The 144,179-nt window shown below is 40.1% G+C and overlaps 2 protein-coding genes across 2 annotated transcripts; both read right to left on the minus strand.

Annotated features, from left to right (window-relative positions):
• Nucleotides 1–2,109: 2,109 nt before the first annotated feature.
• On the minus strand, nucleotides 2,110–84,752 carry MSH2 (mutS homolog 2). The gene is made up of 16 exons (XM_005895625.2): nucleotides 84,465–84,752; nucleotides 77,881–78,035; nucleotides 73,769–74,047; nucleotides 72,760–72,906; nucleotides 69,868–70,017; nucleotides 69,068–69,201; nucleotides 58,702–58,901; nucleotides 40,130–40,239; nucleotides 19,636–19,759; nucleotides 17,799–17,949; nucleotides 15,366–15,463; nucleotides 11,795–12,040; nucleotides 10,316–10,520; nucleotides 8,667–8,914; nucleotides 6,891–7,066; nucleotides 2,110–5,142 (listed from the first exon to the last, which is right to left on the minus strand). Exons 1-16 carry the CDS (start codon nucleotides 84,673–84,675, stop codon nucleotides 4,972–4,974), a joined length of 2,805 nt encoding a protein of 934 aa, XP_005895687.1. The 5' UTR covers nucleotides 84,676–84,752; the 3' UTR covers nucleotides 2,110–4,971.
• Nucleotides 84,753–96,093: 11,341 nt separating this feature from the next.
• EPCAM (epithelial cell adhesion molecule) lies at nucleotides 96,094–106,793 on the minus strand. Its single transcript, XM_070379620.1, has 9 exons — nucleotides 106,482–106,793; nucleotides 103,961–104,068; nucleotides 103,442–103,682; nucleotides 102,539–102,604; nucleotides 101,440–101,503; nucleotides 100,174–100,275; nucleotides 99,128–99,328; nucleotides 97,250–97,294; nucleotides 96,094–96,558 (listed from the first exon to the last, which is right to left on the minus strand). The coding sequence occupies exons 1-9, from the start codon at nucleotides 106,555–106,557 to the stop codon at nucleotides 96,517–96,519; spliced, it is 945 nt and encodes a 314-aa protein (XP_070235721.1). The 5' UTR covers nucleotides 106,558–106,793; the 3' UTR covers nucleotides 96,094–96,516.
• Nucleotides 106,794–144,179: the final 37,386 nt, after the last annotated feature.

Below are 144,179 nucleotides of genomic sequence, written 5' to 3' on the forward strand. Positions count from 1 at the left end.
TTTTCAAATGCCAACTGTCTTTTCTCAGGTCAGAAATTAGTTTATCTTTTGCTTTACATCTACCATTCCAAAAGGAAGGAGACTGGCTGCTTCATTAGCATATTCATGTAATAAGCACAGCTTAAGTCTGAAACATCTTAAACTACAGGTCTATTATGAGCTGCTTCATTTTTCAAAAACATCTTAGAACTAAAACATTAAGTTTCTTTTAGAAAAATGAAAGCACCCTGATTTATCAGAGCTTGAGAGACCACATGTTTTCTTAGAATCAACACCTCACCCCTCACCCCATTTCCTGTAGCCCTCACAACTAAAACCATAGGCTGATTTCCATTTTATACACGCTCTTCTGTGCAGCAACCTAAGAACACCTGATCACAGCTAACCAAGGGATGAAATGTTTCACTGGAATTTAAAAACTGCCTTTTGAATTGTATCAAAAAGTCCTCCACTTGTAAGTAGCCACAACATTTTGTAGACCAATAAAAATGTACAAATCTAAAGCTTTTCTCTGTAAGTCTGCCTTCTCTCCAAGCATTTGATAGCCATCAAAGAAAAACTGATGTCACTCACTTCAAATTATCAATGATGATGAGTAACAGCATGGTAAATTAAGATGAACATTTTAAAGGGCTTATTGGTATTAAATTTTCATGTGTTCTCATACCAAACATAAAGTGCTTAACACATAATTGCATAGCTTGGCAATAATCATAAAGCAAGCGCCTGCATAACCACCACTCAAAAAACAGGTCAAAAAACAGAACAAAAAACAGGTCAAAAAACAGAACACGATAGCACCTCAGAAGTCCTCTAGAAGCCCCTTCCCATCAGCATCCCCAACCACTCTCCAGACTTACACAGTCACATCCTTGCTCTTCTTCGGTCTCACCCCCTTAAGTGCACCATTAAATGGTATTCTATCTATTAATAGTTTTCAACTTCGTATGACTGGGAGAAAAACTGTATTACTTGTTATCTGTCATTTCTTTTGCTTACTGTTTTAAAGATTCCGTTTATTTTATTTTGTGTAGCTGTAGTTTGTTTTCACAGCTGGCTTATTTCCAGTTTGGGTCTATCACAATATACCTATCACTGCACAATATGTACAAGCATCTCTTGTACAGAGTATGCACCGAGGAACAGAACTGCTGGGTCACATGCAAATTTTCTACTTAACTAGATAATTATTCTCACTAGCAGTGTTGTGCCACATCCTTATCAATAATTGGTACTGTCACATTTTAAAGGATTATCAGTCTGGTGAGGAGAATGGAGTTGGGAGGGTGTAACCTGGAATAGTTTTCATCTTCATTTTTCTGACTAGTGATTGAAGATTTTTTCATGTATATGGATCATTTAGATTTCCTCTTGGGTAAAGTGCCAGAACTTCTTTTAAAATGAGTGTTACTGGAGAAAAGGGTTGGTGGGAATGTAAACTGGTGCACCCATTATGGAAAACAGTATGGATGTTCCTTAAAAAACTAAAAATAGATTTGCCATATGATCCAGCAATCCCACTCCTGGGCACGTATCCAGAGAAAACTATAATTTGAAAACTTAGATGCACCCAAATGTTCACTGAAGCACTATTTACAATAACCAAGACATGGAAGCAACGTGCATCCACCAACAGACGAATGAATAAAGAAAATGTGGTACATATATATACAATGGAATATTACTCAGCCATAAAAAACGAAATAATGCCCTTTGCAGCAACATGGATGGACCTAGAGATTATCATACTAAGTGAAGTCAAAGGTAAATACCATGATATCATTTGTATGTAAAATCTAAAATATAATAAACTTTGTATAAAACAGAAACAGACTCACAGACACAGAAAACAAACATGGTTATCAAAGGAGAAAGGGGATGAGGGAGTGAAAATTACAAGCTGCTATATGTAAAATTGACAAATAAGATCCTACTGTATGTAACAGGGAAGTAAATGAAATACCCTGTAATAAGTCATAATGGAAAAGACTATGAAGCAGAACCCACATATATGTATAATGAATCACTATGCTGTACTCTAGGAACAAACACAACACTGTAAATCAACTATACTTCAATGCAAAATTTTAAACTTAAAAAGGTTTTATTGAGATATAATTGACATCATACAATGCACCCATTTAAAGCATATGATTCAATGGTTTTTAGACATATTCACAGATATATGCAACATCACCATTTAGAACATTTTCATCTCAAAAAGAAACCTCTTATCTTTAAGCTGTCACCTCCCTAGCCATCCATTCCCAGCCCCCCAGTTCTATGCTGCTGCTGCTGCTGCTGCTAAGTCGCATCAGTCGTGTCTGACTCTTTGCGACCCCGTAGACGGAAGCCCACCAGGCTCCTCTGTCCCTGGGATTCTCCAGACAAGAATACTGGAGTGGGTTGCCATTTCCTTCTGCAATGCATGCATGCATGCTAAGTCGCTTCAGTCGTGTCCGACTTTGTGAGAACCCATAGATGGCAGCCCACCAGGCTCCTCTGTCCCTGGGATTCTCTAGGCAAGAATACTGGAGTGGGTTGCCATTTCCTTCTCCACCAGTTCTATGCTGCTGCTGCTGCGTCACTTCAGTCATGTCCGACTCTGTGCAACCCCATAGATAGCCTCCCACCAGGCTCCCCGGTCCCTGGGATTCTCCAGGCAAGAACACTGGAGTGGGTTGCCATTGCCTTCTCCAATGCATGAAAGTGAAAAGTGAAAGTGAAGTTGCTCAGTCGTGTCCGACTCTTAGCGACCTCATGGACTGCAGCCTACCAGGCTCCCCGTCCCTGGGATTTTCCAGGCAAGAGTGCTGGAGTGGGGTGCCATTGCCTTCTCCGAGTTCCATGCTAATCTATATTAATACTTTTGTTTCTATAGCTTTCCCTATTCCAGACTTTCACATGAACTGAATCACTTATTATGTAGGCTCTTGAGACTGGCTTTTTCACTAATGTTTCCAAGGCTCATCTTAGCTTTAGCATGTATCAGTCCTTCATTCCTTTTATAGTCAATTAATAGTCTATTGTATGGATATCCTACATTTTGTATAGCCATTCATTAATCCATTGATGGACACTTGCGTACTTTCTACTTTTTAGCTATTATAAATAACTCTGCTATTAGCATTTGTGTACAAGTTTTTGTGCAGACATGTTTTTCTTAGATATATACCTAGAAATGGAAATCCTGGGTCATCTGGTAACTTTTGTTTAACTGTTAGAGGAAAAACTGTTTTCCAAAAGTGACTACACCATTTTACCCTTTCACAGCAGTGCAGGAGAGTTCCAATCTCCCCACATCCTCATCAACACTGTTTATCTGGCCTGATTTTAGCTATCCTAGTGGTAGCACGACTGAGTGACTTCCCTTTCACTTTTCACTTTCATGCATTGGAGAAGGAAATGGCAACCCACTCCAGTGTTCTTGCCTGGAGAATCCCAGGGACGGGGGAGCCTGGTGGGCTGCCGTCTATGGGGTTGCACAGAGTCGGACACGACTGAAGTGACTTAGCAGCAGCAGTGGTAGCTCCCTGTGGTTTTAGTGTGTACTTCCCTGATAACATTTTGCATCTTTTCATGTGCTTATTGGCCATTGCATATCTTCCTTGGAAAATTATCTATTCAGATCTTTGCCTTTTAGCTGGGCTGTCTTTTTGTTAATGGGAGGTATTGAGTCATATCTGTTTAGTGATTTTTATAGTTCTTTATATACTCTGGATACAGATTCTTTGATATTTTATGTGGTACCAATATGTTCTCCATTATGGATCTACAGCTGACCCTTGAACAACACTGATTTGAACTGTGTGGGTCTGTTTATACTTGGATTTTTTTCAATACGTACTGCAATACCATATGATACACAGTTGGCTGAATCTGTGGAGGCACAACTGTGGATATGGAGGGACTGTAAAGTCTTATGTGGATTTTCAAGTGCATGGGGCGGGCGGTCACTGTCCCTAACCCTCACGTTGTTCAATACTCACCTTAGTCTTTTCACTTTGTGGTACCTTTTAATGAAAATAATTTCCCAATTTCAATATAGCTAAGTGTGTCAAACTTAAGACGGTATTTGACTTAAGAAATCCTTTCCAAAGCCATTTTCATATTTCCCAAATAGTCATAAAATATTTCCCTGTATCATTTTCAATAGAACTACAACATAAAAAACTTGGTAGTGCTGCTATATACATTTAGGTAGAAAAAATTCACTGGAGTTGATTTTTATATATGATATGGAATACAGATCCAATTTCATTTTGTTCCTGTATGAATTACCCTATCATCCTATCACCTTTTATTAAAAACGCTGTCCTTCCTGCATTCAGCAGGACCAGCCATTAGACTCTTATTAACCTCTCCATTAAATCAGGGTTCAATCTGAAAGAGTTTTTAAATCCAGGTTTCTAAGTCTCATCACAGACTGGGGGTGGGAGAATGCCAGATGGGATGGAGGATCACACCAGGACTCTGGATTTCTAAGTTCCTTAGCTAATGTGCAAGCAGCCAACGTGGCTCCTACCAACAGATGGACACTGCAGAACCCCTGGAAATGAGTCCCATGAGTTCCTTCCAGCTTTAGGATCCCTTACTTTCTTACAAGTCTCTAGGCTACTTGTTTCTTACCATTCAAGAATATGGAAAAATGTGTAAAAGTCTTATTACAAAGAAATACAACACATATCAAATTCTAAAAACTAATACATGATTTTATTTATAATATTCAACATATCACCTACTATTGCCCATGTCCATTTAGGTATTCCTCAGTTACAGCTTTCATTTTTCAAAATAAAGATTTTTGAAAATATACTCAGGGAGCGCAAAGTATACTAAATATTTTACTAATTTGATACGCCATGGGCATCAATTACCAACAGTATGGAAAAGGGGTTAATATAAAACAATACAAAAGCGTTACAAACAACAGCTTATCAATATTATCTTCATTCCATTAGCAGAATTTACTCACGCAGTTACCTTTATTCGGGAAATGATTTCATTTACAAAACTATTATTCTTTGCGATCACCTCAGCTTTTAGCTGTTTTAACTTTCTTGTGATGCTTTCTTCTGACATTTCAGTAAAGGGCACTTGCTTTACCTTGGATAGAAACTCTTGAATAATTTTTTCACCTTGCTGAAAAAAACGTGTGAACATTTTATTAGTCTTTTAAAAATGACTTTTCTAAAAGTCACATTAAATAGTAATGACTTGTTTCATTACAATTTCAATCTAAACATATCACCCAATATTTAAACATTCTTTAAAGTGCACACCATTTATAGCAAAGCCCTCAGTTGACTGTATTTCTTCATAGCAAGTTATTAAAAGGGTATTTTCAGCTGCTAATGACAAAGGGGCTGAATATTTTAGTAGTTTCCAAACCCCTCAGGTTTTGTAATTGATACATAACTTAGCCTTCTAGGGAAAAAAAGAACTCAAGGTTTACAAATACAGTGAGGCATAAACATTCACTGAAAATTTAGTAATCATACACACACACACACACGGGATGTTTCTTCTTTATTTTACTGCCTAGTTATTGCCGTTCTAAAGAACATAGTTGTTACTTGCTGTGTGAACCATGGGGAAATTCCTTAACACATATTCCTCATCCATAAAATAGGACAATAATATTATGAGCAACACAGGGCCGCTGTGAGAATTAGAGTTAGGATGTGCACAGTGCTAAGAACAGTGCCTGGCAAAAGGTATAATGTTTATCACTACGTTTGAAACGGAACTAAAGTCCGCTACCAGTGAGCCAGTTGGCCATATATACCTTAAGGTGAAAGATAACCCAAATGAGAAGATAAAGAACTACATCTCTGTTAAATAACAAGTGCCTTTCCCCCCAATAGAGTAAAATCTAGACTGAGTAACATTGATAATTCTATGTTATATGTCTCCCTTAAGAATTTTTAAAAAATTCATTTTAAGTAACGTTATCAAAAGTACATGATTTCTGTTCTAATTGGAACCAATTACATAAAGAAGTCTACCTAATCCTGGATCGTGGATAGCTGTGGTGCTGATACTAAGACCATTTCACATCCAGAATGGCAATCTTCCCTAGGTAAAACTATTAACAAGTTATAATACATTTCTCCTGCTTGTACAGACACAACAGATAAAATCTTCAAAAACCATACACATCATCTGTTATTGTAACATCTATCCAAATAAGAACAAAAATTTCACTGAGTAAAAGCTAACAATGTGCCAAGAAGTTGTCACAATGCATTATCACAGTAAATGCTGCCAGAAGTAAATTAAGATTCTTTTGTTATTATGGAAAACTATGAATAATAATCCTTTAATTTTTTAAAAATACACCGGGCAAATAAATGCTTATACCTTTCTGCGTGAACACCTCGATTTCACCCACCACTCAAAGGTCCAACTTAAGATCCACTTCTCCCACAAGAACTGAAAAGCCTGCCCAAGACAGCTTTCCTGAGTAAACACCTGTCACATTCTCTATGACATGTTCACTATTACTACGTCCCCAACTAGTCTCTAAACAACTGGAGGGCAGGAGCTGTTTATTTATCATCTTAACTAGTAAGCATTTGAGTAAATATGTAATTTAACTGGACTTGATCTATTTGTTTATAGGTAATCAAAGATGTGTGTGGACTTTTATAACTCCTCTGAATTACGTATTTTAAACCTACACTAATATTCCTATCCTCCTACTTTTGAAATCTGGTACTTGAAATGATATCTTTTGATTGTGCAGATGTGTGTAGTGGTGAAACCAAAATGATAGAGATGGATTCGTTGCCATGCAAAGAAATGTTAGTAGAAACCAATAATGAATGATCAATAATTAAACAGAATCATACAGGGGAAAAAATAACTACAAGAACACTCTGACAAACCTCTCTTTCCAGATAGCATCTCTTTGCTGCTGGTTCCATTTCATCACATTCCTGTGGTTTCCCAATATTCTGAAACTCCTCCAACTCCAGGGCTTTCTGTTTAGCACACTCTATTACATGCCTTGGAAAATTAGCAAGCTCAGCAACATGAATCCCAAAACTTTGATCACAGACACCTACAAGAAATTTGGGGAGTAGGAAGAGAGGGCAATGTATGTAAATGGAATTTATTTTTCTCACTGTGTCATCAGGAAACTTAATCTTGCATTTTTCAAATGCATTAGCCAAATGTTTCAGAGTAACTTAAAGAAATTTTAATTAAGCCTCCAATGAAAAGTGATTATGACTTGGCAGTACAGCACTATATTTTATCCTTGACAAACGTAGTAGGAAAAATTATAAAAACAGAGAAAAAAGGCTTGATTTGATAGATAATCCTCAAAGGTCTAGACAAATAACTGAATCTGAAGATTAATCAACACAATATCTCTGAGGTTTTCTTATTTCAAAAGGGAGGAACTAAAGTACTATGAAAAAAAAGAGAGATAAATATAAAGTGTCTCTAATTAGGAGCAACATTTAATTCAAAATATACTTCATATGACAATGAAATTTTGGACCCAAACGTAGACCAGTAAGTTTACCCACTAGGCATGTTATCTTCACCCCTGTGGGTAGAAAATAAACTGACTTAAGATATTCCTTCCAAATGTTTAGTATCAACGATGCTCACAGTGTTATCATGGAGCTCCCATTTTTGCCTCAACTGTAAATTTTCTTTTGGCCTAGGAGACATCCCAAGCATTCTGGAGCTGGATATTTTACACAACTTAGAGAAACAAAAATAAAATGGAAGCAAGTGTTTGATAAACATCCACAGTGAAGGACAAACCTGTTCCTATCTTCACCTGATCTTTTTCAATATTTTGAACCCATTTCTTTATCACACAAACACTTTTTAAAACCCAAACCTCAACTTCATGCTATATGCCAGGTCTAACCAAGAGTATCTATATTCTCTATCAACAATCATGATGCAAACAGTAACTCAAAAGGATTCCTACAAACATAAGCAAAAAAGAATTAAAAATAGTACCTTATTTATATGCAACCAACAGATAACAGAAAAAACATGTTTGTGGAAAATAAAAAAGCCATCTAAAAAAGCTATTCTGATGTCTAATGAAATGTTAGAGCAATAAAAACTTTATAGTATGTTAATCTTATCAATGCAGTCACCTGATTAGCTGCCAGACCCACTAACAACAAACTTTTCTGAAAGGTTGAAATACCAACAATTTAAGTTGTAACTACCAACAATTTCAAGATCTCTGGAAACCCCAACTTTAAGCTGTTTATATAAAAAGGAGTAGGAAATGGCAACCCACTCCAGCATTCTTGCCTGGGAAATCCCATGGAGAGAGGAGCCTGGCAGGCTACAGGCCATGGGGCTGTAAAAATTGGACACAACTTAGTGATTAAACCACCACCACAGCTAATTTGACAAGAAAACATGGTGACCTGAGAAGTAGTATAAAATCCCTGATGATGTTCAGAGTATAGATCATGTTTTTGGTGACTGTTTAAAATGAATGGTTCTATCATGAGACATAGAAATGTAAATAATGTACCCATGTCCCTGTCCCTACACCGTAAAGAGGTAAACGTTTTACAGATCAAACATCAGCAATTCACCCTACTGTAGAATAAGGCAATTACCAATGATTCCAGGGGTAGGAACGCTGAATTTACACTACACCAGTGGACTGTGCTCACCTTTCTTCACCTGATAAAGCATAGTTAAAGTCTCTTCAGTAGTTAGTGCTGTGACATGCAGATTATTAACAGTTGGTATCTGATTGGCCAAGGCTGTAAGTTCATGAAAATGGGTTGCAAACATGCAAAAAGCACGGATCTTTGTTGCAATGTACTCGGATATAGCCCACGCTAATCCAAACCCATCATAGGTAGAGGTTCCTCTTCCCAGCTCATCTATGATTATCAAGGAATCTTTGGTTGCAGACCTGAAACACATGATTACATGAAAACTTCCCATGACGCAGCATGTGGTAACACAAGAAAAAAAAAATTAGGCAATACAATGAGAAAGTGTGCCACAAACATTAACAGGTTATAAAAGGAAACAAATGGTGAATAAGTATTTTTTAAATTACCAATCCCACTAGCTCATCTAAGAATTTCCAGATAAAGCATTTCTTGGCAATCAAATCAGTCAAGATTTAAAAAAATAACAACCAAAGAACATGGGACAAGGGTGTGGTGATACCCTCACATACACGGCTGACGGTCACATACATCTCTATGTGCCTGCTACAGCCCTGCCAACACCACATACTAGCATTTTCTTTTCTCTTTAACCAAATGTAAGAAGGAGAACTTTACCAATTACTATACAGAAGTCTGTACTGCTTTTATAATTCCCCACAAAGAATAATCAATACATAATTTATTAAGGATCTACTATATGCAGAGTACTTCAGAAGACTCCAAGAAACAGAAGGCATAGCCTCCCTGTCTACAAGGAAGCACCTAAAAATAAAATAAAGACAAGAGATTTCATAACCTCTAAAATAAAAAGCTAATAAATTACAGACATGTCATAGAGTCTGAAGAAACACTTGTGACCTTAGGCACATGAGACAAAGAAAGTCATCAAAGAAGTAGAATTTCTGTTAAAGGCATGTAAAGATTAGAAAAGGACTTGGTAAACAGCAAGGAAGGAAGGGTGTTCAGGCAGTGTGAACAGTGTAAGCAAAAGCATGACAGTGGAGAGACTCATAAGGTGAACAACCACTAGAAACCTTAAGAAGACAACTCGAAAAATCAAAGATGGGCCTTCCCGGGTGGTCTAGAGGTTAAGACTGTGCTTCTACTGCAGGGGGCACAGGTTCAATCCTGGGCTGGGGAACAAAGATCCCGCATGCCACATGGTATAGCCAAAAAATAATAAAAGAAGCTTTCCACAACCATCACCCTTTTATAATATAAAGTGGGACTTCCCTGGTTGCCCAGCAGTAAGGAATCCACCTTGCAATGCAGGGGATGCAGGTTTGATCCCTCATATGGGAAGATTCCTCATGCCACATGGTATAGCCAAAAAATAATAAAAGAAGCTTTCCATAACCATCACCCTTTTATAATATAAACTGGGACTTCCCTGGTTGCCCAGCAGTAAGGAATCCACCTTGCAATACAGGGGACGCAGGTTTGATCCCTCATATGGGAAGATTCCTCATGGCAACTAAGACCCAACACAGAAAAATAAATAAAGAGTTAAAAAAAAAATGATAACATAAAGTACATAAAGCTCATAGGAAAACTATTAAACTAAATAAAAGATTGCAAATGTATCAAAGGACAGAGACATCCACTTCCACTTTCAGGAGACTGGGAACTGTACTCACCTGAGAATAGAAGCAGTTTCTAACATTTCAGCCATAAATGTGGAGACTCCTTTCAACTGACTGTCACCAGCCCCTACCCGGGCCAAGATGCAGTCCACAATGGACACTTCTGCCCACTCACATGGCACAAAACACCCGATCTGGGCCATGAGAACTACCACCCCAGTCTGGCGAATATATGTTGATTTCCCTCCCATATTGGGACCTATAAAACAAATTATATCAATAAGCAAGATTATTAACTTATTTTTGCTAATAATAATTGACTATTAGTCCCAAGTTGCACATTGATGACTCTCTTGTGATATAACATACGAAAAGCAGACCACAGGCTGCCCAAAGGCATGAACAAAGTTCCTGCCTTACACTAGTCCCTGAAACAATGCCATTTTCTGTTCAGACAAACCTATGCCGTGCCCTTCTTCAAAAGAACCCATGAAAAATATATCTCATCTGTAATCTGACTATGGTCTAGGAAGACCATATAGGTACTGCCCCACAGCTCACAAAGCTGCCTGTAGGATAACTTTATGACATTCAGGAAAGCAGTACTGGCCTAACTGATTAATTAACTAAACACTATTAATTCATTAATAATGGATCTAGTAGAGAATGAATCAGTGTGATCAAATCCTTCAAATCGCGTAAACTCCACACTAAAACCCAAGGACATGACCTACTTTTGGAAAATGTGAAATTTACCAATTAATGGGTTAGACCATGGGTCCCCAACCTCCGGAAACTAATGCCTGATAATCTGAGGTGGAGCCGATGTAACAACAGAAATAAAGCATACCATAACGGTACTGGGCTTGAATCGCCCCCAAACCATCCCTTCCCCCACCCTGGTCTGTGGGAAAATTGTCTTCCATGAAACTGGTCCCTGGTGCCAAAAAGGCTGGAGATGATGGGTTAAGTTATATGAACAACTCAAAAATCGAATTAGGGGAATAAAATATAATCACTGACTGTTTCCCAAACACATTTACCCAAAGACTCCTACCACCCCCGCACTCTAACACTTCTGTTTTCTAGAATCTGGTTAAGATCTCTCAAAATGCTTTAGTCTGAGACCTGCTACATTGGTCTACACACAAATCTACTTTTTTTAGTTTCACATGAATATAGTATTGTGTCTTTAAAAGAACTGCTATCCTGAGCTGAAGTCATTCCAGCAGCTAATTCTGCTTGACCTTCAATGACTTCACTACTGAAAAGGTCTGGCCCAAAGGTGCACTTTGAGGATGAAGAGATGTTTATTTTGAAATGCACTGAACCTCTGGAATAGCAGTTTCATTCTTATTCATTCATATATTCATTCACTCACATGTTATTAATATATTACTAACTAGTATGAAAAAACATTCTTTTTCTACCATCAAAGACTAGGATTTTCTGCATCAACCTAAAATAACCATCTGCTCCAACATAAACAAAGGGAAACACTATTCCCCAAAAGCCCATAAACAAGATTTCTACCAGTAATGATGTGGAACATCTGTTTATCTTTTTCAAAGTGAACATCATTAGGAATAAATGCGACTTCATCTTGAACTTCCACACAAGCATGTCTGGATGCTTTCAGTGTAATTCTGCCTCGTCCTTTTTCCAAAATGACCGGCCGTACATATGGAACAGGTGCTGCATCGGACACGTGAGCAAAGCTGACAACAGCATCCAGCTGAGCTAACACATCGTTGAGTGTCTGCATCGGTTCTACGTAGCCTATGAAAAAACAGAGTACACAGGAAGACGGAATAAGAAAAAATGCAGAGAAGCAGCTTTAAGAATAAATTCAACCTGATTCCATTTGTGAATTCAAAATCCACTTCCTAATTTATATACTTAAAAAAAATTAACAGAGGTTTCTGCTATAACTAAACGTGAAAGGAACACCTAAAATTCAACAAGAGGTTAAAATGTCTTGTCACATTTTTCTCCCTACTATCAACAGATTTCAAAAACCCCTTACCAAAATCCATTAAAATACAAAAGCACATGGCTGCTTATATAAAGAATTGAGGCAGAGGTTTAAAAAAAAAAATAAGAAAAAGTTTTCATGGGAGCACTTTCATGATATATTGCAAGTAAGAAAAGCAGGGCGAGGCACAGTTCTAAATTTTAAGAGCCTGAAACCAGGATGGCATTTCACAATTATCCTAAGAAACCTGCAAACACCAGGTAATAAGATATAATGGGGCTGTCAAGATTGTTACTTGAGGTTTTTTCCTGCCTTGCAATTAAGTTTTAGCATAAACTTAGATCCATAATTGTCACTTAAAACACTTTCAACAACATTCTACTCTGCTACAGCAGTAAAACTAAAAGTTATTACATACATTAAACAGTCCCTCACACATGCTAGAGAAAGCATGATTAGCCAATAAAAATGGGCCAAATTTTTAGAACAGATTCTAAAATTTTAATAGGTTGGAGGGGTTGGTATAACAGGCCCCTGGGTCACGTGGAACTATCACGTGGGTATCAACGTGTCCAGAGCCTTAAGAGCCATTCCAGAGAACACCATCTCATTTTAGAAAATACAACATTATGAGCTTAATCAAATACAGGAAATCCGATTCATCTTTGACTGCCTTATCCCCCATAAAAGTGAGAATATAAAAATTCATGTATAAATGGCCAAATACAAATAATTCTTAATGTTTCACTTTAAAATTTATTCCTGTTTTATCTAACATATAAAACAGGGGGGAAGGGGAGAGTTCTCATTACCCTACCATACAGCAATAGGAAGCTTTGAGAATTACTTAAATATCAGTGGAGTACTTATATAATTCTCACAAAACTTCTAACATACTAACATGAATAGGTTTATAATAAAAGAAAACAAGCCTCTCAATCAAGAGTCTGTATTTGGTATCTCACATCAACTGGTTCTTAACAGTATCACCTTTTCTGGTTTAAGAATAAGAGAGAAAATTAGAAAAATGATCTATTATATTTTTAATAAAGATAGTTTACAATGTGTATATTAGACCAAGAAGAGATTTCATTTCAATTCAAGGTGACTCCCAATACAAAACCTTCTTTTCAAATGTTAAAATCTAACAGCTTTAACCTACTAGGTGCTTAACGAATATTAGTTAATATTATTTTGGGGGAAGCCTTCCAGTTTGAATTTACGCAGTGTATTTTTAGGGTCCTTACAAGTGTCATCTAGGAAGGAACATAATTCAACTAGAAGAAGATCACCATGCTACAGTGATCTGATTAACACCAAACAAAAATGTAATTACAGATCTCATTCATCTCAACACAAATATAAGGTATAATAAAACCCTTTAAAAGTGTTAGGTTTCTTTATGATTTACTATAAAAATTCATAACAGTAAAACAATTTACAAAACTATACATGCTTATACTTTTTAAATGACTTAGTAGTCCTAAATAATTCAGTACCCATATCCTGAGAACAAGTAGGAGGACATCCTCCTACTTAATCACAATACAACCCAAGAAGTATGACACCAATACATTATCATCTTATATTAAACTTTGCCAATTTGTCTTAATGGTGTCCTTTATAGCTAGTCCCCAGGTCCAACCCCTAGTCCCAGATTTAATCAAGGATCATCCTCATGTCTTTGACTATCCTGTCACTTTAAGTCTCCTTTAATCTGGAACACAATCTGCCAATTTCTTCTTTGCTTCCATGAACCTGACATGCTTTTTGTCTGTTATGTTTTGGCCAAGCTGCATGGCACATGAGAACTTAGTTCCCTGACCAGGGATAGAAACCTTGCCCTCCTGCACTGGAAGCTTGGAGCCTTAATCACTGGCAAGTCCTGACACTGAAATTTTTAAAGAGTGCAGGCCTTAAAAAGTTTGTCCCACGATCTAAATTTATCCAACATTTTTCTTCTTGTTACTATTCAGGTTAAACTTTTTTTTGGTCAGGAACACTACAGGCCTATCCTGGAGATATTGCAGGTTCAGTTCCAGACCACTGCAATAAAAGGAATATCACAATAAAGCGAGTCACACAAATGTTTTGGTTTCACAGTGCATATAGAAGTTATATTTACACTATACATTGCTAAAGAATGCTAACCATCATCTGACAAGGCAGAGTTGCCATAAACCCTCAATTTGTAAGACAAGACAAAATAAGACATTACCTGTGAGTACAACGAGGTATGCCTGTACACGGGTGATATCATATCTTTTCCTTGACATCACATCAAGAAACACATAATGTCATTTGTCATTGGCAATGTCAACCTTGATCACTTGGCTAAGGTTAGTTCTTTGGTGTGTTTTTTTTTTAAGGCACAATAAAGGTTATGCTCAATACACACACATGATGATAGGCAAAGACTTCCAGCTTAACACATCACCACCTACCCTGTGCTATATACATTCATTCCATGCTAAGGGCAGTATCATAGAGCCAAGTCAGGCTGTCCTTTCAATTATATGACAATCATCTAGGGAGCTCCCTGGCAGTCCAGTGGATGGGATTCAGTACTTCTAACTGCTGTGTCCTTGGTTCAATCCCTGTTCAGGGAATTAAGATGCCACAAGCCATACAATATGGCCGGAAAAAAAAAAAAAAAGACAATCATTTCTAACAGGTGTCCTCAAGAACAGACTGAAAATCTACGAAATGGCACGCAGAACTCAAAAAGCTTGCTGCCTATATAATTTCTATTTGCTTTATTTCCATAACCTAGAGCATGAGCTCCTACATCTAAGGTATTAGTGCCTTATAGTCCCGAGTGTTTCTTTTCCTTGTTACAAGTTTTGTGCTTTTCTGTCTGTCTTTGTTTTACAGAATATTGCAGAATATTCCCATTCCTTAGCCTGCACTAGCTCATCTTTCTAGGTACGAGAGCAGCTTCCAGTTAATTTTCCTAATGCAACACAGCATGCATTCCTTCAGGGGAAGCTTAACACAACAGTCACAGTGTGCAGCAGCTTTAAAAAACAAAAACAAAAAACCCACTCTTCAAACAGCCCAATATTACTTCTGTTACCAAAATCCAGGTCATCTTCCAAACATCTAATGTATTGGTGCTATTAAATTTACCTGAAGAAATATTGACAATTTCTTTAACAATGGCATTCTGGGCTTCCTCATATTCAGTTTTATTTTTGGTGTACTCTTCATTGAGAGAAGTCAGTTTACTGCAAATCAAGATAATGGTATTAGAAGTATTAAAACATCCACTGGAGGTAATGTGCACTACCTCTGAAATATATCTGGAGAATTATCCTATAAAGCATCAAAACAATAATTAAAATGGAAACATCAGTAGAAAATGGGCAACTCATTAGGGGTGGATGTGACTGGAATTCAGTATATTAACATTTATGCTGTTTGGAATGGCCCACTGGCACAATTCTTGCTATAAAAATTATTCCCTTGAGTAAAAGTCTGATCTGTAATCTTTTCTAAAATATTTAAATGGAGTAGTCTTCATCCCTATTAGGACAGAGGCCATCTTCACTTTTAAAATACACACACAAGCAGCACTATTTACAACACCCAAGATATGGAAGCAAATCAACTGCCCATCAACATATGAATGGATAAAGGTGTGGTGTGTGTGTATATTACTCAGCCATTAAAAATAATGAACCACTTGCAGAAATGTGAATGGATCTAAAGAATATTATGCCTAGAGAAATAAGTCAGAGAAAGACAAATAATCAACTACCCCAATTAAACAACAACACACACACACACTCCACACAGTTTCTCTTATTACCGTAGGAAACTCTCTTTTCATACTGAAAGTTGTCAAAGTAAGGAAAATGTTTTGAAAACAATTCTACTGAGTGGTTTAAAGGGAAAATAAAAATTATAGGTTAAAACAAAAAATGAAGAAGAAAAATGAGAATAGAGAAAAAATATTCACTGATATCAAAGGAAGGGAATTAAGTTAAAACACACAAAAAAACAAGGTGAGGGGCTTACAGCAGATTCAAGAAAGAGGTGAAATACTTACAAGAAGGAGGAAAATATTAGTCAATCAAGGCAATAACTGTGAACATGATGCTATCAGCCAATGGCATAACACACATATACAGCTCAAGAGCAGTAGAGGAGCACTAAAAGACTACTGTGAAACAGGCAAGTGGAAAGAATTAAAGGAAAAAAGAGAGAAGCAAAGATACTATAAAAGTGAGAGATTGCTGTGTGAAATGAAGAGCTGCCAGAGAGAAAGGTGTGGGCAGGGATCAGACTGTATAGGTTATGGTACAGATTTTATATTTTTCCTGATGACAGACATCAGAGGTTTTTAAGGACAATTATATGATCACAAAGTCAGACCCATGGCAAGCATTCAATTTGCTGACACAAATCAATGAACGAATAAACAAATAAACTTTTCACAACTTTTGGAACCACTGTTGTCATTCAGTTCAACTTCTTGTAGTTCTATTTTGGCTTAGGTAAGACAGAACTTTTGGGGGCTTATATCATCTTCAAATCACTTACTGGTCAGTTATAACGTATAAATTTCTTGAATCAGGGATGTAGTGTGATCAAGAAATAGCAACTAATAAATCTAGTAACAGAAGATCTAGGTCTGAGTATCCTCTATTACTAGTTGTCCAGTCCTGGGGAACTGGAGTTTCAGTTTCTCCGTCTAAAGGTGAGAACTATGACCTGTGCTATTTATCTCAGAGGGCTGTATGAGAAACAAACTAAACAGACACACCGTTTTTCATAACTAGGTTGTCTGAACACCTAGAATAATGTCTGCACGTAACAGACACTCAAAAACACTAAATAAATGGATAAAAGAGGGGCGTATATACAAAAGCTAACTGGAAATACAAAGAATACCCAAGAAGGGCAGGAGTAAGGCTGGCCATAAGTTCTAAAATAATACAGAAGAGAAAGGATCATGCCTTTACTCTCCCAGTTACTTTATTTTTAAATAATTCTTTTTCACTAATAAGTAATTTGCCTCAGGAGCTTCCTAACGTAAGCAAGACAAAACACGTAAAAAACTACTAAGATTGTTTCCAACATTAACATTATTTTAAAAAAAAACTTACAGTCTAAATGAATGGCCTCATTAAAGTTGGTAGCATCTCCCTAAACTAAATGACACATCAACTGATATACCAGAAGAATAACAAAACTTTCTTAGAAAAAATAAACATGAAAATAACTAATAGAGATATGAAGGGAACTAACTCTAACAGATATGCAAATACAAAAAAAATGTAATATAATCTATTTCATATTGATAAAAAGATAAAGAGAGATATGTGAAAGAATAATCTTAAACCCAAAGTGCCACTTCAGTGAATGAGGAAAAGCTGAATTATTCAACAAGTAGCATTAGGATACCTTCCTCTCGTAAGGAAAAAAAAAAGCTTCAATCTTATTTTATGCCTTGTATCAAGAAATAAAATAAAACTTCCTTATCATGCAACATTCACATTTCATCAGAGAATAGTTTATGGAACTAGTAAAGATTTAATTTAACATAGGCTTACAAACCTGTTTGTAAATTTAACACCATTCTTCTGGATATCTACTGTACTGAAATTTTTATTATTACGAAGGACTTTTTCTTCCTTGCATGTTACTCGGAAATAATAGCCAAACTGTGTGCTGGAATCCAGTTTAATCTGTTTACCAGGATCTAAGCCTTCATGATCAGGAAAAAAAGAAAGAGTATGTCATAGACATGTACAGCCTTTTTAAATGTAAGTGTTCAGAATACTTAAATCTAAATAGTGAAAAATATACTTTTATTATTTACATGACAGCATACTGGAAATTATTTATACTATCCGACTGGGAAAGATGCACATCCCACTTAACTCAAAAAACTACATGAATTAAGGATATCTACAAAATATTTAAATCCCCCTTTTAATGTTAGCCTGTGATGTGGAGCCCGTGCTGGGTAAACCCATCCAAGGTCGCAGGGCACCAGCAGTGGGGTAGCTCAGTGTTTCAGATGCTATCCGGCACGAGGATAGGTAAGGTATGGTTGTTACCCTTGAAGAGTTCTGCTGAAGGTTCTTTAGTTAACCAAAGCCTTTCCCTGGAACTAATATAGAATATAATTAAAGAAAACAAATATACTTTCCAAAGAAAAATGTGAGACTCTGAGATTGACAACGAAGCTCTAGAAAACACTAGTCCGTGTACTCTGTTAAGTGTAGGGAGCATCACAAAAAAGGCAATGATCAATCAGCTAGACTATGCACCTAAGATTTTTTAATTTTTACCCTTGTCCTCTCCTCATTCATTCATCAATGTGATTTTTAGACCCCAAATCAGAAGAGAGAGACAGTACCTTAAAACTTAAGATAAATAAATGTATTTGCTAAAGCATGACGGTGGAGTACTAGAAACAGCAAACAACTAAAGATCAATCTCACCTGACCAGGGAGGAGACACATAAAGAGAACATGCAGAGATCTATAAGATGAGGAGGGTGGATTTCAATATCCTTCAAGTCAAAGATTAAATCTAGGATCAAGTTCATATATGAACTCTCCATGGAAACTACTTTTTTTTAATTTTATATATGTTGGTATGGGCATATACAACAGGGGCTTCCCAGGTGGCGCAGTGGTAAAGAATCTGCCTGCCAACGCAGGAGACTCAGGAGATGCAGGTTTGATCCCTGGGTCAGGAAGATCCTCTGGAGAAGGAAATGGCAACGCCCTCCATTATTTCTGCCTGGAAAATTCCATGGACTGAGGAGCCTGGTGGACTATAGTCCACGGGGTCGCAAAGAGTCAGACATGACTGAGCACACATGGGCATATACTAATGATACTGCTCTGCGGGACCTTCTAATATGCTCAGATTTACTCATTTAACATAGAAGTCAAAGATGCTCATTACAAAGAGGTTTATAAATTCAGAGCAAGACAGAATAAAACAGTGTGAGACAAATAAGGGAATAAGCTAGGGAATTTAAAACAAGTGATTTTTAAAGTTGATATTAATGAAGTGCTTGGGAACCCCAAAGCCAAATCAATGAACTATTCCTAATAGAATTAGGCTTACAGAAAGAGTGTCATTTAAAACAGGTCTTACTTAAAAGATGTTGCAAGGGCTATATGGGGTGATTTGTTTGGCAGGAATGTGCGGTCATCCTGGGATTAGAGAAATTGGTTAAGAGATGAATCTGAAGGGGAGGCCAGGCCCCAGATGTAAAGAATCCTGTATGTAAACTTTATGTGACTGTAATTTTATGCAGTAGAAAACGGGCACTTTAAACAAGGAGGTGGCATGATCAACTGTGTCTTCTAGCTCCAGTGTGGATACTATATAGACAAAAGAATTATTCAAACCTTCAAGGACCCATTCTTACCTAGATCTCTAGCTGCACTTACTAATGTTGACTGCATCTTCTTTTCTAAGTCATCCATTATTTCTCTTAATTCACTCAAGTTAGGATCAAATGAAGGTTTTACAAGGAATTCATGGTTTTCCACCTATAAACAGAACAAAGAGTAGCCAAATTTTATCAGTGATGGATAAACATGGAAGTCATGTAATTCTTTGCTTATTTAAAATTCACTAATGTTTTGAGTTAAATGATTCACTATCTGTAAGTTATTCAGTCACAACTGTAAAGGAGTTTTTACTGATTAACAGATGTAAAGAGTTCTATTTATTAGGAGCTGAGACCTCTAGATACACAAAAATTATTCATGTGACACAGCTTAGTGCTAATGATGCTTTTAACACTAACAGTATACGTTATTTTTATTTATATTTTTTCCCTAAACAATGTTTAAAGACTGTAACAGAATGGTTTTTGCCCAAACCAAGGATCTACCTTAGGAATTTCAGAAAGTTAGCTCTTGAAATCCTTTTCTGAAAGAAAACAAAATGACTAAAACTTGAACAGACAAAATTCTGAAAGACTATTTTTTAAAAAAAAGAATGAAGTCTATCCACACATATTAAAAAGACCTAATTTCATACTAAAATGAGTCAGTTTTCTAAAATGAGGAAATTTTTTAAAAAATCAGTATGTGAGATTGATATAAATTCCTAATTACTATCCATTTAATCACAGCATACCTTCTCCACATACCAAAATTGAACACAAGAATGAGGAAATAAAATATTACAGAAAACTATCAAAAAAGAGAATAAAACATTTATCAAATAACTTTCTCAATTTAAACCAACAAAAGATTTTATCATATACTAAAATTTAAATTTCAAACAAAACTAACTTTTTTTAAAGGCAAAAGATTTGTAAAAATAGCTTTGTAAAATATAAAAATGTAAAAGTTGACATTTTCTTTTTTAAAAAGGCACTCGTTTGCATGTATGAGAAAAACATCAAGTCATTAACTGGGCAAGTATAAAAATATACAACTCACAGATGAGAAAATAAGTAGTAAACTAAAGTCACAGAAAAGTGCTAAAGCTCCATAATAATAAAAGGCATGAATATTTAAGCACCCTTAAGGTATTATTCTACAGCTTTTTTTTTTTTTTTAAAAAAAGAAACCTATTCCCCAATACTAATGAGGCTACAGTGAAATTAGTATATTCATTCATTTCTGGTGAGAATCTAAATTGCTATAACCTTAAAAAAACAAAAAAAAGCAATATGCGACAAGACTCAGAGATATTTGTTATACTCTGACATAGCAATTCTACTCCTAGAAATTCAATCTAAGGAAATAATGCAACAGAAGCAAACAACACATGGATGAATAAGATCTCTCAGATTTATCTGTTATAAGGCCTGGAAATAATAGAACATCACAATACTTGCACAGTTCAGTTCAGTCACTCAGTCGTGTCTGACTCTTTGCGACCCAATGAGTTGCAGCACGCCAGGCCTTCCTGTCCATCACCAACTCCTGGAGTTCACTCAGACTCACGTCCATCGAGTCAGTGATGCCATCCAGCCATCTCATCCTGTGTCATCCCCTTCTCCTGCTGCCCCCAATCCCTCCCAGCATCAGGGTCTTTTCCAATGAGTCAACTCTTCGCATGAGGTGGCCAAAGTACTGGAGTTTCAGCTTTAGCATCATTCTTTCCAAAAAAATCCCAGGGCTGATCTCCTTCAGAATGGACTGGTTGGATCTCCTTGCAGTCCAAGGGACTCTCAAGAGTCTTCTCCAACACCACAGTTCAAAAGCATCAATTCTTCGGCACTCAGCCTTCTTCACAATACAACTCTCACATCCATACATGACTACTGGAAAAACCACAGCCTTGACTAGACAGACCTTTGTTGGCAAAGAAATGTCTCTGCTTTTGAATATGCTATCTAGGTTGGTCATAACTTTCCTTCCAAGGAGTAAGCGTCTTTGAATTTCATGGCTGCAGTCGCTATCTGCAGTGATTTTGGAGCCCAGAAAAATAAAGTCTGACACTGTTTCCACTGTTTCGCCATCTATTTCCCATGAAGTGATGGGACCGGATGCCATGATCTTCGTTTTCTGAATGTTGAGCTTGAAGCCAACTTTTTCACTCTCCACTTTCACTTTCATCAAGAGACTTTTGAGTTCCTCTTCACTTTCTGCCATAAGGGTGGTGTCATCTGCGTATCTGAGGTTATTGATATTTCTCCTGGCAATCTTGATTCCAGCTTGTGTTTCTTCCAGCCCAGCGTTCTCATGATGTACTCTGCATTTAAGTTAAATAAGCAGGGTGACAATATACAGCCTTGACATACTCCTTTTCCTATTTGGAACTAGTCTGTTGTTCCATGTCCAGTTCTAACTGTTGCTTCCTCACCTGCATACAGGTTTCTCAAGAGGTGGGTCAGGTGGTCTGGTTGGTATTCCCATCTCTTTCAGAATTTTCCACAGTTTATTGTGATCCACACAGTCAAAGGCTTTGGCATAGTCAATAAAGCAGAAATAGATGCTTTTCTGGAACTCTCTTCCTTTTTCAGTGATCCAGTAGATGTTGGCAATTTGATCTCTGGTTCCTCTGCCTTTTCTAAAACCAGCTTGAACATCTGGAAGTTCACAGTTCACGTATTGCTGAAGCCTGGCTTGGAGAATTTTGAGCATTACTTTACTAGCGTGTGAGATGAGTGCAATTGTGCAGTAGTTTGAGCATTCTTTGGCATTGCCTTTCTTTGGGATTGGAATGAAAACGGACCTTTTCCAGTCCTGTGGCCACTGCTGAGTTTTCCAAATTTGCTGGCATATTGAGTGCAGCACTTTCACAGCATCATCTTTCAGGATTTGGAATAGCTCAACTGGAATCCCATCACCTCCACTAGCTTTGTTTGTAGTGATGCCTTATAAGGCCCACTGGACTTCACATTCCAGGATGTCTGGCTCTAGGTGAGTGATCACACCATCATGATTATCTGGGTCATGAAGGTCTTTTTTGTACAGTTCTTCTGTGTATTCTTGCCACCTCTTCTTAATATCTTCTGCTTCTGTTAGGTCTATACCATTTCTGTCCTTTATTGAGCCCATCTTTGCATGAAATGTTCCCTTGGTATCTCTAATTTTCTTGAAGAGATCTCTAGTCTATCCCATTCTGTTGTTTTCCTCTATTTCTTTGCATTGATCGCTGAGGAAGGCTTTCTTATCTCTTCTTGCTATTCTTTGGAACTCTGCATTCAGATGCTTATATCTTTCCTTTTCTCCTTTGCTTTTTGCTTCTCTTCTTTTCACAGCTATTTGTAAGGCCTCCCCAGACAGCCATTTTGCTTTTTTGCATTTCTTTTCCATGGGGATGGTCTTGATCCTGTCTCTTGTACAAGGTCGTGAACCTCATTCCATAGTTCATCAGGCACTCTATCTATCAGATCTAGGCCCTTAAATCTATTTCTCACTTCCACTGTATAATCATAAGGGATTTGATTTAGGTCATACCTGAATGGTCTAGTGGTTTTCCCTACTTTCTTCAATTTAAGTCTGAATTTGGTAATAAGGAGTTCATGATCTGAGCCACAGTCAGCTCCCGGTCTTGTTTTTGTTGACTGTATAGAGCTTCTCCATCTTTGGCTGCAAAGAATATAATCAATCTGATTTCGGTGTTGACCATCTGGTGATGTCCATGCGTAGAGTCTTCTCTTGTGTTGTTGGAAGAGGGTGTTTGCTATGACCAGTGCATTTCTTGTGCATATTTGCACAATGGTACATCAATAGACTATTATACAGCTATTTAAATAGACAATGAAGATGACCTAGAAACAAGGACTAAGACTTATGATAACTCCAAGGGAAAAATCAATGCTACAGTGGTGGACTGACAGTGTTACAGAACTGCCTTCTTCCAACAAACTTAGGGAAGTGATGCTGAGCCAAGCTAAATTCCTATCCTCATTCCCACCTTCCAGTAATCCACGGGTGAGTCAAAAAAAACCCTGAAAAAGCTCACTTAATAATCCCAATCTGGAGAGAAGACCCAAATGAAGCAAGGGAAAGTAATGACTGACCTCTAACTTACTAAACAGTCTTAGGCCACACCCCAAATGGAGTGCCCTTTGGTAATGCTGTACTCCTCCCAAACAATGGATAAGAAAATATACCACCCAACTAAGTGTTCTAACTTAGACCTGAAGTATTCCAACAAACATGACACAATGACTTCTATGAGTTGTTTTCATATCATCAGCCACTTAGCACCAGAAACACACACAGCTACTACCCTAGACTACTCAACAGGAAATACAATAGAACAAAATAAACCTAGGCTTAGAACTGCAAAGTGGTATAATAAAATCAAGAAAAAAGATTTTAAAAAAAAGAAAGGAAAATCAGATCCTAGCAGTATCACTGAAGTAAAAATAAATACAAATAATACACAAATAAATATACAAATAAAATACAAATAAAATTTAAAAACTGGCTTAAAATTCAACATTCAAAAAATGAAGATCACGGCATGAGGTCCCATCACTTCATGGCAAGTAGAAGGGGGGAAAAGTGGAAACAGTGGCAGATTTTATTTTCTTGGGCTCCAAAATCACTATAGATGGTGACTGCAGCCATGAAATTAAAAGACACTTGCTCCTTGGAAGAAAAGCTATGACAAACCCAGACAGCATATTAAAAAGCAACACTTTGCTGACAAAGGTCCATAGAGTCAAAGCTATGGTTTCTCCAGTAGTCATGTATGGATGTGAGAGTTGGACCATAAAGAAGGCTGAGTGCCAAAGAATTGATTCTTTTGAAATTGTGGTGCTGGAGAAGATTCTTGAGAATCCCTTGGATAGCAAGGAGGTCAAACCAGTCAATCCTAAAGGAAATGGACCCTGAATATTCACAGGAAGGACTGATGCTGAAGCTAAGTTCCAGTACTTTGGCCACCTGATGCAAGGAGCTGACTCAGTGGAAAGACCCTGATACTAGAGATTGAGAGCAACAGGAGAAGGGGGCAACAGAGAATTAGATAGTTGGATGGCACCACTGACTCAATGGACCTGAGTCTGAACAAATTCTGGGAGATAGTGATGGACATGGCAGCCTGGCATGCTGCAGTCCATGGAGTTGTAAAGAGCTGGACATGACTTAGGGACTTAACAACAAATAAATACAATACAACAGCGAAGAGATACTGTTGAATAGAATTACCTGTACTGACATAGAAGAAAAGACTTGATATAATCAGAGACATTACACAAGACAGAGATTAAAGTAATTAGAGAGAAGAAAAATATAAGGAAGATACTAGAAATCTTCAAAAACAAAAGCAAAAACTCCACTATCCTAGAAATACTAGATAAAATATTACAAGCATTTTTTTCAAATATGTTTATAGTTAAGAGAAAACTAGATACCTGAGCTCCTACAAAGTGGAGTCAGTGCCCAGCATAAAGCAGGCCACAGGGCCATTTTAAAAATCTTACCTCATGAGAAATGGTAACAATTAGAGAAACCTACCTCCAGCAGCTTGGGCCCCGGGAAAGGGAAAGTGGGGGCAGAATCTCCTCTCTGACAACGTGTGACCAAAAGCCTGCCTTTACTATATATAGAATAAGTGAAGTGAAGTCGCTCAGTCATGTCCTACGCATTGCGACCCCATGGACTGTAGCCTACCAGGTCTTCCGTCCATGGGATTTTCCAGGCAATCAGTTCAGTCGCTCAGTCGTGTCCGACTCTTTGCGACCCCATGAATTGCAGCACGCCAGGCCTCCCTGTCCATCACCAACTCCCAGAGTTCACCCAGACCCACATCCATCAAGTCAGTGATGCCATCCAGCCATCTCATCCTCTGTCGGACCCTTCTCCTCCTGCCCCCAATCCCTCCCAGCATCAGAGTCTTTTCCAATGACTCAACTCTTTGCATGAGGTGGCCAAAGTACTGGAGTTTCAGCTTCAGCATCATTCCTTCCAAAGAAATCCCAGGGCTGATCTCCTTCAGAATAACTATTAATAGTAAGAATCTAGTGTATACAGCACAGGGAACTCTACTCAATGCTCTGTAATGACCTACATGGGAAAAGAATCTAACGAAGACTGGATACATGTATGAAGTGAAGTGAAAGTTGCTCAGTGGTGTCTGACTCTTTGTGAACCCATGGACTATACATACAGTTCATGGAATTCTCCAGGCCAAAATACTGGAGTGGGTAGCCTTTCCCTTCTCCAGGGGATCTTCCCAAACCAGGGATCGAACTGCGTCTCCCGCACTACAGGCGGATCCTTTACCAGCTAAGCCTCAAGGGAAGCCCAAGAATACTGGAGTGGGTAGCCCATCCCTTTCTCTGGGGGATCTTTCAGACCCAGGAATTGAACCAGGGTCTCCTGCATTGCAGGCAGATTCTTTACCAACTGAGCTATCAGGGAAGCCCAGATACAAGTATATGTAGAACTAATTCACTTTGCTGCACAGCAGAAACTAACACAACACTGTTAATCAACTATACTCCAATACAAACTAATTTAAAATAACCAAATAAATAAACGCCTTCACTTGGATTGGGATTTCAAATGTCTGCTACTTATCTTAGCAATGCAAAAGGCTGTTGGTTTTGGCCATTTCTATTATCCCGTCTTACAGTGATAGAACTGACAATTTTTCAGAAGACATGTTAACTACTAAGAACAAACACTACATTTTCCAGCTTCCCTTGCAGCTGGTGTGAACATACAATTAAATTCTGATCAAAAGACTGTGAGCAGAAATGATGGGTACCATTTCCAGAATGTGACCTCCTCTTCCCTCTTTGTCCTTTGCCATTGGCTGGAATAAAGATAAGGAAGTAAGCTATCCTGGATCTTGAAGGAGAAGTAAAGGAGAAGACGGGCTACAGAGATAGTGAGCCTGCCCTGCCAACCCTGTGTTGCTATGCCCTTACAGTCATGATAGAAAATTAAACACCTATCCTATATAAGCCATTGTTATTTATTTGCGGTTTCTTTTTCACCAGCTAAGTCTTTGCCAGCAGCCTAATCTTTGCCCAAACAAATGTAGAAAGCGCCAGACTGAGAAATTAACTTAAAAGTGTTCCTGGGTTAATTACATTTGTAGGGTATAAAGCAAAAGCAAATTTTATCTGAGGGGATATATGATTTGCCTGTATAGCTTGCACAGGAGGAACACAGATAAATGAGTATTATCTAAACATACATAACAGACAGGAAACAAGACACCATGAGTAAGAGACTCAAAACAATACCAACAAAAGACAGCAGAAAGAAGACAATGAGCAGATTTAAATCCAAGAAACTTTAAAGATGGAATATTAAATATATTTACAACATTTAAAGAATGAGAATAGAACATGTGAGCAAAGAACAAGATATTACTTAAAAAAGAGTAGACAGACTTAGAAGTGAACCCAACAAGTTTTATAAATGAAAAATATAATGATTAATTTTTTAAAAATCGGTTGTTAAACTACACATCAGAGTTGACAAATTAGACTATCTGAAGTAATCACAAAGAAAGCAGCACAGACACATGCAGAAAAAGAATGTAAGAGGCCAACACATGTCTAATCCTAGCATTAGAAAAAGACAAGGAAGAAATACAGTGTTTGAGGAGATAATGACTAATAACTTTTCAGAACCGATAAAAGACAATAATTTTCTGATTAAGAAAATGCAATAAATCCAAATAGGAAAAAAGAAAAGAAACCCACTTTTGGACACAGAGTAGTAAAAGGAGCCAACATCTGGAAACAAGATGGGTAAACAACAAAATAGTGCAAGCCAAAGGGCCGTGCGACACAATTTCACAGGCACTGAAGAGAAGCAGCGTCAGTGTGAAACTGTACACGCAGTTAAAGCTTACTAGCCCTGTGTTAAAACAACCCAGCCCTGTGTTTCACCCTGTTCCTGCACTGTGCTTTGGCTTGCACTTTTCGTTGTTTACCCACCTTGTTTCCAGACACTGGCTCCTTTCACTACTCTGTGTCCAAAAGTGGGTTCCAACAAACAAAATCTGACTGACAGCACCCCCCAATAAAGGAACACCTAAAGAATATCCAGGAAGAAGGAATGAATAGCAACGAAAATGATAAGCATATAGGTAAATCTAAACTGAACACTGACTATAAACAGTGGAAATCTAAGGGGCATAAAGATAAAAATAAAGGATCAGCCAATAATGAAGAAATGTTATCTGATCTAAGGTATTCTAAGGTCCTGATATTTGAGGGGAGATGTAAGAACATGTTGACAGGTTTTTCACTTTGATGAGTTACGTATACACATTAAAAAAAAAAAAGTTTGTAACTAACTTCAAACCAGTGCGTGTTTGATAGGATGGAGGAGGAGCATGAGGGGAGACAAATGGGGATTTTTAAAATCCAATCAATATAAAAGAAAGAAAGAGTGGGTAAGGAGAACCAGGAAGAATAGGAATCACAAAATAATTTGGTAGAAATAAATCCAAACTGCCCCTTAAAAAAAAAGAGATTATCAAATTAAACTTTGAAATAAATAAAATGCATCTATAAGTTTTACCTAAAACAAAAAAACTCACAAAGGACTGAAAAAGATATACTATGTAAAAAAACAAAAAATAAGGACTGGCATTGCCTTCTTATTATCAGACAAAATATATCTAAGGCAAAAAACACTACATAATAATAGGATGACTATTATGAAAGTGTCCCTAAAGATTCAACTCACTGCAGAAAAAAATAACAGCCCTGTGCCTTGAAAACATAAGAAGCAAAATTTCTTCACATTTCTCTTAGTAACTCAGCAGATTAAAAGTTAGCAAGTATCCAGATAATGTGAACAAAACAACTAAAGTTTTATTTAATGGACATATAGAGAACTCTGCAACCAAAATTAGGGAGCACTTATAATCCATAAATACATGGAGAATTTTATAAAACTGACACATACCAAGCTTATAAATTTTGGCCACCTCATGTGAAGAGTTGACTCATTGGAAAAGACTCTGATGCTGGGAGGGATAGGGGGCAGGAGGAGAAGGGGACGACAGAGGATGAGATGGCTGGATGGCATCATCGACTTGATGGACATGAGTTTGAGTGAACTCCGGGAGTTGGTGATGGACAGGGAGGCCTGGTGTGCTGCGATTCATGGGGTCGAAAAGAGTTGGACACAACTGAGCGACTGAACTGAACTGAACTGAACTGAAGCTTATAAATTTAAAAACTTTCTAAACAAATGACAGATCAAAGAACAAGTGATGATGGGAATAAATGACTCAAAACTGAGTAAGAAATAATACCTCTCAAAACATATGGGATGCATTCAGCTAAAACAACACATAGAAAAGTATAACCTTAATTGCTTACTAAAAAAGGCTGGAAAAAGAGAGGCTGAAAGACATAAAAAATAGATGTAATATATACATAAGACTGGACATTAATGAAAAACAAAGCAACCCAAAGCTACAAGGAGGATTTAAAAGTCAAAAGTTGCTCCTCTAAAATAAACAGGCTATGCAAAGGATGGAATATCAGAGGCACATATTATATTAAAAATAAACAGGAACTCTGCCTGCAAATACAATAGTGCTTTTAAAAATAATAAGCAATCACTATGAACAAATTTTGGCAACTGGAAAACTCAGAAACATGTATTTCCTAGAAAAAGGGTTCAGTATTCAGAATATAAATAGAATTCATAACTCAACGAGCTTCCCTGGTGGCTCAGATGGTAAAGAGTGCGGGAGACGCGGGTTCAATCCCTGGGTTGGGAAGATCCCCTGGAGCAGGAAATGGCAACCCACTCCAGTATTCTTGCCTGGAAAATTCCATGGACGGAGGAGCCTGGCAGGCTCCTCCTGCCGTGGCGTCGCAAAGAGTTGGACACAACTAAGCGAACATGTCCCATCCATAATTCAACAACAAAAAGACAAATAAGCCAATTTAAAAATGAACAAAATATCTGAATAGACATTTCTCCAAAGATACAAAATGGTCAACAAATATATGAAAAGATGTTTACCTTCAGAAACTAGGGAAATGCAAATCAAAACCACAATGAAATGTAACTTCATACTAACTAGGGTGGCTATTACAACAATGAAGAAAAAACAAAAAACCCACAAGTATTAGCAAGAATGTGCAGAAACTGGAATCCTCATATATTGTTGGTAGGAATTTTAAGTGGTAAAGGGACCAGGGAGAACGCGCAGTGATTCCTCAAAAAGTTAAACATAAAATTACCATATGACTCAGCAATTTCACTCCTAGCTATATATCTAAAAGAACAGAACAAGAGTTGTACATGACTGTTCAAAGGCGTACTATTCACGCTAGCCAAAAGTAGAAACGACCTACATGTCCATCTACAAGTGACTATATAAACAAAGCATGGTATACCCATACAATGGCACCTTTCTGATCATAAGAGAAGCCAGTCACAAAGGCTACATATTGTATGATTCCATTTAAAATGTCTAGAATTAGCAAGACAGTAGAGATAAAAGTAGGTTAGTGGCTGCCAGCAACTGAGGAAACTGGGAAAGAGAGTAGCTGCTAATGGGTACGGGTTTTCTTTTTGTAGTAATGGAAAATATTTTAGAACTAAGTGGTAGTGGCTGCACAACAATGAAAATGTAGTAAATACCAATGAATAATATGCTTTTAAAAATTTTATGTAAATTACTCTCCAAAAATGTAATCATTGGAAAGAAAAAAAAGGAAAAAATATAATATTCATGGATAGAAAGACTCAATGTTGTAATGATGTTGATTCTCCCTTAAGTTAATCACTAAATAAAATGCAATTTCAATCAAAATATTGATAAGACAATATTATTTATAAAGTTTATAAATAACCAATAGTACCTATTATAGTAATGAAATGCATGAAAACTATAACAATAAACACCAGTTCCAGGATAGCAGGTAATTCTGTGGAGGGATGTATGAAAACAGGACTTTGTAGTGAGCATACTATTAGTATGACAAGTATTTCCTAATTAAATGTTAAGATTTTTAAACACCTCAAAAAGGAGGAAAGTGAAAAAAAAAAAAAGGAGGGGAATGGAAAAATTAACAGGAGAAAGGATGTGGACAGAAAGAGGGGGAAGGAAGGACAGGGGTTGGAAGAGAAAAGAAAGGAAACAGGGGGGGTCGAGGCACGGGAGGCCAGACAAAGGAAAGGGGGAAGGTGGAAGCAGGGAAAGTTAAGGGGTGAAGAAAAGAGAAGAGCAATGAGGAATTTTTCAGACATCTAGGCAGGAAGAGCAGATCACCTGAAACGCGGGGATGGAGAGGTGGGTGGGGAGGAAGGGGCAGTTGTAAATCAAAGTGGTAACAGACATTTCATTAGTACTGAATGTCAGAAGATAGTGATGCACACTGGAAGTTTTAAGAAAGCACTAATTATAATAAATATTTGTTTGAGAATAAAGCTAAAAGACAGATATGTTTATCAAGCATGAAGTAATTCAAGTCCTATAATAATATTCATCAACCTTAAAAAAAAAAAAAACCTGAAAGACAAATCTGGCCAAATAAAAGTCGAATTAAGCATTTTAAAACCCAGGAATGAAGAAGCCATGGTAAAAGAACATGATGAGCACTGAATTCATTTACAAATAAAAATGAACGTTAAACAGTCTGGAAATTGGAATTAAGGCTACAGACATATGCGTATTTTAGACCTGGCCAGTGCAAAAATAGAACTATTAAAAACCAAGAGTTATAAAGGGAGTTATGTAGAAGCACATTTGAGTGAGTAGTTAACTGCTCAACTTTCAGAGTAGGTAATTAATACTCCAAAACTGAAACACGTTTGTCAAAGAAACTTCAATCTTTTCTAATTTAAGTTTCTTTAACCTATGTTTTAGATTATTTACCCTCTCTTATGGTGAAAAATCATTCAACTGAAGTTAAACAATTCCCTCCAGTAATTTTTTTGTTGTTATTACACTGAAAACCATTAGGTTAGACCCTTTTAAAATTAAAAGTTACATCTACAGTATGAGTTTCCTGCTCTAATTTATCTATGCATCTGTCTGCATATAACCATAAAAAGACCATTAGCTATGTCTCAATGGGGGCACTACTAGGAGATTGAATAGGACAGTACTTTATTGTAAGGGACTAAAATGCAAAATTTCAACGTCTCTTCTCTAAACCTTCAATCCTGCTCATACTTGAGAACAGACTAATTTTAGTAACAGTTATCTCTGGGTGATAGATGTGGGGGATATTTTAACTTCCATCTCTCTTCCTTTCTGCATTGTGTGAATGCTTTATATAGTTATCAGTTTTACATAAACAGTGTTTTATTTTTATTTTTTGGCCATGAAGCATGAGGGATGTTAGTTCCCTGACCAGGAATCAAACCTGCGCCCCCAGCATTGGAAACAGGGAGTCTTAACCACTGGACCAAGAGGGACAACCCCTAGCCCTGTGTTTTTTAAAGCAGAACTATAAGAAAAAATGCCAGTAGGTTCTGACAGTTAATTCTAGGTGGGAGAATAGGAATACTTTGCTTTTTTGTATTTCTTTTTCATTTCCAAGTATAAAAACTTTAAAGTATACTGCATATAAATGCAGCATCTTTAAAACTTCTATATATCTACAATGATATAGTTGTATCAGAACTATTCAACTGTGGCTTATTAAAAACAATTTCAATTTTCTGTCCCAGGATTTTCAATAAAAATTTATCTAAAGTCAGTACTTTTCCAAGATGAAATATCAGTAAGGAGTATATGTGAAAACTAAGATTCAAAGATAAAATGGTCCAAATACGTACAGAAAGGTTTAAAAATTCCATACATCCCACTGAATCACCCAATAAACTAAAACTGTTTACTTTTTGTGAAAAATCATTGTTATTTTTGAACCCTGCTTTATGGTAGTTCTGCTCTACATTCACTTCAAAAACAGAAAATCATTCCATAAAATTTATGGAAAGCAGCCACAAAAACAAGCGATGCATTTATATAAAAAGCTAAGCCTCTAGGAAAAGATAAAAAGTAACCCAACCATTCACATAAATGACTGCTCCCCTCATCACATGAATTCCTAAGTGCACAGCTAGAAAATATGAAATCATACATAAAACGACTGATATTCTCTTGAGGTTTTCTCAAAGTGGTTCTGAGTCATGTAATTGAAATGCCTAAACTCATCACAAATATCCACAATGACAGTGAAGGGTTGGAATCACCTTATAACCCAAGCTAAGTTTAAAAGTTTGTAACTGAGAATAAAGATATTATAGTAAGTCACCTCCCTAGAGACTCTAGACAGGTTTTAACTAGGAATCTGATTTATTTAAAAGACAATATCATACTATAAAACATGAAAGTCTACAGTTACAGGGCAGAATCCTAGCAGACACTCCTGGTGGTCACAACAGTGACTCCCCTCCTTCCCCCCTCCCAGTAGTGCTCTTACTTTGTGGCCTCCAGCTAGAGAAGTAATGTACCCTTGGTTATCTTAGGCCCATAACCACATTCTATTTCTCTGGCCACACTCACTGCTTAAATAGTCCCATCAAGGCAAACTGCAGAAATCGTTCTTGGAATATGGCATGAACTTCTACTGGTAGGTAACTATCTTAGAGCTAAAAGAGAAACCAGCCTTAGGTTAAAATTTAAATCATAAAAAAGTAGAAAAGACCAAGAAATGAAGTTCTCTGATGGGCTCACAGAGCTTCTGAATAAAGCAACCCTTTGAGCCAAGATGTACTGAGTTTAGATTACCTGCAAAAAAATACGAGTCCTAACTGATACTAAGTTTAACCTCAATAATCTACTCAGAAAAAAAAAAAAAAGGAAATCCACAACTCACATCTTACTGGCAAAGAACTTAATGTCAAAGGGGGTCCACAATATATCACTGTGGCATAAAAATTATACTGAGACAAAAGTATGAGAGTAGACTTTGTTTCTGAGCCCCGTTATTTCCGTAACAGCAGAGCACCCCCAAAGAACTCAATTGTTAAGTCCTCTCTTAGAGAGTTTCACAACCAGGGAAGTCAAAACTATCATATCTTCCATCTGCTCTCCAAAGAGCTCACTCATCTGCCTTAAAAGCCATTTGCTTTCCAGTAAGTGCCCTTTCTCCCTCTCCCCCTTCCCTACTAAGATACAATACACATCCCAAATTCTAACAGCTTCCTTGATTAATATTTTTCTGTGAACTCAAAATCTGTGCTCTTTCTCATCTGGTTTTGCAGTCTTTGGGTGCAAACTCAAAACCGACAGAATGATCTTGGTTCGCTTCCAAGGCACACCATTCAATATCACAGTAATCCAAGTCTATGCCCCAACCACTAATGCTGAAGAAGCTGAAGTTGAACAGTTCTATGAAGACCTATAAGACCTTCTAGAAGTAATACCAAAAAATGATGTCCTTTTCATCACAGGGGACTGAAATGCAAAAGTAGGAAGTCAAGAAATACCTGGAATAACAGACAAGTTTGGCCTTGGAGTACAAAATGAAGTAGGGCATGGGCTAACAGAGCTTTGCGAAGAGAACACACTGGTCATACCGAACACCCTCTTCCAACAATACAAGAGTTGACCCTACACATGGACATGACCAAATGGTCAATACCGAAATCAGATTGATTCTTTGCAGCCAAAGATGGAGAAGCTCTATATAGTCAGGGGAGAAGGCAATGGCAATCCACTCCAGTGTTCTTGCCTGGAGAATCCCAGGAATGGCGGAGCCTGGTGGGTTGCTGTCTATGGTGTCACACAGAGTCAGACACGACTGAAGCGACTTAGCAGCAGAAGCAGCATACGGTCAGGAAAAACAAGACCAGGAGCTGACTGTGGCTCAGATCATGAACTCCTTATTGCAAAATTCAGACTTAAATTGAAGAAAGTAGGGAAAACCACCAGACCATTCAGGTATGACCTAAATCTAATCCTTTACAATTGATTATACAGTGGAAATGACAAATAGATTCAAGGGACTAGATCCGATAGACAGAGTGCCTAAAGAATTATGGACAGAGGTTCGTAATACTGTACAGGAGATGGTGATCAAAACCATCCCAAAGAAAAAGAAATGCAAAAAAGCAAAATGGCTGTCTGGGGAGGCCTTACAAATAGCTGTGAAAAGAAGAGAAGCGAAAAGCAAAGGAGAAAAGGAAAGATATAAGCATCTGAATGCAGAGTTCCAAAGAATAGCAAGAAGAGATAAGAAAGCCTTCCTCAGCGATCAATGCAAAGAAATAGAGGAAAACAATAGAATGGGAAAGACTAGAGATCGCTTCAAGAAAACTAGAGATACCAAGGGAACATTTCATGCAGAGATGGGCACAATTAAGGAAAGAAACGGTATGGACTTAAAAGCAGAAGATATTAAGAAGAGGTGGCAAGATACACAGAACCATACAAAAAAGATCTGAATGACCCAGATAACCACGATGGTGTGCTCACTCACTCGAGCCAGACATCCTAGAATACGAAGTCAGATGGGCCTTAGAAAGAAGCATCACTACAAACAAAGCTAGTGGAGGTGATGAAATCCCAGCTATTTATATAATTATAAAGTTATAATTTATATTATAAAAGATGACACTGTTACAGTGCTTCATTCAATATGCCAAAAATTTGGAAAACTCAGCAGTGGCCACAGGACTGGAAAAGGACAGACTTTATTTTTTTGGGCTCCAAAATGACTGCAGATGGTGACTGCAGCCATGAAATTAAAAGACACTCGCTCCTTGGAAGAAAAGCTATGACAAACCAAGACAATGTATTAAAGCAAAGACAATATTTTGCCAAGGTCCTATTAAAGTCAAAGCTATGAGCTATTCCAAATCCTGAAAGATGATGCCGTGAAAGTGCTGCACTCAATATGCCAGCTAATTTGGAAAACTCAGCAGTGGCCACAGGACTGGAAAGGTCAGTTTTCATTCCAATCCCAAAGAAAGGCAATGCCAAAGAATGCTCAAACTACCACACAATTGCACTCATCTCACACGCTAGTAAAGTAATGCTCAAAATTCTCCAAGCCAGGCTTCAGTAATATGTGAACCATGAACTTCCTGATGTTCAACCTGGTTTTAGAAAAGGCAGAGGAACCAGAGATCAAATTGCCAACATCTGCTGGATCATAGAAAAAGCAAGAGAGTTCCAGAAAAGCATCTATTTCTGCTTTATTGACTATGCCAAAGCCTTTGACTGTGTGGGTCACAATAAACTGTGGAAAATTCTTCAAGAGATGGGAATACCAGACCACCTGATCTGCCTCTTGAGAAATCTGTATGCAGGTCACGAAGGAACAGTTAGAACTGGACATGGAACAACAGACTGGTTCCAAATAGGAAAAGGAGTTCGTCAAGGCCGTATATTGTCACCCTGTTTATTTAACTTCTATGCAGAGTACATCATGAGAAACGCTGGACTGGAAGAAGCACAAGCTGGAATCAAGATTGCCAGGAGAAATATCAATAACCTCAGATATGCAGATGACACCACCCTTATGGCAGAAAGTGAAGAGGAACTCAAAAGCCTCTTGATGAAAGTGAAAGTGGAGAGTGAAAAAGTTGGCTTAAAGCTCAACATTCAGAAAACGAAGATCATGGCATCCGGTCCCACCACTTCATGGGAAATAGATGGGGAAACAGTGGAAACAGTGTCAGACTTTATTTTTGGGGCTCCAAAATCACTGCAGATGGCGACTGCAGCCATGAAATTAAAAGACACTTACTCCTTGGAAGGAAAGTTATGACCAACCTAGACAGCATATTCAAAAGCAGAGACATTACTTTGCCAATAAAGGTTCGTCTAGTCGAGGCTATGGTTTTTCCTGTGGTCATGTATGGATGTGAGAGTTGGACTGTGAAGAAGGCTGAGCCCCGAAGAATTGATGCTTTTGAACTGTGGTGTTGGAGAAGACTCTTGAGAGTCCCTTGGACTGCAAGGAGATCCAACCAGTCCATTCTGAAGGAGATCAGCCCTGGGTGTTCTTTGGAAGGAATGATGCTAAAGCTGAAACTCCAGAACTTTGGCCACCTCATGCGAAGAGTTGAGTCATTGGAAAAGACTCTGATGCTGGGAGGGATTGGGGGCAGGAGGAGAAGGGGACGACAGAGGATGAGATGGCTGGATGGCATCTCTGACTCGATGGACGTGAGTCTGAGTGAACTCCAGGAATTGGTGATGGACAGGGAGGCCTAGCGTGCTGCGATTCATGGGGTCGCAAAGAGTCGGACACGACTGAGTGACTGATCTGATCTGATCTGATGGTTTTACCAGTAGTCATGTACGGATGTGAGAGTTGGAACATAAAGAAGGCTGAGCGCTAAAGAATTGATGCTTTTGAATTTCTGAACTGTGGTGCTGGAGTTAGTCCCTTGGACTGCAAGGAGATTCAACCAGTCAATCCTAAAGGAAATCAATCCTGAATATTCATTGGAAGGACTGATGCTGAGGCTGAAGTTCCAATACTTTAGCCACCTGATGTGAAGAGCCGACTCACTGGAAAACACCCTGATGCTGGGAAAGAGTGAAGGCAGGAGGAGAAGGGAAGATAGAGGACAAGATAGCTGGATGGCATCACCGACTCGATGGACATGAATTTGAGCAAGCTCCGGGAGTTGGTGATGGACAGGAAAGCCTGGCATGCTGCAGTCCATGTTGTTGCAAAGAGTCAGACAAGACGGAGAGACTGAATGACAACAACAAACAGTGAACCTACAAGAAGACAAGTCTTTCTTCCCCTACAAAGTTAACTACTTAATATTCCATCTTCAGATCTAAAAACTGGGACTTGTCATATCTAAAGTGATAGCAATGAAATTAGGAAAAATGACCTCTCTTTTTCCAGTCTATATCCAATTATTGCACTGTTTTCCTTTCTGACTCACTCCTTCCAGACATTTATAAAATCTTTAAATGCTCTTCTGGCAGCATCATTCAAGAACTGACACTGACTACTATTTTACAGTCACAGCAAATTCAAGTTTAACAGGTATGTGTCAAGTATTTCAGATCAAAGTAAAAATCCTTAATCCACAATAAGGAAAATATAATGGAAGCGAAGAAAGAACACCAGCTATTACACTGTTCATCTGAAAAGAGGGAAGGAGAAAGATCAAAGATAGTAATTTTTGCCTTTGTATTTCCCTGTATCATTTTGTTTCTCTTGTTCTAATATTATGTGTTCCATTTATAAGGAGAAAAACATCAAATAAAGAAAAGCACTTTACAAATTTGTATCCTGGTACTTTAAATATCTTTCTGGAAAACTATCCTCAAGAACACCAACCCCCATATAAATGGAAAAGATTCCCCTGTCACTAAGAAATCATTCCAGAAAAGAAGCATTTATGCCTACACAGACACATATACAAACACACACAGTCTCACACACTCACATGCTCCTAAAATCCAAAGATTGTAGACATCTGGATACTGATGCCCCTTTTTCCCCCACAGCTAAGGATGTGGCCTCACCTGTGACTGGGGAGAGTTGGATATTTGTAAATATTCCTTAAAATGAAAGAAAATAAATGTGTAGATCTTGATGATCAACAACACTCTGACTAAAACAGAGAGATGGAAAAGCAAGAACTGAGCTTTTCCATTTCATTATAGATGTTTCCACATTTGAAAAAACCCAGAGGTTAGGCAAAGCTCTGCTGAAATACTACAATTGATTCTGCCCTTTATGGCCACCTTAAGTTGGACTGTGAAGAAAGCTGAGCCCCGAAGAATTGATGCTTTTGAACTGTGGTGTTGGAGAAGACTCTTGAGAGTCCCTTGGACTGCAAGGAGATCCAACCAGTCCATTCTAAAGGAGATCAGCTCTGGGTGTTTTTCGGAAGGAATGATGCTAAAGCTGAAACTCCAGTACTTTGGCTACCTCATGCAAAGAGTTGACTCATTGGAAAAGACTCTGATGCTGGGAGGGATTGGGGGCAGGAGGAAAAGGGGACGACAGAGGATAGATGGCTGGATGGCATCACCGACTTGATGGACGTGAGTTTGCGTGAACTCCGGGAGTTGGTGATGGACAGGGAGGCCTGGCGTGCTGCGATTCATGGGATCGCAAAGAGTCGGACAGGACTGAGTGATTGAACCGAACTGAACTGAAGCCACTATCTCCATGCATTAAAAATATGTGGGTCTCAAACTTAAGCATGTATCAGAATCACCTGGAGGGCTTGTTAAAACATAAAACAGACTGCTAGGCTCCCAATGATCTAAAAATTATGTACCTAAAATCATTCCACTAAAAGTGATATTACAGAGGAAACAAGAACTAAAACACAAGTCTTCCTAAACAATGGGTGAAAATGATGCAAGTTTCCTAACTGCTTAACCTACAAGTAAATGGAAAAGACTGCCCTATTACTGACAAAATAATACCAGAAAAGAAGCATTTATACCTATACAAACACTCCTCTTTCACTTCTAAAACCTAAAAAGCATAGAGTAAATGTGGTTTAGTATTTTGAATCTCAGTTAATTATCCAACAAAAAATTAAATCAGCATCACATATGTCATGTGTTAACTCCAATTAATCTAGTTATTAAGAAGAATGCAAAGAATCTAACTATCATTTAATAAGAATAATGTAAGCACATATTCTTTACCAACTGAGCTCTTCAAGCTTCTTGCAGTTCCTTGGACTGCAAGGATATCCAAACCAGTTAATCCTAAAGGAAATCAGGCCTGAATATTCATTGGAAGGACTGATGCTGAAGCTCCAATACTTTGGCCACCTGATTCGAAGAACTGACTCATCTGAAAAGACACTGATGCTGGGAAAGACTGAAGGCGGGAAGAGAAGGGGACGACAGAGGATGAGATGGTTGAATGGCATCACCAACTCGATGGACATGAGCTTGAGTAAGCTCCGGGAGTTGGTGATGGAAAGGGAAGCCTGGCACGCTGCCGTCCATGGGGTTCCAAGGAATCGGACATGACTGAGCGACTGAACTGAACTGAAGCACGTATTCCTTGCATGATCACGTTTAACAGAAAATTCAGTGTAGAAAAATTTCACAGTATTAGTATGCAGAGTCATGGTTAACTTTTCAGTATATAATGACTACTAGAGATACACTCACTCTCACCTCCTCCCCCAAAGACCTTCCCTACGTGGAAATAAACAAGAGAAGCTGACATCTCTTATTTTCCATATTTACCTCTATACCCTGTCCCTTTTCAATGACTATAACTTTGGTTCTTTCTTAGAATTAAAACTCAGCTTGCAAATGTGAAATCTTTTATTTATGAAATTTTCTTTAAACAGGGCACTTATCCCCAATATTCACTTCCTCTGTTAACCCTTCTTAATTTTTATCCACTGAAATGATTTTTATTAAAAAAATAAAATTTAAAAACCTTTTCTCATCACTCGTTCTTACATACACTGTCTCAAAAGGGCCCTACAAGTGCTACAATTCAACACTAATAAGAGAAATCTGGAGAAGTTTTCTGATGTGCCTTTGCTTTTCAAAATTATTTTTGTGCCTGTTTTAAAGAGTATATTGCATACCTGATCCATATCTAAAGTTGTTTCTATCATTTCCTGAAACTTGGAGAAGTCAGAACGAAGATCAATAAGAGGAGTCACAAAAACTGCCAGAAACAATGCCTGATGTTTTCCTAAAAGAAAGAAAAAGAAAAGTAAATAAGTAGGTCCTATTTTTAAGAATACAAAACTACAAATCATAAAAATCTAATTATAATGAGCAGCATTTGATCCCAAAAAGTACAAACTGTGCAGCAGATCTCTGACGTTACTCAGTAGGATACCTTAATTCAAACGTGTTTAGGACTTATATGCAAAGGGAAATGGTCTGGCATTCAAAACCCCCTATTAATAAAACAGTGCCTCCCCCACAAGTCTGTGAAAGAGTGAGTCAAAGTCGCTCAGTCGTGTTCGACTCTTTGCGACCCCATGGACTATATAGTCCGTGGGATTCTCTAGGCCAGAATACTGGAGTGGATAGCCTTTCCCTTCTCTGGGAAATCTCCCCAACCCAGGGATCGAACCCAGGTCTCCTGCATTGGTGTGGATTCTTTATCAACTGAGCCACAAGGGAAGCCCCCACAAGCCTGTAATCTCCTTCATAAGCAGTGCTATATACAGAAACGTGACATTAATTACAATCAAATGAACTGTGTTTCCTTACAGATTTAACAATCCCAAGTCAACGTTATTAAAATAAAGTATCTCTAACTTACCTTATAAACCCCTAATTTCCATTAGTAATACAGTGTTCCAATTAACAGAGGCTAAATCAAGTCATGTATTTACACTGGAACTTTGCTTGATGTTGTTTAAAAGCACATGCTGGGAAATCATGTGAGGAGGAGTAAGTGAAGCAACAGAATCTACAGCTTGAAAGGCCTGAGTAGAGAGCTGGGAACCAATCCCTGCTCTCATACTTACTGGCTCTGTGATCTGAAGCCGCCTTTTCCTTGTCTATTGTAATGGAAGTAGTAACAACAGCTACCCAGAAGATGAAAGAGTAGACCACCATACACAACACTTAGTATATATAGTACTTGAGACTTAATAGAAGCTCAGCAATGGTTATCATGTATTATTATTGGTTGTAACACAGAATTTTTTTTTCTAATATCCAGTAAATTCCTTTAGAAGAACTCTGCAAGTGATCTCTGCTGATGCTGCTGCTAAGTCGCTTCAGTCATGTCCGACTCTATGCAACCCCATAGACGACAGCCCACCAGGCTCCCCTGTCCCTGGGATTCTCCAGGCAAGAGCACTGGAGTGGGTTGCCATTGCCTTCTCCAAAGCAATCTCTAGCATACTGCATTTTACTCCAAAGCAGCAGTTACCAGCCTTTACAGAAGTAGGGGAAGCTCTTGGGAAGATGATGAAAAAGCTACGATGGCAGTCAAACAATTATGAGAATTCATTTATTATTATTAATCACAACAGTCTCTACACATATTGAGAAAACAGTACATATGTGTGAAACATTATTTGGACAGTCCGTAAACAACACTTTGCCCACATAATGTCTGTTGTGCTACAATGTCTGGTTCTTTAGTCTGAATTAGCTCACATGCGATTGGTTAAGAGGGGAATGATGGCAGCAAAACAGGGTGCTAGCACGGATTCACAAATGATTTCTCCTCCAGACCACTAAAGTTTTGAAGAGATCAAGGCCAAGCTTTCCCACAATTAAAGAGTAAGCTTGGCAACAGCTACTTGACCTCACGGTAGCTGGCTTAACCATTATACTTTCCACTATGAAAAGTGGATATGTATATCTACATTCTTATAAGATATGTAGAAAGGCTGAATATAGATGAAGAGTACAAAAACATCTGCCAGTGTTTAAAAAAATTTTTTTTTCTAACTGAACTGTATATTCCCTGGTACAGATTTTTAACTTGGATGAAACTGACCTTTATTTGAAGTAAATGCCCCTGAAGGGCACCTCAAAGGAGGGAAAAAAAAGAGTCCCAAACTTAAAAGCTTCAAGTCACTTGATGCTGATATTGGGTACAAATCCAATGGAGATTTATGTAGGCTACTATTTTTGTTTTAATTAATTTTTATTGGAGTATAGTTGTTTTACAGTAGGCTTCATTAAGGTTTGTTAACGCTTTTGTTAGCAATCATTTAAAATTTTTCATATATTTTGAGGTCTACCTTATCACTATTTTTTCTGTTAAGTTCTCTTCTACCACATGACTTTGAAGAAGGTTAAGGTTTCCTGAAAAAACACAAGCAGTATCACTGTAGCAACACCTATACAAAGTTCAGAATATTTCCTCTAGTCCCTTACACACAGGCCCACTTGCTGGAGCTGTTCTCAGTTAATGTCCCTTCTCTGCTCACTTGCTCCCTATCCTGCAAGCCTTATCTAGCATCTTTTTAAATAAATTAATTGATATCAGAGTATAATTGCTTTACAATGTTAAGTTAGTTTCTGTTGTACAGCAAAATGAATCAGTTACACACACGTATATATCCCCTCTTTTTTGGATTTCCTCCCCATTTAGTTCATCCCAGAGCACTAAGTAGAGTTCCCCGTGCTATACAATAGATTCTCGTTAGTTATCTACTTTGAATATAGTTGTGTATATATGTCAGTCCCAGTCTACCAACTCGTCCCGCCCTGCCCTGCTCCTCCTTGATAGCCACTGGTTTGCTTTCTGCATTTGTGGCTCTACTTCTGCAAGGAAGTTCATCAGTACCACTTCTCTAGATTTCACATACAAGTGATATTATACAATATTCTTCTTTTCTTTCTGACTTACTTCACTCTATATGACAATCTCTAGGTCCCTCTATATCACTGCAAATGGAATTATTTTATTCCTCTTCACGGCTGAGTAATACTCTACCATGTCTAAGTACCACATCTTCTTCTCTATTGGTTTTTCTATCTATTGGCTGCACCACGTGGCTAGGGAGACATTAGTTCCCTGACCAGTGATCAAACCTGGGCCCTCAGCAGTAAAAAGCTCAGAGTCCTAACCACGGGACTGCCAAGGAATTCCCCAGCATCTTGAATTCCTTTCCCTATTCGTAAGTTGTACTGAGCCCTAGGTGCCAATTTCAGCTGGTTCCCCCCTCCAACTGGTTATGGTTTTAATTAAAAAATAACAGCTCTATTGAGATATGATTCATATACCAAACAATTCTTCATTTTAAAGTATACAATTCAATGGTTTTCAGTATATTCACAGATCTAGGCAATAACAACCACAATCAATTTTCAAACTGTCACTGCTCTCAAAAGAAACAAGGAACCCTACACCCATTAGCAATAACTTACAATTTTCCTCCAACCCCCTGCCACCCCTTCAAGCCTAGGCAACCACTACTCCTCCACTCTATGGATTTGCTTCTTCTGGTCTTTTCATATAAAAGGATATTACACTGTGACTGCATTTTTTCACTTAGCATAATGCTTTCAAGGTTCATCCATGTTGTATCATGCATCAGTATTTCATTCCTTTTGACTGAGGAACAATATTCCATTGTATGGATATGCCACATTTTATTTATTCATTCACCAACTGATGGGCACCATTGAGTTTTTCCATATACTCCATTTTCAACTAGCTACCACAATCTGAAAAGCTCTACATGATCTATCCTAGGGTCTTAAAGGTACACAGATCCTTGAATTCAAGGTAGTACATAAACAAAGAGAAATTAATCTCATCTTCATTTTCTGTAACCTCTAACTGGAACCAAGCATTTTCTTCCACTGTTAATGTAAGTAATAAATCACAGTAGTATTATCAGTACCTTCCAATGTTAATATAAGTAATAAATCACACAGTATTATTTTATTTGTAATCAACTTTATTTTTGGGGGGCTCCAAAATCACTGCAGATGGTGACTGCAGCCATGAAATTAAAAGACGCTTACTCCTTGGAAGGAAAGTTATGACCAACCTAGATAGCATATTCAAAAGCAGAGACATTACTTTGCCAACAAAGGTTCATCTAGTCAAGGCTATGGTTTTTCCAGTGGTCATGTATGGATGTGAGAGTTGGACCGTGAAGAAAGCTGAGCACCGAAGAATTGATGCTTTTGAACTGTGGTGTTGGAGAAGACTCTTGAGAGGCCCATGGACTGCAAGGAGATCCAACCAGTCCATTCTGAAGGAGATCAGCCCTGGGATTTCTTTGGAAGGAATGATGCTGAAGCTGAAACTCCAGTACTTTGGCCACCTCATGTGAAGAGTTGACTCCTTGGAAAAGACTCTGATGCTGGAAGGGATTGGGGGCAAGGGGAAAAGGGGACAACAGAGGATGAGATGGCTGGATGGCATCTCTGACTTGATGGACGTGAGTTTGAGTAAACTCCGGGAGTTGGGGATAGACAGGGAGGCCTGGTGTGCTGCAATTCATGGGGTCGCAAAGAGTCGGACACGACTGAGCAACTGAACTGAATCAACTAAAATTCCAAACGTTTTCATATCACAGTTTTTGGAGATAACTAGATAACTTTACCATTTAAACTCATTAGTTCAAAGTTAAAGTAGAACTTCACCCAAACCACGTTTTTTAATGCATTAATAAAAAGCACATATTTCTCAAGAATATTTTATATTTTGATAAGTGTGTTTCAATATAAATGGCTTCCTATTTAACTCTATGTGTTTTATTTTATGCATTTAAAAACATTATTCTGAGAAGTGGTTCACAGGCTTTATTGGAAGTCAAAAGGGTCCAAGCATAAAAATGTTAAAAACCTCAAAAGACCTCACCTAACAGTGCCCTTATTCTCCATCTCTATGGTTGACAACCCTAGCTTCTCTTCACTCCTTCAACAAGTTAAGCTGTAGGCACTTATTCTAGCTACTCCCACTAGCCTCCCCTATATCTTAACAGTCGGCTCTCTGTCATCATTGAGATTTACCTGAAACAGCAATTCCATGGAGAGGCCATCTTCAACCACCATATCTAGTGTCTTCCTGGCCTAGCCAAGTTATTCTATCACATGAAAATATTATGCTTTCTTTGTTGTACTATTTGAAGTTCTTGCTCATTTATTTGTCTGTCTTTACTCTTCCACAATTACAGAACCTCCATAAAGACAGACTTTATCTGTCATATCTGCCACTGTACTTCCCAGAACAATGCCCAGCACAAAGCAGGCAACTGACAACCATCTCCTCAATGAATGACTTTATGAAGGGAGCAAAGGAGTAAAGAAGCAGTCAGTCACTGGTCATTAGTTCTGATACACGCAATACTCATCTAGCAAGGATAACAAAGATCACACAGGGAAACAATTGCTAGCTTCTTAATTTGTCAAAATGTGGAATGTCTTAAGTAATCAAATTCAATAATATCTCTAAGAACTCCAGATTCATTGTCAGCCCCTAAAAACTCATTTATGACTCCCTGAAGATTTCATTTTCAAGAATGCAGCTACATATTCAATGGAGAAAAGAGAGCCTTCAGTAAACAATCCTGGGGAGACTGGATATTCACACGTAAAAGAATGAAACTAGACCCTTAAGTGCTCCACTCACAAAAGTTAACTCAAAATGGATTAAATACTTAAACAGGATAAGACCTGAAAACATGAAACTTCTAAAAGAAATCATGGGGGGGAACCTCCTTGACATGGGTCTTGGCAATGATTTTTTTGGATAGAACACCCAAAGCACAAGTAATAAAATTAAAAATAAACTAAAGGGACTACATCAAACCAAAAAGCTTCTGCATAATAAAAGAAACAATCAACAAATGAAAAGGCAACCTATGGAAGGAGAGAAAATATCTGCAAACCATTTATCTGATAAGGTGTTAATATCCAAAGTAGATAAAGAACTAACAGAACTCAATAGCAAAAAGAAAACCCAATTAATCCGATTTTAAAATGGGCAAAAGCCGTGAATAGACATTTCACTAAAGTAGATATATGAATGGCCAATAGATACATGAAGAGAAGCTCAAAATTAGGGAAATGAAAATTAAAACCACAGTAACACTTCAGGCTCATTAAAATGGCCATAATCAAAAAGACAAGAGATAACAAAGAACAAAGGTAAGGATGAGAGAAAAGGAAACATAAGCACTCTTGGGGAGATTGTAAACTGGTGCAGCCACTATGTAAAACAGTATGGAGGAGCCTCAAAAATTAAAAACAGAACTACCATGGGACTTCCCTCATGGCCCAGTGGCTAAGACTCCGAGCTCCTAATGCAGTGGGGCCTGGGTTTGATCCTTGGTCAGGGAATAAGATCCCACATGTCTCAAATAAGACACAGTGCAGCCAAATTAAAAAAAAAAAAATAGAACTACCATATGATCTAGCAATTTCACTCCTGGGAATATAACCAAAGCAAACAAAAACACTGATTGGAAAAGATATGTGCACCTCCATGTTGTAGCAGCATTATTCACAATAGACAAAATATGGAAACAACCTAAGTATCTGCCAATGGATAAAGGGTTAGAGAAAATGTGATTACATACACACACATACAGATACACACACAGACTACTATTCTACCATTAAAAAACAAAACAAGGAAGACTGCCATGTGTGACATGAATGGACCTTGAGGGCATTATGCTAAGTGAAATGAGTCAGAAAAAGACAAACGGTGATCTCACTTATCTGTGAAATCTTAAAACAACAACAAAAATAATAATGCATAGATAAAGGGATCAGATTTGTGGCTGGGAGGAGAGGAGAGCTGGAGGAAGGAGGTCCAAAGGCACAAACTTCTAGATACAAGATAATTAAACAGTACGGATATAATGTACAGCATGGTGACTACAGTTAACACTGCTATATGACGTATATGAAAACTATTAAGCAGTACTTTGGCCACCTCATGAGAAGAGTTGACTCAGTGGAAACGACTCTGATGCTGGGAGGGATTGGGGGCAGGAGGAGAAGGGGACGACAGAGGATGAGATGGCTGGATGGCATCACTGACTCGATGGACGTGAGTCTCACTGAACTCCGGGAGTTGGTGATGGACAGGGAGGCCTGGCATGCTGCGATTCATGGGGTCGCAAAGAGTCGGACACGACTTGAGCGACTGAACTGAACTGAAATCCTAAGAGTTCTCATCACAAGGAAAAATTTTAGAAGAGTGTGGTTGTGTGCCTCAGAAACTGCTGCAATGTTTAGGTCATTAAATAAGCCTAAATACTTACATTTCTGTAACAACCCAAACAAAGCATAATCTAATCTCTATCAAACATTTTATCATTTACTATGATAAAAATTAGAACAAATTTCAGGATAGACTGAAAGCTCCTAAGTTTATGAAGAGAAACTGGTTCATTAAGATGTACTCTGGAATCACACCCAAGCCAGCTTCTAAATCTAAACCTTAACTGGTGTATTAACACCAGTTCTGGGACTTTTCTCCATCTCGCCTGTGTTCACGCCACTGATTGAGAGAAATACTAAGGAGACAATCCTTTAGAGACGTTAATTTTCAGGGGACTTCCCTGAGGCTTCAGTGGTTAGACTCAGGGCTTTCATTGAACCCAGGGCCTGGGTCAATCCCTGTCCAGGATCAAGGATCTCATAAGTCAGATGGCATGGCCAAAACAAAAAAAAGTTAATTTTCTACTGGCAAAAACACTAATGAAAACTACTTTGACATGTGCATTGCCCCAAAATAAAATGTTGGTACTTTTCTGATAAACTCATTACAAAGGAAGACAAGCAAGGATAACAACAGGGAAATATAGGAAGGTTTTGGAAACAAAACCAGGACCGGAGTGTACACAAAGGTAGGAACAAGGTCGGCTTAGCCAAAGAAATGACTGTAAAGGTGAAAATCTAAGATGAAGAGAACAGGGCTTCCCTGGCAGTTCAGTGATAAAAGAATCCACCTGCCAATCCAGGAGATACACAGGTTCGATCCCTGATCTGGGAGGAGCCCACATGACAGGGAGCAACTAAGCCTGTGTGCTGCAACGACTGAGCCTGTGCTCTACAGCCCAGGGAGCAGAAACTACTGAAGCCCTCTCGTTCTAGAGGCCGTTCTCCACAATAAGAGAAGCCATGCACCAAAATGAAGAGTAGGCCCCATCGCCACAACTAGAGAAAAGACGCCACCACAGCAACGAAGACCTAGCACAGCCAAAAGCAAAAAACTTATATTTTAAAAAAAGGTTTAAAGTACATTAAAAAAAAAAAAGATGAAGAGAACAAAGCCAAGTGAGATGGGAAGGGAAAAATGTCTGAATCTAAAGGAATAGCACATACAAAGGCTGATGATTGTGCAGTATATGTGAGGTCCAGAGGATGTTCAAGTTCACATGAATAGACAAAAAACAAATGCAATTTGTGTTTTCAAACTGCAGACCTTTCTTCAACATAAAATTTAAAAATCTTAGCATTTTTGACAGGAAAAAAAAAAGTCAAAGTACATTGTATTTGTTTCAAGTTTTATATATTATTTCAGTTAATAATTTGTTTTTATAGACACTGAATACAGTGTCTATGTATTGTTAAAAACAAGACAATGGGCCCCAAATGGAGTTGCTTATACTAAGTCCCAGGTCATCAAATCAAGGCTTACCTTAATTATAGTTTTGTCTCTCCCAGAAACGGAATTTTAAGCCAGTCAATTGGGAATCACCTGATCAGCACCAGTTAGATAATGTGCTTGATTGATAGGCCCCTACAATCTCCCTAAAGACCTTACCATAACCAGCTGTTTTGTCAAAATTAACTTGTTTCTGCTCCCTTCTGCCTATGAAAGTCTTTCATTTTGTCAGATACAGGTCTTTTCTATCTCCTGCCCTGTTTCTGAACTGTTGAATAAAGCCAGTAAGATCTTTAAAATTTACTCAGTTGAATTTTGTTTCTTAACAGTGCATAGACACACCCACGGGAGTGCACTGAGTCAAATGAAAACGTATATCTTACTGTGAAAAGTGGAAGTGTTAGTTGCTCAGTTGTGTCCAACTCTTTGCAACCCCATGGACTATAGCCCACCAGGCTCCTCTGTCCATGGGATTTCCCAAGCAAGAATACTGGAGTGGGTTGCCATTTCCTTCTCCAATCTTACTTTGAGTCATAGTCAAAAACTGTAAGAAACACTGGCAATGAGTACTAGCAGAGAAAGGAAAGACAGGGAGAGGCAGAGCCTATCTATGAGGGGCCTTTCAAACCAGCTCATACTCTAATCCTAAAGGCAGTGAAAAACCCCTGAAGGGCTAATGACATTTATATTTTTACATATAAATATATTTACATATTAAGAAAGACAGCTGGCTGAAGCAGATAATGGATTAGAGAGTGCTAAGGCAAAAGACAGCAAAAGCATTAGGAGGCTGACAGTAGTTCAGGTAAGAAAGGATTATAGCCTGGGCTAGGGAGCTGGCAGTGGGATGGAAAGGTGTCTGAGGTGAAGAATACATATGATGCGATACCAACAGGACCTGGTAACTGAGTGAATGCAACGAGAGAGGGGCACGAGGCAAGGCTGATTCCCAAGGCTTAGGCTACCGGGCAGATGACTGGGGCCATTTTACAGAGAAAACACCAAAGAAGAGTTCAGAGAGGAGAATTCACAGTAGACATTGAAACATGGGCCTGTATGGGAAATCTCAGTCAGAAGTCAGACCATGACTTCCCCAGCTCATCAGCTGATCAGCCCACCATTCCGCACTATTTATCTGTCACCTGCCTGGTCTTATCCACTACAGGCAGATGCCAACCACACCACTGGCCCCCAGCTTCCCACCACAAGAAGACTTTCCTAGATCAGTGTGTGGCAAAGTTGAGGCTGCTAGGTAAATTGGCTGCAGATGCACCAAAATTATTGGTAAACATCTTTCTCAAATCATTTACATCTTATTTAATGTAACTAAGAAATAAGTGGAAATGGCTGGCAAAACGATTAAGAAAAAGACACTAAGATGTTCTAATCAAGTTAAATGAGTAAGTAACACTAAAATCAAAATGAACTATAGGGAAGTTCTGGATAACATATGAGGTGCTTCTTTACACGTGTCCTCCTGACACTAACTCAGGTCCAAGGCCTGCCACTGGTCATAGATCTGCTCAGTCAGACTTTCCAAAATAGTTTAAGACCAGAAAAACCAACCTAAAGTCTAAATTAATTATAAAGTTAGTATTAGGGACTTCCCTGGCAGTCCAGTGGATACGAATCTACCTGCCAACACAGGGAACATGGGTTCAATCCCTGTTCCTGGAAGATCTCACGTGCTGTGGAGCGACTAGGTCCGTGTGCCGTAACTACTGAGCCCACGTGCTACAAGCACTGACACCTACACACCTACAGCCTGTGCTCAGCAACAAGGGAAGCCACTGAACGGGAAGCCCATGCACAGCAATGAAGAGTAGCCCCCACTCGCAGCAACTAGAGAAAGCCCATGTGACAGAAACGAAGATCAGCCAAAAAGACAATTAAATAAATTAAGAAAAATAATAATAAAGTTAGTTTAGCATTCTTGTTCCAGTAAATATTTTGATATATGGGAATAAAAAGACATGAGTTTCAACTAACAAAGATTTAAAAATTTATTCTATGCCCACCTTCCCATGACTAATTTAACATAATTTTCTCGTGTTTTTAATTCCAGGCTAGAAGTTTTATTAAGTACAATTAAACTTTATCTCACCCTTAAATATATTTATGAAATGGATTTAAAAATTCATGTAAGTGGAAAAAAGGTTGGCAAGATGCTAATTAAAGTTTACAGTATTCACACAAATATGAGGTTGGAGTCAAAATATTACCAAATTAGTAAAGAAACCAAGAGCTGAAGTGCAGTGAATCACAGTAAACAAAATAATTCAATCACTGTGAGAAACAGCCTTCAACACAAGGGCATCTCTGTTATTCCTTCACTGCCAACCGTCACCCTATTAGTTTTTGTTTAATTTCTGCTGAACAACAAAGTGACTCAGTCATACATATATATACTTTTCCTCATATTCTTTCCCATTATGGTTTATCACAAGACATTTTTGACCTCTTTTCCTCCCTCATCACCCTTGCCCTCTCTTATTTTTCAGATCCTCTGGTCATGTCATCCCCTTTGCTAATCACAGCCACCTGTCCCCATTCCTTTATTTGCAAGTAATACTTTCTCTGACAACATACCTTGTTTCCCTTTATTACTACTGTCATTTTGACAAAATAGTAATTTTCTTTCCTATGCGGACTTTCTCTTCTGATTTCACTGATTAGTTATGAGTATCATTTTACACTGTGCTAGTCTCTGTAACAGAAAATATATGCTGGACTCTGCCCCTGGTTCCTGGTAGAGTTCCTAAAACCCCTGTAATTTCCTAGTGAGAAGAGCAATAGGAGCATCTTATATTCTAATAAGGTGACCTGAGGTGGGCTGCTCACCAGAAAGACCAAGCCATGATTAGGAGTCTGGAATGTTTAGCTCTAACCCCAACTCCTGTCATCCAAGGAGGGGAGAGCAGCTGGAAATGGAGTTAATAATTGATCGTGGCTACATGAGGAGGGCTCCCAAATCCCAATGGCGGGGGAAGGGGTCAGAGAACTTTCAGGTGGGCAAACACATCTATATCAGAATGACACGCTCCCACCTCAAAGGACAAGCGCCTATGTTTAGGAACCTCCCAGACTTGTCGTATCTCTTCATTTGGCTGTTCATCTGCATCCTTTATCAGTAAATATAACCAAGTGTTTCCCTGAGTTCTGTGAGCTGCTCAAGCAAATTAACCCCCAAGGGAGGGGTGGTCACTGGGACCAGTTGGTCAGAAGCACAGGTGATACCTGGGTTTTAGACTGGGTGGAAAGGTTGGAGGCTGTCTTGTGGGATTGAGCCCTTAACCTGTGGGATCTGATGCTATCTCTAGGGGATCGTGTCAGGATTGAGTTAAATCATAGTTAATTGCAGTCAATCAGTGTCACAGAAGTTACTTGGTGTTGGGGGGGAACCTCCACACATTTGGTGACCAGAGTGTCACTAATGAAGTTTCTGAGTGTTGCATCTTGACCTCTTTTATCTTGTAAACTGGTTTTAATTAAAGTTTTGCATAGGGATGCATATGTCACATTATAACAAAACTGGCTATATGAAAAAGTGTAACAATATATTGGTGGGATAAAAATGTACTAACTGTACACCTAATTAAAAAAATAGTACCAATTTTACAATAGTAAAAATAGTACCAACTGTCAGTTGCTATAAGTTAACCTCTACTGTTTGATATTATATTTTAAGTATTAAAAGTTAATTTTTATTATTTTAAAATCTTTATAATGTATAAATTATATTTAGCTAACATCTACTATTATTTTAAAGTTCTAGGAAATTATTATGCATAAACTTAAAGGTTTGAGTACCTCTCTGGTACTCCCCCAACCCCAGCTCTGGTGTTTTGTTTTTCTATTAGTAAATTCCTGAAACTATTTTTGCACTAGGCTCTGCATTTTTTTTAATAATAAAAGTAATAATGTAAAAATGTCAACTTCCAATCTAACTCTAGGAGAAAAACCTCTGTTAATTTTTTTTATCCCTCTAGACTTTTGCCCTCTTGTCTGCATTTGAATGGCAAATAATTATACCTTGACAAGTTATTTTTCCAGGAAGGCTTTACTGATTTATAGTTTTAGTCACAAGTTCTACAAGAAAATTTCTCTGCATCCTCACCAACATTGTTTGCTTTTTATTATGGTGATCAGGTAGTGTATTTTGGTGACTGAAAGAATAGAAATGCAGAGATAATATGAATATTGACTCAAGAATGTGAAAGCTTTTATCATTGAAGATAAGACTGAAGATAGTCAAGGTAGTGATCTAAGCAGCAATGGGAAGACAAGAAAGAAGACATTTAAATTATCCTCTAATAAAAGATGAGATGAGAAAATTGCTATAGAAATCAATGTGTGAGAGGAAGGAAAAAATAATCTTAAGGGGTTATGACTATAAAGGAAAACTCAGTTTTCCCCGTTTTCCTTCCCATCTGTGAGTCTTCCTCCTCTGTCTCCTTTACACACACTAGTTCATCTCTGGTCACCAACTGTGTGGAGGTTCCCGCCATACCAAGTGATTTTCTCTGACACTAACTGGGTAAGTCAACTATACTTCCATAAAGAAATAAAGAAAAAATTCATTAAAAAATTTTTTTCTTAATGATAGGAACAATTGTACAGTTTTGATAGGAACTATATAAATACTACAATAAATAATGCATTTCACCTCACAGAAGACAAAGTCTGCTTCTTGAGATGGACTCCAAAAGGCTGCAGCTCATGAGTTCTGTGAATGGTGAGGCATCTAAACTGGAGCGCCAGTTGAAACACCAGACATGAGCAAGTGCAGCTACGACACACGCGGGGAACTGAGGTCACAGACGTCTGAGGGTGCAAGTATGTGTGAGTGTACGTTCTGTGTATTCCTACACTGCTCAGTTCAGCTGGCTGCAATTTTTTGCATTCACCTAGTGTTTCCCATAGACAAAAATGTATATAAGCAACATAAAATTCACATTATGCTCCATTATTCCCTAATACATGAACTACATTAGAACAAGTCTTCACTGTCAAAGCACGTGTTAAACAGAACTAACCTATAATTTTGTTTAAAAAATGAAACAACATATACCAAAATATTAACAATGATTACCTCTGGATGGTAGAATCATTACTACAGAGTTTACCTTGCTTTTAAAAACTGATAAAAACCAAATTTAAAGAAAATATCTCCAAAACACAAAAACCAGCCAGATCTTAAACTACAGCTTTATATAAGCCTAAGATTTAAAAAGTGCTACATTAGTAAAACCAGATTCCTTTTCAGAAATGCCAAATAAATTGCTTTCATATTCTTATCTCCCATTTAGAAGGAAGCTAAGCAATCAGGTTAAAAGGAGGGATTATTATTAAACTAACTTAATATGCCTCCTGAGAAATCTGTATGCAGGTCAAGAAACAACAGTTAGAACTGGACATGGAACAATAGACTGGTTCCAAACTGGGAAAGGATTATGTCAAGGCTATGTATCGTCATCCTGCTTATTTAACTTATATGCAGAGTACATCATGAGGAATGCTGGGCTGGATGAACCATAAGCTGGAATCAAGATTTCTGGGAGAAATATCAATAACCTCAGATACACAGATGACACCACCTTTGTGCCAGAAAGTGAGGAGGAACTAAAGAGCCTCTTGATGAAGGTGAAAGAGGAGAGTGAAAAAGCTGGCTTAAAACTCAACATTCAGAAAACTAAGATCATGGAATCTGGTCCCATCACTTCATCACAAATAGATGGGGAAAAAATGGAAACAGTGAGACTTTATTTTCTTGGGCTCCAAAATCACTGCCGATGGTAACTATAGCCATGAAATTAAAGACGCTTGCTCCTTGGAAGAAAAGCCATGACCAACCTAGACAGCATATTAAAAAGCAGAGACAGTACTTTGCCAACAAAGGTCCATCTAGTCAAAGTTATGGTTTGTCCAGTAGTCATGTATGGATGTGAGAGTTGGACTATAAAGAAAGCTGAGCATGAAGAATTAATGCTTTTGAGCTGTGGTGTTGGAGAAGATTCTTGAGAGTTCCGTGGACAGCAAAGAGATCAGTCCTGAATATTCATTGAAAGGACTGATGCTGAAGCTGAAATTCCAATACTTTGGCCACCTGATGAGAAGAACTGATGCTGGGAAAGATTAAAGGCGGGAGAAGGGGATGACAGAGGATGAGATGGTTGGGTGGCATCACTGACTCAATGGACATGAGTTTGAGTAAACTCCGGGAGTTGGTGACGGACAGCGAGGCCTGGCGTGCTGCAGTCCATGGGGTCGCCTAGAGTCGGACACAAATGAACAACTGAACTGAACTATGTCATTTAGGGTTAAAAAGCAATGGAGATAAGTAGAAGGTGCAATGGAAACCAGAAAAATGAGGAGGGCAGAGGAGGCTTCATAGAAACAGTGAGGCTTGAGCTCAATCTTAAATATCAGTGGCGTCCATCACATAGACAAGGTAGTAAAGTGCAATAAAGACAAAGTAAAAACGTGCAGAAAAGCATGTTATCACCAGAGCAGTCTGGAGAAACAATCCACTGAGCAGAGTGGTGATGTCAGGGAGAATGAGGGAGCCTGACTGAGCAACAGCAGCCAGGTCAGGAGCAAGCATGGGGCTGCTTCTGGAAGGCTACAGGGAGCAAAGTAACGTGTCCAGAACCAAAAGGGAAGAAATGACATGATCAGACAGGCTAAGAAAAGATTACTACGGGTTCACTGAGGAGGACGTACAGACCAGGGAAAGGAAAATAGCACATGTAAGGTTTTTAATTTGGACATGGACAGGGGGAAAGGGTTACATACCCCAGCATGATAGCTGTTACAATAAAGTTCATCAACAAAGTAATCCTGATACTTACAGTTGTTTTAAGCACTGTCAGAAATTTGCTCCAAATGCAGAATACCATTGTTTTAGGTTGTGCCTCAGCTTTTAAAAAACATTTTATTCAAGTTTAGTTGATTTAGAGTATTGTGCTAATTTCTGTTGTACAACCAAATGGCTCAGTTATACATATTTTTTCACATTCCTTTGCATTCTGGTTTACCACAAGATACTGAATATACTTCCCTGTACTGTATAGTAGGATCTTGTTTCTTCTCTGTTCCATATACACTTTGCATCTGCTATCCCCAAACGCCCGATCCTTCCCTCCCCCTCCCCCTCCTGGCAACCCCAGGTCTGTTGTCTATGAGCCTGCTTCTGTTTCCCAGCTATGATCATTTGTCTCATACTTTAGATGCCATATATAAATCATATCATAAGGTATTTGTCTTTCTCTTCTGACTTTATTTAGTATGATAATCTCTGGATCCATCTATGTCGTAAATGTGTGCCTCAACTTTTTAATTTTAAAAGATACGAGGAATAACGGAGGCCAAGTATACTTTTAAAATAGCCTTTTCTTTTTTAAAGAGGAGAAAGATAATTTAGAGTAGAGCTTTCATCACTCAATGCAAATCTACTTTCTAAACTGTTGCTGCCCTCTGCTGTCTCTGAGTTTATTTTCATTTTTTCCAGGAATAACATTAAAATAACATTAAACCTAGAGTTAGTCAAAACTAAAACATCACACGATGGCAGAACATACTCAATTTCTAGTAAGATACAAATATATCTTTTTAAAACTTTTAATGATTTTACTTTTAAAGATAGCACATTTGATTTTTCCTCATAAATTAGCCTGTTTTGGCTTTCTCCATGAAATCAGTAGGCTAACAAGCTATCTCTGCAAAATGCCATTCTACTGTGTTTTTTAAAAAACTCGAGAGAGGCACATGAAAGGATGCTCAACACTGCTAATCATCAGAAAAATGCAAATCAAAACCACAATGAGACATCACCTCACACCTGTCAGAATGGCTATCATCAAAAAGACCACAAATCAGAAAATGTTGGCGAGGCTGTAGAGAAAAGGGAACCCTTGTACTGTGGGAATGTAAACTGGTATAGCCACTGTGAAAAATACTATGATCAGAGAACTAAACCCACATGCCACTGAGCATCAAAAGATCCTCTTGACACAACAAAGATCCCGTACGCTGCCAACCAAGACCTGATGCAGCCAAATAAACATATTTAACAACAAAAAAACAGAAGTCAGAGAAAGCCAACTACTATATGTTATTACTCATATGTAGAATCTAAAAAATAGAACGAATATAACAAAACAGAAACAGACTCAGATACAGAGAACACTGTTCTCTATATGCTGTTGTTCAGTCGCTCAACCAGCAGGGAGAATGAGGAGAGGCAATTGAAGGATAGGAAATTAAGAGGCACAAACTACAATGGGTAAAATAAGTAAGCTATAAGGATAATTTGTACAGCAGAGGAATATAGCCAATATTCTACAGTAAACTTAAATGGAGTATAATCTATAAAAATATTGAATCACTATGTTGTACATCTGAAACTAACACAATATTGTCAATCAACTATACTTCAATTAAAATAAACTCCAGACAGGTCAGTTAGTCTCTCAGTGACTAGGATACGCCTTAATTCTCCAACAATCCATATTATAGAAAGAGAAAAGCATAGCTCTTAGCATCACAAAACTTGGAACCGTCTTCCTCCTCTAATACTTTCTATGCTGGGTGATTTCAAATATTTTAACTGGACATCAGTTAACAAACTGACAATATGAAGCATTAAATTTTCATAATGTTATGATCTCATAACTGACTTGCTGAAAACCCTCAAGTACATTTTATTGTTGTTCAGTCGCATTAAGCTACACATATGCAGGAAGGCTGTTAAAGAGTGCCACTTTCAAGTCAAATTTCTAACTTCTGTGCACATACCAAGGAACGAGAAAGAGTCCCCAGATAATGTGCAAATCAGTAGTTCTGACATTTTTTTGAGGGGGGGGGTTACATATGCTTTTGAATATTTGATGAAAATTACAGATACTCCCCCTCAAAATACATATACACAAAGTTTCGCATGAAATATCAGGATACTTTCAAGAATGCATTCAAGAATCCCAGCTTTAAAGTTTCAGGTACTGAGTGAAAAGAGGGTCAAAAATAGAACTGGGTTCAGGGGTGGTTACACTTAAGGGGAAGGCAAAAAATAGAAGGATTCAGCAATTTCAGTTCTAGGTATATATTTAAAGAAAACTAAATCATTATCTTTAAGAAATATCTGCACTCCCACGTGCACTGCAGCATTATTTACAGCAGCCAAGACATGGCCACTCCAGTACTCTTGCCTGGAAAGTCCCATGGACGGAGGAGTCTGCAGTCCATGGGGTCATGAAGAGTCCGACACGACTGAGCGACTTCACTTTCACTTTTCACTTTCATGCACTGGAGAAGGAAATGGCAACCCACTCCAGTGTTCTTGCTTGGAGAATCCCAGGGACAGGGGAGCCTGGTGGGCTGCCGTCTATGGGGTCGCACAGAGTCGGACACGACTGAAGCGACTTAGCAGCAGCAGCAGCAGCAGTCCAAGGAGATTCAAGGTGGTTCATTCAGCTTAGTAGCATTGTGATTGATGATTTGTACCTGGTCTTAGTGAGGCCCCAAGAGGGCTCTGCTGTGGAATCAGAACAGGAAACCTTCCACAAGACCAGCAAAATATTAAAAAGTCCAACAAAACTGTTTAAAGCTCCCTGGTTCCAGGGTGTTCTCCTTACATTAGTGGTCCCTGATCTGAGAAGGTGCACCTCATCAAGGACCTTTCCATAGGTACCAGAACCTAAGCTCCCTGGCCCCACTGCTCTGACAGCTTTTGGCTCTGACACATTATCATTACTCTAGTGTGGCTGCCAGACTGCATCCTTTCCCTGTAACAAACCAAACATTCATAAGCACTATCATTTTGGGTCTTGTTAATCTTCTTCATCAATCAAATCCTGATTAGCCATCCTTGTTAGTGCAAGAGACCTATTAATAAACCTCGTAATCCTAATATTCATTTCTAAAAAACAAAAATTCTAAACTGTCTCACAACTTTTGGCTTCTGCAATGTAGCCAGAGGGCAATACCAACCTATTATTAGGAAAACTTAAAGATGAGTTACCAGAACCAGCTTTAAAAAGGACAGCACATTTGCTAAGTATATCTGGAGTGAAGGAAAACAAAAACAAAATAATTTTTTACCTTCATATTTTTCCAAAGCCTGAATAACATTAGGGAGTTGATTTATACCCTGATAGAGTCGGTAACAATCTTGTAAATTTGCTGCTTGTCTTTGAAATTTCTTGGCAAGTCGGTTAAGATCTGGAAATCGACGAAGTAAATCTTCTTGTAAATTCTGCCTCAATTCTGCATCTTCTACAAAAGCTTCTACCAAATTTAATCTAAAATAAATATTAGAATTAATCTTTTAATATTTTGGTTTAGTTGTATATTACTTAATCTTTAACATTTTATTTAATTCTAATAAATTACATTTGAATTAATCTTTAATATTTTAACCTTCAGGATTAATCTTTAATATGAAATTAAAATTTGTCAACTAGGTGCATGTCTCAACTCAAAAACTCTATGTAAGAAGTTTGAATTTATTTTGAAATGTTACTTTTTGTAGACAATGGAAAAGTTCCATAACACTGTGATATAAGCAGTATCTAATCAGTTAATATCCAAATCTCATTATTGGGACTCCATTGATATTGACACATTACTGCACATGTAAACAATGATCTTTAATGAAACAAAATTACAATTCAAGAATGCTGCCAAACCCAGTATTTATCAGAAAATCTTATAAATTCAAAATGCAGTCTAAAATTACCATATGACAGTACAAAGCCAAAATTTTCTAATTAAAAACTGAACTAAGTTTACTGCTTCCCAAAATCAATAAATTAAATCTTAGTTTCCAGAACTATAAAACATGCAGCTAATATTGCTTTTATAATTAATTGGAGTTAGTGGCTTTCCATTTTTTTCCCTGTAATCCACTGCAAGAAATATACTTTTACACCATGACCAAGAACACCCATGCACAGATGCTGTAGTGGGCAAAACACGCTACCTCAAAACATGCCATGCTAGTGTCTGTAAGGACTACTTTGGTCCGTAAGGACTATTTTAAGTTAAGAACAACTGAGAGGAAGCAAAAACAAAGAAAGCTCTTTGCCTGTCCTTATACAACCAAAAGCAGGACATGGATTTACACAGGTGCCCCTCCCCCACACTTCTTCTTTACCAGGAAGGACAACAATTAAACTCAAATTTAGACCCTTGTCACCCTGGCGATGGCACCAGAGGAACCTATGTAACCCTACCAACTATCTTTTATCGACCGTTAGCCTCCCATACATTTACCTTCCCAGTTTGTAGCCTAGAAACCCAAAGTCCTTCTCCTTTGCCTTGTCACTTCTTTGAAAATGTAGTGTTCCTTTGCTAAGGTGCTATATAAGCCCAAGTTCTAGCCAACCCTAGAGTTACTCATCCTGGAGTGCTCCCAAGCATAAACTTCTGTTTGTTTTCTTATTAATCTGTCTCTTGTCAGTCTAATTCATAGGGTCACAGCTGAAGAATTAGGAGAGTAGGAAATTAGGAAAGAGAATAATTATTTAGGAAGAATTAGGAAAAAGGAATCTTCCTCCCTGACAACATATAATTAAAATAGGTTTCACAAGACAAAACCTACTCTTACTAGATGTGGTGCACTCTTTTATTTTGTATTTAACTTTTCAAAAATGCTGTTTATCACCTGCTACACTAATTTCACAACCTACCAGTGGGTCACAATATGCAGTTTGAAAAACTATATTGTAGATAGTATTGAAGTATTAATAACAGCTGAAAGGTAAACTTCAAAAGGTAGGCCGTGGGCACAGCCAATGATCCTAGGTTTAGAACACTATCAGATGAATAACCATTTTCCTTTAATCCTCAAATTACAAAGAAACAGGGAAAGGAATCAAATGAGTTTTCTAAATTTCTTTTTTTCTGATCTCTCCATCAACATTTACAATTCCTGCATCATCATCATGTTCATCTAGCATGTCATATAAAGGAAAAAATACACTGCTTCTGGAGTAGTCATATAATGATAACAGATATTAAAGCAAGACTTCACAACCTTGGTGATGTTGACATTTAAGCCGGATAACCCCTCTGTACTCGATGAACAGTGGGTTTGAGTAAACTCCAGGAGTTGGTGATGGACAGGGAGGCCTGGCGTGCTGCAATTCATGGGGTAGCAAAGAGTCGGACATGACTGAGCGACTGAACTAAACTGAACTGAACCCCTCTGTTGTGAGGTGTTGTTATTCTGTGCAGTTTAACAGCATCCCTGAATTTTACCCACTACCCTCTTCCCAGACTAGCAATTCAAAGACGTCTCCAGACACTGCTAAATGTCCCAGAGGAGGCAGGGCGGGGGAGGGGGATAGCCCCTAGCTAAGAGTCACAGGATTAAAAGATTTTGAAGTAAAAAAAATAAAAAATCAGCTTTTAAAAGATGAAAATAAAGAGAAAAACAACAAACTCTATAGAATGTCAAGATAGTTGCGAGGGAGTTGGTAGTAGATATATTCACTGTGGCAAATGCCAAATTAGTGGGAACATGATTGCTGCCAAACTTGTATTGTGAACCAGTCACAGCCTGTATGTACAAACAGAATAATTCGGGCACTTACTGCTCCAGAAAAGATTTCTCTGGCTTGTTTGTACTCTAGATTTTAACAAATAAAACTGAGTTAAGGGATGCAACCAGATCACACGGTCCAATAAGGCAAACTTGGGCCTTCGCAGCTAGTTCTCTGGCTCTAGCTGGGCTTCTCTGAGTTTGGTCCAAGATCACACACATCAAAATCACTTGGAGGTGGGCCCAAGGTGGGACCCACCTGTGACACTGCAATGAGTGAGTTTCTCAGGTGATTCGCAGGCAACTGTTTGAAAAAAAGTCTGAGTCCTAAATGTCACAAGAAATTTCTGAGTTCTCATGATAAAGCAGGAAGAGAAGTTTAAGGGGGTCAGGAAACGGATGAAAGTAACCTGATGCTGGATGACCTACCTCATGTTTCTTTTTTTCTTCTCTTTCTAAAACTCGTGTATCCTTAGGCTACTCTCCGTAAATGGTAAGAATACTCTTGGAGAAGATATTTCCTTTCTTTTTTTTTTTTTAATTTAACTTTTTTTGCCACACCACACAGCATGTGGGATCTTACTTCCCCAACCAGGGGTCCCCAATCCACACCCCCTGAAGTGGAAGCATGGAGTTTTAACCCCTAGATTACCAGGGAAGTCCTATATAGAGAAGATATTTCTGATCAAGACTCTCCCTATGATTCTTTACTGTTCTATGAAATATCTTATCACTGTTTCCTCTAAACCTGATCACAGAATCTTCAGTAACCAACACTGCTCAAGAGCATAAAACCCCATAGAATAGAGAGCCCAGAAATAAACCCACACACCTGCGGTCAATTAATCTTCAACAAAGAAGCAAGAATACACAATGGGAAAAAGAAAGTCTCCTAAGCAAGTGGTGCTGGGCAAGTTGGACAGCTGCATGTCAATCAATGAAACTAGAACACACGGTCACCCCACACACAGAAATAAACTCAAAATAGCTTAAAGACTCAAATATATGACATGAACCATTAAACTCCTCCAGGAGACTGTAAACAATAACATTCTCTGACATAAATCCTACCAATGTTTTCTTAAGTCAGTCTCCCAAGGCAGCAAAAATAAAAATTAACAAATGGGACCTAATCAATCTTATAAACTTTTGCGTGGCAAAGGAAACCATAAACAAAATGAAAAGACAACCACAGACAGACTGGGTGAAAACTTTGCAAACAATGTGACCAACAAGTGCTTATTTTTCAAAATTTACAAACAGCTCATATACAACTAAATAACAAAAAACCAAACAACCCAATCGAAAAATGAGCAGAAGACCTAAGTAGACATTCCTCTAAAGAAGACATACAGACAGATGGCCAACAGGGACATGAAAAGATGCTCAACATCACCAATTATTAGAGAAATGCAAATCAAAACTACAGTGAGGTACTACCTCACACACTGGTCAGAATGTGCATCACTAAAAAGTCTACAAACAAATGCTGGAGAGAAAAGGGAACCTTCTACACCATTGGTGGGGATACAAGTTGGTGCAGCCACTTGGAAAACAGTATGGAGGTTCCCCAGAAAACAAAAAATAGAATTACCATATGATTCAGCAATCGCATTCCTGGGCATATACCCAGACAGAATTAAATAATTCAAAAGGCCCCACGCACCCTTATGTGCACAGCAGCACTGTTCTCAATAGCCAAGACATGGACCTAAAGGTCCATCCACAGATGAATGGATAAAGAAGAGGTGGCGTGTACGTACGTGTGTATGTACACACACACACACACACACACACAATGGAATACTACTCAGGCATTAAAAAAGAACAAAATAATGCCATTTGCAGCAACATGGATGCAACCAGAAATTAACATACTAAGTCAGTCAGAAAGAGAAAGACAAATACCATATGATATCACTTACATGTAGAGTCTAAAATATGACACAAACGAACCTATCTACCAAACATAAACAGACTCATGGACATAGAGAACTGACTTGTGGTGGCCAAGGGGAAGAGGTGTTAGCAGATGTAAGCTATTACATATAAAACAAGGTCCTACTGTATAGCAAAGGGAACTGTATTCCCTATCTGATAATAAACCATAATGGAAAAGAATATAAAGAAATATAAAACTGAATCACCTTGCTGTACAGTAGAAATGAACACATCATAAATCAACTGCAATAAAAAAAAAGGAACATAAAGTTCCAGTAAGAGTATTAAGAAGTAAAACAGCAAGAGAATGAAAAAGCTTCTACAACACATAGGACAAGGCAAGATACACAGTCCCCTCAGTCTTTGGTCTGGGTCTCATTAAAAGTCTAATAAATTGCTAGTTTCACAAGTCTATTCAATAAGCCATTACAGAAATAATTATAGTATTAGTTTATGTTCTGGCTAACAGGTTTTTTAAAAAAAGACTGCTCTACTGTTTCCATGACAATGCCATTTTCAAATCACAATTTCAGAAGTACCAAAGTTACTGTTGGCAAAACAAGGTATACTTGTCAATCCTACTCAAAATTACTTAGCTGTCACAATCTGATACATTAATTTTCAAACTGACTAGAATATAAGATCATTTTGGGGGTCAGTTCATCTCTAAAATTTCAAAAGAATTATAAAATTAGTCGTGAAATTTTTGATATTTTAAATTTACCATTCTTTCCATCCTTTAAAACCACCATTTCTGATCTCACTGTAAGAATAATTGGCTGGAATTTCACAACAGTATATTTATATAGCTGAGAATAAATTTGGTACCTAAAGAACTACAAGATTGTGTCTCTTCTTTATCTGTTCTTTACATGGTTTAATACAGACAGCACCACTCAATCTGCGACGTAGGGTTGAGAAAATTAAAAAAGAAAAAAAAAAGGCCAAACATGTAAGAGAGGAATATGCTTTCAAAGAACATTGAATCTAGTGAAGAAGGACATGTCTGTTCTTACAGTTAGTGCTGAATAACAAATGAGATGTAAAATGCAACAAAATGTGATACAAGAAAGCAGAGAACTCCCATTGGAGCTTGGGAACCACATTTTGATCTCCACTATCTCCCAGAGTTGCTCAAATTCATGTCCATTGAGGTAGTGAAGCTGTCTTATCTCATCCTCTGCCGCCCCCTTCTCCTTTTGCCTTAAATCTTTCCCAGCATCAGGGTCTTTTCCAATATTCTGAAGAGTCAGGATTTAAAGAGATAGGATTTTGAGGAAAATACTTGGGAAGGAATGGTGGAGCAGCAACAGCAGAGACTTGGTGGGAGAAGAGTACAGGACACAATAGAAGAAAACTGAAGGAGAGAATAGAAAAAAAAAAAAACCTGTAACCAGAAGCAAAATGAAAATGTTGCCTTTGGAAAGGAAAGAGTACTATTTCCTCTTGTGAGACAGAACCAGGGAATAGAAAACTGAAAATATAGATACATTTTGAGACTGTAAGAATCAGGGAGGAGATCATCTGTTTAAGTGTAGGAGAATACAAAATGCTGCGCTGGTCACTGTAATAAGTCATGTAACAAAAGTGACACCAGGTAGCAGTGAAAGCTAGATAGCTTGAAAAGGACAGTGGATTCAATTTGCATTGTGTGACCTCTCCAGCAGCTTTTAATAGAGAAAGAGGGGCCAGTTTGACAAAGGGCCAATGGGGCAAGAAATTCTATGTCCCCCATGAAAGCACTGGAAAAAGGGTTGCCTTTGTGGTACAGGCTGGATAGGAAGGCAAATAAAATTCAAAGGGACTAGCAGATCAGTCCAGAAAAACCAGAATAAGGGGTTTCACTAAACCTGATCTGGAAGCAGAGAAAACAGTGGTGGGAAGGCAGTGGAGTGACAGCCCTCCTGTTTGTCCTGAGGCCAGAGCAAAGCTCTGCTGCTTCAAAGAAATTGCACTCACCGTATGACCTCCAGACCTCTGTTTCCACACAACACTCACTACTAACTGAAGACATCCTTGCACAAAAGGATACTTAACATAACCTGGAAAGAAATGTAGGTCTAAGTCTGAATACAACCCCGGAAGTACACTGCCTCAAGAAGCAAGATATACTATCACATAAGCACCACCACCATTTCTACATTTACAGGAACTACTTTTACTTGGAGACATATTTCAAATAAAACTGCTATTAAATGTCATATAAAAATAATATTAAGCTAGAAGGCAATAAGAATACCAAATTCAACATGTGCAAGTGGTATCATCAGCAACTTCATGAGTGAACTATGTCATATGCTAACATATATTCGATGTTCTTTAAAGAAGTCTAACAACAACAACAAAAAAGGATAACTCATTCAGGCTTCACATAAATCTATGGAAAGGCAAAAAGCAAAAAAAGTCCTAAAAAATTAAAACTAATGGTAACAGTCCTAGTGCCACGTGAAAACCTGAGGACTCTTAATAGTAACACAGACAGTATTCTTGCTATAATTCCTAATTTGACTATTAGGAAGAAATACCCAGAAACTCACTTCTTAAAGGTAGTAACATACCAATTCTCACTGGAGATTAAAGTACTTAAGCCATTGCTGCTGCTGCTGCTGCTAAGTCGCTTCAGTCGTGTCCGACTCTGTGAGACCCCATAGACGGAGCCCAACAGGCTCCCCCGTCCCTGGGATTCTCCAAGCAAGAACACTGGAGTGGGTTGCCATTTCCTTCTCCAATGCATGAGAGTGAAAAGTGAAAGGGAAGTCGCTCAGTCGTGTCTGACTCCTAGTGACCCCATGGACTGCAGCCCACCAGGCTCCTCCGTCCACGGGATTTTCTAGGCAAAAGTACTGGAGTGGGGTGCCATTGCCTTCTCCGACTTAAGCCATTAGCTAGCTATAAAGTATTGCCAGTGCAAATAGGTTTTAATGAATGGAAAAATGAGCATTACCACACATAAAATGATTCCACAGGTTTAACTTAAAAGCCAAAATAGTACATTTCATTTCTGATGTTAAAATTCAACTTGGATCAAATTAAACACAATTGATAGAAGCAAGAAATACAGTACAGCGATGAAAGGCTTGGGCTCTGGAGTCAGGCCAGACAGGAGCCAGTCTCCACCACCTCTCAGCTAATGAACGTGAGATACTTAGCAAAGTGCCAGGCAACCAGTCTTCTCTTCCTCCTAAGAGCCTGACAATGACTTAAAAGCAATCCTATTTTCATTGTTATTTCTGAACCTATCACTGGGCTACAGCTCTGGAATAGATGTATCCATCAAACTCAAAGATCTAGTCACGACTGTTCCTCTGTCTGCTCTAGTAAAAATAGAAAACAGAAATCTTTGCTTTCCTTAACAGAATTCCCTGCACAGCCACACACTTTAACTCCTCACTTAGTTTTAAAAGGGTGGAGTAGAGATTTCCACCACCTCTCTGCTAGAAAATCACTGCAAAACAGTGACAGTAAGAACAAAAACTTGATTTGATACGCAGCTCTGAAGAAAAACCCATCTTAATCTTAAATGCTTACAGAGGGAGGCAATGAGAACCCCAGCAAGGCATAAACTAGAAGCATGAGGTATCACAGCAGGTGGAACTGAGAAAGGCTATTTAACAAAAAGGAGACTGTCCCAACAGAAGTCTGCCTTAAGGAGTATAACTTTGTCTTCCTGCTCTGTGGAATTTCAGCATTGGGCCTTGAAAACCACAGACCTTCCTAATTGCTGGTAAAAAAAAAAAAAAAAATCTCCCCAAGGTAAAAAGGAGAAAGTATTTCCTCATCCTACAGGTGCAGAAAAGCAGATCATGATCTGAGTCAGAAAGCCATTCTCACAAATCGTATTCCTAATTAGTCAGTCTTGTAAGGGTATCAGATTTTGGAAATTATTGCTATGTCCTATGAAAATAACCTTTAATTATAGCCAAAAAATTAATTTTGGTATCTTGCCTTCTAAATAGCTTGTTACTCTGGTAACAGTAAGTGATGTCTCAGGTTTTTGAAGGGTCCAAATACAAGCACACTCTAGCTGTTAAACCAGAAGAGGACCACTGACACGTGCTCTGTCCCTACAAGCCCAAAGTTAAAATGCAACCAATGACCCAGAGCATGGGACTTAAACTACCTATCACTTCAGAAACAACAAAAAGATGAGGGAGAATGGATATAAACTTCTACTTGTGCAGGCACAGACTTTCCATGGAAGGATACTCAAGAATCTGATTAAGACCAGTTGCTCCCAGGGCAAGTGTTGGCAATTCACACAGAGTACAATAAGAAATGTGTCCCTGCTGCTGTGCAGAGGCCCTGAGGAAGGCAGTCCTAGGAAACCGGGAGATAGGAGCAAGAAACTCAGCACTGTATATCCTTCTGTTCCATTCGACATTTGACTTATGTAAACATAGTTAGTCACAAATAATTAAAATAAAAACCTGTAAACTGCCTTAATTACTTGCAAATATCCAATCCTTCCTATTTCTTATTTTGTTACTAAATCCCACTCTTCTTCTCCAGCAAGCCTGGCTTCAGGAAGTTATCTTAGCATTTCAACTTCCATATTTTCAATGATATATCAACATATCCACAATTTGCTGACTTCATGAGTTATTTTTATTGTAAGACCCTTTAGAATCCACAGGATCAATGCTTAGCTTGGTAATTATCTGCAGGGTGTCTTATGATACTGATCAACTATTTTATGTTTGCCTGGCATATATATATATAGTCCCAAATAGTCAAGGGATCATCACACTTTTTGGATACCATCAGAATTCAGTAGGTAGACAACAAATTCTTGAACAATCTGACAACATCAAATCTATAAAATTACTGACTCTCTTTTATCTATTCTGACAATATATCTAATTTACCAAACTGAAAATGTTAGGTATACAATAAGGTCATTGAAATAACCTAATTATTGAAAAAGGTAAAGTATATCCAATCAATAAAATATTATGAATTTATAAAAAATGCTGAATATGAACATAAAACAGCAACACTAAAAAATGCTTATGTAATAAAAGCGCAAGTGGGAAAAAAACTAGGACACAAAACTATATTAGGATTACAACTGTGTTTTTAAAAACTATCAAACATTAAGAGTGAACTATAGAAAATTATTTTACTTATATGCAGTTCAAAAACAGGTACAACTAATTAATCTATGAGGCTAGAAAGACAGTTATTATCCTTGAAGTGAGGAGAGGCAGCAACTGTAAGGATAACTGAGAAGGGTTTTGGGGATACCAGTTATGTTGTTTCCTGACTTATGTGTTGTTACCAAGGTATTCACTTTGTGAAAACCCATCAAATTGCACCTTTAGGATTTGCGCTTTTATGTGTATTACACTTCATTTAAGTGTTAAAACTTGTATCTAAAACAAAAGATAAAAATAAAACATACTCCAATGCTACTCACATTATATGCAGGAGTATTATATCGTTTTTTATTCCCTCAATTTTAAAGATTTTCTGAAATATGTTTAGGCTGCCTTAAATTTTTTCTAGAATAATAAAGAGTAAGTGCTTCCTTTGTGCCAGACCTTGTTCAAAGTACTTTAAATACATGAAATCATCTAATCCTCATAGCAACCCTAAGGAGGAGGTGTGTTATCACTGTCATTTTAAAAGGGAAGAAACTGCCACCCTGAGGTTCAATAATACCCAGTATAACACATCATCTAAGTGGAAGAGCTCAATACGAACCAAGGTAAACTAGCTCCAAAGCTCCAATGCTCTGGGACATTATACCTACACCACCTCTCTAATAGAAGTTTACCTTTTTATAGTGAAGGGTAAAAAACATAATCAAGAAAATAAGTTAATCAATCTAAATCACCACTACTCTACTACTTTATTAACTTTCTGTGCAGTTAGATGCTAAAATATGGGTACAAAATTGCATGTTGTAATAAGTGGTATAAGCATATGGAGTGACTGGAAGTTAGTTTACAAAAGTGTATACTTTTTTTTTTTTTAATATACCTCTCTTCTATTCTGTTCTTGTCCATAAGAGGCTGCTTAATCCACTGGTTAACCAGTCTTTGTCCTTGAGGAGTTTTGCATTTATTGAGCAATGCAGCCAGAGACTGAGAACCAGAAGTATCTTCAACAGAACCCTAGTAAACAAAAATAAAATAGGAAAGTGGCAGGCTCATTAGTGACCTTACTATGCCATGAAAAAGGATTACTTAATTTTAGAACAAGAACACTTAACATTGGGTACTCCCTGGTAGTCCAGTGATTACGAGTCTAAGCTCTCAGTGCCAAAGGCCTGGGTTCAATCCTTGCTTGGGGAATTAAAATCCCACAAGCCTCATGGGAAAAAAAAAAAAAAACCCTTCACTCCCCAAACGTGTTACAACAACACAAAACTTAACGTTCTTCAAATATTAAACTGAAATGTACACAGAAGCTCCTTATCTGAAAATCAGACTTTTAACATAATCTGATTTTTTAATTTTAATCTGATTTTTTGCTGTATATTTTTCCCCAAAACAACACTTTATAATTACTGCAGTTTTAGACATAAAACTTCTTAAAATATAATTTTTAAAAACTGCTGTTAATACACAATTTACTGATACAGTCAGGACAAATTATATTTATATAGTTTGCAATTAGAAAAATACAGTAATTCAAAACTACTTAAGTATAATATTTCAAAATATTTAAGCTCCTTATTAAAAGTCTTATATTCAAAAAAATAAAATAAAATAAAAAATAAAAGTCTTATATTCTATATATAAAAGCAAATATTTTTAACTGATGTATTTTTTTTTTACCTGGAAAAGGTTAAGGGCTCTCACTGCTGCAATATCCAATTTCATGTACTGGCTGAAGTCAAAAGTAGTCAGTTCAAACTGTCCAAAGTTTGAGTCATCTGATAAGAGTTCTAAAAATTTGATTACTGCAGACAAGGAAGAAACTGCAACCTAAGATTAAGAATTTAAAAGAAAAGATGGCTATCACTAGAATTCTAGAGATTTTTTTAAAAAAACAAATGGTAATATGAAAATAAATTTCAAACATCATTTTTCCTGGTATTTTTTTCCCAATTCAAACCAAGAAAATCAGACAAAGTTTAAATAAACCTTAGACTAGAAAACGATTTTCAGGAAGTGAAAACTTACTGTAATAGCAACAGTATTTATAATAGCCAAAAGGAGAAATTATGCTATTGTCCAAGAGAAAAAAGGGTAAAGCCTGGCATGTTCACACTGCGGAATACTACATACAACAACCACATCCAACAATAGATATAAGCACAAACAATCCACTACAATAGGTCACAGTACAGATTATCTCACAAACATGACACTGAATAAAGGAAATCACAAGACACGATCTTTATGAGTCCATTCATATTAACTACAAAAATAGACCAAACTAATTCATACTGTCAGAGGTACTAATGGAGGTTAACAAGCGGAAGAAAACATAAAGAGGGTCTTATGATCCCGGTACTATTCTGTTTCATGGGTGCTGGTTATGTGGGTATTTATAATTCATAAAAATTTAGTTATACACTTATGATACATATACTTCCTTGTATATATATTTAAATAAGAAATAACTGTCTATATTGCTACTATAACATAATAACATAAAGAAGCTAAGGACATTAAACTGATAGCCCAATGAAAATTCTACTTATATTTGGTACCAAATTCATTGTGAAGGTGCGTATGTTTCATAATTGATAACACAGTCATCTATCTGCCTCTGCCAAATATGTAAGAATCTCCTGTTACGTCACCGTCAGGGACAGATGGTAACAATTTTTAGTAGCTCTAAGATGCTTGTGTGCATGGTCAGTTGCTTAGTCATGTCTGACTCTTTGCAACCCCACAGACTGTAGCCCACCAGGCTCCTCTGGCCATGGAAATATCCTGGCAAGAATACTGGAGTGGGTTGCCCGAGTCCTCCTCCAGGGGCTCTTCCCACCCAGGGATCAAACCTGAGTCTCCTGCATTAGCAAGTGGATTCTTTACCACTGAGCCACCTGGGAAGCCCTCAGTAGCATCTTCCAATTTTCAACACTACAGTAATTTTCTCTAATACAGCTTTTCCTTGACTTACGAGGTTACATGCCAATAAGCCTATCATAAATAGAAAATGCATTTAATATCGTTAACCTACTGAACATCATAGCTTAGCCTCATCTGCCTTAAATGTGCTCAGAACACATTAGCCTATGCTAAGTCACTTCAGTCGTGTCTGACTCTGTGCAACCCCATAGACAGCAGCCCACCAGGCTCCCCCGTCCTTGGGATTCTCCAAGCAAGAACACTGGAGTGGGTTGCCATTTCCTTCTCCAATGCATGAAAGTGAAAAGTGAAAGTGAAGTCGCTCAGTCGTGTCCGACTCTTCGCGACCCCATGGACTGCAGCCTACCAGGCTCCTCCGTCCATGGGATTTTCCAAGCAAGAGTACTGGAGTGGGGTGCCATTGCCTTCTCCGACATTAGCCTATAGTTGGGCAAAATCACCTAACACAAAGCCTACTTTATAATATAGTTTAATAACTCAAAATTTATTGAACACTGTACTGAAAGCAAAAAACAGAATGGTTCTATGGGTACAGCATGGTTGTAAGTGTATCAGCTATTAAACCCTGTAATCCCACAGCTGACAGAGCTGCTGCTCGCTGCCCAGCAGCACAAGAAAGCTGCACCAAATATTGCTAGCCCAGGAAAAAGCCTAAATTCAAACTATGGTTTCTACTGAATAAATATAACTTTTGCAGCATTGTAAAGTTAAAAAAAAAAAATCGACAGTTGAACCATAAGTCAGGGAATGTCTGTACTGGGATTATTACTCATACACAATGGCTTTTCATTCTGTCACACAAAGAAAGTAAAACAGATAAACTTAGTTTATAAGGATCAAACTATTATGTGATAAGTAATCACTGTAAAATCATGATATAATAATAGTCTCAGTTTATTCTGGTTTGAAGTCAATTTTGAAAATTATAAGCAGCTATAACTTGCTCTTATTTAAATATACAAATTTCTATTTTACTTGTCAGTGATCCACTGACATAACCATTTGAAATAACCATTCAAAAAGGTTTCTAATATTTTACATAAAAATATAACTCCCAAACCATACTTTCTTCAAAGATTTGAAAAATTGAAAATAAACTTCAACCATTGTGTGCATGTTCATATCTAACACTGAACACAAGCAGTGCCAATTTTTGAGCCAAACTGTTTAAATGTAACATTTATTTTGCAATTACTATGCACTGTGAATATTTCCATCCTTATTACTTTCTAATCTCCGCAACAATCCTTTAAGACATAATGAAGCTGAAGTAATTTATTAAAAACCTCACAGATCCTATATTATAAAACTTTAATAGTACCAACTATCTCACCAACCTACCTACGTGACTATCTCACCTGCTTAGCTGACAGTAATCAGGCTCTTTCTGGTGAAACCAGTAAAACAATAATCTCTTCCTCACCCCAAGGATATATGTTGTGTAAATATAATGAAGTTATATTTAAGATTATGTTTGAATTTTTCTAGTCATTTTCACAAACTTCACCACAGATTAAACTAAGCTTAAAAATCAGTGATCCATTTTAGTCTTTGAAATATAGATGACAGAAGCAGCCTTGTAAACATCACTATTCAGGGGTAAATTCACATTTGTAACCCACGTACCTGGTTCTCCATTTCTGGCAACACAGCACTATTCACCTGTTCTCCCTTCTTGCCTTTCAGCAACCGGTTGAGGTCTTGATAAATATCTTTTGTGGAAAAGTCAGCTCTTTTTCTTTCTGTGATCAAAATTCCTCCTCTCTGAATAACCTGTTTTACAGGAAATATTTTAAATTACTAGGAGAACAGCAATACAGAAAGTTGTGCCACTGACAAATATAAAGTAACAACAGTTTAACAAACAGCTTATTAACCCACATTATATTGTTACACAACAATACATGAAGAAAATGTTGGTAACATGTATTTTAAAAATATATAAATAAAATGTTCGTGGAAATCCAAAATTAGCCTTACATGAAGCTTTCAAAAAATAGTCTCAGTAGTAAAAACTATCAACAGAATGATACTCGGGGAAAGTTGCCTAGATACTATTTATGCTAAAAATGCCCATCACAGATTTGCTAACTCTCAAGTAGTTCTTATCGTATTTGAGGCTCACAAGAAGAAAAGAATCCTTAAAAATCTAAAATAATAAACCAGATACGTATACAAACAACAAAATCAGAACTTTGCTAAAATAGAAGAATCAGAAAAATAAAAGAGGCTAAAGTTCTACTCAAACTATTAAGAAATAAATAATCCTGAAGAACTGGATCTTATTTGTTACATCCATGCTAAATATGGGCATAGTTTTTTATTTTTAAAGGCCCTACATCACCTCTTCCCGACCCTGCATCCCTCAACTGTGAAAGCACTTCTTTTATTAACTGTGATCCCTTTAAGATGACATTCAGTTCAGAAGGAAAGAGAGGAAGGGGGGAGGGGGAAATGATCTGAGGGAGAACAAGTCTTAAGGAAAAGCTGGAAAGTCCTAATAAAGATACAAAGTTTCTGTCAAAATATGTTGAAAGGGTTCTGACTTTTAAATTTTTCTTAAATAAAACAGTATCATGTTACTTTAGAGGCATTCCCAGCCTTGGATTCTCTATCATAGACTCCATTCCCTTACCTGCCTCAGTTTTCCCATGTCTCCAGCAGTCTCCCCTCCTGGCATAACACACTCCTTTGGTCCAATCTGAATCAGGAGAGCCTCCAGATTGGAGAACTGATCATTATCAGGGAACTCACACAGTCCCAGCTTCCTCTGTGTGGAGTCAACATACCCAACTCCGACCTGTCTTTGACCATCGACTGTAGACATTTTAACACCCACAACACCAATGGAAGCAGACATATCGTTGTTACCAAAGAGAATATCTTCAAACTGAGAAAGATTACCTGGAGAGGCCTAAGCAAAAATAAAGAGAAATTTTAAGAAACTGTTCAATGTACTTTAATATTTCACTAGCTCCCCACTCCAGTACTCTTGCCTGTAAAATCCCATGGATGGAGGAGCCTGGTGGGCTGCAGTCCATGGGGTCGCGAAGAGTCGGACACGACTGAGCAACTTCACTTTCACTTTCATGCACTGGAGAAGGAAAATGGCAACCCACTCCAGTGTTTTTGCCTGGAGAATCCCAGGGACGGGGGAGCCTGGTGGGCTGTCGTCTATGGGGTCGCACAGAGTCGGACATGACTGAAGTGATTTAGCAGCAGCAGCAAACAAAAATTACCCAACCTAGATGAATTTTATTAACATTTTCTTACCAAACAAAAAAATACTTATAACCATGTATTCCAATTAATATTACCATACTTTCTATAAAGTATCCCCCCTAATTTTCCATAAGAACACTTGGGCAAATCTCAAAACAGCAGTATCAAAAGTGATTTTCAAAAACAAAAAAAGTGCTTTTCAGTTTGAAATGTGGCAGCTAGGTTTACACTCACTCATTCATCAAGGAACCCAAAGGGATAACCCTCTCAATGGTATGCTTACATTTCTACAGTCTGCCAAACTACCTATTGGTTACACGTATTAGAATTTTCACTGAGTAGTTATATCACATATCGCATTATTAGCTTAAATATTAACCTTGGATACTCATGTCTCTATATCAATATATTTGTAAAACGCATATTGTTCTAGATCAATGATTTCCAAATAAAGGGTCTTTGACCTATTTTCAATATTTCAAAAAGATGAGAAATCTCTTTAAGAATATACAAGGCAACTAAAGGGCTTTTTTCTTTGCTTTTGGCTCTACTTGTGTCAATTCGGTGGGTTACAGCAGTTCAACATGATCAGAAGCTGACAGCTGCCTGTTAACATGAGGCATTTCTGGGGCAACTGACGGACCACAGTATGAAAACTGACATAGTTAGAAATAGTACAAATGAGCAGTGACAGCCAAACTTAGGCAACCCATAGGCATCAATAGTTCTTGGATGTCTTTAGCATCATAACAGTATCTTTTCACAATATGGTTCTGAATATACTGTAACTCTGTATGAATCGATTAAAATCTGGATCAAAAATGACATGGAGGGACTTCCCCAGTAGTCCAGTGGTTAAGACTCTGAGCTTCCACCACAGAGGGCTTGGGTTCAATCCCTAGCTAGGGATCCTGAATGTCTCACTGCTACTGCTGCTGCTAAGTCACTTCAGTCGTATCCGACTCTGTGTGACCCCATAGACGTCAGCCCACCAGGCTCCACCATCCCTGGGATTCTCCAAGCAAGAACACTGGAGTGGGTTGCCATTTCCCTCTCCAATGCATGAAAGTGAAAAAGTGAAAGTGAAGTCGCTCGGTTGTGTCCGACTCTTAGGGACCCCATGGACTGCAGCCTGCCAGGCTCCTCCATCCATGGGGTTTTCCAGGCAAGAATACTGGAGTGGGGAATGTCTCACAGCTCAGCCCCCAAAAAGAAAATGTTATGGAAAACTGTTATCTGATACTCAAATTAAAAAGCACTGATTTACGTTTAAAAGCACAATCGTAAACACCATATTTTCACATACATACTTCAGATTTACACACAGGTTATGATGCATATCTTTAAAAAAACCTTCAAAAGTGAATCAATAGCTAATAAAGTTGAGTTTTTGACAGTCCTTGAAAATGGTAAGACTGGTAATCCCTGAACTAGATGGTACTAAGGTCCCTTCCTGCTCTGAACATACTACTGAGGACACGGGAAAAAAAGTCATTCACAGGAACTTCCCTGATGATCCAGTGGTTAAGACTCCAAGCTTCCACTGTGGATGACACCGGTCTGATCCCTAGGCAGGGAAATAAGGTCCCACATGCCACTTGGTGTGTCCAAAAGTCAAAAAAAAAAAAAAATCATAGAAGTCAACTACCCTAAATATCACTAATACTTTACAACAGAATCAGTAAGCTAAAAATTAAGATATATCAACTTTAGCAGCTTGTAAATCTGAACTTCTTAAAATGTCAGAATGAAGATACTACATTTTAACCTGATCAAGATACACACTTAATGTTTTTCCCCCCCCGATCTAAAAGCTAGGAGTTAAAACAATTCATCTAAAAGGATTCTGATGACACAAAGGAGTGAGGTGTGAGGAGCTGATAAAACAGTTAATCACCTAAATTCATGATTCCACATTTTGGTGTTGTTACTAACTGAGCTCTGTGTAGAGTGAGATAGAAAAACATCATGTTTTGGTACCCTCAATTTTCTATTAAAATCTTTCAAGATGTAGGATAATACTTTTAAGTCCCACTTTTCTCAGTAAAGCAGCAATGAAAATTCTAAGGAAACTCCATCATAACGTGTGTGTGTGTGCACACCCATGCTCAGTCATGCTCAACTCTTGGTGACACTATGGACTCTAGCCCACCAGGCTCCTCATCCATGGGATTTTCCAGACAAGAATACTGGACTAGGTTGCAATTTCCTCCTCCAGGGGACCTTCCTGACCCAGGGATCAAACCCGATTCTCCCGCATTGGCAGCAGATTCTTTACTGCTGAGCCATTGAGGATAATACTCTCAGTTCCACTTTTCTCAGTAAAGTATCACTGAAAATTCTGAGGAAACTCCGTAACACAGGATGCTAAATTCTCTCAGATGTAATCTTCAGGAAATGTCTACATTTTCAAAGGTGGGGGGGTGTGGTGGTGGGAGGCAACATGGAAGGGATATTGAAGAGTATTATTCTTGGGGCAGCACCAACATCACATGTTTAAATATTGCACACACAAAAACTTTCATAGGCCTTTCAGGTCAGAAAACATCTTGAAAACCTTCTCATTTTATGTTTATAAAGAAACAGATACTGGAGAAGGCTGGGAAATCTGCCAAGATCACCCAGAGAAGAAAAGAAATGAGATGCACCAACTACAAGCCCAGAGCATTGTCCCTCGCTTACCACGTTTATTCCTTTGCAAGGATAAATCTCAACTCCCCAACATTTTAACCTTTATCCCGTATTTATGTGCATGTATTGGTTTAGTCACTAAGTTGTGTCCTACTCTTGCAACCTCATGGACTGTAGCCCGAACGCCTCCTCTGTCCATGGAATTCTCCAGGCAAGAATACTGGAGTGGGTTGCCATTTCCTTCTTCAGGGATCTTCCTGACCCAGGAACTGAACCAGGGTCTCCTGCATTGCAGGCAGATCCTTTACTGACTGAGCTACAAGAGAATGTACTGTGTGTGAACAAAAACATGACTTTACAGACTAAAAATACAGTCTTCAAGTAAAACAAGCTAGCACAATCATCTCCATGAAGGCATTAGAAGCACATCAACAAGCCCTTCTAGACACACCTAGGAATGTGATCAGCATTAAACAAAGGTCCAGACTTTTAAAAATTACAGTCAAATGAAAGAGAAAGGAATACACAAAGAGCAAATACATTACAAATGTATATAAATGAGTTTCCCAGAACATGCTAATTGTGTGATATTACTTCAAAAACAGTAAAAATCAAATTTCCTTTAATGCTGGCATTCAACTTTACGTAAAAGCTATTAATTACTTGGGTTTCAGTGACAGTGACAAAGCTCAGAGTACTCATACTCATAAAGATTTACTGAATTTCTGAATTGCTATTAAACTGTGATTTTAAAAACCACATGCTAAAGAATATTAAAGTCTCTCAAAGGATTTTACTATCACAACCTGGCTAAAATATTAAAGCAACAGAGAATTCAATTTAATTTTTTTCTATTCTTAAAAACACAACTAAATTTAAAAGGAAGATAATTACCTTAAATGCCAAATACCAATCATTCTCCTTGGAGGCCTTATTTCCAGCTCTGTTCTTATAAACTTCAACTCTGTACTGACGAACTAGAAGAAGATCTTTTACAAAAGACTCAAAATTCATTTTACTAAGCACAACACTCTCCAGAGTCTTTGCTCCTAAAGAAAAATATTAAAAATACAGGTTACAGATTTCACGATTTAAAGTCATAAGCGTTCAAGACCTAACACAATGCCTCCCTCCAAGCTATGTTGTTTTCCCAGTAATTCATTCACCCAATAAACCTATTTCATGTCCCAGGGATTCTAGTAGATGAACGGTATAATACAGTGGATAAATACAGCCAGATGGCTGGATGGCATCACTGACTCGATGCACGTGAGTCTGAGTGAACTCCGGGAGTTGGTGATGGACAGGGATGCCTGGCATGCTGAGATTCATGGGGTCGCAGAGTCAGACACGACTGAGCGACTGAACTAACTAATATATCAAAATAAGAAATTAAGATTAAAAAAATGAATAAATATATATACAGCTGATGCTACTTTTTTCATCATCTGTTTTTAACAAGTTTGGATAAAAGTCTTATATAACAACTATTACAATAGTTATATATATAATAATAATACAATAGTATTTATATAATTTTTTCAGAAGGTCCATAAAATAAATTACTAATTATGATAAAATGTTCTGGTAACGTAGTTCAAAAATTGAAGGTTCAAAAGGTACATCAATTCACCACTGTCCCCTACACATTCCGTTTACCACCCCAGTGTTACCAGTTCATAGAATGTATTTCCAAACGCACGCACACACAGGCAAATATAAAGCACTGCTTTTTTTTCTTTTCTATAACTCCACACTATACATACTGTTCTCTTTTTTTTTAACTTTGATATGGTAGTCTAAAAGATTGTTCCACCAGTACATAATCAGATTCTTTCTGTTACAGCTGCAACGTTTCAGTGACCCTCAGGAAGTTCTATAATTAATCTCTTAGTGATGGACATATAGGTTTTCCCAATTTTTGTTATTACAACAGGTTACATGAATAATCTTGCATGTGTTTCATTCTCTAAACATTAGAGTGTAAGTGTGAGATAAAGTCCTAAAACTGGATTTTTTTCAAAGGATGATATGTGCGATTTTTATAAATATTGCCAGACTATCCCCCTTGGTTGGCTGTACCAATTAACACCACCATCTGTAAAGTATTAATGCCATTTATTTTCACTATCCAGTCAACAGAGTTTTAAAACTTACTGGTCTTCATCTCACATCACCCGTTCTCAACTGGGGAAGATCTTGCTCCCCTAGTGGACACTATCTCTGTCTGGGGGCATCTAAGTTGTCACAACTGGGACAAGGGAGTAATAATGGAATCTAGTAGGGAGAGGAGGGGATGCTGTTAACCATGCACAGGCTAGCCCCTCACAGCAACAGATTAACTCTTTGGTCAAAAATATCAACAGTGCCAAAGTGAAGTGAAAGTGAAAATCGCTCAGTCCTATCTGACTCTTTGCGACCCCGTGGACTGTATGTCCATGGAATTCTCCAGGCCAGAATACTGGAGTGGATAGCTGTTCCCTTCTCCAGGGGATATTGCCAACCCAGGGATCGAACCCAGGTCTCCCACATTGCAGGAGGATTCTTTACCAGCTGAGCCACATATTACCTAATAGTCTTAGATGTATAGTCTTAGACTACAGGGTCTCATTTTAGTTTTGATTCATAAATAACAATGTCTTTACAAAATAAATAAAATCACCCGCACTATCAAATGGAATTATAACTCAATTTTCAAATAAAACAGTTAATACCAATTATTCACTTAAAGGTAATTCAGAATATACTTGTAGGGACTTCCCTGGTGGTCCAGTGGCTAAAACTCCATGTTTCCAATGCAGGGGGCCCAGGTTCACTCCCTGGTCAGGTGATTAGATCCCACATGCTACAATAAAAATCACCATTAAAACCCAGTGCAGTCAAATAAATTTCAAAAATAAAACTACAGAATATACATGCAGATTATTCTGACAAGTCTGGATCTTATGAGAGACTTAATCTAAATTTAACAATAGATTGTATCAAGCACAAATATTAAATACAAATACAAATTAATTAAATGACAGAATACAATTATTTTGTACAGCGCAAGACACAGCTGATACTTTCAATATCATTTTACTAGTTACATAAGCAGTGGACAAGCACCCCCGCTGTCACAGACACCCTGAAAACGGGCTCAAATCTTGCTTCTCTAAAGTTATTCCCTAGAACATTTCTTATGATCTCATCCAGGACCAGGTACAGGGACCAGGTGGCTATCAAAGGAGCAGAGAAAGCCAAAGGAAGAACACAACGGACAGATGACAAATGACTTCAAATGTGGGAACTGTGACAAAATGAGGAAAGCACAAGGTAAAAGGAAAAGCTGGACTCACTAGGTCAGAGGGAGCAGCCACTGGACTCAAGCCACTGCTAACCTGCCCAGTTTCCAACTACGCAGAATTTTCAAAAGAAGCTCAAAATCTGAATGTTTTCATGAAACCACCCAATTTTTACAATATAGGCAATTAATTCAAACTTTCAAGAAAACATTATTTAGGTTGCCAGTTTTCGACTCAGCAAGTAAAACACAGCCACATTTTTAGACTTGAATAGACTACCTTTCTTTACCTTGCATGTAGAAAGCAAGCTGCATGAAAATTACATCTACTCTGAATGTTACTCCTTCAGCAAAGCCTATACTCACATTCTCAAGAGGCATATGAGAGATATAAGGTCTACCCAGGCTGCAAGTCTCACTTCTCCCAATTAAGACTCACTCAGGACCAGAACTTCAGTGGAATGGTAGGCCCCATTTAAACTATTTCCTGTTTTTGCCTAGCACATAGGGTGACTAGGTAGTCACCTATCCCACCCATCCCACTTTGCCCAAGACTCTCCAACTTTCAGCACTGAAAGCCCAGCACCCCAGGAGCCCTCTTAGTCCCAATGCAAACCAGAACTATTGGACAACCTATTGGCTCATCCAGTTGAATACATAAGAAACATTATTTATGGACTTCCCTGGTGGCTCAGATGATAAAGAATCTGCCTGCAAAGACGGACACATGGGTTTGATGCCTGGGTCAGGAAGATTCCCCTGGAGAAGGGAATGGGTAACCACTCCAGTATTCCTGCCTGAAGAATTCCATGGACAGAGGAGCCTGGTGGGTTACAGTCCATGGGTGGCAAAGAGTGGGATATGACTGAGCAACTAACACTACACTGAATATTATTCATATGATGAAATATTATCATAAAATTTGCTCTTGGAAAGCACTGAACCACAGTCAATACAAAATTAGAAAGGAATTTCTCCCAGAGATGTTTATAAACGCCACTGTAATTATCGGTCAACAACTTTCAATAAATAGAGCAATGAGCTTCAAAACACTGTTATATCATCCTTTAATTTAGAAGGCAAAACATAAAGTCCAACTCAGCAAAAACAATTCTGGGGAGAGAGGGAAAAAAACACTGGTCTGGCACATAATTCCGAAACAATTTTTAAATCAGCCTAGTAGGATGTGCCAGCACGCTTGTCTGGCCAGCACTGATTCGGAATTTGAATGCTTAGCACACATGAACAAGCACTCTCAGATCCACAAGCCCCAACACTTTCTATTATTACATCTATTTGCACATCAAAGTTATCTGCCTGGCCAAGGGCAGAGGCAGAGCAATCCTGTCTTTCTATAGACACACTCAACAGGAAAACACATTCACAACAGCACTGCCTTATTTTGGCTGTCTATCAAGCAGCATGAGGGATCTTAGTTCCCTGACCAGGGGTCAAACCTGTGTCCTCTGCAGTGGAAGCACAGAGTTCTAACCACTGGACCACCAGGAAAGTCCCCAGAGATTTCTTAAAAGTGGTGGGTCAAGAGGCAAATGAGGTGATTCCCCTCCCCCCAAGGCCTCTTACACTTCCTCCACTACTAATCTCCAGATAGGTTGTCAAACCATCTCCAAAGATACTGTTATCCTCCAAAGATACTACTTCTCTCAAACAAGTGACACACTGATGTGGCAATGCATTTTAAGTCTTATTTACAGATAAGCACCAGATGTATGGTTACTCTATGTTTCTGGTGAAGAGTTTGGCTGTATGCTTTAAGTCTGAAAACCAGGAAGAAAAACTGAAGGGGAGCTGGAAGAGAAAGCTACCCAGCCTCCATCTGGGACAGAAGAAAAACCTCAGCTTGGTACAAGATTCTCCGCCTCAAGAATAACTTGGAAGCCCCATCTTCATTCAGCTGATGACGTGTCTGCTACGGCCTGCAATGCGGGAGACCTGGGTTCAATCCCTGGGTTGGGAAGATCCCCTGGAGAAGGGAAAGGCTACCCAATCCAGTATTCTGGCTTGGAGAATTCCATGGACTATACAGTCCATGGGGTCGCAAAGAGTTGGACATGACTAAGCAACTTTCACTCACGTGTGGGCACTGTACCAGGGACTGGGATTCAGAGGCAGAGACTGGTAAGGAGACTGGTCCTAAGGCAGGGAACACCTAAGAGGGGCAGCTAACCAGGCAGCCTTAAGATGGGAGTCAAGAAAGGTTTCCAGGAGGAGATGCCTTCTAAGCTGAGTTCTGACAGCAAAAGAGACAAAGGATAAGGAACTTTGTTTTCTAAGGACTCAGATTTCTCATCAATAAATTGAAACTAGGTACTAACCCAACTAGCAGGTCTTTATTATAATAATGTATCACTAATTGTTTTAGAGTCAGAGAAAAGCAGCCAAAAGGATATGAAGACTAAATGCCAATAGAATGAACCAAAGAGAAGAAATGATCAACAGAATGCCATCTGTGAGAAGAGGAGATGCGATCCAGACCACAGCAAAAGGCTCCTCTCTTCACTGGCACAACAGGGAAGGACAGAATGGATACAGATGACATTAAAAATATAGGTTCAAAAAATAATCCAAATATGGATCAACAAATGGATTAAATGAAGTATGGTACATCCATACAACTGGAATATTTGGCAATAAAAAGTAATGAAGGATTGATAACACAGATGAAACTTGAAAATGTTAAGTGAGAGAAGTCACTCAATACCAGTGTTTCTAGAGAGAGAGAAAGCAGATTTGTGGCTGCCAGTGTTTCGGAGGACTGTGGGGAGAGGGAAAGTTCCTGCTGACAGGTACAGGGTTTCTCAAGACTCAAGTGAAATTTAGCCTCTCTTGTAATGCCTCTTCTGCCGGGTACAGTCTTTGGCAACCCTGTCTCCGCCTCGTCTGTAACGTGTTCTGCAGCATCTTCTACAGGTCTTCAACTGGAATGAGATTTCTGCCTTGCTCTCCACTAAAGGGGGCTTCCCTGGGAGCTCAGAGGAATCCGCCTGCAATGTGGAAGACCCGGGTTCGATCTCTGGATTGGGAAGATCCCCTGGGAGGGCATGGCAACCCACTCCAGTACTCTTGCCTGGACAATCCCCATGGACAGAGGAGATTGGCGGGCTTCAGTCCATGGGGTCGCAGAGTCCTCAACAGGACTGAGCGACAAAGCCTAGCACATCCAGAGACTAAGCACACAAACATCCACTAGAGGGAGCTCTGTGAAGGTGGAGATACTGCCTCTTGATCTATGTACTCCCAGTGTCCAGAACCCTGCCTGACAAGGTAGCATTCAATAAATGTCTATCTGCTGAATTAAACATCTTTCGTCAGTAACATCCCATCTGCATATGGCAAAGGCAGGTCTAAAGCCTGCAACTCCTTACTCCTCCTAGAATGTTCATTCACAAAAGAGTCAGGGATAAAAGATTAAAATAAAACAAGATGTTTAGAACATCTAACTCACAAGGGGGTGAGAAGTTTGTAGTAGCTTTCCAGGGAGAGATAATGCTAGAGAAATGGGGGTGGGTTACTGAGGGCGCTGAATTCCGAGCGGAGTCACAGACATCCAAGACTAACTCAAGGACACACAGCTGGTAAAAGGAGGGGCTAAGACTTGAATCCAGGCAATCTGGCTCCAGAGTTCAAGGTCCCGACCACCAATACTGCCTAGCAACTGTAGACACTATAAGTCCCTGCGCTGAACAGCGATATAAATCACGTTCGGCCAACAGGTAAAAACACGTTGGTGACATAAAACGGTCTCCCTAAATCCTTTCTATTCTAAATTTCAATCCTGGACTGGCATTTGTGATAACGAGGATTGGCAGCGTTTGTGATGAGATCCACAGCGCCAAGGCGGGGGCTGAGAAGCAGACACCCACGCAGACTGCAAAAAAAAAAAAAAAAAAAAATAGAACAATGTGTTCAAACGCCTCGCATGAAGCCAGGCACACAGCGATCTCTATTAGTTCTGATCCGGGGCAACTGCCGAGGGGCAGACTTAGGGCGGAGGCAGGGCAGGGGGCGGGTGGCGCCCCTCTGGGCCAGGCAGGGACCGGAGCACGCGCAGTGCCCCCACGAAACACCAGCGTCCCCGCCCCCGGGCCTCCCGGCCCGACACCCTACCACTTCCTGAGAGGAGCCACTCTGCGGGGTTCCCCCCGACCCGAGCCCGCGCCATCCCAGCCCTCACCTGCCGGCCCCATATACTTGACCACCCCCTGGGTCTTGAACACTTCGCGGGCGGCCAGCAGTGCGTCCTCCCGGTGCGCGGTGTAGAAGTCACCCCGGTCAAAAAGGCGCACTGTGGTGGTCGGCTTCTCCGGCATGCCTTGGAAGAAGCGCACAAAGCCGACCTCGGCCGCGCTATCCAGCTGCAGGGTGTCCTTCGGCTGCACCGCCATTTCGAAACCTCTCCACCAGCCGCCCGAGAGAACTGCACGACCCCGCACCCACCAAGATGTTTCCCGCCTCCCCTCCCTCGCCCCCCAAGCGCGTCCGGCCTCTGCGGAGATACCCAATCAACATCCAGCACTGCGACTCTGTGGGTGGGAGTGCGCCCCGACAGCCAATCATAATCGGACGCGGCCCAGCTTCCCGCGCACGCTGGCGACTCTGTATAATGCGCATGCGTGAGCCTAGGTCGCGCGCCGACCCTGGCAGACGCCCATCGTTGAAAGGGTTAGGTCTCCGGGTTTTCTGGGCTGCACAGGCGTGGGCACCAGGTGGAGGAATAGCTAGATTAACAGGTCAGATGGGAGGTTCCGGCTGGTTTTGAGTTTATTATGTACCCGTAAGCACAAGAGTGAAATCAAAAAGAAACTTGAAAGCAAGGAAAAACTAGCCTTCCTATCACAGTATTTTTTTTAACCTATGCCCCTCTCCTTCCAGCTGCCTCCGTTTTCTTTTTTAAGCAAACTCCATCCTAGCCAAGACTTCACTCCCTGATTGATTGATTCATTCAAAAACAGAAAACTTGCTATGCTCCAGACATAGGATCTGAGGATTAGTAAAGATAAGAGAAAAATCACAGTCTTTGTTGAGCTTATATTCTAATGAATGTATTCAGATAATATACTAAGTAAACATAGTAGGGCTTCCCTGGCGGCCCAGTGGTAAAAGAATCCGCCTGGTGATGTAGGAGACGTTGGTTCGATCCGTGGGTGGGGAAGATCTCTTGGACAAGGAAATGGAAACCCACTCCGATATTCTTGCTTGGGAAATCCAGTGACAGAGGATCCATGGGGTCGTAAAAGAGTTGCACACGATTTAGCAACTAAAACAGCAGCAAACTTATAGTAAATAAACTGTTAGAAGTAAGTGTTTAGGTATAAAGGACAGGGTGGGGAGGGTTGGAATTTTTTTTTTTTTTTTTACTATTGAGCAAAGACTTGAAGGAAGGAGGTCAGGATACATCCTGCACAGTTACCTGCCTAACACAAGGTATTGCACTCTCCTGTTTGATCACCCTTCCCCCCATGAAATCTGTCCCAAACCCTGTTTCAAAGGTGCATAATTACCCCCAGGGGCTTTTCGAAGTTGTTCCTGGGCCCCACCCCCACCTAATGGGTTGGAATTTCTGAAGGTGGGTTATTGGGCTCTTTTAAGAAAGCTCCCTGGAAATTCTTGACAGTCAGCTCGGTTTAGAAACCACTGACCTAAATGTTAAAATTCAAATAGTTTCAGAAGTAGAGAAAGTTTGAGCTATCAGACTGCTGACTACATCTCCTACTAGTGTTCCCTCCTTTCACACCAGCTCTTCCAGCTGCAGTAATAAATTTCCCCTTACCTTTCAATACCTAACACAAACTTGTCCCTCTGCTCTGGAATGGTCCTTCCCTGCCCTTTGTGTAGCAAACTACTGGTCATTCTTCAGTGCCCAGACCTGAAAGAAGCCCATTCCCTCCAGGTGTAATTAGTTGAGTTATCTTCTGAAGTACCATCTTATTCATCAGTTCAGTTCAGTCCCTCAGTCGTGTCTGACTCTGCGACCCAATGGACTGCAGCACACCAGGCTTCCCTGTCCATCACCAACTCCCAGAGCTTGCTCAAACTCATGTCCATCCAGTTGGTGATGCCATCCAACCATCTCATCTGTCGTCCCCTCTCCTCCTGCCTTCAATCTTTCCCTTACTCATATTCATACCCATATTATATTTGCTACATTGTTTTAGAAATATCTGTTTCTCTTACCAAACACTTGAAAAGAACACAGGTGAGTATTATATTTATTTAATGATAAAGGCCAATGTTATCAGCATTTTATTAACTTTTATTTTTACGTTTTAATTTTTGCAACTCTAAGCATTAAGAACTATTGTTATTCTTATTTTACAATGAGGAAACTGAAACTAGGAAATGTGAGGTAGCTTACCCCAAAATCCAGAACTAATAGTAAGTGATTGAACTAGAGTTCAGGCTCCAGATTCTGTAAGTTTAACTATCTGTGTGCCAGAGAGCCTGGCACATATGAGGAACACAGGAAATGTCTGTAAATGAATGAACTGTGTATCACAACAACCACTCCTTTTTGATAACCTTAGCCTAAGTGCCATCCATCTCTCCCCTTTCCCCATACACATTATAAATAGTGAGTGCAGAGGAAGGCAACACGATAATAATAACACCAAGGGTGATGTCAGGATTAAATTAAATAGCTTTGAAAATATTTTATGTTTTTTTTAAAAGCCTTTATACTCATCTCACATGCTAGTAAAGTAATGCTCAAAATTCTCCAAGCCAGGCTTCAGCAATATGTGAACCGTGAACTTCCTGTTTTCAAGCTGGTTTTAGAAAAGGCAGAAGAACCAGAGATCAAATTGCCAACATCCGCTGGATCATGGAAAAAGCAAGAGAGTTCCAGAAAAGCATCTATTTCTGCTTTATTGACTATGCCAAAGCCTTTGACTGTGTGGGTCACAATAAACTGTGGAAAATTCTGAAAGAGACGGGAATACCAGACCACCTGACCTGCCTCTTGAGAAATCTGTATGCAGGTCAAGAAGCAACAGTTAGAACTGGACATGGAACAACAGACTGGTTCCAAATAGCAAAAGGAGTTCGTCAAGGCTGTATATTGTCACCCTGTTTATTTAACTTCTATGCAGAGTACATCATGAGAAACGCTGGGCTGGAAAAACACAAGCTGGAATCAAGATTGCCGGAGAAATATCAATAACCTCAGATGTGCAGATGACACCACCCTTATGGCAGAAAGTGAAGAGGAACTCAAAAGCCTCTTGATGAAAGTGAAAGTGGACAGTGAAAAAGTTGGCTTAAAGCTCAACATTCAGAAAATGAAGATCATGGCATCCAGTCCCATCACTTCATGGGAAATAGATGGGGAAACAGTGGAAACTGTCAGACTTTTTCTGGGCTCCAAAATCACTACAGATGGTGACTGCAGCCATGAAATTAAAAGACGCTTACTCCTTGGAAGGAAAGTTATGACCAACCTAGACAGCATATTCAAAAGCAGAGACATTACTTTGCCAACAAAGGTTCGTCTAGTCAAGGCTATGGTTTTTCCTGTGGTCATGTATGGATGTGAGAGTTGGACTGTGAAGAAGGCTGAGTGCCGAAGAATTGATGCTTTTGAACTGTGGTGTTGGAGAAGACTCTTGAGAGTCCCTTGGACTGCAAGGAGATCCAACCAGTCCATTCTGAAGGAGATCAGCCCTGGGATTTCTTTGGAAGGAATGATGCTAAAGCTGAAACTCCAGTACTTTGGCCACCTCATGCAAAGAGTTGAGTCATTGGAAAAGACCCTGATGCTGGGAGGGATTGGGGTCAGGAGGAGAAGGGGACGACAGAGGATGAGATGGCTGGATGGCATCACTGACTCGATGGACGTGAGTCTGAGTGAACTCCAGGAGTTGGTGATGTACAGGGAGGCCTGGCGTGCTGCGATTCATGGGGTCGAAAAGAGTCGGACGCGACTGAGCGACTGATCTGATCTGATCTGATACTGTTTATCATCACGTTTCCCCCCACCCAGACTATGTCTTTCACTTATTCATTGAATTAGGTATTTGTTTATCAGTTGAGGGCTTCCCTTGTAGCTCAGTCAGTAAAGAATCTGCCTGCAGTGCAGGAGACTGGGGTTCGATCCCTGGGTTGGGAAGATCTCCTAGAGAAGGAAATAGCAACCCATTCCAGTATCTTTGCCTGGAAAATCTCACGGACAGAGGAGCCTGGTGGGCTGCAGTCCATGGGGTCGCAAAGAATTGGGCACGACTGAGCGACTGACACTTACTTACTTACTGGTTGACTTTAATGGGCATAAAGTCTAGAAATTCATCTACAAGGCTATCAGCCTTGGCAGAGGATGATAACCTTTCACCAGACTTTAAAGATAGGTAATGATTTCAGAGACTCTTTGTATCCAGACTAATAACAATGACCCAGAGGACTTTTTTCCCTCCCAATGTCTGCAAGAAGAGGGACCTTTAAATTACCCTGCCTAGAGACAAGCTTGAAGTAAAACATTGAAATGTGTTTGTAATCAATTTGCCTAATAAGTTGTGTTTTTTTCGTTTTGGTTTGTTGGGGTTTTTTGGTTTTTTATGGCATGCCATGTGGCTTTAGGGATTTCAGTTACCTGCTGCTGCTAAGTCACTTCAGTCGTGTCCGACTCTGTGCGACCCCATAGACGGCAGCCCACCAGGCTCCCCCATCCCTGGGATTCTCCAGGCAAGAACACTAGAGTGGGTTGCCATTTCCTTCTCCAGTGCATGAAAGTGAAAAGTGAAAGTGAAGTTGCTCAGTCATGTAGGACTTTTATCGACCCCATGGACTGCAGCCCACCAGGCTCCTCCATCCATGGCGTTCTCCAGGCAAGAGTACCGGAGTGGGGTGCCATTGCCTTCTTCGTCAGTTACCTGACCAGGGACTAAACCCCAGGCCATGGCAGTGAAAGCCCAGAGTTCTAACCATTAGGCCACCAGTAAACTCTCTAAGAGGTTGTTTTAACAGTATCTTTTCTTTAAAGCCATGTGCACAGATTAAATATTTATGATAATTTTGAAAAGTGAAAGTATCTTTTCTTTAAAGCCATGTGCACAGATTAAATATTTATGATAATTTTGAAAAGTGAAAGTCGCTCAGTGATGTCCTACTCTTTGCAACCCCATGGGTTATACAGTCCATGGAATTCTCCAGGCCAGAATACTAGAGTGAGTAGCCTTTCCCTTCTCCAGGGGATCTTCCTGACCCAGGAATTGAACCGGGTCTCCAGCACTGCAGGCCGATTCTTTACCATCTGAGCTGTGAGGGAAGTTGATAATTTTGAAAGTTATGTGAAATAGTGCATCTTACAGAAATTTTATATATTTTCTAGCCCCACTTAGGAAACTATTAGTTTCTGAAAATAACAGATGAGGGATTTTGCAAAAGTATAGCTGGAAGACATCATATGCTTGATAGGGTGCAGTACTGGTGGCTTAGAGGGTAAAGAATCTGCCTGTAATGCAGGAGACCTGGATTTGATGCCTGGGTTGAGAAGATCCCCTGGAGAAGGAAATGGCAACCTACTCCAGTATTTTTGCCTGGAAAATTCCATGGATAGAGGAGCCGGCAGGGTACAGTCCATGGGGTCACAAAGTGTCAGACATGACTAAGCAACTAACATACACAATAAAACCATTACCCCCAAATGGTTTTTACTTTTCTCATATTTATCAAATTTATAACTATTACTTATTTATAATCAGAATAAGTGTTGGGCAAAAAAGCACATACACCTAACAAAGAGGCTCTTCAAAGAAGTAATAAGATTTTTAAACAACCAAAAACAGAGAAATGTTTTGATGTGAATTATTTTGATGTGAGTAAATTTTGATGTGTTTAATTTAATCTTAAAAGTAAATTATTGTCAGTTCAGTTTTCTATGATAGTATGCCCATGAGAAATTCAACACCAATTTTGCCACCACTCTAGTTTCTAAAATTTTTATAATTTGGTTGTATTATCCCATTATTAAAAAGAGACAGTAAGTGAAGTGCTGTCAACTAAGTCACTGCAATTTCAGAGAAAGGAGGATTTAAAAGGGCCCTTGGAGCTGAGTAAGACATCTTTTTCTTTTTTAAACAGCTTTATGAAAACATAATTTACATACTGCACAATTCATTTGAAGTATATAACTCAATGAAAGTATTAGTCACTCAGTTGTGTTCGACTCTTTGCAACTCCATGGACTATAGCCCTTGAGGCTCCTCTGTCCATGGAATTCTCAAGGCAAGAGTACTAGAGTGGGTCGTCATTCCCTTCTCCAGGGGATCATCCTGACACAGGAATTGAACCAGGGTCTCCTGCATTGCAGGCAGATTCTTTATCATCCAAGCCACCAGGGAACCCCTGCCCTGGTGGCTCAGTGATTTGGGGTTTACTAACAGGGTTGTATAACCATAACTGGACTTCCCGGGTGGTGCTAGTAGTAAAGAACCCGCCTGCCAATGCAGGAGACACAGGAAATGCAGGTTCAATCCCTGGGTAGGAAAGATCCCTTGGAGGAGGGCATGGCAGCCTACTCCAGGATTCTTGTCTGGAGAACTCCATAGACAGAGGAGCCGGATGGGCTATAGTCCATAGGGTCACAAAGAGTCGGACACAACTGAAGCAACTTAGCACACAGGCAGGCATAACCATAATTACAATCTAATTTTAGAATATTTTGTCCCTCCAAAAAGGAACTGCACACCAATTAGCAGTCACTCCCTATTCCCCTTCCTAGCTCCTGGCAACCACAGATCAACTTTCTGTCCCTATAATTTTACCTTTTCTGGGCATTGCATGTAAATGGAATCATACAGACAGGATGTTTAGTGACTGGCTCCTTTCACTAAGCATAATGTTTGAAGTTCATTCACATCATATGTGTCACTCCTTTTTATTACCAAATAATATATCATTGTATGACTACACCACATTTTTTCTATTTATTCATCAGTCAGTGGACATTTGGATTGTTTCCACATTTTGGCCATCACAAATAATGCTGCTATGAATGTTCGTTTATAAGTTCTTATGTGAACATATGTCCGTTTTTATTTCTATTGGATATATACCTAGAAGTGGGATTGCTGGATCACACCTTTTAATGTATGTTTAATTGCAGTCCTCATGGTAAACTATAACCCGTATGTTTAACCTGCTATGTTTAACATCTTGAGGAATTGCAAAACTGTTTTCCAAAATGCCTGAAACATTTTACATTCTCTTCAGCAATGTATAAGGGTTCTAACTTTACCACATCCTCACCACACTTGTTCCTGTCTTTTTGATTCTAGCCATCCTAGTGGGTATGAATGGTATCTTATTGTGATTTGATTTTCATTTCCTTAATGACTAATGATATTGAGCATCTTTTCATGTGCTCTGTATCTTCTTCTGAGAAAATATTTGGAAATTATATATATGACAAAGGATTTGTATCCAGAATATATAGAGAAATCTTACATCTCAATAATAGATACATAACCCAATGTAAATGTAGGCAAAGAATCTGAAGAAGTCTATTTTTCAGAAAGCTCTTTGGTTGGTTGATATAGGCAACAGAGACTCTGTGGTTTGAAAACACAATGTACTATTTCTATTTAAGAAGCTTGATAAAAAAAAGGAAAAGAGATAGGAATGGCAGCTTCAGGGTTAGTGGGAATTGTTAGCAGGCGGGGGCATGTTTTAGGATGATCGGAAATAACAAATTATGTTGTATCTACAGAATGTGTTGTGTTTATTGAGGAGGGAAAACTTTCTCTTTACTCTCAAGTTCAGTGACTGGGAGAATGTGAGTTTGTGTTAAACTAACAATAGATTAACGGGGGAAAAGGCTAGACAGATTAATGGGGAAAAGGCACACTTTTTATTAATATATACATGCACAGCAGTTCACAGAAATGCAAATATCAAAGAATCGGTTGTATATATATATATCCTCAAGGTCTTATATATTAACAAAGGAGAGAGGATTTGTCCTTCCAGAGATGATACATTTTCAGGAAGTAACCACGAAATATATGGGAGAACTAATGGAGGATAGGGCTACTGTAGTAGGGTCTGGTTATGCAAACTCATCTCAGTGTCAACTCTCCATCTCTGGTTCAAAGGATGATTCAAGGGGAAGCACCTTCACAAAGGGAAATTTATGCCCTGATTTCAGGCAGATAAGAGGTGGGTGAAGAATTTTTTCTGCATCTGTTGATTGTCATTTGCCTTTGGCAAAAAGAACCCTTACACCAAAGTGGCATATTTAGGGGTAGCATATCCTAACCTCCTTCGTGTTGAAAGAAGTAGAAAGAGCGGAGGCTAAAGTGCTAAGAAAGCCGTCATGAAAGGGGATCTTAAGCTGGGCCTTGACTAAGTAGAGGATACTGCAGATGTAAGAAACAACATAAGACTGTGGTACACCCGAAACTTAGGTAACATTGTACATCAGCTATACCTCAATTTTAAAAAAAAGAAAGAAAAGATATGGTCAAGCCCAAGAAAAGTATAAAAGGACCTGGGAACAGGAACGTTTGAGGAATGGAAAGAAAAATTTTGCATATAGCAAAGTTGGATATATTGGAGTATAATGGGAAATAAAATATATTTTGACTGTGTTGTTCTGGGATAATACACAGGAAAGACTGGGAATGAAGAGAGCTTGGTATTAAGTAAAATTACATCTAGGCAAGTGGTAAAGTTGTGGAATGGAGACAAAGGAGGAACCAAGGGAGGCCAGGCAGAGTGACCATAGCTAGAGGACTGGATGCCATTCAGGGACCACTCCTGTGTATGCCATTGGTCTCACCCCACCACTGCCCATCAGAGTCTTCTCAACTGTTCTCCCTTTTTGTCACAAGATCTCAAGTCCTAGGTAGGGATGCCTGTGCCCTAGATGCTCAGGGCAGAGGGAACATCACTGCTCTTAAACTTCTGCAGAGGGAGGTGAAGAATTGGCTCCCACCAATACCATACACAGCAGAATTCTCCCCAAATGGAAGAGGGGATGGGATGCTGGGCAGCCAAAAGGGGAAGGAGCACCCAGTGCAGGTCCAGACTGGAGGAGGAAGGGGTAGAAAAATGCTGTGATCAACTTTAGGCAAATCGTTATGGGAGCAATTTAGCATTTGGGCTACAGAAGGAATAGATTGGTGGCAAAGTGTGTGTGTGTTAGTCACTCAGTCATGTCCGACTCTTTGTGACCCCACGGATTGGGGCCTGATAGGCTCCTCCATCTATGTGATTTTCCAGACAAGCATACTGGAGTGGGTTGCCATTCCATTCTCCAGGGGTATATTCCTGACCCAGGGATCAAATCTGGGTCTCCCACATTGCAGGCAGACTCTTTACCATCTGAGCAACTGATCTGGGCTAGAGAGGGAATAGACTGGTGGCAAAGAGATCAGTATAAATGTGTTAAGGGAAGGCAGATTGGAGGTAGACTTATTCCCGAGGGAGAATCTCAGGGACTGATGACCAAAACGATGGAGAAGGTAAGAGAAAAAAGAATTTAGGACTTGTTACATGGTCACAATGTCACTAGCTGATTCTGAGGATATAAGTGATGGACAAAGTTTCCGGAGGAAGGTGATGAGGTCATTGGGCGCTCCAAGTGGCACTAGTGGAAAAGAATCTGCCTGCCAACGCAGGTGATACAAGAGACCTGGGATCCATCCCTGAGTCGGGAAGATCCCCTGGAGAAGGAAATGGCAACCCATTCCAGCATTCTTGCCCGGGAAATCCCATGGACAGAGGAGCCTAGTGGGCTACAGTCCATGGGGTTGCAAAAGAATTGGACACGACTTAGCAACTACACCTCAATTCACCCTTTGTGCCTGCTCTGAAGCTTTGTCAGAAGAGGGCGCCGGAGCAACACTGCAAGAGGAAAGGGTATTGTTTCCCTTGTGGCACCAGCCACTTCCCCCCAGTGCCCAGCTGTGGCAGCACCCAGGGATTCTACAGCCCTGGGCAGCTGATGGCAGCTTCCCTGAGCACTGCCCCCCCACCCCAACTGTAAAAAAACAGCTTTGTACAGTGCCTTAGGTGTCAGATCTTTCCCTTAGCACCCTAGAACAGGGGTCAACAAACTTCCGTAAAGGGCCAGAGTAGTGAGGCTTTACTTCCCATTAGGTCTGCTGCTGCTGCTGCTAAGTCGCTTCAGTCGTGTCGGATTCTGTGCGACCCCATAGACGGCAGCCCAACAGGCTCCTCTGTGCCTGGGATTCTCCAGGCAAGAACACAAGTGGGTTGCCATTTCCTTCTCCAATGCATGAAAGTGCAAAGTCAAAATGAAGTCGCTCAGTCATGTCCGACTCTGTGCGACCCCGTGGACTGCAGCCTACCAGACTCCTCCGTCCATGGGATTTTCCAGGCAAGAGTACTGGAGTGGGGTGCCATTGCCTTTTCCTCCCATTAGGTCAGTCTGTCACAATTAGCTGCCCTTGTAGTGAAAAACAGCCACACTCAACACATGAACGAGTGAGTGTAGCAGTGCTCCAGTAAGACTTTGTGGACACTGAAATTTTTATCCCATGTAATATTTTGCACTATTTTACATATACTGAAATACCCTATTTTTTTTCAACTGGTTAAAAATGCAAAAACCATTCTAGCTCCCAGTTTTGAAAACAGGTGGTAGACCAGGCTGCAGGCTGTAGTTTGATGACTGCTATTCTTGAGGGCAAATTTTCCCAGTAAATCCCGAGAGATTTTCGACAAGTTCTGCCCGTGCAGCACCACAGGAACTTCTCTGCTCTTCATCGAGCCACAGGTCTCTTCATCAGCCCTCTCCCAGGTCTGAACTCCAGCCCAGGGTGTATACAGTTTCTTTGGGTGCTGTCTCAGGCCTAGGGTAATGGCTATTTTCATATTTGTCTATTTGTCTTTAAAGTTCTCATTACTTTCGAGGACTGATTTTTGTTGCTGCATAACAAATTATGACAAATTTAAGTCCTCTTCTGAGCTCATTTGTTGAGAATTCACTTCCATGGTTGAGTGACTGGGCCCTCGGTTGCCCAGCCATTTCCTGATAGGTGACTCTCTCCAAAACATGGTAGTCTGCTTTACAGTTAACAAGAGAGTACATCTATTTCCGCTTTTTGTCTCCTACTTTAAGGCACTCTTTTGTAATCTCCCTTTTGAGTCAAGTGAAGAGGGATCATAATTGCATCTGGAAAATCCCTTCGCTTATGCCATGTAACTGAATCTCAGGAGTCATCACCTTATCATATTCACAGATTCTGCCCACACTCTAAGGGAAGGAATTATATAGAGCATATATATCATGGGTAAGAAATCTTAGGGGCCATCCTAGAATTCTGCCTACTACGGAAGGGATAAAAATCATAAGTAAATACTTAAATACAGCTTTTAAAATTTTCTTTAACATTCTTTTCACAGTATTTTTTAAAGTTTCTTATCAAAAGCAAAATATTTCAGGATACTTTAACTTCATATAAAATGTGTTTGTACCATAATAATTCAGTTGAAAAACTGGTGCTTCTAATACAACCACCCATGGAATTCACATTCCACAACACTGTCCATCAATTCAGCCTTAAGGTATTAGTCTGCCAAAATGCCACTTTGTCTGAAATAGAATCTTAGATGGATTCAGAATAAAATTGCTTGTTTTTTCTTTGTAGAAGTTATACATTACGTTATTAATTTTATATTGAGTATACATGATTATCTGGAGGAGGAAATGGCAACCCACTTAGCACGCACACATACGTGATTATAAGGGCTCATGCAAATTCTAATTTGTAGCTAGCATTCAGAGCATTTCTTAACCTATTATCTTATGTGTATACTATGAAATTTGATTCAATGTGATTCAAAAGTTAGGAAACTTTTTTAATGTTTATTTCATAGTTCATAAAAAAAGTTTATATGTACAAGAGTCAAAGTAAATAGGAAAGCAGCTATTTAATGACAAATGGACAAGCCAGTAGTCATTTCAGACTACTGTGGAAGCATATTTAATGCGTGCCCTTCAATGTTAGGCATAAGTAATTCAAACTATCAGTCCAAATTCTGGGTTTTAGATCTGTTATCGATAGGACACTTGTAGTCAAATTTTAAGATTGGTAAAGTCAATTTCAAACTGTTTATATTTTGAGTACAGGTTTAACTAGTACAAACATATGATGTTAACTAACAACACAACAGTGGTCTTCAAAGATCTTCTCTTCGCCCCATGCGTATGTTTATAATCTGAGTCTGTTTACTAATTTCCCTTATTGTAGTTATTCTTCAAACTAGTGTTATGCATTGAGTTCCCTATGCATCTCACCCATCTCCTTTATCTGAAATAGAGGGGAAAAGAGAAAAAAAATTTAAATAATTTTTCAATTTTTTGTTCATTCTGAAAATAGCTTAAAAAACAAAAAGCAAGAAAATTCTCTTCCACATTTATGACATTTAAATTTTTTTTTAAAGTGTATTACAAGGAAATATACATTGAATACATGATCCAAATTGCTTTTTAGTGATAAGATGGCCAGTGACAGAAGTAGAAGGTAAGCTAAATATTTAAGGAAGAACCATTTTCTATTATCAGTCTTTTTTATGGGTGAGGGAATTGAAGTTTAAAATTAAATGATTTTTGTCTCAGGTTGCAAAATTAATTGTAGACAGAACCAAGACAAGGTAATGACAACTACTCCAGATGGCAAACATCTTGCTGTGTGGCAAGCATGGGACTGACACTTTACACAGATTACTCTATTTTATCCTTACAAAGGGTCTGTACTATCATCCCTATCTTACAGATAAAGGAAACATGGAGGCTTAAAGGAAGTTAAACAACTCACCCAGCTATTAAGTGGTCAGAACTCAATATAATCTGGTCTGTACTGTGAGACTCTCCCTAAGATCCTAAGGTCTACACTGTAAAGGGACTCCAGTGTAGTTGAGATCCATTCGTGTCTGGAAGGTATAGTGATTATGAGGAATAAGAGATTAAACAAGGGCCTTTTAATTAAATAACCCACTTACCTCAGCTTTCTCATACTTTGTCATGCTTTTCTTTCTGGAAACAACCTAAGTGGAAGAAAAATGATTACTGTTTGAGGACTGCTACCCAAACAAAAAATTAGTCTAAATTGACATACATACTTTTAATGAACACAATTCTGATCTGAACAAATTTAATTTTAAAATCCATACTGTTTTTAAAACCATCAAGAAAACAATGAACAATCTTCAGTGAAATTTAACAGCCTAGTGTTCATTCTTCCACATCTTGTTCCACCCTAGTAAGAATATAACATGTATGCATGTAAGTTTTGGGGGTCTAAAAATGGGATCATGCAACATAATTTCCCTCTTTACACAGCCTGCATCCGCATCACAGGAATTCTTCCAGATCGAAAGCTATGGGTAGAACTCTTTCTCTTTAGTAGCCGTTTTATTCCACAGCATGGATGCCCCGGAGTTGACTTGTCCATTCTCCGCTGGACGTACACTCAGGCTGTGTCCAGATTCATCCTTACTAGCAACACAATACGTGACCTTGACCGTGCTTCCTTATTACTTGTGCTTTTATTTCTGTAGGACAATTAGATTCCTATGATCAACCTTTCATGTATTTATTTGCCGTCTGGAATTCCTTTTCTGTAAGTTGTCTGCTGCTGCTGCTAATTCGCGTCAGTCGTGTCCAACTCTGTGCAACCCCATAGACAGCAGCCCACCAGGCCCGCCCATCCCTGGGATTCTCCAGACAAGAACACTGGAGTGGGTTGCCATTTCCTTCTCCAATGCATGAAAGTGAAAAGTCTACTCACACCTATTACCATTTCTTTCTTTAGTTTCATCAGTTTGTAAGAACTCTTTATATATTATGCATAATAACTTGTTTTATTCATAGTGAATATTTTTCCTGAGCCTATCATTGATACACACATATATACACATATATATATTTTTTTCACTTTACAGCATCTCTGCCATACAAAATACTTAATTTCAATGAAGTCAAATATATGACTTCCTTCATGGACTCCAGATTTCCCACCTTACTTGGTTTCTTTTACTACAAGGTTGTACAAACATTTCATAAATTAATTTTGAGACTTATTTTACTCTTTAACATTTTGAACTATAACCCATCCAGAATTTGTGTTTGAACACGGGTGAACTGGCCCACTCCTTTCGTGCTGCTGTGCTTCAGAAGGTGCTATTCACACACAGCTGAGCAATGTGGCCAGCTCTGGTGGGGTGAAATAGGAATCCATCTTTTGTTTTCTTCCAGATGGATAGCAAAAAAATATAAGCTGCCGTACACCCTCAAATCTATGTCTTTATTCTGTCACGTTGGTAAGATTTCCTTACGTATCTACAACAAACCCTGCTTCTCAGGTGGTATGGTCTTCTTCTGAAGCACTGCTAAGTTCAATTTACTACTCTTTTATTTAAACTGTGGCTTCATGTTTATCTCTTTTAACTCTTTTTTATGCTAACATTGTGTTTCAGTGTTAACATGTGTTCACAATGTGTTCAAAAAAATGCAGTTTCATCTCACTGAGTGGTTTGGAAATTCAGATTATTTTGCACTTAACCTGGCAAGAGTGTTAAATCGTACTCCTGTGTGCAGTGAGGACAACTAAAGGACACTGGCTACTCAATGGCAACATAACCAACCTGTGAAGTGCTCAGCTACAAGCTTTTCTCAGATCAGCATCCTTTCTTCATAAGGCTGACTATTTTACAAAAAGGGGCCAGAAATGCAATAGATTCATTCAGCATAAAGGAGTACAACAAATGAAGATTTTGTTTCATTAACTTATTTTGGAACATGGTCGGGGCTCTTTCATATTATCACCATTTCTTGAAAGAAAAGATCCTTAAATGAAATTTCACTTGTTCCAAACTCACCAGCACAATGATTCCAGCAATAATTGCTACTACCACAACCACAATGACGGCAATAATACCAGCTTGTAGACCCTGCATTGAAAATTCAGGTGGTTTTTCATCAACATAGTAAATTGAAGTTCGACCAGGATCCAGATCCAGTAGTTCCCCATTTACTCTCAGGTCCATCCTTTTGGAATGGAACAAGGATTCATCTTTAACCTATATTGAGGAGAAAAGCAATTTAAAATAGTTAAGAAAAACCCACCACAGCCATGAATTATGTGCCAATTATGTACCAAAAGAACTGCTGCCAAGAATCTTTATGGTTTTGGTGATAACAGTCTTATCCATTGAAATAAAAAAAAAAAAAAAACTTTATGACAGGAAATTTCCAAACATATATAAAAGTAAAAATTATAGTATAATTAGGTCCATATACCTATTACTCAGGTTCAATAATATAAACACAGGGCCAATCTTATCTATTCTTCCTTCTCTCCCAACCCCCTAGCCTCCCCTTGGCCTGGGTACTTTTTTGGTTTTTTTGGCTACACTGCACAGTTTGTGAGATCTTAGTTCCATGACCAGAGATTGAACTTGGGCCCTTGGCAGTGAAAGCACAGAGTCCTAATCACTGGATAGCCAGGTAATTCCCTAGCCTGGTTATTTTGAAGTGAATCCCAAATTTCATCAGAAAATAGCTCACTTTAGTATATTAAACACACAATTTAATCCCACCAGTTAAACAGCAATTTTTACAGAGTCTCTTGTTCATAGAAATTATAGTAGGGAAGACTAGACTCACAAGCTAAATAACTGCCAAGGAGGTAACAAGAATCATAAGAGAGAAAATATTCTAGGCATAACAATTTGATAAAAAGGCATAAATATACGAACAAGTAAAAAAGTATATAAGAAAGGCGCATGTGAACAAAAAGGAGGACAAAGTTAATTGCCACATGAGAACCACTGGAGAATATTTATTCATATGGTTGATCTAAAAGTAGAGAAATAGATGAAAGACATTTCTAAAACAGAGATAAAATAAGCAAGATTATACTCACATCTTTTTCAAAATAATAAGCCACATCAGCAATATCCACATCATTCTGAGTTTTCTGAGAAGAATTTTGTACCAGATCAATAGTGATAACATCGTTCTCATACTGGGGTGGGAGTGGTGGGGGAGGGGAAGGGAGTAAAAAATAGAAATTAATATTACTATAACAAAAACTGTATGAAAATCAATCAGAATATTCAATGTTTGATTGTCTGTAACCTGCATGTGCTGGTATTTCTTGTCATTAATGGATAATTTGGTTTATCATTAACAATAACATCAAAATCTTTGGAAAGTTACATCAATCCAAGGGATAGAAAAAATAGCAATGCAAACAAAGATAATTATAGTTTTTTTTTCAAAAGAGAATTTTCTTTTCCGGAAAAGATTTTGAACAAGATATTAAAGTACCTCATTTACTAAAATGCTAAAGAAATGCAATCCAAAACCATTTACCATGTTCTGCTTTTAGGAAGGAAAAAAGCATATCCCTACCAAAAAGTCTTTTAAAAAATGATGTCAATTTTTTGCCTTGAAAGAATTCCATCACACTATCTGAGCATTTTTCACGCAGAGTTGAAAGAGTTAAGGAAGGGCTAACTGGTTAAAGACTAGCTCCTGAAACCAAAGACAACAGGACTAAGTAGCATCCTAAAGTAAGTAGTCAATCCTAAAGCAACCAGTCAGTCCTAAAGGAAATAAACCCTGAATATTCATCGGAAGGACTGATGCTGAAGCTGAAGCTCCAATACTTTGGCCGCTTGATGTGAAGAGCGACTCACTGGAGAAGACCCTGATGCTGGGAAAGATTGAGGGCAGGAGGAGAAGGGGGTGACAGAGGATGAGATGGTTGGATGGCATCACTGACTCAGCAGACATGAGTGTGAGCAGACTCCAGTCAATAATGAAGGACAGGGAAGCCTGGCCTGCTGTAGTCCATGGGGTCGCAGAGTCAGACACAACTGAGCAACTGAACAACAACAAAAGTAAATATTGCCAAAAGCAACCAGAGAGAGAGATTTTCCAAGGTAAAAAGACTGGCATGTGCTGGGGAAACTAAGAGACACTACCTTTTCTGTAAGGGTAAACTGAGGTTTTTCAAGAGTATGGAGGGAAAGCAATAACAGGGGATTCTTTAGATTAAGAGCCCAGGGCTTACAGTGTTATTCAAATACAGTTCAACCACTATCAAAAATCATACCCAAACCAAACTGTCCAACCAACTCTCTGTTAAAGCCGATCTGCTTCAAAAAAAAAAAAAAAAACTTACCAGAATATTTGTGATATATTTTGGATCCAGTTGATAACGATTTGTGATTACGTCCTTGAGTGCACTGTAAATAGAAAAAAAATGAAGCCATTTTGCAACTATCATCAAAATAATTCATATTCCAAAAATAATAATTCATATTGATGCAAAAACTGTTGAGTTCTAGTTTTAATAGAAATAGGACATTTACTCAGTATCCAAGTACCTGCCCACAGATTATATTAATTACAAAGAGAAAAGTGGTATCCACAGTGGAGAAACCTGGTGGACCCCGACCACAGTTAACATCACTAGTGAAGGCACGAGCTGACCTTGTGTGCCTCCCAGTGTGAAGTACTGAGAGGGACACAAGGTCATTGTTAGTAGTTTTTTTGTCAAAAATGCATTACTTGTATTTAATTATGAGGAAACATGAGACCAATCCAAAATTGAAGGACAGTCTATAAAATAATTTGGCCATACTCTTCAAAAATATCAATGTCATGGTTTATAATTTAAATATTAATTAAAATTTTCAATTTTACTGGGAAGACAAAGAAAGGCCAAAGCAGTGTTCCATATATAAAGAGACTGAACAGTCATAACAACTAAATGCATGATCACAGATTGGGTTCTGTGTTAGAGGGGAAAAATTTGCCACAAAAAATATTGGGAAAACTGGAACAATGTGGTTTAATGTTAAATTTCCTGAATTTGATAACTGTACAGTGATTATGTAAGAGAATGCCTTCTTTTTTTCTAGGAAAAGATACACTATAGTATTTAGGGATCAGGATGCATGTTATCTAGAATTTGCTCTCAAATGGTTCTGCAGAAATAATATTTATACATGCTCAGATAGATAACAGAAAGTACACACACACACATGCATACTCATATAAAACATGGCAAAATCTTCACTGGTGAATCTAAGCAAAGGTTACTGTATAAGAATCTGTACAATTCTTGTACCTCTATCTTTTAAAGTTAAAAAATATTATTTATATTATCCTATTTTTCAGAAATATAAAAAAGTAATGAGACTTTAATTTATCTAATGGTATAAGATGGAAGATTTGAGTGTCAACTGTACAAATATAATGCATTTAATAGCACTTACGACTGCAAACTTTGAAGATCATAAGGTTTTTCCCTTGTTTTGTGTTTTAGTTCAATGATGATCCAGCTATAAAGAAACAGTATTGATTAAACATAACAACTCTGCCTTTTATATTATTTTCTTAATAAGCTAATGCCAAAATTCCCACATGGAATTACAAGGAAATTAACAGAAAAAGGATCTATACTATAGATATGCCCTTCATTTCTTCCTTGGCCCTCAGACATTGTTTATAAAGAACTCAGCCATTCTAACATAGACCTTCTGGCCACCACAGTCAAGATCACATAAAGCCAAGGCTTAGCTGGTCATGGTGGGCCACATTCAAGTGAAAAGAAAAAAGGCACTGAGAGAAAAAGCAAAGTGGCCACAGGCCTCCAGAAGACAGAAGTGGAGAGTGCCTGCCTTGGCTGTGATAACTTTCTTCTCAGTCTCTTCCAATAAAATCTTTTTGGCTTAAACTAGCTGGAGTGTGTTTCCATTCCTCTTCATTATATAATCCCTAAAACAACCATATCTCACTTTAAAATACAATAAATAAGCAAATATATGAGTAGCTTAAATTGTTCATGTACACTGAACACCAATCCAACTTAAAATACTGAACAGTGTTAAGTAAAAATATATAAGCAAAAGGAAAAACATTTGAAAATAAGATATAATACATTGCTAGTAAATTCACAGATCTCTGGAAGGTTATGGCATGTGACATCAATTCTACAGAAGTAAACTGAGTAACTAGGGGGTTGAGATGGGATAGGATTGAGATGAGACTGTCACTGTCCACTCTTTTTTCTCTTTTGAATTCTAAATCACAAAATCACGTTACATATTCAAAAGTACATTTAATTAAACGAATTCAAAAAGCATGAAAACAAGTAATATAGAGGCAGCCCAACTCACTAGGTCCTCACTGGCTCAGAGCAGGAGATTTCACTGTCCTTATCGGTTCTTCTGACCCCAGCAGTGTTCACACACCAGCACGTGGAGGTGCCGTTGCACTGCTTGGCTTTGAAGAGCCCCTTGTCGTCACACTCGGGGTCATAGAGCCCGTCATTATTCTGGATGGCGCCCTCTGGTTTCCCTCTTCTCCCGGACTTTGAGTGATTCATTTCTGCCTTCATCACCAAGCATTTAGTAGCCACTGAAAGGAAAGTGTCATTCCAAACTGAAAAATAACTGCAGTTTTGTGTTTAAAGAAAAAATTTAATTCACTCCAAATTCCCAGGGCCAAAGATTATTACAGATTTTACAAGTTTTCATGTTCACTTTCTAAATCATAAGAAACTTCAAAGATGAGATAATGTTGACAAAATAGCATGATTCAGATTTGAGCCAATTAAACACTTCCAACTCAAGACATATCAATTAAAGAAGTATAAATCAAATAAAACTTAAAGGCAATGAGGATATTCTACTCACATTTTGTGCAAATGACGGAATGCTGTGTACCAACTGAAGTACACTGGCACTGACCGAGTGCGTTCACAGAGCAGTTTGTGGTCAGTTTGTAGTTTTCACACACACATCCTGGTGAGGGGAAAATCCACTTTAAAAATGAGGATGCAACTATCAACTCTGATGTTGAATCAGCTAAATTATGTTTTGACAATAATCCCCAAGTTACGGGACACACAGCCTTAAAGAGTGGTCCTTAATGTTTAACTTTTCAGCTACAATTGAAGTGGCTGACACAATGCTAAATAGGCAGTCTAATTTGCATACTCTCCTACTTATCTTTTTTAAACCAAGAATAAACCCTCCAAACACCAGATTCAGCTTTGCCTTCATGATACTCCCAGACTCAGCTTCTTCCCTCCTGTCCTGCTAAACACTCGCCTGCCGGTCATGACTCTTCCTCAAAATCAACAACACACTACTATATATAAAATAATAAGGACCTACTGTATAGCACAGGAACTCTACTCAGTATTTTTTAATAACCTATATGGGAAAAGAATTTGAAAAAATGGATATATGTACCTGTATAACTGAACCACTTTGCTCTATACCTGAAACTAGTATGTTATAAATCAACTAGATCCCAATATAAAATAAAAATCAAGTTTAAAATGCCAATTCTAGGATCTGTGAATAACTCACATTACTTCCCTCTTCCCACCCTTTAATTAATAAGAGATACTTCTTCTGAGACTTAATGGAAACATACTCAATCCCTGGACAATTTTGTGTCTTGGAAAAATTTAATTTTCAATTGAATTGGGAGGTACCTCTTTTCTAACTGAATTAAATCCTAGTACCTGATTTTGAAAGTGCTATTAAGCAGCCCATCCTGCATATTGATGTCAGTTTAATATTTATATTTTTGACCATCTCAAAAGCTTATTTTAACTTCAAACTGACAAGTCCATTTCTTTTATTAGTCTAGATAAGAGAGTGCAAGATTATAAACAAACACTAACAGGCTGAAGAACTGATATATTGAAACTTCATATCTCAAGTTGTCTTTAATTTTTCCCTATTTAATCAATATGAACCACCTATATAATCTGTTCATCACTAAACTCAGTATTAGGGTCACAAAAAGAAAGTCTAGTGGCTGTCCTCAAGGAGTTAAAAATCTTACACTGCATTATGCTATATACCTGCTCAGAGAACAAAGTTATGCCTAAACACCGTGAAATTTTAAAGTGACAATCAGGCACACACTTTCTGAACATACTCCTACAGCAGCTGTTATCACTTTAAAGCAATTTGTTTTGGTCCTGCCTCAGGGCATGCGGAAACAGTCCCCCAACCAGAGGTCCTACCCAGCGCCTCCGGTAGTGGAAGCATTGAGTCTTAATCGCTGGACCGCCAGGGATTCCCACTTTAAAGCAATTTAAAATTAAGTATTTAGCCTCAGACCGAACTTGAAATAACATGAGTTGATTAAACTGCATTATTCTGAAAGTGTAATGAATTAGGCCGAACCCTGTTGGTGAGACTATAAAAATAAAAGCCTTTCCAGAAATCTGGTTAAACGACACCTCACTGCTAGCCACCACCTTACAAATAAATCAAGAGATGGCGGCCAAGATGTTTATTCCAGAGTAAGAAAACCTGGAATCAAATTACACGTCCAAGTTTAGGATAATGATGCAACCTTTCCGGCTACAGATTGTTTTATATCATTTAAATCGTGTTTTTCAAGACTAAAGGAAAGGGAAAACTGAATACAATGTGGGGAGTGAGGACGGAGGGGATCAATACCTAAAACAATGTGTTTAGGTTTAGGGTAATATTTAGAGCAAAGCCTGAAAGAAAAATATATCTATTAATTACAGGATTCTTTTAAAATGGTGGCATTATTGTTTTAACTCTTAACGATTACCGATATGGCTGGATTTAGTACAATAAACTTGGCATTACTTATATAATCCTTAAAGAGAAAATATCCATACACCGGGTAGTCAAGGCCCAGGAGGACGCCCCGTCCCCCGCCTCTCCGCACAGGTGCATAGCGGCCCCAGAGGCCTCGGCTGCAGTCACCGGCCCCCGCCTGAGACACATCCGGGGCCCGCCGCAGGTGCCCGGGGAGGGGCGGGGCCGAAGGTCGCCGTCGCAGAGTCCCCTCCCGGCCCGGGCAGGTTTCCGCCTCGACAAAACCTCAAGAGCGCAGGGGCCGGAGGAGGTGGGCGCGCCGAGGCAGCGGCGAACGGGGCCGCTCAGTTCCCTACCGGACCCTCCGCCCCTGCCCTAGGCCATTTTCCCAGAGAGGCGAGCAGAGCCCCAAGCGAGGCTGCTCCCTCCCGCCGCGAGTGTGGGCGCCTTCCTGCCACCTCCCACCCTCAGGGGGCCTGGGCAGCCCCGCGCCGTCCATCTCCAGGCGGGAAACCGCGGCCCCTTCCCCGCAGTCTACATCTAGGGCACCGAGGACCGCCACCACCACCGCCCCCGCCCCGCCCCCCGGTCCTCCTATCCCCACGACTCCGCTCCTTACCTTCCTGGTCTGCGGCCACCGCCGCCGTCGCCGCGGCGACCAGGAGCCCGAAAGCGAGGACCTGGGGGGGCGCCATGCTGCGCGCGACGAGGACCAGGGCGCTAGAGCGCGAGGGCGCCAGGCAGGTCGAGGGCTGCAGCGAGGACGAGCGGACAGAGTAGGTCGTCGCAAGCCCACTGGCCGGCCGGACGGCGTGAGGCGTGGGACGCGCGGGTCCGCGTCAAGAGGACTGAAGCGAGGCGTTCGGGGATCAGACGACGGTGCTAGCTGGCCGACGGACTGCGCGATTTGGGCGCGCGGTAGAGCGGAGCAGACCTGCTTGACCTGGCGGCCCCGCCCCCGGCCCCGCCCCGGTCTCTGCCCGCGGCGGCTCACCTCCGCAGGCCGGTTCTCCGCGTAGTCACCGCCGGGGGGCGGGGGCAGGGAACAGGATCCCCTCCCCTCCCCCACCCGGGACGCGGCCGTTGGGATATCACCCTCTTCCCAGGTGTGCGCCCGGTCCGCCGGGTCCCCGCCGCCTCCAGGTGCCTCCTCCCGCGGCGGCCGGTGAGGTGGGAAGGGCGGGACCCTGGAAAAAGTTGGAAAATACCGACACTTCTTTTTCACCAGTGAGAGCACCGCTCTGAAACCTCGAAGAAATGGGGTCTGGAGGAAAGAGTGAGGGGGCAGGGAGGTGGAAGGTGGACGGTGAAACGGAATACAAAGAGAGGCGGGAGAACCGTCCCAACCTCCGTAAAAAACAGACCTCTGACTTTACCTGGCGGTTTAATTTTATAGGCCTGTGAAACGAAAAAAAGAAAAACAAATCTCTCTAGCTCTCAGGATGACAAACTTTTGTTTCTTATAATTATTCTCAATGTCTTTTCCATTTCTTATAAGCCTTTTTTAGTATTTGAAGGTTTAAGAGAAGGTGTTCCCATAGAGAGGAATGCTGGAAACTGAATTTATCTGGGTTGATTAATATTAGAGAACAATGCTAGTAAGTACTGCAAAAATATAGAGAAGTAGAAACAAAGGACAATTATTTCAGCGCAAATGAATTCAAATTACAAGCTGTTGTTACACTCAAAATAATTGTGACGTGAAACTTTTCATAACTATTAAAGTATTAAGTGTATTTAATGTTATTTTTGTTAGCTGCAATATCATTATGACCTATTTTTAAGTCTTTTTTCCAGCTTAAATTATCAAAGAGTTCAAAAGAGGAAAAGTGAAAAGGCAATTTAAAGATTCAGCTAATTTTGATTAATTTTTACAAATATATATAAAATCATGGATTATGCTTTTATTGAGCAATAATTTAAGTGTGTTGTGAACCTGGTGGGCTACACTCCTTAGGGTCACAAAAGAGTTGGACAAGGCTTAGGGACTAAACAACTCTCCTGACTCTCCTAATGTAAATAATTACATTGTTGAAGTAAATACTAATATAATGTGAATTTTACTGGGACATTAAGTTATTTAGTTATTTGATTATTGACATCTTAAGGAAATCCTATCAGTGTTTTAAATCTGAAAATCTGGACTAGACCTGAGTTCTGGAACTTTGTGATCTTTTCAAAAATTTCTTCAAATGAAAAGACTGTTACTATCAAATCAGGAACAACTGTCAACCAGATTTTTGTTATCTTCTGCATTTGGGCTGTTTCAGGAAGTTACACACCTCCAGCCCCCAAACTACACATGCTTTTCCCAAGAATAACTGGTTATTGTGGCTTTGTTTGCAAAATACTCCATTGCCAAGTCTGAATCTGTTATCTACCTAATCCAGAAAAATCAAATCTTTTAAAAGCTTGACAGCTCTTTATTAAACGTTCGTTTCATTAAAGTGAATTGAGTAAACATGACTATTAAATAAATGACAAAATACCACAGTAATCTGACTTGTAGTATATGAATATACATCCAAGATATTGTTTCTTTTTATGGCTCTTAACTCATTCTCAATTTGTCACTGCTCAAAATTGCTCTCATTTTATACTTTGTGAATCTTTTGTAGGTTCAGTATTTAAGAACGTTTCTTTATAGTTTCATACACAAGTATACTCTTTAAATTGTTCTTAAGTTTTACAGGTGTTGCTTTTTAATTTTCACAGTAGTCAGTTTGATATCTAATATTTGACTAAGAAAAATACGACTTAAAATTTGTATCTAAACTTTTCTGACAAAATTCACAGTCCATCAGTTAAGAATCCAATTGAAAAACCAATGTCAAAGAAAAGGATGGATAGAAAAAGAAACTGATTAAGAAAGATATAATGGGTAGTGTAAAATATTGCTGTCATAGGGATTTAGGTTGTGACTTTCCCTTGAAATCAAAAAGATAATGTTAAATATAGTTTTGGAGAAAAGTTAGTATCCTGTTCTTTAAAAAAAAAGAGTGCCGTTTAAGAAAATTACTCATTTTATATTCAATATTCTATAGTACAGTTTCTTCACAGAGATTTTAGAGTGTGTGTGTGTGTGTAAAATTTAATGAAACCTAAAATGGGATGAATGTTTTCCTTGTAGATGGCTAGTGCAGGGGTCACCAAGCTCCAGGATCTCATGCCTGGTGATCTAAGGTGGAGCTGATGTAATAATAATGGGAATAAAGTGCACAATAAATGTAACGCACTTGAATCATTGCGAAACTACACCCCCACCCCTGTCGGTGGAAAAGTTGTCTTTCATGAAACCAGTGTCTGGTGCCAAAGAGGTTGGGGACTGCTGAACTAGAGGAAAGTGTAATGTGTAGATACTTGCTATAAAGGGCTATTAATTCTTAAAATTTTAGTTATTTCATGAGCAATACATTAGTAGAAAGCAAAAATACATGACATAGAATGAAGAATGAACACTCTTTCTGACCACTCTTCAGCAAATCCCTCTCCTAGATAATACTCGTTAACAGTCTGGTAGTCATACAACTGAACACAGCAATTCATACAACTGTATTCTTCATACATTACTTCTCACATATACTAAAGAACCTGGTTTCATAGAATGTACTCTGCAGAATAGAGGATATTACTTAGTTTGGTTTAGGTTTATAAAAATTGTATAATTCAGAGTCCACCTTAATACATATACATAATTATTTGTGTATAATTTTGATCAAGCATCACTATATTTGTCATTTAAAGAGTTGACTTTGTCTCCAAAGCAGAACGCTTGACCCCTAGTCATAAAGCCCTTTCCATATCTTTCTATCCTTGAAATCATTTTATAAAATATAAAACACTACATAATAAGTACTAAGAAGGCAATGGCACCCCACTCCAGTACTCTTGCCTGGAAAATCCCATGGACGGAGGAGCCTGGTGGGCTGCAGTCCATGGGGTCGGACATGACTGAGTGACTTCACTTTCACTTTTCCTTTCATGCATTGGAGAAGAAAATGGCAACCCACTCCAGTGTTCTTGCCTGGAGAATCCCAGGGACAGAGGAGCCTGGTGGGCTGCCATCTGTGGGGTCGCACAGAGTCGGACACAACTGAAGCGACTTAGCAGCAGCAGCAGCACACTATTTAGTGGGCTATCCAGGTGGAGCAGTGATAAAGAATCTGTCTGCCAATGCAGAAGACAACGGTTTGAGCCTTGGGCCTGGAAGATACCCTGGAGAAGGAAATAGCAACCCACTCCAGTATTCTTGTCTGGGAAATCCTGTGGACAGAGGAGCCTGGCTGGCTACAGCCCAGGGGGTCGCAAAGAGTTGGATGTGACTGATTATAAATGCTCGCTATTGAGTACATTAATATGTAGATGCTTATCAAGTGGTGTGTGACTTCGGCCAGGAATTCACTGGCTGTCCAGTGTTTATGACTCCATGCTTCCATTGCAGAGGGCACGGGTTCAATCCCTGGTCGGAGAACTAAGATTCCACAAGCTGCATGGCACAGCCAAAAAGTATAAAGTACAATGAAATAAAATACAATCTCTGCTCCCTCCAAAGGAAATCCAAACTCTGACTTTTTCTAGCATAAATTAGTTTGCCTAGTCTAGCACGCAAGGCCAGTTTTATGGACATGCAACCTGCACAGTCACATAGGACCCCATGGTTACTTAGAAGGGCCCTACGCTTGGTATAGTGCTCTACCATAACAGTCTTGAAATTCTTAATATTTTAATAAGGCATCCATATTTTCATTTTATACTGGACCGTGGAAGTTATATAGCCAAGACAATGTGAGAAATAGGGTAGTAAAATGACAGACATGAGGGCTCAAGGAAAGATCTTACAAATGTGAAGGATAATACAACATGTTTATGTGGTGATGGAAATGATCCAGAAGAAGGGAAGATCGGTGAAGCAGAGGAGATGAGAAATTAACTGGAGGAGGGACAACGTTGAGAAACGAAGAGAGGAGGACGGAACCCAGAGTGGAGGGTGAGCCCTTGAGACCAGCAGGGACAGGTTTCCTACCATAACAGAAGCAGCAGCAGATGCTAATGAGGTGGTGGAAAATGAAACAGTTCTGACACTTTTATGTTATCAAAGAGGTATGAAATGAGGTCACCAGCTGCAAGAAGAGTGTGAGGATGAGGAAATATGAGTTATTTTTTTTAATATTCATTTATTTAGTTGGGTCAGGCTTTAGTTGCAGCACAGCAGATCTTTGATCTTCCTTGTGGCATGCAGGATCTGCATGTGGGATCTAGTTCCCTGACCAGGGATCCAACTTGACCCCTCTGCATTGGGAGTGTGGAGTCTCAGCCACTGGGCCACCAGGAAGGTCCCCCAAGAGTTATTATTTTAAATTTTATTTTGAAACTTTAGATTTTACAGAAGAGTTGAAAATATGGTATAAAGTTCTCATATGTCCTTTACCCAGTATCCCCTAGTGTTCAGATCAGATCAGTCACTCAGTCGTGTCCGACTCTGCGACTCTATGAATCGCAGCATGCATAACCGCACGAACTTAATAGTGATACAACATATTGACTAAGCTGTTGACTTTACTGGGAATTTCCCAGTTTTCCCACTAGTGATCTTTCACTGTTCCAGGATTCAATCCAAGATCCTGTATTGCATTTAGGCATCATATCTCCTTAGTGTCCACCCATCTGTGATAATTTCTCAGTCTTCCCTTTTCACTCATGACCTTGACACTTTTGAAAAGTATTTTGAACAATTTAGTTTTGGTGGAATGTCCCTCGGTTGGGGTTTCTCAGATGTTTTCTTAAGAGTGGACAGAGTTATGCGTTTGGGGAGGTAAAATGTCACAGAAGTGTCACACCCTTCTCATTGAATCATGTCAGAGGGTACATGATATCAATATGATTTATCACTGAGATACTTTATTACTTGAATTCGTTGTATCACTTGTATATGGTGGTGTTGCCAGGTTTTCCCACTGTGAAGTTGTTATATTTCCATTTTCATAATCTTCATTTGAGTCTGTCACTATATTCAGCCAACACTCAAGAGGAGGGAAGTTAAGTATCACCTCTTGAATAATGAAATATAAAAAGAAACTGGGATTTCCCTTGTGGTCCAGTGGTTTACAATCTGCCTGCCAATGCAGGAGACATGATTTGATCCCTGGCCGGGGAAGATCCCACATGCCTCAAAGCAACTAAGCCTGTGCACAACTACCGAGCCCATGCTCTGGAGCCCATGAGCCACAACTACTGGAGCCCAAGGGCCCTAGAGCCTGTGCTCTGCAACAAGTTAAGCCACTGCAGTGAGAAACTCTCGAACCACTGGAGAGTAGCCCTCGCTCCCGGCAACCAGAGGAAAGTGCAAAGCAACAAAGACTGAGCACAGCCAAAAAATAAGTAAAATTTTAAAAATAAATGAAACTGTGGAGATATATATATATATATATTGGATATATGTTAAAACCATCAGAGTTTTAATAAATATTCTGGGGGAGATACTTTGAGGTTATGTAAACATTCTATTTCTCTTTAAAGCTTTGCAGATTTTGAGGAGGAAAAAAAGAAAAATGGAAGAAGTCATTTTAGAATGGGCAGAAAACTTGATAGTATTTGCTGGGCAATACGCAGTGTTCGGAGAAGGCAATGGCACCCCACTCCAGGACTCTTGCCTGGAAAATCCCATGGATGGAGGAGCCTGGCAGGCTGCAGTCCACGGGGTCGCTAGAGTCGGACACGACTGAGCAACTTCCCTTTCACTTTTCACTTTCATGCCTTGGAGAAGGAAATGGCAACCCACTCCAGTGTTCTTGCCTGGAGAATCCCAGGGACGGGGAAGCCTGGTGGGCTGCCGTCTATGGGGTTGCACAGAGTCGGACACGACTGAAGGGACTTAGCAGCATGCAGTGGTTCATTTGAGGTTCAGGATCACCAATTCAAAGTGAAATCCATCAACTACATTGTGTGATTTACTCCAACAACCAGCTGTTTGGGTGAAGGCTGTGAGAGGGTAGGAAGTTGGATTCAACCAGAATGGTTTAGTTTAGGCCAATATGACAGAAGAGAGAAGGGCAAGATTGTTAGGGAAGATATTTGCAAAAGTGAGATGAAAATGCTGGGCCATGAGACCTAAGCAGGGTTTGGAAGTGAAGACAAGAGACAAGAGAGAGGCAGCTGCTGAACAAGGTTGAAGAACTGTAACTGTGAGTTCTTGAGTAAGGGAGCTGGAAGGACAGAAGATGATAGGAAGGACTTCAAAGGAGCTGAATGTTTAGAAGGAGAAAAGGAAAGTGGTTGGAAATGGCAAGTGGCACATATACTATCCTGCCGGGCCCTCAGATGCTCAGGATGTGAATGCCTTCTACCTGAGTGGGCTGCTTAGGAGATGGGATAATCAGGGACCACCAGATTCACTTACTGTCAGAAAATTGAGGGAAGGTTCAAAGGAGAGGTGGGTAGCCAGATTTGATGGTGATGGCCTGGAGTTGCAGAAGGCAGTTTGGGAGGAAGAGTTTGGGGAGAGCAGAGAGTGGCTGGATCAGATTAGGTCATGAACTCAGGAATTCTGGGATGAGTGTCCAGTGTTTGTTTTTTTTTTTTTTTTTTATGTTTTTATTTATTTATTTGGTTTCCCTGGGTCTTAGTTGTGGCACTCGGTATATTTAGTTGTAGTATATGGAATCTGGGTTTCCCTGGTGGCTCCGCTGGTAAAGAATCTGCCAGGAGACCTGGGTTCGATCCCTTGGTTGGGAGGATCCCCTGGAGAAGGGCATGGCAACCCACACCAGTATTCTAGCGTGGAGAATCACTACAAACAGAGGAGTCTAGTGAGCTACAGTCCATGGGGTCACAAAGAGTCAGGACTGAGCAACTAAGTACAGCACAGCATATGGGGTCTCACCCCCCAGCTAGGGATCGAACTGGCACCCTTGCACTGAATGAGGAATCAGCCACTGAACTACCAGGGAAGTCCCAAGTGTCCAGCGCTGGGTCACCTAGAGAGCTTGTTTTTCTGGCAGTGACTGAGGCAAGTGAGATATAAAGCATGACAGGATTAGCCTGACAAGCTCTTGGAGAGAGATGGGAAATCAGCCTGAGCTTGTGGATTTTGAATAGTTAGTGGAAGGTCCAGGAGCTTCAGGATGACTGCCCACACCCACAGAGTGTAGTGGTGGTGGCCGCCTTGTGGGGTGCGGTGGCCTTGGTCTCTCTGAGAGGTATGGTAATGTAGGGACTATGGGGTGGTCATCTTAGTGAATAGCCACCTGAATGATTGAGTCATGATCATTAATAAATATTGGGCATCTGTTTTGTGTATGAGTTAATTCAACAGTGTAAAAAGAATAGTGTTTTTCTTAAAGACAGCTGAGAGAGGAATTAGGTGGTTCCAGAAATTGTATTCTGGCCTAGACAGAAGGAAATAAGAGTAGCAAACACAGATGGACTTTAACCTTAGCCTTATCGGGATCAGAGAGGGGTGAGGTCTTTATGATGGCTCATTTATCATGTAGGCAACAGCCCTGATGCAACCTGAGAGCTTTTTTTTCAAATAGTATTCATGTTTAATGGCATCTCTGAAGCAACCAAGTATACATACACAATTGTGAGGAACTTCTCTATCCTGGTAACTACTGGACAAGGTCCAACAGGACTGTGGCCTTGGGTTCTCATGTGGCTGGTTGAGAACGAATGTGCTGGCAGCTTGCAAGGCATGATAAGGAAACAACAAAGCAAAAGAAAAATTCACACTTAGATTTGCTGTCCTTTCTGGAATTATCTTTATCTCCCAATAGGGACTCGAGATGTCCCTAGAAAATCAAGATGTGTGATAAGAATGAACTAAATGTCACAAACTTAATTTCATTGGTACTCCTACTCAGGATGAATGAATTATCAAGTGTCATAGTCCAGATGAACTATACACAATACACATCAATACATTCAATACTGACTCAGAAGGTACCTGGTTTGATAATGTTCCAGGAAGTCTGGGCTGTCTTGTATCCTAGTGCTAATGACCAGTAGTCACTGAGGACTGAGTGAGGAAGGGGGGAGAATGATTGCCTTGAATTGGTGGAAGGAAGTGAAAGAAGGAAATAACAAATGTGGATAGAGGAGGAGGGAGGGAGGACATGATGCATCTTCATTGGTTCCCTGTTTGTAAAAGGAAAAAAAAGGGCGAGGGGGTGGGAAATTCGAGGAGTTTGTAGGGAAATTTTGTGATAAACTAATGACCACATTTCCGTTTCCACACAGGATTTATTAGGTGATCTAGTATCAGGTTGTAATAGGAGTGGTGGTGATAATGATGATGATGATGATACAAAGTCCTGTAGAGAGCAAATCTACAGTTAGCATTTTCCCCCATGGTTAGCAACTGACAGAACCTGCCAGAATATAGCTAAGAGCTAATGTGTGGTGAGTTGAGTCACTTAACACAGTTGGAGCAATGTTAGGGACCAATTTCTATCTCCTCTTTGGTCAAAAAGACAGCCCAGAAAAAAACAGCTTTGTGGGTCTAAATGCTGCAAGTTCAAAGAATATCTCAGACTCATGAAGCATTAGTAAGCCATCTGGACATGAAGGACATCACACTTTGCTTCTATCCTTAGGAGCAGAAGGCTTTGTAGGAGAAAGTTGCAGGTGTGTGGGATGGAGATTGCTAACCAGTGGAATTTCACAAGTATAGATAAGTAGCTCGATTTCACAAGCAGCTCAGTTTGTATGTCACCCCAGCTAGTTCACCCCAATAGAAACAATCCATCTGAAAGCAGAGGTAAATTCATTCAGGGGCTTAAAATAGGGGCAAAGAAGGTGAAAGTTGGCCTATGAGTAAGCCTTCAGTTCAGTTCAGTTCAGTTGCTCAGTCGTGTCTGACTCTTTGCAACCCCATGAATTGCAGCACACCAGGCCTCCCTGTCCATCACCAATTCCCGGAGTTTACCCAAACTCATGTCCATCAAGTCAGTGATGCCCTCCAGGCATCTTATCCTCTGTCGTCCCCTTCTCCTCCTGCCCCCAATCCCTCCCTCAGGATCTTTTCCAATGAGTCAGTTCTTCGCATGAGGTAACCAAAGTACTGGAGTTTCAGCTTTAGCATCAGTCCTTCCAAAGAACACCCAGGACCGATCTCCTTTAGAATGGACTGGTTGGATCTCCTTGCAGTCCAAGGGACTCTCAAGAGTCTTCTCCAATACCACAGTTCAAAAGTATCAATTCTTTGGCACTCAGCTTTCTTCGCAGTCTAACTCTCACATCCATACATGACCACTGGAAAAACCATAGCCTTGACTAGACAGACCTTTGTTGGCAAAGTGATGTCTCTGCTTTTGAATATGCTATCTAGGTTGGTCATAACTTTCCTTCCAAGGAGTAAGCGTCTTTTAATTTCATGGCTGCAGTCACCATCTGTAGTGATTTTGGAGCCCAGAAAAATAAAGTCTGACACTGTTTCCACTGTTTCCCCATCTATTTCCCATGAAGTGATGGGACCAGATGGCATGATCTTTGTTTTCTGAATGTTGAGCTTTAAGCCAACCTTTTCACTCTGCTCTTTCACTTTCATCAAAAGGCTTTTGAGTTCCTCTTCACTTTCTGCCATAAGGGTGGTGTCATCTGCATATCTGCGGTTATTGATATTTCTCCCGGCAATCTTGATTCCAGCTTGTGCTTTTTCCAGCCCAGCGTTTCTCATGATGTACTCTGCATAGAAGTTAAATAAGCAGGGTGACAATATACAGCCTTGACGTACTCCTTTTCCTATTTGGAACCAGTCTGTTGTTCCATGTCCAGTTCTAATTGTTGCTTCCTGACCTCTTATAGGCTTACTCAAGCCTTAAGAGGATCCAAAATTATAATATTTCAGAATCAATTGGAGGATAGAGGAGATAAAATGATTCTGTTTTAATCAATAGTCAAACCGTGAGGTTCCATTCTGGTTCTGTGGAGACTCAGTTTCAATAAGTCAGAATTCTTAAGGTTCTCAGCTGATGAGCTTCCAGCTTCAGCAGCAAGATAGATACTGACACAGAAACTCTAGTGTGTAGAATTAACAGGATCAGGGTTGGGCTGGCCTCTATGCAATTCTACATCATTGTAAATGTTGATGAAACAGGCTGCTTTCTCTTTTGCAGCTTTTGTGTGTGTGTGTGGTTCTTCTTATCCTCAAAGGTTTTCAGAGCCTTATTTGGCTACCGACCAGAAATCTTCCTTAGTGGTTTGTTAATTCAGCTGACCATTTAGAAAGAAAGAGAAGAGAAAATGAACATTTGGTAAGCACTCACAAGGTGCATTCTTCACAGTATCTTGTGTAATCTTCACAGAGACTGGATCATTTATTTCCATTTTACAATAAGAGAACTGTTTAAGCAAAGTTGAGTAACACCCACAATCCCATTAGTGAGTGGTGGTGCCAAGGTTTGACCGTAGGAATATGTAACACCAAAACCTATACTCTTTCCCCATGGAGCTCCGTCCAGTGTAGCTTTAGTGCTATCAACCCTAAAGCTTATTGTCTTAGTTGTCAAAACTTAGAGAAATTAGATGAGCTCTGGCAGTTAATAACTTTGGACTGATTCCTAAAGGAGCTTGTAGTTAGGTGTTTATCTTTACAGGGAACCTTTGTTCTTTAAAGTGAGATGTCATACTTTCTAACACAGAGACTACACAATATTGTGTACTTTGCTTACTTCCTGTAAAAACGCCCATGAGAATGAAAGTAATAAAGCAGCCAAGCCCTTACAACCATAGGAACCCTCCCAGTCTTCTTCCTGCTGGGGGTTGGTAGGAGAGAGGACCCTATCTGGTAGCCGTGACCTTCCCACTTAGTCTGGGTTGCCGCTAACCCTAGCAGCATCACCCTAGCAGACAATTTATAGAAAAAAAAAAATTGGAATTATATATGGGGAGGCACTTAAGCATAGGTATGTTATGTACACACGACTCAGAATTCAAAACCTATATTGGTTGTGGGTCAAGGGCCTTACCATATCGGCCCATCTCTCCATGATTTTTGAAGCTTGAGGTAATAAAGCCCTGTGATTCCTTCCCAAATTGTTTCTCCTTTCCTCCCCTGATTTGGTTTTCATTGCAATTGCAATGAAATCAGCACTCATTTCTGAAAGTGGAACAGGCGGCAAAGAGCGCTGGCCTAACCGTTAGTCACCAGTCAGACAATGCTCTGAGTGTAACCTTGGAACGGTCATTTGCCCCCTGGTCAGATGGGATTCACTCTAATACTTGGTTCATACCCAGCAGTTCTGGGTTACTTTTTGAAGGCTCTAGGCTATAGCTTATTTCAAGATTAGCCCTCTGGCTCAATTAGGCATTTGACTGTGTGGATCACAATAAACTTTGGAAAATTCTGAAAGAGATGGGAATACCAGACCACCTGACCTGCCTCTCGAGAAACCTGTATGCAGGTCAGGAAGCAACAGTTAGAACTGGACATGGAACAACAGACTGGTTCCAAATAGGAAAAGGAGTACATCAAGGCTGTATATTGTCACCCTGCTTATTTAACTTCTATGCAGAGTACATCATGAGAAACGCTGGGCTGGAAGAAGCACAAGCTGGAATCAAGATTGCTGGGAGAAATATCAATAACCTCAGATATGCAGATGACACCACTCTTATGGCAGAAAGTGAAGAGAAATTAAAAAGTCTCTTGATGAAAGTGAAAATAGAGAGTGAAAAGGTTGGCTTAAAGCTCAACATTTAGAAAACGAAGCTCGTGGCATCTGGTCCCATCACTCCATGGGAAATAGATGGGGAAACAGTGGAAACAGTGTCAGACTTTATTTTTCTGGGCTCCAAAATCACTGCAGATGGTGACTGCAGCCATGAAATTAAAAGACGCTTACTCCTTGGAAGGAAAGTTATGACCAACCTAGATAGCATATTCAAAAGCAGAGACATTACTTTGCCAAAAAAGGTCCATCTAGTCAAGGCAGGGACTTTTCCTGTGGTCATGTATGGATGTGAGAGTCGGACTGTGAAGAAAGCTGAGCGCCGAAGAATTGATGCTTTTGAACTGTGGTGTTGGAGAAGACTCTTGAGAGTCCCTTGGACTGCAAGGAGATCCAACCACTCCATTCTAAAGGAGATCAGCCCTGGGTATTCTTTGGAAGGACTGACGCTAAAGCTGAAACTCCAGTACTTTGGCCACCTCATGCGAAGAGTTGACTCATTGGAAATGACTCTGATGCTGGGAGGGATTGGGGGCAGGAGGAGAAGGGGACGAAAGGATGAGATGGCTGGATGTCATCACTGACTCGTTGGACGTGAGTCTGAGTGAACTCTGGGAGTTGGTGATGGACAGGGAGGCCTGGTGTGCTGCGATTCATGGGGTCGCAAAGAGTCGAACACGACTGAGCGACTGAACTGAACTGAACTGAGCCCCACCCCATAGGTGCCCAGCCCAGTGGACTCCTGCTCTATGGTCCACCCCTCATTTGTCACAGCTGCAGTTGGGGTGTTCCATGTAATCTGCACCCCAAAGTAGGATGCTAGGTTCTATAGTTGTTTCCCTGGACACAGTCTTAGACCCAGCTCCCTGCTACGAAACTGTTAACAACAATGTGCTAGTGAGTGACAGCTCCCAGGTTAGAAATTTACATTACATTAAAAAAAATTTTTTTTTAATTACTCTTCAACTTTTTTGCCATGCTGCATGGCAAGTGGGATCTAGTTCCTTAACCAGGAATCAAACCTGTGCCCCCTGCAGTAGAAGTATGGAGGCTTAACCACTGGACCACCAGTGAAATCCCTAGATATTTACATTTTAATTCAGGCCTTCTGGGGACAATTTGTATCCAGAAGAGGCAAGTGATGGTAGGAATCTTAGCCACAAAAGCATGTCTTTAAGGGAGGTGTTTGAGGTAGCATGGTTTTTCAGTACCTATCAAATCACTGATTAATTTGTTGTAACTTGTTTACTTAATACGCATATACTAAGTACTTAAATTATTTAAGTTATACAACATTGTCTTAAGTGTTAGTGGCATCCAGGGAGTAATTAATGGCATCCAGGAACTAAAGGACATAAAGCCTGATCTCAAGAACCTCCAGCCCCGTTGGGAGAGATTTGACACAAACGAAATTAAAAAATGAAGATCTGCATATTAACACCAGACAATAATACTAGCATACAACATTAAACTTTAAATGGATCATGATACTGAGTTCTGGGAGTTTGTAAACTAATTCCCAGAAAAATCTCTTAAGGGAAATTAAATGCTTTTCTTTCAGGACTCCAAAGTTCAGCCTGGATACTGATTTCCTTAACAGCAAATAGAATGATCATTATTTGAACACATTCATTGCAGACTCTTTGTGGGGAAGATTCTAAGACTTTGGGTCTTTTCAGATGAGGATCCATAAGAAACTCACTGATAAGCACAGTTCTTCTGAGATCGTTAAGCAGATCACTACCATTGTATTCAGCCAGGAATCGAGCCTGAAGTCACCATTGCTGATGCTTAAAGCAATCTTTTCAATAAATTGATAATCAGATGTCTTTTAAAAATCTAAAACTGATTTATAACTGTAAAATTAACACAAGCTTGGAGAAATATAGGAAAGTATAAATAAACAAATTATATAAAGAGAAGAAAATCACAATCACCCATAAATCCACATTTAACTTATTTATTTTTCTAGAATATTTGTTTGCATTCATACTTAGAATGTTATATAACATTTGATTTTAAAATATTGGATCACTGGGACTTCCCTGGTGGTCCAGTGGTTAAGAATCTACCTTCCACTGCAGGGAATGTGGGTTTGATCCCTGGCCGGGAAAGTAAGATCCAAAATGCAGTGAGATACAGCCAAAAAAGAAATTTGAATCACATGGTATATAGTTTTATACACTGAATATTTAACATTATATCATATTTTCCATGCCATTAAGTATCCCTGAAAAACATGATTTAAATTTACATGGTTTACAATTTATTGCATAAATTTCATTATACGAATATCCTATAATTAAGCAATAATTTCCTTAATCTTTCCAACATTTAGGTTGCCTCTGTTTTTTCAGTGTTACACGAGATGGAAAAGACAAATGTATTTTCTTCATCAGATGAGTTTTTGAAATGGAATTAGTGAGTAAGAGGATGAGAGCATTTTTAGCTCCTTTATACTTATTTATAAATTTCTTTCCAGAAAATTACTCTATTTAAGCTTCTCTCTATTGGGCATGAGTGTGTGATTCATTGGACCCTCATTTTCATTTACTGTTACCATCTTTTAAATCTTTGTCAATGTGCTAGACAAAAAAAAAAAGTATCTAATCACTGTTTTAATTTGTATTTCTTTGATAACTAATGATGTTAATTTATTAACCATTACACTTTCTTTTCTTTATATTATGTGTAGGTGTCCTTTGAATATTTTCTATTGAAATCTTAGTGGTTTTTTTTTTTTTCTAATTTTATTTTATTTTTAAACTTTACATAATTGTATTAGTTTTGCCAAATATCAAAATGAATCCGCCACAGGTACACTTAGTGGTTTTAAAAATAAATTTTATCAGCACTGGGTGGGAAGAGGGGGAATTAGATAAAGGCGATCAAAAGGTACAAACTTCCAATCATAGAACAGCAGGATCCTGAGGGGTCTTCCTGGAGAAAGACACCCTCCTCTGTGTTCCCCACTTCTTATTTGTAGAAAAGCTTCAGCGTCCTAGTCTTTCCTCAAATTCCAAGGAGCAAATATAATCAGAGAAGTGAGAAAAATGCAGAAACAAAGGAAAACAGTCAAGCAAGACAAAATAATAACAGTTTGGCTGTAAAACAAAGTCTAGGGCCTTTAGTTCCTCATCAAGGACCAGTTCCATCTGGCCCCATCACCTCATGGCAAATAGATGGGGAAACAGTGGAAACAGTGGCTGACTTTATTTTTGGGGGCTTGAAAATCACTGTAGATGGTGACTGCATCCATGATATTAAAAGACACTTGCTCCTTGGAAGAAAAGTTATGACCAACTTAGACAGCATATTAAAAAGCAGAGACATTACTTTGTCAACAAAGTTCCGTCTAGTCAAGGCTATGGTTTTTCCAGTAGTCATGTATGGATGTGAGAGTTGGACTATAAAGAAAGCTGAGTGTCGAAGAATTGATGCTTTTGAACTGTGGTGTTGGAGAAGACTCTTGAGAGTCTTTTGGACAGCAAGGAGATCCAACCAGTCCATCCTAAAGGAAATCAGTCGTGAATATTCATTGGAAGGACTGATGCTGAAGCTGAAACTCCAATACTTTGGCCACCTGATGCGAAGAACTGACTCATTAGAAAAGACCCTGATGCTGGGAAAGATTGAAGGCAGAAGGAGAAGGGGACAACAGAGGATGAGGTAGTTAGATGGCATCACTGACTCAATGGACAAGAGTTTAAGTAAGCTCCGGGAGTTGTTGATGGACAGGGAGGCCTGGTGTGCTGCAGTCCATGGGGTCACAAAGAGCAACAGAACTGAACTGAACTGAGGGATACAATGTACAACATGATTAATATAATTAACACTGCTGTATGTTGTATATGAAGGCTAAGAGAGTAAATTCTAAGATTTATCATCACAAGGAAAATATTTTTTCTTTTTCTTTTATTTTGTATTAAATAAGATAATGGATGTTCATTAAACTTATTGTGGTAATCATTTCATGATGTATGTAAGTCAAATCATGCTGTACACATGTATAATGCTGTAGGTCAGTTATATCTCAATAAAACTGGAAGAAAATAATTTATAAGCACTTAGATGAAAACTGTTTGTCATACTTATAGACAAGTGTTTTTCCTAGTTTGTTGTTTGACTTGTAATTTTATGGTTTTTTTATTTACAGAAGATTTATATTTTCATGTGGTCACATCTATCAGCTTTTTCAGATTTTTTTTCTTCTATTACTATTACACTTAGAAAGGGATTTCCTATTCAGTAAACAAGTAACTATTTGATAGATTTTTCTCCTAGTTTTAAAAAATGATTATATTATTTGAAGTAATTCTTTTTTAAATTATTTTCCTCCATAAATATTTTTAAAAATAATTTTTCTTTCTTTATTATTTTTGGCCATGCTGAGTCTTCAGTGCTGCTCAGGCTTTGCTCTAGTTGCAGAGAGCAGGGCCTACTGTCTAATTGTGTGCGGGCTTCTCACTGTGGTAGCTCCTCTTCTTCCAGAGCACAGGGTATGCAGGCTTTGGTAGTTGCAGCTCATGGACTCTAGAGCAGAGGCTCAATAATTTTGGTGCACTGGCTTAGTTGCTTCATGGCATGTATTGGCAGGCAGACTGTCCACCACTGAGTCACCAGAGAAGCCCTGCAGTAATTCTTTAACTTCTATGGACTTAATCTTGGGACATGACAAGAGGTCAAGACTTTCATACATTTTAAAATTAACACATTTTTCCAATATCATTCAATGAATTGCCCATTTCTTTCCGGTAGACTCATGATTGCTTGTCTTAGAGTAAGTTCTGGTCCTAGTCAAATGGCATTTTACTAGTTTCTTTTTTTGTTGTTGTTGCTGTTTTTTAATATTTCTTAACTTTTTTATTTAGCTTCATCAGGTCTTAGTTGCATCATGGCGTGACAGCTCATGGACTCTCCAGTGGTGGAGCACGGGCTTAGTTGCCCTGCAGCATGTGGGATCTTCCCAGACCAGGAACTGAACCTGCATACCCTGCATTGCCAGGTGGATTCTTAGCCACTGGACTACCAGGGAAGTCCCCAGTTTAATAATTTCTATTCACTGAATACAACTCTACATTCCTTTTGCATTTTTGTTTATATAGTATCTTTATTTACCTGTTAGTAAAATCTTTGACTAAAGAGGCTATCATTTCACATAATCACCTGTTTCTCCAATCAACATTTACTGGGTAATCCACAATGCTGGGCACTGAGGATCTTAAGATGGACCAGACAGGGTCAACCTGTTCAGGGAATTCACAGCTAGGACTCAGGCAGGTCAAGATAACTACAGTAGAAGATAAGTAGTGTTGTTTACAAATGTCAAGGTGTCAAGGTGCTGTGACAGCACAGAGAAGGCTTTACAGAGGAGAGGGTACTCACACTGTGCTGAGGATGAATAGGAATTGTCAGGTCAACAAGCGGGGAAAGTGCCTTCAGAATAGAAGAAGCTGCTTTACAAATGGACTTCCCTCGTGGCTCAGACGGTAAAGCGTCTGCCTACAGTGTGGGAGACCTGAGTTCGATCCCTGGGTCAGGAAGATCCTCTGGAGAAGGAAATGGCAACCCACTCCAGTACTCTTGCCTGGAAAATCCCATGGACGGAGGAGTGTAGTATGCTACAGTCCATGGTGTCGCAAAGAGTCGGACACGACTGAGTGACTTCACTTCACTTCAAAGATGGGGAAACTGTGTGACAAGTTTGGGAAGCTAAAAGTAGTTGAACATAGCTGAGATCATGGGATCTGTTCCCATCACTTCATGGGAAATAGATGGGGAAACAGTGGAAACAGTGGCTGCCTTTATTTTTTGGGCTCCAAAATCACTGCAGATGGTGATTGAAGCCACAAAATTGGAAGACGCTTACACCTTGGGAAGAAAGTTATGAGCAACCTAGACAGCATATTAAAAAGCAGAGACATTACTTTGTCAACAAAGGTCCATCTAGTTAAGGCTATGGTTTTTCCAGCAATCATGTATGGATGTGAGAGTTTGATTATAAAGAAAGCTGAGTGCCGAAGAATTGATGCTTTTGAACTGTGGTGTTGGAGAAGACTCTTGAGAGTCCCTTGGACTGCAAGGAGATCCAACCAGTCCATCCTAAAGGAGATGAGTCCTGGGTATTCATTGGAAGGACTGATGTTGAAGCTGAAACTCCAATACTTTGGACACCTGATGCAAAGGGGTGGCTCATTTGAAAAGACCCTGATGCTGGGAAAGATTGAGGGTGGGAGGAGAAGGGGATGACAGAAACTGAGACGGTTGGATGGCATCACCGATGGATCACTCAATGGATATGAGTGAACTCTGGGAGTTGGTGATGGACAGGGAAGCCTGGTGTGCTGCAGTTCATGGGGTCTCAAAGAGTTGGACACGACTGAGCGACTGAACTGAACTGAACTGAGTAAAGGGTGCACAGGGAGATGATGGGAGATGGATGAAATAAAGGCCAGGTGTTAAGGGAATTTGATTTTATCTAAATGATGACTAATCCAGAGAGTGATGAGGTCAGATGCATGTAAATTCCTTTGGTGTTGATACAGAGGATTGATTGGAGGGACAGAGGACTAAGGTAGGGAGACCATAAAAAAGGAGAGTGCAAACAAAGGCTTGAACTGACACTGATGGGGAGAAAGTCCCAAAGAAGATGGCACAGACCTATGAGGTGCGTGGGAGCTAGAGTCAACAGGATGTAGGAGATAAGAAAAAGAAAGCAATTTAGGTTGAGTCTAGTTTCCTAGACTTGTGACAAGGTTGCAAGGTTGTCATTTGCAGAGACAAGGAGTGAAGGGTGGGGAGTAGGTTTGGAGGTGGGTTCTAGGAGAGACTGAGTTCATATCTGAGTCTGAAGTGCTTGTTGTACATCTAGGTACACCTATTTAGAGCACTGTTGAAAACACATGTCTGGAGCTAAGAAGAAAGTTTTTGAATGTATATGTGGATGGATATTAGAGTCTTCAATATCTAAGGTCAGAATTGAAATTGTACATGTGTATGAATTGTTAGAGTTGGACTATAAAGAAAGCTGAGCGCTGAAGAATTGGTGCTTTTGAACTGTGGTGTTGGAGAAGACTTTGAGAGTCCCTTGGACTGCAAGGAGATCCAACCAGTCCATCCTAAAGGAGATCAGTCCTTGGTGTTCATTGGAAGGACTGATGTTGAAACTGAAACTCCAATACTTTGGCCACCTGATGCGAAGAGCTGACTCATTTGAAAAGACCCTGATGCTGGGAAAGATTGAGGGCAGAAGGAAAGGGGGACCACAGAGGATGAGATGGTTGGATGGCATCACCGACTCAATGGATATGAGTTTGGGTGAACTCTGGGAGTTGGTGATGGACAGGGAGGCCTGACGTGCTATGGTTCATGGGGTAACAAAGAGTCGGTCACGACTGAGAGACTGAACTGAACTGCTGAATTTACCAGCCAGTAAGAGAAGAAAAGAAAACTGAGACTGGATCTCTGGGAACACCAATTTGAGGGACAGATGAAAGAACCAGAGTTCTTCAGAAGTTACTGTGAAGAGGGACTTCTCTGATGGTCCAGAGACTAAGACTTCATGCTCTCAATGAAGAGGATAGGTTTTATGTTGGATGCACTGCCTACATGAATATTGACTTTTAGTTCTTCCTGAATCAGTTAGGATTTGAGCAGAGAAGTCGAAATTTTATGAATGAGGCAGAATAGAGGATGTATCATAAGGATTATATAGAAGTACGTGGAAATTGGCGGAAGACAGCAAGGCTGTTGCCAGTACACCCAGTGTTTTTCCATCAGTCTTTATGGGTCACCAGGCCGGGCTTCCCTGGTAGCTCAGTTGGTAAAGAATCTGCCTGCAATGCAGGAGACCCCAGTTTGATTCCTGGGTCAGAAGGTCTGCTGGAGAAGGGATAGGCTACCCACTCGAGTATTTTTGGGCTTCCCTGGTGACCCACATGGTAAAGAATGCCTCAAGAATATTATGCTAAGCAACAAAAGTCAAATAAAAAGAGGACATACTGTATGATTCCCTTTATGTGCAATTCTAGAACAGGCACAATCAATCTAAAATGATAGAAATCAGAAGAAAGTTGCCTTGGACAGGGGTGGAGTTGGGAGGGGAGTGACTGGGAGAGGAAATTTGGGGGGTGGGGTGGGGGGAGATAATGGAAATGTTCTTTATTTTGATAGGGGTATGAGTTATACTAGTATATGTATTTGTCAAAATTCTTTGAACCTTACCCCTTAGATGTGTCACGCGAGTGTATGTTCCTCAGGTCTTTGTCTCGTCACGACAAAGATTTGGAGTGACGGACATTAAAGCCCCCTCGGCGTGTCACAGCTCTCAGGTCTTGGATAGACCGTGTTATAGCTCTCAGGTCTCGAATGGACCATGTTATAGCTCTTAGACAAATCAGTGTTACAGCTCAATGTTACAGCACTGTTTTATTTAGAAGATAGCAGGAAAATCCATCTTCGAGGCGTGAGAGCACGTCAATCCAAAGACACGAGAAGAGAAGAGGGCCCCAGCTCGTGGGAGGAAGGGAGAGAGAGAGAGAGCTAGCTTTGGCTCCTCTATTTATATGTTTATCTCTCCCTGGGCCTGTCCTATGTAAATTGGGCCAGCCAGGAGTGTTGTTTGTTTTACCTGAGGTCCTCACTCCGGTCCTCGGACCTTCTTTTGTTCTATTTTCGCGGGCTTTTCCCTCCATTGTTTTTTAGCCACCACCGTTTTGGACTCCTTTTCCCTATTCTACCTACCTAACAGATGTGTATATTTTATTGTTTGTAAATTTAATCCCAGTCTCAAAAAAATGGAAAGTAAAGGAAAATGGTGTCCTTAGAGCTAATCACAGACTAATACGCCATCAAGGTACTCAGTGGTAAAGAATCTGCCTCCAATGCAGGAGATTCAGGAGATGGAGGTTCAATCCCTAGGTTGGGAAGTTACCCTGGAGTAAGAAATGGTAACCTACTCCAGTATTCTTGCCTTGAAAATTCCATGGACAGAGGAACCTGGCAGGCTACATACAGTCCAAGTCACAAAGAGCTGGCCACCACTGAGCACGCATGCAATAAGCCACCAAAGAAAATATATGACATGTTGTTTCCTTATATCTGCTTCCTGGGCTGCTTACGAGGAACCAATCTCAGCAAGGGACACCCTCACTCTAAAGTTGGAAAAGAATCAGAAGAGCCTGAAACTCCAAGATCCCTCTCCTTCAGCCAGAAGAGAAATCACAGGGTAAGAGAGCAGGTGGGAGCCCAAGACAGAACAACTAATAAAAATGGCAGGCAGATAAATTCAACATCACGCCACAGAACTGGGATTTTTATTCCTTTTCTCCAAAGTATAAATTCGTCGACTGCAGAATCAGCAGAGATCCGATTTCTCAGTGTGTTTGGGGTTAGAGCTGGGGAAGAAGAGATTGAGAAGGAGAAACACACAAACCCTCCAAATAATGAGTATCATCACAAATTTGAAACTAGATGACACAGTTTCACTGTATCCAGAGGAAACATTCCACAGCCAAGCAGGAACCCGAATCTCTGTCCGACTTGCCACAGGGGTTCTAGTCTGCCTCATTATCATGATGTTTTCGTTTTTCTAAACAGCATCAAATAACAAAGAAAGGTCTCCTTTTCCACCACTTGGCGGTTTGCTGACACATTTACGCAGTTTCTCTTCGGTAACGCAGTCAGCCTGTGCACAGGCAACTTCAGGCACTAACACTCAGCTGGAGGCAGAGAGAGCTTGGCCCAGAGATGCCGGGGACGTGGGAGGGAGACCCTGAGGGAAGGAGAGACCTGAAAAGAGGGGCCGGGGGCTTGAGTTTATCGTGAAAGCTTTTCGCCTGTGTTCTCTGGTCACAGCACTATGGAGACTGATGGAGCAGGGACCTGAAAGATCCTTACAGCCTTAACAGACTTAAGTCCTCTTACAGGTTTGGGTTAATTTTTAACTTCCTTGGGGTGAGATCAAAAACAAAGGCAGAAGCTCTCACCCCAGGGCTGGTTCTACAGCTCTTTGTCCTCAAGTCTCCTCCCCTCTCCTTTGTCTCCAGCCACCCGGGAGGCTGAGAGAAGGGTCACGTGGCCGAAATGGGGCCCAGTGCCTGGCAGTCCCCTGGGCTCCCTGCAGAGACCAGGATTCCCAGTCTTTCAGGCGACAGCCTCGTTTATTCATTTTTTGTTTCTGTTGTCAATGTGGCTGTGTGTCCACAACCTTGGGATTCCCTCATCCTCAAACTCCAGTATCCAACTTCTAAGATTTCAGTGTTTTTAAGGTCAGTGGAAACTTTTTTAAAAAGCAACATCAAGTTAATATATTCTTACTGCAGAAAGGAAGCTTTGTTTTATTTTTCCATAAACCTGACACTCAGGAGTTTTCAGATCTTGAAAGATAGACACACTATTTACCGGTAGAAAATGCACCAGGTCAGGTGCTTTTCAAAACAACCAGTCACTCAGATCCTTCCCTTTCTAGGATGATAGCACTATTTTTAGGTGGTGCTAGTGGAGAAGGCAATGGCACCCCACTCCAGTACTGTTGACCGGAAAATCCCATGGATGGAGGAGCCTGGTGGGCTGCAGTCCATGGGGTCGCTAAGAGTTAGACACGACTGAGCGACTTCACTTTCACTTTCCACTTTCATGCATTGGAGAAGGAAATGGCAACCCACTCCAGTGTTCTTGCCTGGAGAATCCCATGGATGGAGAAGCCTAGTAGGCTGCAGTCCATGGAGTCGCACAGAGTCACACGACTGAAGCGACTTAGCAGCAGCAGCAGCAGCAGTGGTAAAGAACCCACCTGCCAATGCAGAAGACTTAAGAGACACAGGTTCAATTCCTGGGTTGGGAAGATCCCCTGGACTGCAACCCATTACAGTATTCTTGCCTGTAGAATCAGAGGAGCCTGGCAGATTGCAGTCCATGGGGTCACAGACAGTCAAACACGACTGAGCAACTACACGGGCATCAAATATCACCCAAATAATTGAAGTATAAAGAATTGTTTCCCTGGGATGTTGTTTTTACAAGGGTGAAATTGCATGGCACGTAATTCATTAACAGTTTTTCTCCTTTTCAAGACTGAGGTGTCAAATCTTGGAGTCAGCCTGGGTAATATTATACAGGAAAATGGCCCTTTACCACTGTACTTTCCCATGCTAAGGGGCCTGGTAGATGTCAGATAAGTATTTATGAATGAATAAAGAACAGTGGGACAAAAGAGGAAGCTGGTAATACCTAAAATGGGAGGATTCCTCCTAGAATAATCAAGAATTAACTGTGTCAATGAAGGTACACCTTTCCTTTTTGCTTAATTAATTACTGGGGAAGTTTTCAGAGAAAATTGTTACTGGAAGTAGAGGAAGTTTTAGAAACCTGAAAAACCTTTAGACCCCAGAACTGCTGGGATCCCAGGCCTTACAATGCAGACAAGGATGTGATGTTGAACCTGGTCCATCTAGCTCACAGGCTCAGAATGGACACGGTGACTAATTATTTTATTTCCAGAAGAACTAATTAAGTGGCTGCAGTATTCTCAGTTTAAAATGTTGTCATCACCCTGGGGAAGGGGTAAAGGAGTGTTTAGAATCTAATCAGTCCTGACTACCACTTTCTGCTCTGAGCAAGAGGGAAGACAGAAATATTTGGTAAAATGTTGCCCAAAGCATCTCTCTAGACTCCTGGCTCTCTGGGGAAATAGTACTGTCGCTCTGTTGACCTCACAGACCTAAGTTCAGATTCTGTCTGTGTCCTGAGTGATGTAGTATGATAAAAGAAATGTAGACACCATGAGGCACGGTGTTGAGCTCTAAAGAAAACTTGGCTAGTTTCAATCTTGGAGATGCAGTTGAATGATAGCTGCTCCTGTGAAGATGGAAGACAGGGAGAATGTGAGAGTGGTGGCAAAATTGCACAAGAAAATTTGGCTAATGGCTGGGCCTCAAGTCCACTTGCTGAGGCTGATAGGACAGTCCTAAGTTCACCATCAATTTGTTTTTCTGCTGATACTGATGCATATTTTTCTGGAACCAGTCACTATGGGTCCTTGTTTAGAAGCCTTGACTGCCTGGGACTTTATACTTTCCTGGTTCAGCATCCTGCAGCAGGCAGGTCCAAGGGCACATGTTCAAGATGTTAAAATTCACGTATCAAACACTCAGAAGTACTGATATTTGGGGCTGGATCATTGTTCTGGGAAGGCTGTTCTTTGAGTCAGTCAGTCAGTCACTAGTTGCTCAGTTGTGTCCAACTCTTTGCCACCCCATGGACTGCAACCCACCAGGCTCCCCTGTCCATGGAATTCTCCAGGCAAGAACACTGGAGTGAGTTACCATTTCCTTCTCCAAAGGATCTTCCCAACCCAGGGATGGAAGCCTGGTCTCCCATGTTGGTGGCAGGTTCTTTAGGGTCTGAGCCCCCAGGAAGCCCAGGATTGTAGGGTACTAGGATACTTCTCAGCCTCCTGGCCTTGCCCAACTGTGACAATCCAAATGTCTCCAGATATCACCAAATGTCCCTCAATGGCAAAATCATCCCCAGTTGAGAGCCACTGCCTCACACAAGTTACCTGCAGTGAAATTCTTCATATAGGCTATTGTGATGACTGGTATTCATTCATTCAGCTACGAGAACAAAACTGAGAAACTTAATACCAGTTCATGTGGAGTTTACTCACTGCGACTTCTCCCTTAGACTTGAATAAATCTAAGGGTCAGTCAGCTTGGGGATCCCAGGCTTTAGAAGGTTCTACTCTAGTCATGTCCCTTCCCATGGCGCCAGGGATCAAAAGGGCCAAGAGAATGTGCCCACTGGACCCATTGCTTCCCTTCTAGACCACGTTATATCACATCAAAATTCCTTTCTCTAAAGGATCAAGTCTACTTTCACATTGACGTAGTCACTTCTCTGGGTCCCTTTTCCAGACCTGTGGGCCATGCCACTGAAGAGGCCCAAATGGAACCAAGGAATATCACTTATTGGCTGTGTGGATGGAGCTTGGACAAGCAGGCTGTATTCTTCACCTGTAAACTGCAAATGTCAGATGAGGGTCTGCCCCCTCCTTCTTACACCACCAGCCCAGAAACAGAATGTAGTTGATAGAGAATCATGAGCAGTTCCACATCCTGCCACTCCACCCCACACTTTCGCCACACCCTCTGCACAAGGTGGTGAGGAACACTGGCTTTAAGTGGAAAATCAGAAGGAAAAAGAAGAGAAGACTCCAAGAGCCCAGAGAACGCCCGCCTGCTCGAGCAGGGGCTGCACAGCTTTATACTCTCCCCTGGGCGGAGAGCACTACGTAATTGTTGGTGACACACTCCCCAGAAAAACACCAGCATTCTTGGCAGAGCTGCTTTCCTCTGTTTGTCCCTCATCAACTCATAAGACGGGTTTCTCCTCTGGGCTGTGGGCTCCACAGTCAGGCATTATTTGGTTGCCGGTCTCTCCTCCACCCCCATCCCCTTCCTCTGAGAAGCAGTCTGGCTGATCCTCCTCCAGGTGGAATGAATCACTCTCTGGATTTTGAGTCCCTAAGGCCTGTTAGTCACACCTGACTAAGCACTCATGTATTCCATTACACCTCGCACTCAGGCGAGTCCTAGTAGAAAGCACTCCTCAAAGACAGGACAGCTGACTCCTTTAGCTTTTCCCCAGTGGGCCTCGAGCAGGGCCTCACACACACCTCTCAGCTGCTCAGGCCCACTCACTGAATCAATTAACTTTAAAAGTTGACCTGGCTGGGACTAAAGTCACTGAGTTTTATGAGAAAACCAGTCCAACCAGTTTCCTCCTTCATGGCTCTTAGATCCTGAGGCTGGTTTATTTTGCCAACTTAGATCCCTTCTTTCAACATTCACGTCACAACTGGGCCCCCAGAGCTTTTTAACCTTGTAAAGACTGGAGATATCAGGGAAAAGAAAGTTTTAGGGGTTATATTAGTTTCCTAGGACTGCTATACAAAGTACCGCAAACTTGGAGGCTTAAAATAATAGAAATGCAGAGAAAGACAAATATATCATATCAATGATATGTGGAATCTTAAAAAAATGATACAAATGAACTTATTTACAAACAGAAATAGACTCTCAGGCATAGAAAACTCATCTCATAGAAAACTCAGACACAGAAACTGGTGGTTCCCAAGGAAAACAGGGGGAGGGGAAAATTGGGAATTTGGGATTAGCAGATACATACTGCTGCTGCTGCTAAGTCGCTTCAGTTGTGTCCGACTCTGTGCGACCCCATAGACAGCAGCCCACCAGGCTCCTCCGTCCCTTGGATTCTATAGGCAAGAACACTGGAGTGGGTTGCCATTTCCTTCTCTAATGCATGAAAGTGAAAAATGAAAGTGAAGTCACTCAGTCGTGTCTGACTCTTAGCGACCCCATGGACTGCAGCCCACCAGGCTCCTCCGTCCATGGGATTTTCCAGGCAAGAGTACTGGAGTGGGGTGCCATCGCCTTCTCCAGATACATACTACTATATATAAACTAATCAACAAGGACCTACTTACTGTATAGCAGAGGGAACTATATTCCATATCTTATAATAACCTGTAATGAAAAAGAATCTGAAAAAAAATACATATACAGTATTATAACTATATGACTTTGTTCTACAACTGAAACATTACAAATCAGCTATACATCAATTAAAAAAAAGAAAAAAAATAGAAATGTATTCTGTCATGGTTCTGGAGGTTAAAAGTCCCAAATCAAGGTGTGGGCAGCACCATGCTCCCTCTGAGGATCACAGTGGATGGTTCTCCTTACGGCTTCCGGCTTCTGGCTGTTGTGGCACACCTTACCGTTCCCTGGCTTTATAGATGTGATCTCTCCATTCTCTGCCTCCGTTATCACATGGTGTTTTCCCAGTGTGTCTTCTCTGTATGTATTCAAATTTCCCTCTTTTTATAAGGACACTAGTCATTGGATTTACGGCCCACCTAATCCAGTCTGACCTCATTTTTTAACTTTCAAGTAAGGTCACATTAACAGGTACAGGGGATTAGGACTTGAACACAAATCCTAATTTAGGGAATACGAAAAGTAAAAGTGAAAGTTGCCCAGGCCTATCTGACTCTGAGATCCCATGGACTATACAGTCCATGGAATTCTCCAGGCCGGAATACTGGAGTGGGTAGCCTTTCCCTTCTCCAGGGGATCTTCCTAAGCCAGCGATAGAACCCAATTCTTCCACATTGCAGGTGGATTCTTTACTGTCTGAGCTGCCAGGGAAGCCTTTAAGATATTGCAATCACACATTTTATTGTACTTTGATATATGTTATAAACCTCATAAGACATCATTATTATTTTTTACTTCAAATAATATCAACCTTGGGAAAATTTTGGTGAGTCTGTTTTTTGTTGTTTTGTTTTATACTGGAATATAGTTGACTTACAATGTTGTGTTAGCTTCAGTGTACAACAAAGTAGTTCAGTTATGCATATTTCCATTCTTCTTCAGGTTCTTTTCCCATACAGATATCATAGAATATTGAGTGGAGTTCCCCATGCTATACAGTAGGTCTTTGTTGATTATTTGTTTTATATATCATAGTTTATTATTTTTATACTTTACTTTGTATTCAGTTCAGTTCAGTTCAGTCGCACAGTCGTGTCCGACTCTTTGCGACCCCATGAATCGCAGCACGCCAGGCCTCCCTGTCCATCACCAACTCCCGGAGTTCACTCAGACTCACGTCCATCGAGTCGGTCATGCCATCCAGCCATCTCATCCTCTGTCGTCCCCTTCTCCTCCTGCCCCCAATCCCTCCCAGCATCAGAGTCTTTTCCAATGAGTCAAATCTTCTCATGAGGTGGCCAAAGTACAGGAGTATAGTTGATTTACAACAATGATTCTTCCTTCAAATTTTTTTCTGCCTTCCCTTACTTTGGAGTGGCTTCCATTATGATAGATCACTTGATATTGTCCCACAGATCACTGAAGTTCTGTTCAGTTTTTAAGGTCTTTTTTTTCTTGTTTCCTCTGCCCCACTGTGGCTGGTTTCTCTTGCTGTGTCTCAAGTTCAGTAATCTTTTTTCTTTTTCGGAAACTAGTCCACTGTTAGCTTCATGTCTAATCAATTTGGGTTTATAAAACATACCTTCCATTTCTCTTCTGAGTGTTCATGTTTTTATGGAGTTTCATTCTATTCATGTATATCCTGTGTGTGCGCCTGTGTGCCGAGTCGCTTTGTTCGTGTCACTTCAGTTGCTCTCTGAATCTCAATTTCTTCTTCCATAAAACAGAGCCAATACTTTGTATATCTCAGATAATGTGAGGATTAAATGAAATAATACATGCTTATAGTTTTAGCCGCCTTTTGCAGGGTGTTTGGTGGCTTCCACAGTGGCTCAGTAGTAAAGAATCCGCCTGCCAATGCAGGAGACCTGGATTAGACCCCTGGGTCGAGAAGATCCTCTGGAGGAAGACATGGCAACCCACTCCACTATTCTTGCATGAAGAATCCCATGGACAGAGGAGACTGGCGGACTACAGTCCATAGGGTAGCAAAGAGTCAGACACGACTGAATGACTGAGCACATACATGAGCACACTAAGTGTTTAGATGTCCCAGGCCTCATCCTAAGTACTTTATGTTAAATATCTCACATATATTTGAACTTCACAACACCTCTGAATGTAAGACATTATTAATCCCATTATACAGATGAGAATATTTAAGCAAATTGTCCATGGTCAAATAAGCGATAAAGGCAGAGCTGGAACCCTTCTTATTTCAAAGTCATATAAAATTGTGGATTATAAGAGCTTGGAGCAGTGCCTGGGGCTCATGGTAGGAATCTGAGAATTCAAATGTTAGATTCCCCCTTTATTATCCTTCCTTATACTGGGCAGCTCAAAAGATATAGAACTATAATAGACGCCAAAGTTTATATAGGGAAATCCAATTTCTAGTCTCAAATTCTTTCTCTCCACATCTCCCTTGGGATATTCTCTCTTAAATGGATCTCAAATCCATCAGCTTTCTTTGCTCCACCTCTACCCTTCACGTCCAGGGGACTGTCCCTTGCCTGGATTCCCTGCCCCTACTCTAGCCTTTCTAACTTGTAGTCCAAGTGATTCTTTCAAAATACAAACCGAATCAGGTCTCTTTCCAGTTCAAACTCTTTAGATAACCAGTAGATAAATCAAAGTCTGAAAGTCACAGCATGTGCGCGGTTTGGCCTCCACCTGGTTCTTCAGCCACTTCTCACTCTGAACTTGCCCTCAGTCTCCTGGACACTCATTGTCTTCTTATTTCCCTAAATATGCCATCACACATCTGAGTTCTTACCTTTCTTCCGTCATGTGTCTGTATGACAACAAATTGTCTCCCCCGCTCCCGCGCCCCCCACTCCCGCTGCTCTTAGTTACCTGACGAGGGATGAACCCAAGCCCCCTGTGGTGGAAGCACAGAGTCTTCACCACTGGACCACCAGAGAAGTCCCTGAGCTGCCCTTTCAATAAAAATGCCTGCTGCCGCTGCTGCTCAGGTTGTTCTAATTTCTGTTTTTTACCTGAGACTGTCTGATAATACCCTACAGCTTGCAAGGTTTAGGTCTGGATGGTTATCCAGGCAAGCTATGAAGCTTTGGTCTTTATGCTAATCCCAGACACAGAATTCACTGTTCTAATTTGCCTGCTTAACTCAGTAAGAAAACCCTGTCTGCTGAGTGAGGATTATCATCCTGCATATGCAAATTGAAGAAAATGGCCCAAGAATCATTAACTCAAAATATTGTCAATGAAGCACAGATTCGTGGCCATGACTAACTCTTTTCTTATATCAGAGAAGGCCCAGAAGTTTCTTCCCGTCTGTTTGTTCCCAGATAGAATGAATCTTCTCTTCTACCTGAAGGGCTCCTGGGGGGGCGAATGAGACAGGCTGCATAAATGGTTGAGTTCCTTGGTGAGAGCCAGTGTATACATAAATATTACATGCCAAAGTTTGAATGGGAGTGTGTCATAAAGTCTGAAAGACTGGCATCACCCTTTCAAGCATGCAGTGTTGCTCAATGGAGTGGCATTGTTGAAGTGACCCATTAAAAACCCATGAAAAAAACAAGGAAGATAGCTCCTGGGAGGAAGGGAGTGGAAAGCTCCATGAGGGATCACGGGTTCTTTACCTGTACCCTCTCCAGAGTTTAGCCGGATGTGTAATATATAGGAGCTGCTCAGGATAGAATGAGCTCAGGATCACCTGCCAAGGTTATCAAGAGGTGATTGTGTGCTCAGAACAGACAACAGAGAATGCAGCCTCTGATGAGATCACCGGGGTACTGTGAAAGACAGTGCTTGGCAGAGGCGGTTACTTCCCAAACCTGACTGGGTGTGTTTGGTCCTGTATTATCTGGTTAGATACAAGGCTGCCTTCAGTGAGGGGTTAACAGGCAGCTTCCTGTGTGGTGGTCTGGACTCCTCCACTTAAATATGTCTCTGCCCAAAGCTAGGAGTCCCACTTTTAGACTTGAATTCCTTTGTGTATCTTCCCCTGTTCAAATGTGAACACCTTGTCACCAATGGTGAACTGAGAGGTTTTTTTTCTCCCAGTAGAGCTTCCAGTGGAGAACCACACCCTACCGGGTAAGAGATGCAGAAGGAAAATCTGTGGAAGGCATACAGGGAGGGAAAAATTTCCGATCTTTTCTGAGGCTGTGAAAGGGCATCAGTGCCCAGAAGGAGTCCAGAAGCCAGAGGAAAGGGCAAGGAGGACTTACAGCCAAACACTAGTCTGTAGCTTGGGGCAAGATGTGGCTAATTGTGGATGGGGATGGGGTGAAGGAAAATATGTCCAGTGAAGGAAATTCTCTGGTACTCATGAGGCACATTCACAGTATGTTTAGTTACAGGCATGATTAGGAAAGAGTTTGGAAGCTATGGCTGTCACCACCATGGAAAGCTGGATCCAGGTGCTTCAGGGACCAGAGATTCAGACTCAGATTCTACTTGGCTTGACTTGCATTCAAGGTATGATTGATGTCGGGCGTGTTGGGAAGGCTCGCTACCCACCTGGAATGTTTTCCCCACTGCTCACTGATGCCTGACATTCCTTTTAACAGGGAGCTAAGCCTCACATTGGGCCATCCTGATAACTCAGCATTAAAGAATCCACCTGCCAATGCAGGAGACTCGGGTTCTATCTCTGGGTCAGGAAGATCCTGTGCAGGAAGAAGTGGCAACCCACTCCAGTATTCTTGACTGGGAGATCCCATGGACAGAGGAGACTGGCGGGCTACAGTCCACGGGAGCACAGAGTGTTGGACATGAATTAGCCACTATACAACATAAAGCCTGGCATTACAGAACTAAAGAGCAAGTTTTAAATGACCATGAGAGGGGAAAGAGAGAAGCGATGGTGTACATGACATTGAAGGAGACAAAGGAAGTCCCGTTGGCCTTGGCCTGGGGGCAGGGGTGTTGTGATGGTGGTGTCTAGGATGGAATAATTCTACTCAAGGCCAGCCCCATGAAGAAAATCTTTTTTCCCTCACAACAGCCACAGAATCATTTCAGAATTTAAGGTTTCTGAGAATTAGAAAACAGAAGAAAACAAGACCTTTCTTTCAGACAAGTAACTAAGAATATGAGGTGGGTGGGGAGTGAGGAGGGGGCTCAAATTCTTTTAATAGGTCTCAGACTGCCCCCTTTGAAATGCAGTACTCCCCTCTGCTGGCTGCCGTGGGTATAGCTCATCAAAACCAAAGATGACGGACTTCCGTGGTAGTCCAGTGGTTAAGACTCTGTGGGGTTTTCCATCCTTGGTTGGGGGAAATTCCACATGTTGCCTGGGTGGCCAAAAAAAAAAAAAAAACCTGCCAGAAAGCCAAAGATGATTCCCAAATCTTTTCCCCACAACCTGGGAAAGACCGAAACATTTACTCGCCACAAGAGATGGGAGACAAAGCAAATGTGGGCTGGTTTTCCCACCACCACTGCCCCTCAGAAATCACCCCCTTAGAGTGTCTTTTGGGTTTGAATTTAAACAGGAATATCTAGCTTCTCCAGCCTAATGCTCAGCCAATTAGGTCACATTGGCATAAACGTTCAAAGAACAGAGGTTCCAAACTCCACCCACCTGATTGCAGGGCCTCAGCCACTTCCCAGGGCCTCCCTCAGAGCCTGGGCAGTGCTCTCAGCCAGTGGAGGCACACAGTCCGGGGCGGTGGGCACCAGGAAGAGCCCACTGTGCCCTTCTTGCTGGCCCCAGGCCTGCCAAGGCTCTTGGCTAAGGAGGCCCTTTGAAGGGACATTCCAGCTGCACTGCTGACGGGCCCAGGCAGCCCTCTGCTGTGCCTGCCAGTCTGCTGGTGCCAGTTTCGGCACAGACGTAGGAGGCAGGGGCCCAGCAAAGATTTGGGATTTATTCAGCTATGCTTGTATGACCACATAACTCAATTTAAACGCTCTCAGTTGCCTGGTGTTATGTTTGGGTATTAAGCTGCCTTGCTTAGGGACTTCTTTTCATCTTAGGAGGAATTTCCCACAAATCAATTCTGAAATCAAAGTGAAAACTTTCCTAGTATTTTCTCTCTATTACTTTGTTAACGTTTAACTCAGAACCTGCTTTCCTTTTTCTTCAGAGGCCTTCAGGACTTTGCATAATGAAGAGTGGGTGCATATTCATCAAATCCCTTAGGCTGAGAAATGGAGCCTAACAGAAAAGATGTTCCCAGTACAGCTGTCCAGTAATCAGTGGTATTAAGTACTAGCGTTAAACTTCACCTTAGGTGATGAGGAGTTGGAAGAAGGAAAGTGTTTATGGTTTATAGACCTTTCTCAAAACACACTGGGAATCATGAAACATGGGTCTGATTTCAGAGGCTGCCAAATGGAAGCATATTCAATTAAAAAAAAAAAAACAAATAAAATGCAAGTTATTACTTCTGACACAAACAGTGAGACTCCTAAGACCCTGAGGTGCCTTTTAGCATCTGGAGAAAGATGATGAGGTGGCAATCATCAGAATCTGAAGATGTTCAACCACACTGATCACCTTCGCCAACGCTTTAATATTACCGTGGGGAGCTTTGCGCCTCTCCAAACGCTAGCCTCAGGACCCATCTCAGCTCCGATAGGATCAAGCAGGGCAGGAGATTTTGCTGAGGACTCCAGTCGAAAGATGTGTGTGTTGAGAATTGTAGCCTTGGGTGGGTAACCAACTATGGTTATTGCCACACACACTCAGAAGGGCTCCAGGCTCAAAAGGGTCCCACACTTAGGGTTAATGCTCTGTGGCCACTATCTTGACAGTTTTACCTTTAGTCACTTTAAGAATTATTCAAGAAGATAATTTTAGGAATACTTTCACCATTCTTTTTTTTTTTTCTTTCACCATTCTTAATGATGTTATCTTTGAATTTATGTCTCATAGGTGGAGTCTGACGGGATAGTGAAGCACACACTCGGGCTTGGAGCCTCACCTGTGCACAGTCTGCTTCTCAATGCCTCCCTGCCTCCCTGTGATAGGTCCTTGGCCGTCTGTTCCCTGCCCTCTGGCTCCCTGGGCCCTGCCTGGCTTCCCCCTCTCTGCCAACACTGCTGCCTCCACCTGGGTACAGACCCAGGGAGAATTGTGGTTGAGCATGTGTCCTGCAGCTGTCCCTGCCCTGGGCTCGTGGTGTCATGGTGCATTTGACAGGTAGCAGCAGAGGTGAGCCTCTCACTCACCCCTGATCCAGGTACCGAGCATGTCCTGGCACAGAGATTCAATCCTCTGGGGCCCTCCCATTCACCCTGGATTCTGCCTGCAGCATGGCATGTCTGTCTGGTTGCCGGAGGCAGAGTCCCAGAACTGGAGCCATCATGGGGCAGCCCACCCCACTCCATCCGAGTGCCTATGAGGGTCTGTACTCATCCTACAAATAACCCTGTGCCCAAGGAAGAAGTGGAACATTATACAGAAAGTAAGAGTGATTCAGTGGGTAAGGAATCTGCCTGCAGTGCAGGAGACCAGGGTTTGATCCCTAGGTCAGGAAGATCCCCTGGGGAAGGAAATGGCAACCCACTCCAGTTTTCTTGCCTGGAGAATTCCATGGACAGAGAAACCTGGAGGGTTACAATCTGTGGGGGTCACAGAGAGTTGGACACAACTTAGCAAGTAAACCACTACCACCATGAGAAGGCACGAGAGAGAGAGACCGTGGAATTCACTGAAATATCTTGACTATCTAGAACATTTCCTGGTGCATAGTAGATGCTCAAACAGTATGTAATGAATTAAAGAACACGTTCAACAGATTTTTATTTATTTCAGTTGAGGTCTCATTGCACAGCGTGTGGCTCTTGAAGGTGCTTTCTCTGTCAGGCTCTGAGAGAATAAGGGAGTAACTCATTTCTATCTAATAATTAATGCAATTTGCTACTTACTCATCTGAAATTCTGGAGAGTAATAAACACTTGCAGTCAGTATAACCTGTGTACCTTCATGCTCCAGGCTCTGTTGGCTCAGTTATTTGGGGCCTGTTCTGGGGAGACCAGAGTCATATGTCCCCTCCTGTTGTGGCTCGTGGCACTTGGCCTGTTCCACAGTCCAGCTGGAGCACAAGGGTAGGTACAGACTGAGAAAATGTGGACACACTGAGAAAGGATGGATTTGTGCAGATGCGGATGTTTGCTCACTGGTTCCCTCCACACCAGAGCACAGTGTCCTGCAGGAGCCCCGTGGGGAGGAGTGTGTGCTGCAGAGGAGGTGGGAATTCAGGGGGACTAGGCTTTAAGGGTGGTGTTGGCAGGAAGAACATTCCAGGTGGGAAGAGCTGGCCAGTTGGGGTGACTCTCAGGACTCTTATAACACTGGATAAGACCTGATTCCTCTTTTTCCTGGGCACACTGACAACCTGACTGAGGCATCTGGCCACCAGGCTTGGGGTTCAGGCTGCACAGAGAGGAGAGGAGACCCTAGGGAACTGCAGGTGAAGGGAGCTAGACTGACATAGAGAACAAACTTGTGGTTAGCAAAGGGAAGAGGGAGGTAGGGGAGAGATAAATTAGAGGCATGCTATTAACAGACAAAAATTACTACACATCAGATAGATAAGCAATAAGGATTTTACTGTATAGCACAGGGAAGTATACCCATTATCCTGTAATAGCCTATAATGGAATATAATCTGTAAAAAAAACCAAATCCCCATGCTGTACACCTGAAACAAACACAATATTGTAAATCATTTATTTATTGTTGTTTAGTCACAAGTCGTGTCCAACTCTTTCGCGACTCCATGGACTATAACCTGCCAGGCTCTTCTGTCTGTGGAATTTTCCCGGCAAGAATACTGGAGTGGCTTGTCATTTCCTACTCCAGGGGATCTTCCCACCCCAGGGATCAAACCCGTATATCTTGCATTGGCAGGGGGATTCTTTACCACTTAGCCACTAGGGGAGCCCTAAATCAACTATACTTCAATTTTTAAAAATTGAAAAGAAAAAAAAAGAGCAAAAGCACATTACCTCTGCCTATCTCTACAGATTGTGTCAGCAGCTGACTCCCAGGATAGTGGAGGTGGAATCTAGCTGGCATTATCAGCTTGTTCCAGAAGCCCAGGGCTGAGCGTCTTGCCTTCTAGTGCTAACTCAGGGGTGAGTGCGAGCTCTCTCGTAGTGGAAGGAGAGCTGCCAGGACATGTGCATGGCCCAGCTCCCTGTGCTCTGTAACCACGAGCAAGACCAGAGCAGTACTGTCCTCTCAGCAAACAGCTGGGAGCACACAGATTGGACAGGAGTGGAAGGGATTAGGAGTCTGGTCCCAAAGAAGGAATATTAAAGTAGGAAAATTTTCCCTTAAAAAGACAACCCTTGGCTCCCACCAAACAGGGCTTCTTTCAGGTTCTTGGCTTCCGAAGTTGGCTTCCTGGCTTAGCAGTGGCCAATAATCACTGAGAACCTAAAAGCAATTCCTCATTTGAGAGTCAATGGGTAGATTTTTTTTAATGAAAAAAGAAAATTATAGTCAAAGTCCCTCTTCTTTCTGTTTGTTAGGACCAGTTCCGTATGTTTTTCTAAGAACTTTGCAGAAGTCAATGCCTAGCTCTGAAGGGCAGACCTGGAAAGGCCTTGAAGATGGAAAAAGAAAAACAGAGGACATAGTGGCTTAAGACTTGGCACAGGCAGCTGGGAGCTGGTGAGCTGGGCTGGGAGAAAAATAGTATAATAATCATGCTGGCATTGTGATTCATGTTTAATCTTTGCTATTGCTACACATGTTATAGTATAGAGACCATGTGCAATGTGTGTCTGTGACACACACAGGTAGGTAGTGGCATAGCTAGTGGTTAAACCTAAAGTCTGATTCCAAGATGCCAAGATGAGAAGCCAAGAGTCCAGGCTGTGGCCAGCAGTCCAGACAGTGAGGCTTGTGAAGGAAGACAGGAATACTGTGGGGTTGCAGAAGCGTTCTGGTTCCTTTACTCAGGAGGATTGGGGTTTCATAGACTAGTAGATTCCCTGCACATTGAGTAGTTACCTTTCGGCAAGTAAAAACTTTAAAAAAAAATCCCGCCACCGTAATTTCACAAAATAGTAAAGTAAATGTAATTTCAATGCAAAGAAGAAAACAGTTGCAGAATAAAGGCCACACTTTAAGTTGAATAAATCTCCATTTGTAAAAGCCTCCCTCCATTGTCCTTATTTTTCTCATCTCCCTATGCGTGTGTGCTAAGTCGCTTCAGTTGTGTCCGACTCTTTGTGACCCCGTGGACTGTAGCTTACCAGGCTCCTCTGTTTATGGGATTCTTCAGGCAAGAATACTGGAGTGGGTTGCCATGCCCTCCCTCTAGAGGATCTTCCAACCCAGGGATCGAACCCACATCTCTTATGTCCCCTGCATTGGCAAGCGGATTCTTCACCATTAGCGCCAACTGGGAAGCCCACTGTGGGCTGGTGAAAAGGTTCTCATGGATGCTACAGGTCTCAGGACCCTCATCTGGGACCACTACAAGGCCTTGTTTGATCCTCATAAAGCAGGCAAAGAAGGCAGAGAAAGTCTTGCAAACCTTCAGTTTATTGATGAAGAAACCATAGTCCAGAGAAGTTAAGAAGTTTGTTTCAGGATGTACAGTTAAAATATGGCAGGTCCAGGCTGCAAACCCAGGTTTTTAGACTCCAGGTCCAGGGGTCCTTGCCTGTGTATCTCAAGACATTAACCAGATGAACTGACTGCCCAGCAGACTGACTCCTGTGTGAGGACCTGAATGTTCAGAAGGAGAAAGAGGGCATTGATAAGTACAGTTTCCATGGATAGGGCTCAGATGTAAGTGACTAGCTGAGAGGCAGTCTCTGGCCTCAGGACAACATGAGAAGCCCTTTCAGGGTAAGGAAGGAGTGTATTTTCTCTTCTATCCCCAGGCTCACCTTACCACAGGGCTGGGCACACAGGGCTGGCAGGAAATCCTTGCAGCTTAAAAGCAAGAGTATGGCTTTGAGCTTAGCAGGATTTTACTATGGAAAGTAGAGAGGAAGAAAGGAAAGGGAAAACACATCTCAGACACAGTTTGATAGGATGCTGTTGGGAGGAGAAGAAAAGGGATGGGCTCTGGAAAAGACCTGATGAAGGTCCCCTGGGCAGTGATGGGCAGAGGGAGGCAGCAAGACAAGGCTTGTCTCCTCTAGTCTCCAGGGTAGGCAGGGTGTGTGGGTGGATGGCAGAGGCAGGAG

This window comes from Bos mutus, chromosome 11, assembly GCF_027580195.1.
Source record: "Bos mutus isolate GX-2022 chromosome 11, NWIPB_WYAK_1.1, whole genome shotgun sequence".
Taxonomy (NCBI): Eukaryota; Metazoa; Chordata; class Mammalia; order Artiodactyla; family Bovidae; genus Bos; species Bos mutus.

Excerpts from the sequence above, each read along its gene's own strand:
- MSH2 (XM_005895625.2), bottom strand. The coding sequence starts at position 84,675 with ATGGCGGTGCAGCCGAAGGACACCCTGCAGCTGGATAGCGCGGCCGAG. Across the intron at positions 78,036-84,464 it reads CAAGTATATGGGGCCGGCAG|GAGCAAAGACTCTGGAGAGT; the intron begins GTGAGGGCTGGG and ends ATTTTTCTTTAG. Across the intron at positions 74,048-77,880 it reads ATTGGTATTTGGCATTTAAG|GCCTCTCCAGGTAATCTTTC; the intron begins GTAATTATCTTC and ends ATTTTTGCTTAG.
- EPCAM (XM_070379620.1), bottom strand. The coding sequence starts at position 106,557 with ATGGCGCCCCCCCAGGTCCTCGCTTTCGGGCTCCTGGTCGCCGCGGCG. Across the intron at positions 102,605-103,441 it reads TCTGAGCCAGTGAGGACCTA|CTGGATCATCATTGAACTAA; the intron begins GTGAGTTGGGCT and ends GTTTCTTTATAG. Across the intron at positions 101,504-102,538 it reads GATCTTCAAAGTTTGCAGTC|TGCACTCAAGGACGTAATCA; the intron begins GTAAGTGCTATT and ends TTCTATTTACAG.